At 40.0% G+C, this 122,889-nt stretch overlaps 4 protein-coding genes, 1 long non-coding RNA gene and 4 pseudogenes across 8 annotated transcripts in view; 4 read left to right on the top strand and 5 right to left on the bottom strand.

Moving 5' to 3' along the window:
* Positions 1-9,482: 9,482 nt before the first annotated feature.
* LOC145492782 (uncharacterized) lies at positions 9,483-10,579 on the bottom strand (annotated as a pseudogene).
* A 5,330-nt stretch (positions 10,580-15,909) lies between these two features.
* Positions 15,910-49,341, top strand: LOC145493143 (cell adhesion molecule DSCAML1-like). 2 transcript variants are annotated; one of them, XM_081472538.1, is made up of 20 exons: positions 15,910-17,717; positions 27,485-27,811; positions 28,342-28,635; positions 29,782-30,072; positions 30,631-30,897; positions 31,629-31,922; positions 32,989-33,261; positions 34,757-35,050; positions 35,533-35,841; positions 36,768-37,064; positions 37,859-38,152; positions 38,776-38,846; positions 39,569-39,803; positions 40,020-40,322; positions 42,339-42,647; positions 43,235-43,507; positions 43,688-43,969; positions 44,667-44,858; positions 45,472-45,544; positions 46,476-49,341. In XM_081472538.1, exons 1-20 carry the CDS (start codon positions 17,645-17,647, stop codon positions 47,632-47,634), a joined length of 5,910 nt encoding a protein of 1,969 aa, XP_081328664.1. In that variant the 5' UTR covers positions 15,910-17,644; the 3' UTR covers positions 47,635-49,341. The 2 variants fall into 2 exon arrangements, with proteins under 2 accessions (XP_081328664.1, XP_081328663.1); XM_081472537.1 differs by having other exon boundaries at positions 36,765-37,064.
* An 82-nt stretch (positions 49,342-49,423) lies between these two features.
* LOC145493148 (ankyrin repeat and MYND domain-containing protein 1-like) lies at positions 49,424-60,615 on the bottom strand. 2 transcript variants are annotated; one of them, XM_081472547.1, is made up of 13 exons: positions 59,357-60,614; positions 57,631-57,777; positions 57,252-57,333; positions 56,839-57,020; positions 55,563-56,317; positions 54,898-55,069; positions 54,133-54,312; positions 53,695-53,802; positions 53,282-53,413; positions 52,779-52,886; positions 52,315-52,489; positions 51,295-51,551; positions 49,424-51,209 (listed from the first exon to the last, which is right to left on the bottom strand). In XM_081472547.1, the coding sequence occupies exons 1-13, from the start codon at positions 59,648-59,650 to the stop codon at positions 50,616-50,618; spliced, it is 3,186 nt and encodes a 1,061-aa protein (XP_081328673.1). In that variant the 5' UTR covers positions 59,651-60,614; the 3' UTR covers positions 49,424-50,615. The 2 variants fall into 2 exon arrangements, with proteins under 2 accessions (XP_081328673.1, XP_081328672.1); XM_081472546.1 differs by having other exon boundaries at positions 56,839-57,333; positions 59,357-60,615.
* A 97-nt stretch (positions 60,616-60,712) lies between these two features.
* LOC145493088 (uncharacterized) lies at positions 60,713-63,285 on the bottom strand (annotated as a pseudogene).
* Positions 63,286-64,263: 978 nt separating this feature from the next.
* Positions 64,264-71,389, bottom strand: LOC145493086 (uncharacterized). Its single transcript, XM_081472494.1, has 3 exons — positions 70,722-71,389; positions 66,084-66,914; positions 64,264-65,323 (listed from the first exon to the last, which is right to left on the bottom strand). Exons 1-3 carry the CDS (start codon positions 70,786-70,788, stop codon positions 64,971-64,973), a joined length of 1,251 nt encoding a protein of 416 aa, XP_081328620.1. The 5' UTR covers positions 70,789-71,389; the 3' UTR covers positions 64,264-64,970.
* Positions 71,390-81,909: 10,520 nt separating this feature from the next.
* On the top strand, positions 81,910-83,667 carry LOC145492953 (neuropeptide FF receptor 2-like; annotated as a pseudogene).
* Positions 83,668-90,011: 6,344 nt separating this feature from the next.
* Positions 90,012-98,740, bottom strand: LOC145493049 (uncharacterized). Of its 2 annotated transcripts, none has more exons than XR_014050086.1 (5): positions 98,427-98,740; positions 97,753-98,022; positions 92,282-92,379; positions 91,661-91,795; positions 90,012-90,619 (listed from the first exon to the last, which is right to left on the bottom strand). It is a non-coding gene; the product is annotated as an uncharacterized LOC145493049 (long non-coding RNA). The 2 variants fall into 2 exon arrangements; XR_014050087.1 differs by having other exon boundaries at positions 92,282-92,357.
* A 9,431-nt stretch (positions 98,741-108,171) lies between these two features.
* LOC145492837 (RYamide receptor-like) lies at positions 108,172-109,921 on the top strand (annotated as a pseudogene).
* A 10,756-nt stretch (positions 109,922-120,677) lies between these two features.
* Positions 120,678-122,889, top strand: part of LOC145493171 (RYamide receptor-like) — a 2,347-nt gene continuing 135 nt past the window's right edge. The window contains exon 1 of the mRNA XM_081472586.1: positions 120,678-122,889. This exon is cut by the window's right edge and continues 135 nt beyond it. Within this exon, the coding sequence (XP_081328712.1) occupies positions 121,401-122,462 (1,062 nt within the window). The 5' untranslated portion in view covers positions 120,678-121,400 and the 3' untranslated portion in view covers positions 122,463-122,889.

The raw sequence follows: 122,889 nt of genomic DNA, 5'->3' as shown, positions 1-122,889 counted from the left end.
ATTCAATATCAAGCATTTTTAGTCCTCCATTTTCAATATCATTGATAAGCGCGGTCCGTTTAATTTTATCGTTACCTTTCCAAATGAAACCGAAAATCAGTCTGTTTATCTCCTTGACAAGATCGTTTGATATTGAGATTGCAGTCGCTTTACTCAAAAATTTTGGAATAATGAAGGTCTTAACTATTTGAATCTTACCAATCAGGGTAAGACCCCTCCACTTCCACATACTCAGCGTTTTTTTAATAGATTTGAATATTGAGTCGAAGTTTGCTTTGTCTCGTGATGGTTTGTGATAGTCAAAAACGGTACCTAATATCTTGATTGATTTTCGCACTTTGTGAGTAAAGTCATTTTGTACTAGTTTATGTGGGCCGATACCAAAAACTTCTGTTTTATCGTCGTTAATTCGGAGACCAGAATGCAATGAAAAAACCTTTAAAGTTGTACAAAGTCGCGAATATGCATTTATGTCTTTTAGAAAACAAGTCATGTCATCTGCAAAAAGCGTGAGTTTGATCTCCACGTTTTTGACCATTATTCCTTGTATGGTTTTATCCTGCCTGATTTGACATGCGAGAACTTCCAAAGCTAAGATGAATAATAAAGGACTGTAATGCCTTGCAATCTGTCCTTAATGATCTTGTCAGTTGGTCCGAATCATCCGGGCTCATATTAAATCAGTACAAATGTAAATACCAGCGCATCACCCGCAAAAGAACACATGTACAGCACACCTATACCATCAATGAAATGCCTTTGGAATCTTGCGACACAGAAAAAGACCTTGGTGTGTGGGTGTCAAGCAATCTTAGCTCGGATAAACAAGTGACTGAACAGTGCGCAAAAACCAACAATCTCCTCGGCTTTGTGCGCCGAGCTTCTAGGTGCATACAAAGCACCCAAACGTGTCGCACACTCTATCTTTCAAATGTCCGGTGCCATCTCGGCTATGGAACCCAAGTATGGTCGCCACAGTCCATTGGCTTACTGAAGCGAGTTGAAAACGTGCAGCGGCGTGCAACCTATAAGACTCGCCTCCAACAAACAAATCCGTTTCTTATTTCATACTGGCACGACAGTTTTGGACATAGTTTTTTTCTATAAAGTGCATGTAAACAACTTAGTTTTCATAGATAGCGAAGCTTTGCCTGTAACTAGACAATCAACGAGAATTACGAGGTCATTGAGCAGCAATGCTATTACTTATATTCCTAAGCGAAGTAGAACTGTTACTTAAGATGTGACTTCCCAAGCACTGATTCTGTGCTCCAATGTCAGTTATCATTAATAATTAACTTTCCTGGGAAAAAAATATCCGCCCTTCACTGCTAGCAAGATCGACTTTATTTCATAAAACTCCCAGCCAGACATATTTAAAATTTTAAATACCGAGCTAGAAAAATGGCAAGTAGCCAAGTAGCCAGCCAGCAGTAAAGAGTAACATTTAAAATGCCAGCAAGGCAATTTTATGTGAAAAAAATGTTTTAGCCACCGTATTGACCTGGGTTAAAAACAAAAGCATTGTTTAGGACCATTATTCAACAGCCTATTGTCTGTTGACTATTATAGAGATAAGTTGGCAATATGTGGTTATTTTTGCCGCCACGAGCAAAATCTACACTTAGGGTTATGTTATATCACTTAAAAACAATACAACTTACCATTTATGTCTTAAGCGGATCGGACAAGGTGTCTCCCAGCACGGTCGGTTTTTTCCGATACTTCAGATGCCTTACAGGTTCAGCATACGCGTGACAGTTTGGCACTTTACGTTCTGACATCTAAAATGATTCACACTAATGTTTAAAATAAGATCTCTCTGATACCTCTAGACATTCAGATCAAACTTGCTTTGACCGAAGAAATGCTTGTTACAAAATTACTTCTATGTAATGCTGTAAGGGAAATGAACAAAAAAACTAAAATTGAAGTCTTTACTAATACATATCGGCGGGCCTAACATCTACATTGCTGGCCCAATAATGATTATACTTTCAACAACAACAACACGCATGTTTTTCCCGATTTAGTGGTTTACAATTATTTCTGAGGATTTTTTTGAAAAATAACCTTGAGGGTTATGCCAGCTCCCTGAAACAACTAAAGGGAGCTGGTTTAGTATTGATCAGTAACACCATGTTAACCTCAAAAGTGTTGAAAAACGTCTTTTTCTTTTTCTTTGGACAACTGTTTCCTCTAAGCTTCCCACTCTGCAATTGCGACATAAAAGAGTATAAACCAAATTAGAATCTTTATCATAAAATGAATAAAACAAATCTCGATAATACATACCTTGAATGTTGGTAATCCACCCCAGTCCATATCGCTGATCCATGCCTTATCCAAGACTGCAAAGCACTGTCAACACAACTTTCACAAATTGATTTAACTCGAAGTTAAACAACCAAAGTGAATCACATTCCTAGATGTAGTTTACCGTAAAAATTTCACAATGACCCATTTTGGGGATTTTAAATTGCGTTCACCGTAAAAATTTCAAAGGTTCTGAAATTTATGAACAAAGTGAAAACCTCAATCCCTGATAGCTTTTGAGCGAAGCCGACGAGATATCTGATGACGAGAACAGCCCTTGTGATTTAAAACAATTCACTTTAATTCCTACAGCCAACAAAATGCGAGGAAGAAAAAAAGGTTTTCTACGTCATAGTTAATATGGTTCATTTCACCATATTCACGACGGTCATTTTAAGACGAGACTCTATAAATAACATCGTGCTGTTTTCATTCACGCTTACGGCATGGAAGCTACCCTTGCTATTTAAAAAAGACAAAAAATTGCAAGCACTGATTTTCTGTTTACATCTTGTTCTGGAAGTAAGTATAGGTAAGTTAGCCGATTTTTGGGCCTCGCAAGCTGAGCTTTTCTGTGGAAGGGCATATAGTGTCATTGCATTCATTTGTCTCGGTGGGCCATTATTAAGTCACACTCACTTAGACTATAGGAACTATATGGAAGAGAGGTTCTTTTATCATTTATAAGAGGACCGGAAAGTATGGTAATCTTGTGTAAACGCCCTACAGTATTAAGCTTGTAAGACGTCATTGTTATCTGACTCGAGCGAAGTCAGGTATTCATAAAACAGCACAAACAAGCCAAAAAAATCCTTTGATGGTTTACTTTTGGGGTAAAGAACTACGAATTATTTCAGCGGCTGAGAGTTTTACTGCGAGTAGTTAAGTGACGAACATGCGACTAAAATTTTTGACTTCCCACAGTGTTCAATTTGAAATACAGCAGAATGAAGTCTAAGTTATTCAGCTTGCGGGAAGTGGAGCTGTATGCTTGTCTAGCTCAAACCTACTTTTACTGCGGTAACCCCGATCGTTTGAAATGTTTAAGTCCACTATTATGGTCTAAATTTTGCATCGCGCTAGCTGCTACGAGGGTCGGCTGTCTTCTTCACAATGTACTTATTTGTTTACCTAATTTTGTTCAGTCTTAACATTTATCTCAATCACGCACTGACAAACATCACTCATACAGTTTAAAACGTTTATTGCTAACTTCCCAATCTAATACTTTTATTACTTTATAATACAAAAATTACGTCGCTATAACAAGATAACATAATATTTGACTACTTATAAATTACTTACACAACATCATGAAACCATCGTTGCATCCCTAACAACATTTTATTCGGTTTGCACATATGTTGTTAAAGTATGATTGAGTACTAGTTCAACATTTTATCAAAGAAACTACCATATCTATCTCTGTTTTGGTTAATTGGTGCTCTATGAATTTAAGGCGGGTAATTTTTTAAGGAAAATATCAATAGCAGAGAAGGTGTAAGAGGATTCTGTGTTAACTGTGATTTGTAATTATTATAAGTCTAGTAACTATGTTTCGTTTTGCACTTTCATTAAAACATCATAATCAAAATAAGGCATCACTTTGATATTTGGACAACCGATATCAAACCGACTCAGTTCTAACTACATTGGTATGAACTGAGGGAAATTCTAACGTTTTGATACAATTCTTGATAATTCTGGATTACCCGCTAGCAGAGTAACATGCCATTTTATGGTATATCAGTACGCCTCTCGCAATTCAAAATAAATATTGCACTCACTACACTATAGTTAGTCCTGGTTATTTACGCAAAGGCTACAGCTGCAAAAGTTCTCACTTTATAGTGCCCATAGTCAGAAAAAAGCCGCAATCGATCAAACACGCACAGAACAGTTCTTGCTTTCGCTTTTCGACCAATTGCCCTCGGTTTGTAATAAATCATGTAAGTTATCGGGTAGTTCTGGTACAAACATGAGCTTCCCCTCTTGTTCCCAATCATCGGGTATATGAAATGCGAAGGCTGCGTGTTCCCATCTACGATACAGAGGGTAAGTTTGCCAATACCTACAAAGACGTTTAATCTCAGTTCCTGTTGCTTGAGGTCTCCAAATCCAGCCGGGACCCCTCATTTCCACTACGCCATCGTTGCAAAATTCTTGATGTAATGTCACCTCTGGGTACACTCTAAACATGCCAGCGGCATTGGCTTGGCTGCAAACGAGAACTGCATGCATTACTTCCTGCTTGTAACGAAACGTCCCCAGTATTTTGAACCGCACCGCACCTTTGAAGCGTTCGCCATAATAATGACATAAATCGTTTATGTTGTATTTAAGGTAGTAGCTTCCATAACGCTGATAACGCTTTGGCCTGAAAGCATCAGAGGCGGCGAACTGGTCCTTAAGAGTACATATTTTGTCCTGTGGATCAATAAAAGGGTCTAAAGCATCTCCAAGAGTCTCGCGTACGTCTAGTATATCCTTTTCCGTGAATACTGGACTCCACCACGAGAACTTTGCTATGATATCGTCTCCTTGTGCGTCTTCGTTAATTTTCTTCTCCCCTCCCATAAAACCTCCAGATTCAATAATCGCCTCAGCGGATGCTAAACTCGTGAAGTGAGCTAGATTGGTGATGGCTATTTCCGTCCCTCGCTGTTTGAGTTGTTGTAGAGCGTCCCAGCGTGTCGGATCAGGGTGCGGCTTGATAGGACGATTGAAAATACACTCGTAATCAGAGATGAAGTCGTAGCAGTGTTTAGACGAATCGTTCTGATACATCTTGTTCCATTCACTCTGCCATTGGTTTTGTCTGATGTGTCTTTTAGGGCAAATTTTCTCAACGATTCCTGGGACCTTTGCCTCCCCATCAAGCCACTGTATCTGCTCGGCCATTTTATTCACTGATGCCTGTTAGCTCTAGAGTATGTTGGAAGTGAATCATAGGCTCGCAATGTGTTTGTCATGTGATCTTGATTTGATTGGCTATGAATAGTTGCCGGTTTTCATGTGACGTGGTCATATTTCAAAATTAAAAATTACCTTTCCTTTTGAGGTTTCAGTTTCATCATATAAAATACCCTTTAGAAACGACGTTTTAAAATGTTTTAGCTCAACAGGGTTCTTCATTTTGTAACTGTGGGACACATTTGAATTTCCTATCTTTTACGCCTGATATGTCTTTTAGGGCAAATTTTCTCCACGATTCTTGCTTCCTTTGCCTGCCCATCAAGCCACTGTATCTCCGGCTGCTCGGCCATTTTGTTCACTAATGATACCTTCCGTGAAGCGGAAGCAAAATCATAGGTTCGCAATGTGTACATGTGTGGTGTGAGATCTTGATAGAATTAAATAACGGCGGTGGTTTATATTATTTCCTGTTGCATTTCCAGCTTCCTGGTTTCTCTCAAAAAAGGACGTAGTTCAACATATTATCTGACTCAATTCGACTTTATTGAAGGCAAGATATTTGCCAAAGTCAGAGGGGAGCTCCTGTCGATGTTTTTAATAGGATAACCACAACACTTCATGAGAGTAATAATAATAATAATAATAATAATACTAATAATAATAATAATTAACTTACTTATTAAGGGTAGCACATAACAAAGTCTATAATATGTTGAGGAAAATGTCGCCTTCATTGGCGGGAAAACTAGTCAATGTTCAAGACTTCCCAGACTTTGACTCTTCGCAGAAATTCTTTTAAACTAATTGCTGGTTTTCAGTGTCACACAATTCAAAATAGATCAAAATAAAAATCAAAACCGTTCAATAGATAAAGTTCAGAATCTGGGAAATGAAAGAAGTTAGATATGCAAAGACTCTCGCCAAGATTCTGGTCACAGCAATTTTTCTTATGCAAGATATGCGGAGAAACTTTTTATCCAAATTTATAGAGATTTGTATGGAGACGTCGTGCTGGTGCCCATCCGTATGGGCACCAACATGGCGGCCGGAAACCAACAGAAACATCTGTCACTGAGTTTTGCTACAAAAGCGTGAATTTATCCCTCGAGGAACTCTAAAACGTTAAAATAATACTTTTTCTAAGACATAAACTTTTCAGATAGCCAAATTCCCCGAAATAAGTCTCTTTTTTAACCATCATGACAGCTCTCTAGGCCGTTATGTAAATGCCGAGTCACGCAAAAGCTTAGAAATTCAAGCGCAGTGTATCACAAAACCAAGAACCCATTCGGAGCGAAAATTTGTATGAATATTAGTTTTCACCTGCTCTTATACATCATTAAAGTAAAACCTCAGGAAGATCAATAGTTTTGTAGTTTGAATTTTAGTGACGTCATGTGAAAACCAGCTATTGAAACAATTTTGTTGTCTCAGTATAGTGTGCCTGTTTTATGTATTTCTCCTTTTCAGTTTTCTGCTCGTTTATCCTTTTGTGGGTAAGTTTCTAAATTCATATCGACTGTTATAATGCATCAAATATTTTCGCTCGCGCGCGATTGGTCTAAACGCGTCACGTGACCAAATATTCCCAAGCTGAAACTAGGGAATATCCAAGATTATTTCCCAATTTTCCAAACTGCGCGTGTTGCGAAAAATATTTCAAGGATAATAAACACAATAACCTCCATTTGACTTTGAAAATATGCTCGGATATTTGTCCTTGGACATTATCTGTTCCTCGAAGCTCACGGCTTTCCTGGGGCTTCGCTCTCGGAAAACTGTTCGCTTCTCGGAACAGATAATGTCCGCGGACAAATATCCGAGCATATTTTCGCGCCAACTGGAGGCTATTGTTCATATATTCCCCAATTTTCAAAACTGCGCGTGTTGCGAAAAAGATTTGAAGGACAATAAACACACTAGCCTTGGACACTAGCCTTGGACATTATCTGTTCCTCGAAGCTCACAGTTTTTCTCGAGCTACGCTCTCGGAAAACTGTTCGCTTCTCGGAACAGATAATGTCCGCGGACAAATATCCTAGCATATTTTCACGCCAAATGGAGGCTATTGTTTATTTATTTCAATTTGTTATATCAGTAGCCCAGCTAGATTAGTTCTTTAAAATTGTTCTGGTCAGAATTTTACCTAACACTGTCGTTAAAATACTGTCACGTAAAAATATGTTTTTATAAATATGTATTGTAAGCGTCACAATACACTCCAGTTGACAATTAAGAAACACTAGACAAGGCTGTTATTTTTATCCAGTTATCTGTGAAATCGTCATCTTTTAAAAAACGTTATCGAGAAATCACTGGTTGACTACAGATTGCTCGAAAGACTGCAACAAGCTCATTGGCTGAAGCGAATTTGAGTTTGACGCAATTCTCGCTTTCCTCTGGCAACTTGCATTGAAATGACTGCGCTCGGGAAATATATCGCACCGCAATCTTTCAATGTCAACTTGTTGAACATTTTATGGAGTTGCTATTATTTTCTGCATTTCCATTGAGCCCCCTTCCTCCCCTCCCATTCCAAAACTTTTCCTGGAGGCTACGAACCAGTGAGCTCATTTCCAAGAAACTGGCTTCTTTACTTCCCGTTAATTTTTATCCCACCTCACTTCCGTTCCCCAACATGGCGGAGATACTGGATACAATCGTAAGAGGTTTCATCAGCTATAACATCTCTATCCCGGCGAGCGATTGGATGTTCTTAGAATTTTTGAATTTTCTTGGTCGTTCAGGTAACTGTGGCGCGTAAAGCTAAAACCTTTTAATAACAGAACACGTGAAGAAATCGCTAAGTTAATTTCAAACTTACAATAATAATAATAGTAACTTTATGGCCTCTTGTGAACTGATATATAGCTATGTGACTGAACGAAAATGAAAGATATTGAACTATTGAAAGGTTTACAAAATCTACCATTTACCTTATTGTTAGGAAGTAAATGGTTTAAACTCAGAAGTATCGGTAGTTAATTAAGATGATAATTCTGAAAAGAACTTTTGCCGATGACTGCCGTTTGGATCACGGTTGAGTGGAAGTCATTTTCACAGATGAACACTGAGAGCTTCAAACTGCATAATCATGAGCATCTTTAGAGGAGACTGAGCTTAGCATCTCTAGGTCCTGAAAATGGATGACTGCTGTCTCTTATTAGTGCAAGAAAACGTTGCTGTGAAGTAGGGAAAGGATTTACACCTGGGGGGGAGAGGTACTCCCAGAAAAAAATTGGCGGAGGTGTGCGGTCCGCTTCCCAAAACCCTTACCCTTTCTATGAACAAAATCCGCGATTTTCCCTACCCTATTTATGACCAGACCAACAATTCGATACCCTATTTATGACCTTTGCGGCTGACAAAGTTCCCCTAAACATAATTTTGAAAGGCTTTTGTTGATGGTGTTATCGATAATGATGAAAAAGTAGCTTCTTCTAAAAAACATACCCAATTCAAGACTAGACTAGAAAAACTATACCCTATTTAAGACCAAAATGGCCAAAATCGATACCCTATTCATGACCAAAACGGCCAAAAAACCATACCTTTTGGAGCAGCATATACCTATACAGCCTATATAAGGGAGTACCCCTCCCCCCCGGGGAATTACAACAAGATCTGAGATAGTTGAGTGAAACTGCTTCGTGTCGCCAACACAGATTGGCCTCGGAGACTAAGGTGCTCTTAAAGTCTTTCCTCTCTACGCAATTCCGAGCCTTATGGCTAGCTAAGTAACTCAAGGAACTCCCAAAGTCCGCTCAGTAAGTGAGTAATCCAAAATTTAACAAAATGAGTTACTTAAATTAGCTGTGTTCTCGCTAGCAAACTGGATCATAGTATTGCAGTAGAGTGATAGCATTGAAATCCTTATCAACTGCGAGGGACAAACATTTCTGCATTACCCTAGCCACTAATAACCGAATCAACTGCGAGGGACAAACATTTCTGCATTACCCTAGCCACTAATAACCGAATCAACTATGATCGATTCTAACTGAAGGTTTTTTCTGAAAAAAAAAACCATTGCTGTTTAATAATCCATAAGATAACAATTGACCACGAGGCTGTTCACGCTGCCATGTTGAACATGGCAGCGTCGCTACAACAAGGAGCTCACCCAGCTCCGGAAGAGCTTTGGCAAAAATCTTTGCATTATTTGCATATTGTTTAGGACTTTAAAAATGATATTCGTTTAGGGAACGAAACTTGACCGGCTTAATTGTTATCAAAAGTCAAAACAAAACTCATAATTCATACTGATGACTTTGCGGATCGACGACAGCATCAACGATAGCAAACTGGTCTTTCTCGTCCGGTATATGAAATGCAAACGCCACATGTTCCAATCTGCAGAAGTTAAGGCAAACATTTTGATCGGGCAGTCGCTTGATCTTAGGTCCTGTTGCCTGAGGTTTCCATACCCAGTTTCCATTGTTGTCTCGTGTTACAACTGCTTCGTTGTTAGATCCTGTTGCTTGAGGTCTCCATACTCAGTTTCCATTGTTGTCTCGTGTTACAACTGCTTCGTTGTTAGATCCTGTTGCTTGAGGTTTCCATACCTAGTTTCCATTTTTGTCTCGTGTTACAACTGCTTCGTTGTTAACATCTTCCTCTGGCGTGGAGTACAAGCGGGTACTCTTTAAAGAGGCCATCACCATTTTCTTGGCTGCAAACAAGAACTGCATGTATTACCTCTGCCTCGTAACCGAACGTTCCCAGTACTTTGCCTTGGACAGTGTCGCGAAAAAAGTCTTTACAGTGCTGAAGCAAATCATTTATGTTGTACTGAAAGTCATAACCTCCACATCGACTTGATAGTGCCAGAAAAGCATCAGAACAGGCGAAATTTAACTCTAAGTCAGATGGGCGGTCGTGTTCATCAAGAAAAGGAGCAATAGCTGTTCTAAGAGTACTTCTCACCAGCTTTATGTTATCTCCACCAAATTTAGGGGACCACCAAGAAAACTTCGCTTTGACATCGTGTCCTTCTCCGTCTACATTAATCTTTTTGCATTCCAACGATGAAGCCTCCAGAATTAATAATGGCCTCAGCAACTAGATTGGGCTAGATTGGTGATATGATGGACACCTTTGGCCCTTGTAATTTGGCCATTTGTAGATTTTGCCATCTTTCCTGTTCCGTAACATTCGCGTCAATAGAATGGTTAAAAATGCATTCGTAGTTGGAGATATATTCATAGCTCCATGAGGCAGGGTACATTTCGTTCCATTCACTTTGCCACTGTTTTCCCCCGATGTGTCTCGCAGGGCAAATCTTTTCCACCGCATCTGAGGCATTGGCCTGTCCATGAAGCCACTGTACCTGCTCGCGTTCAGCCATAGTTTTCACTTTCACGTGTTGGGATCCGGTACATAAATGAATGATAGGTCCACATTGCGTACAAGCTGGAATTTTGATTGGGTGGGTCTTTTGAGTCGTTTCAAGCAGTGATTAAAAATGTTACTGACGTAATGTCATTTTAATAGACCTCACGTTTTTTTTCAAAATTAAGTGTATAGCAGGCAAAAGAGGCCGTTACTTTCGGGTAGCCGTCACTTTCGGATGGTTAAGGAATGTTTGTAATGCAATTCACAGTCATTTTAGACAAAGCGGACGCGTATCATGAAATTAAAAGTTCCGTTTATATGTATGTCACCAACTACCCACATAAACAAAGCAGACTGTATAACGAAAAAGGCCCTAAATGTTGGTACTGTATGGCGAACGTATACTGGTCGAATTATATAACAATGCACCTAATTACATTGGAGCCGGGGAAATGGGGCGTCCTCAGTTTCGGGAATTCATTTAATTAGTGGATGCACCGTGGCCGAGTGGATTTGAAATCCTACGTGGGTCCCGGGTTCAAATCCCGTTCTGACCGCTGGCTGATGCTGTTCTCGGTAGCCCCGAGTTCAACTTCTCGGCTACGCTTGTAAATAGCCAACTGGTCTGCCTCCCGCCAGTTGGGATTCTTAACCTAGTTATGTTTATTTGAATATTAATTTATCATTGTTTGTTTACATTGGTCTTGAAAAGCCCCTATGGGGAGTGGCCAATTAAGTATACATTTTACATACATTTTTAATTCTATGGTAATACATGCCTTGTCTCAATGACTAGCTTTGACATCTTATGCGTGAGTTATGTGCCTGTTAATGTTTAGCTTTCTTAAAGTGCACCTAACCCCAAAATTATTTTTTCGCTAAAACAAATCTAGACTTTCTTTGAAGCATTTGGGCGAAGAAATTTTTGAATTTGGTTGAATCCTCGATTTTCTATGCCCTTTCAAAGTCGCGATTAAGTGTTTCACGACCGCGTTTTAGGGAGTCTGGGGCGGCGGTACCTGATGACGTCTACCCAGGAACCAAACACAATAGCGCCTCAGTCAACTCTCTGTATTTGCTCGACAAAATAGAACGCAAAACTAATCGTTCCGATGTATTTTGGGACTAAAACGTCCAAGTTTTGTCTCAGAATCATTTCTTTTTCGTCACTGGAGTCAGAGTTAAGTTTCGATTCGGAAGGCTCCGAAATAAACTTCGATCGAGCACGTTCGACGACTGTGAACTCACTGCTTAGAGCTTTGAGAGCAATTTACAATATTTCAAGCGACGACGGGGAAGACGTTTTTGCGGACGAGCTGCTTGTATATTAGGAATGGAAAGCTAGATACGAAGTGGAGGAGCAGGCAAACGAACAGCAGGAAAGAAAACTCAAGGACTGCTTTGGATGGTAATTTCGTCAACTAAACATAAGATTCCCACGCGTGTTTATAGCCTGTTTACATTTGTCCTTAGCGAGAATGTATTTTGTCAAGGTGTGATTGTTCTGTTAAATCCAGTCTGTGTTTTACTTTCAGTTGAATGCTTCATGTTTATAAGAGCGACGTACGTGTTGCAGTTTTCGAGACTTGCCCCATGACCTCCAAAACATTGGCTTCGATCGATTGAAAATCGTATTGTTTGGACCTGTATTTTTGAAGCTGCGGGAAGCAAGGCGGAAGGAAACATTTCATACAATTACCGATTTCACATTGTCACACGTTTTAAGTCGTAACTCCAAATAACCAATGTAAATTGTTCTCAAAGTTTGCAGTGAAATTCGTCGGATAAGCGAAAAGGATGTGTTCTCTAAGTGGTCCGCAGATAATGTTACGCGGTCATATTTTCGACGCTATTGCACAGAATCTTTGTCGCACTGCTGATTTCCAAACCTTCGAAAAACTCTGTGAGTCTAACAATTTTGTTATCATGTAATTCTAGAGGATTAATCTTCGACTTTCATCTAAATCGAAAGAGAAATAAGTGTTGGTTAGCGGCGTACAGTTGCGATCTATTTACATATCAGTATAACGCTTCTTGATCATGACCGGATCACACAACTTTGCCGGTTATGTTATAAATATTGCGGGATTGGAAGATATAGGTTGTAGGTAGTATTTCTACAAATTTCTGGTTAGCTTTAAGCAGAAAATTTATGAAAATAGCGTTCGAAAGTCTGCGGAACAAATTCCAGTGAGAGTTCTTCAATGGTTCTCACAGATTCAGTTCGTTTGTTTCGGTTCGACAAAATCAACCATCGTTTATGTCTTTATTGCACCATTAGGCGATCATCGTCAGTAAATTGTACAGTATATCTTTCTTTAAATCTGGAATATTGCTGCAACAGCCGATAGCACCTCTGGAAGGCGTTTTGTGCGCACTTTTCGAATGTGTATTGCACCATCCTGAAGGAAATGAGAGGAGATGAGATATCCAACCTTCCTGGGTAGACGTCACAAGAGCCGCTGGACCCATTCTCCTCAAACTCGGTCGTGAAACAAAATGGCGGTGTTTTGGAGCTATTTTCGAGATTTCGTCGTGGCACAGAAAATCGAGGATTTAACGGAATTCAAAAATTTTTTCGCAGAACTATTTCAAATAATAAGTAGATTCGTTCTAGCGAAAAAAAATTTTTGGGGTTAGGTGCACTTTAAGCTTCTCTTTGCGTCCAGGCTGAAACCCGTATCTACCATTTTTATATCAGTCAGCCAGCTCGATTTGATACCGGGTGGAATTTTCTCTAATACTGCCGTGAAAATAATGTATCACTTAAACATATTTATTCCTGAAAAGTCACGTAAGATCCTTTATACACTCCAATCGACAAATGAAGATCACTGGAAAATGTTGCTATCCTCATCTTCAGGATTCATCCCTAGAAAAGAAGTATCTTTTTTTTCTAATTTTCTTCGAGAACTTTCTGGTTGACTACGTTCTCTCCTAACTGACAGTCAGTTTGCTCGAGGAACTGTGCGAGGTTTACTAGCTTAAGGGAAATTTGGCGCCGAAATTTGGCGTCATTTTGGCGCCACCACAGGTAGTACTCAGGTGGCTTAGGGCCTGATTACATGGCGAATTTCAGCCCGGCCTCTGAAACAAATTCTCATGAAATCAAATTGGCGATTACATGAAGAGGGATTCAGCCCGGGCTGAAAATCCTAGCCCGGTTTGAAAAACCGGGCTAGGATTTTCAGCCCGGGCAAACGGACTGAAAAGTCTGAAAAAATCCCATGTAATCGAAACGGAATTTCAGCCCGGGCTGAAAAGCAGGAAATAAGATGGCTGCCGCTAAGAAGTAGAAGCGATCTCAATAGAATAAAGGCGATAAAATAGAGAATCTCTCTAATTTCAAAGCTTAGATGGAATATAAGAACATCGAGACAAGGTTAAACAGCACGAGGCTGTCAAGGAAGCCATGAACTCGGCAAGCTTGAGGACATATTTTCTTTCTATAAAAGTACGTCTCTCTGGCTGAGAGACAGGTTTCGTTTCAGTTCCATCATCATTGTAGGGTGTTACTATCCCAAAAAGTTAAAAATTGAGTGCCAACAAAAGGTCAAACCACGAGAGAAGTAATGCGCCTATTTTCACGATTCGTGTTCTCGGCGCCATTTTGATTCTCTGGAGACTTTTGCACACAATTTCACATTTGGCGCGGAGGCTAATATTTCAGCCCGGGCTGAAATTCGTTATGTAATCGCAACATAATTTCAGCCCCCCTAGCTGGGCTGAAATTCGCCATGTAATCAGGCCCTTAATGACCTGATCGTGATAAGAGTGATAAAAGCATGAAATTATTCGCACTCGCCACGGCTTTAAGACCTTTGACTGAAACTCGCCCTAGCAAATATATATGTTCAGCGACACAATGATGGCGTGGATCGACTGGCGCGGAAAATGACGAACACATCATGTGACTGACCACCTGACTACAACAATCTTAGTTTCCAGTGCTCATCGGTTATCAAATCACGGTATCGTGAAGTGGGTTACAGATTGGAGATGTGTTTATTTATTCTTGGCTGTTTGGGTAGTTTGGGCAGCACGGTAAACTGGTGACTTTCCAGTGGTTTTGTCATTCTATTAAACGTTTCTTGCAGAATCTGTTACCGTTCTTGATAATACAATCTGGTTTTTACTGTTGTCGGTTAAATGAATCGGCATGAATCCTTGCGCGTGCGTTTTTGTTTGTCTTATAAATCACCTGGCAATCCGTAGCCTGTATTGCACCCAAACGTGTCACAAAATCCCCGGTCGGCGACGCAGGCGTCCAATCCCTCGTAATAATATATTTCTGTGGATGGCCTGGTGACGAGAATACTGACGGAAACGCTTACGGGAGTGGGCGACGGAGGAGAGGATAAATAGGAAATGACTTAATACCGCAGGTGGATAATTACATAAAAGCTGTTGTGTATCTCTGTATCTTGTATTAGTTTACAGATACCAATAGCCCTCGTCCAAAAACATGAACATGTGAAGCGCAGAAGGATAAACAAGGAGTCGATCTCTCTTCCTAGCTATTTTCTCATCACCATCGTATTCTGTGCTCCTAAAAAAGTTTTCCGTTTTTGTCAGTTTTTCTACCTTGCGCGTACTGAGGCGTGACTGCGCTCGCTCATAAAGAGGCAGTCAAAACCGCTGCCCTGCTACCGAAAAGACAATGTTTTTGTTTTTTATTATTATTCTCCCAATCCTGAACCTCTGCAATGACAGTTCTACTAGGAGTACTGCATCCTTTCTGTGAAAAAGTACTTGGTCTCGATCAAGTGCCAAAAATATTTCGCTCCCTACCTTTCCTCCGTCCCAATTTTTGGCCATGAAAGGACCGTCTTTACAGCGCCACTGATCTTAAGATCCGCCTTTGCATTGTACCACGTGATCACTGAGCAATCGCTTCGTTACTATAGAAAACGCCAGGACGTATCACCGGATCACTAATTTCGTCATTTTGTCTATTGTTTACATTCATTTTATATACTTTACCATCAAATTGGAGTAGAATAAGACTCAACAATGACATAATAGCTAATAATAGATTATAACGCTATATGCATACGTGAATGTTTCTATCGAGTTAAAGTTATGCGACCGGAGAAACCGATGTAAACATAAAATATGTTGTGTCATTTCTCTCATGAACGGATCGAAACTTGTTTTGCAAACGCATATCCGATTGCAAATTTTTGGTGAAACGTAGTGTGTGTTTGTCGTCCTTTGCGCCAGCCGGAGCTATGGGGATGAGTGAGTGAGTGAGTGAGTGAGTGAGTGAGTGAGTGAGTGAGTGAGTGAGTGAGTGAGTGAGTGAGTGGGTGGGTGGGTGGGTGGGTGGGTGGGTGGGTGGGTGGGTGAATGAGTGAGTGATCGAGTGATCGAGTGTGTGAGTGAGTAGTGTGTGTTGTTCTGGCTAAACGATTGTTTGGCCTTTTAAAGTGCACTTTCAACAGTCTTTCCTCCGCTCTTTGAGACAGCATCTGTTAATGAACGACATTGATGAAGTTTTTATGGAGAAAAGGCAATTTTACATCAAAAGCCAGCTGAAGGCATACATTATATAATATTTAATATGCAAACAGTTGTGAGGACAAAGGGTGCTGGTTGAATACGATTTAAGACAAAATCTTGGAAAGGATAGTGATAATTATTGCAGATACGATGTAAGTATGCTTCCATTGCCAAAATTCCAAGCTTTTAGCGCTAACTTTTGGTTTTCAAGCGAATCCTGGTGTCTGTCTCATGAAATTATGGTATATAGCTGGTATTGTATCATGAATTGGAAAGGAGTATGGTAATGTATGATAATTAGCTAGATGACTTACAACAAAAAGAATGCAGCGATTTTTGAAACCTCAATTGGCATATTTTCACCTGAAAAGAAATATTACCAAGAACCGAAGAATCAAACATTTCGTGAAAAATTTCCCGGAAATTGTTTTTCCGATGAGGTATTTCAATCCTCTTTTTTGTTTTGTTTGGTATTTCTTTACTTTCGCAGCTAAACGCGGCTGAATAAACCACGATCTTTCGTCATCCTTTCTGCGTAGTTACGATTCAAAAACAGTTTTGTCACCCGAAATGCCGATGTTTACGGGAAAATTGAAACCTTCCAATTACTAACATATTTTCTTTTGAGTAGCATTTCAGAGAGAGTAACAGAGATGTTCTTTTTTTGTAAAAGCACGTTGTGAAACAAGCTCTAACAGACTCGACAATAAGGCTTTGTTTAGCTCGGTAATCAATACTCAAGTCTCTGTCTACGCAAACAAAGGCGCACGCTGTGGTTGAAATTTTCAGTCGAATGTTTTGAAGTCTAATATCCGAACCTTTCTTTAATTCATATCTTACTGTCGGATCTGCATGCTACCTGCCGCATAAATTACAGAAAATTGTAATATTACGGCTTAAAAGCTCATTAATCAATCCATCTATGGTATATAAACGGGCTAAAAAAAGTTATTTCGCTGAGAAGAAGACAGCCCCTCAAGGCGTAGGTAAAAATATCTTACGCACGGACTGTCTGTCACGTGATCTCCATGGTAACACGCAGAACTACTACGGTGTTCTCTTCATTGATATTTTTATGTTTTTACCTTTAAAGCAATTTTAAATAAATATATATTTACGTGCTTCCACAGCTTTGTATCCTGATTGGACGAGAGCTTAAAAGCTTTCATTCAACAGCCAATTAAATCGCTGGAAAGCGACAACAGTCGCTTGGGTCATTGTTTGCATGAATGGAGCACGTGGGTAAATGACATGTAGCTGTCACCAACGGTGAGAGATTCTAACGTGCTGTGGGGTCTTTTGGCGGGTCAGCCACGTGCTTGCAGACCCAGTTCACCTGTATAAACGCAAGCTCCTTGATCCAAATCTTCAAATTCTGATGTGGCTGCGAGATGGCACCGTAAAAGGCAAACTGCCGCGAGCAGACCTCCTCGAACGCGACTTGAGCCAAAACAAGCTGGCGTGCGAAGGCGGAAATTTAACATGGCTTTCTCCGTTCAAGGGAGGAATTCCAGAATTTATTTAACAATCATAGAGTGTTCACTCACTCGCGAGAGGATTTTAAAAATTTGCAAGTATGTTGGCGGGTAGATTGTTTTTAATTGTCCTTCTGGGGAGCGCCGTGCGACGGAGAGATATCGCTCGAGCAGGTATGTCCAGTCATTTTGAATACATTTAGATCGGAGTGAGCGAACGGTTCTGTTCTTCTGTATTTGTAGTAAGTACGATGGATATGTCATTACACATTTGTTACTAGTTCACCCACGTGTTAAGTCCGGCGGTAGTTCAGCAATGCTCTTGTTTAATTCTAGTCTTGAAACAAAAACCTGCTTGTCGAAATGAATTCGGAAGGTCAATTTGAGATACCTGTCAGAGGTACGCTAGTTAGGGTAAAATATTGCTCGCGAGAATCTTCTTTGCGCAAATCGCCAAGGCTGGTATTATTCTGCGCCGAAACGACTTGTCTGATAAAATTCCACGATTTTTTATAAACTTAAATGACCCAGATCTATGGATGATGCCCGAACTTGAATTAAAATTTGGCATCACAAAAATTCGATTCGTAAGCGCTTCACCCGAAACCGAAACAAACACATCACAGCTATTTTTGAATGAAAACAACATAATATTAATAAATTTTGCGATAACTGTCAGATGTTTAATTGTTCTATGTCTTACGCAAAAGAGTTCAACTCCGGCCCAACGCCAAGATATCTTCTAAAGATACTAGATGTAATTTTAGTTAGCCTTTTAATCTTCGATTTTCCCGTGCATATTGCTGCGAACTAAATAATATACCAACTTCATTCACAAGTACAACTTATGTTTGTTTCCATTTTTTCGCTAAATACTCCAGACTTATTCGATGCAATTTAACGAAATTGAGCAGGGATATAGAATAGAAAAAGAGCAATTACATTAAGCCTGTAAAATAACTCAGGGATAATTCTTTAAAAATGTTTTTTCAATTTTCTCTCAAGGAGAGGGGAGCGAAAATATCCAGAGAACCATTAGGAGAGGAATCGTAAACAAAATTTGTATATCAAACCATTAGACGGCATGTATACATCTATTTAAAAATATGACGCTTCGGGAAAACACCAGAATTATTTCCTGAAAATATGGTTGTCATGGAATCATATGATTCTTGGAAAAAATTTCAGTTTAATTCCCGAGACTGGAACTTATTGTAAGAAAAATACATCTCACATGTGTCATGTTAACTCTGGAAGCGGAAAAGTAAAATACCTACAAGTTCTAAACGATTTTCGGTGTTGTTTTTCGCTGCTTTTAACATGTAAATAACAAGAGCTTTTAAACTCGGTAAGGCGAAAAGGAGAGCAAAGATTTACGAGCACCACAACTGGTTTTAGGTGTTTCTTAATTTAACCGATCTAGCTGACGATAAATTTCAAGAAGAAAGTAAAGCGGCTTTATTAGCGAATTTCTCTAATTATTTTTATTTCCTTTGGTGAGGAAGATTTGCAGCGATTATCAGCTCCCTAGCATTTATCTGTTTACTCTCACGTTGAATGAAATAATGAACGGATAAAAGATATCTTCAATTAATGGAAAACAGCAGGAACATATGAACGAATTGGCCAACTGCTACGGTGTTATTTTTTTGTAATTTAAAGAAAAGTGCTCAAACGAAACGAAAGTCAAATGAAAAATCTAGGTTTGTAGGTATTTGCGTGAAATGTATCTCACTCCTGTTATGTCAGGAAGCTTAAGGCGCGGATCTCATTGATAGTGAAGGCCTTTTTTGCGCGAATAAAAGCAAGTAATTTTCTTTATTTATTTAAGATCGATATTCAATCCAAATATGTCGAAATCGCCAAAAAGCTTTCATTCAAGTGACGGGCCAAGGTTGTCATATCTCAAATTATTGTTCAAGGCTAAGGTTGAAGGGAGCGTGTAGTAAAACATTTACGAGTTCACCATTGAAAGTCATTTCGCGGGAAATATTGTCACTGAGTCGAATTTTTTCAACACGAACAGGCAAAAGAAAAGCCTTACTGTAAAAATCTCCCTGTTAGTAATTTCATATAAATATATGTAGCAAGCTTTTTTATCGCATAATTTGAGCTAAATGTAAGTGTTATCTTTGTTTTTGTTTTAATATCTGCAACTCAGTCCACATGGTGCGCAAAAATAAACTGAGGTATAGAATATTCACACATTTTGATCTCAAGGGGAAAATATTTAGGTATTGAAAATTTTCCGCAGAATTTTTGAGGAAACCTTTGTGTGACATAACAACAGAACTGCATTGGCTTTTTAATTAAAGCAGAAAAGCGAAAAAGTCGCAAAGGGATTGAAATGCGTTTTAGGTTATTCAATATCGAATTTCTTTCAAATGTTGAGCCACAGACTTTCGACTAGCTAAATTGTGTCCTACATTTTAAAGCTGTTTTGAATATCCACTGTATTAAAAATTATTCATTCATGATGTGAGTTTTTATCAGTTCTTGACCATAAGAAACTTTATTATTTTCTCCACTGAGACATTTAACAAAGTTTAGAAAACATACATGGACAGGGTTGTCACAGGCGAAGAAAACCCAACCATGTATAAGGTGTAAACAGCCGAAAATATTTTGCTCTCAATCAAGGAATTATATTTCTGCACAAGGTTTAATCTCATCGCAAACCCAGACGAAATTTATTAAATTTATTTATGAATTAACACAACCATCTGCCAATGCAACGATCCGAGGCTTAACAAATAGCCTTCGCGAGATCGACTGAAAAGGACCACAATTAAAATTTGCATTAGTTTTCTCGTTCAAGAGCTGTACTTCTCTTTTATCAGAACAACAGTGAATTGTTCCTATTGGGCAAATACGAATACGTGCAACGAAACATGTAGCTATCGTTTTATACGGTCTGTTAGGCAAAGGTTCGGATTCTGGGCTGAAATTATGAACATCATTTGCGATAAGAGTAGAATATAGGTATGTACTGTTCACAAAATTCAGATGGAAAGAGTTTCCCTTAGCTTCTGATGCCTCCCTTGCCTCTCTTATTAAGATTGCCACATTTTTTTTTAACTAGTGTATGAAAACTTTCTAAATCAGTATAACCACAACAGAATTCAGTTAAGATTTATACTTTTCCATTTTACTCAAATATCATCACCAATTTTGCCTGTGTGTGCAAATTTTGATTTTGTAATGAACATTTTAGTGAACTGTAGACCTCATATATGTGCATTTAGTAAACGAGAAATAACGTTTGTTTTGGCATGTCATGAAAAATCTCGATTATAGTTTCAGTGCTGTCGAAGTGATGTTTATACCTTATCTTAGTTTTATCCTCGGAGTTTGCAGTTTCACGACCGCAACGATGACGGCACAAAACATGGGGTGGTTGGACAATTCATCCTTTCAAAGCAGATGTCCACTTCGTGCCATTAATTTTCTCTCTTTTGATCAAGATTAGGGGCTAATTACGATTTACGCAGAAAATCAAAACCAACTTGCCGAGTGCGCTTTTAATAAATGATTACCAAACACGTGTTGGTGTTGTTCATGGCTGGCGCGCGGAGAGCGTCTTTGCAATAGGTTTCGACTTAGTGGCAAAATACTAGATTGTTCTTCAAGAGTTAATTGCAAAATAACCATTTCAAACAAAACAACAGGTTTAGTTTATGAATACATTAGACGTTTTAAGAAAAGGATGCTCTTTTTATTGCCTACGAAAGCCATCATACATGCACACTCTAAGTAGTAAAAAAGCTTTAACAACTCAAGGGGCTTGTATTTATGGAAATGCAATAGCCGCCACCTGGTGCCGTAAATGGAAATTTTAATTTATCCGACTACTTCGCCCTATTTCTACCATTTGTTTTAGTGTAAGAGAAAACGAACCTCTCATGTTAAATTATTGTAAGCATTTTAGCGAATCCGAAGAATGCCGGGATTTGTAAGCCTGAACTGAGTTTGTAGTTCTCCCTTTATCGGATTCTCTTTTGCGATCGAAAAACTCCTTGGGAAAATTTGAAGAGCGCCCTGAAAAATAGGTCGAAAGTGAAGAGAACGAATATACTGCTCTTACTGTTTGGCAGGTTTATTTTCAACGGTTCGATAGTGGATCTATTTATAAGATGCAGCGTAATTTTGAAAGTAGGACCAATCTCATGACTCACTGCTCATTGTGCATTTATTTATTAGCTGTTCTTCGAAAGGCGTCTGTTTGCCTATTTACAATATGATTTCAATTTTAACGTTCGCAGTTCCTACTACAGCTTTTTGTTGCTAGTCTTTTATCTCGGCATTTCGTGCAGTGTTCCTTAAATGGTCTCCGTATGTTGCTAGTTTGCATGTTTTCCGGGTGTCACGCATGACAAAACACGAATGAAAAAAAAAGTTGATCTGCTTCCGTTAGCAATGCCAAGTTCGTGTCGGTAGCTATAACCTTCCTTGTGCTCAATGGAAACTCCGAGCTCTAAAATATTACCTTGGAAATTACTTGTCCCATTCAATTCAAAGCAATTTTTTTTTGAAAAAAATCGTGCAGCTTCACCGTCGACAACTTTGGACCGGACACACACTGAGTTAATTATGGTTTTTGATGTGTCAGCGTTTTCGTACGCCTGAAAGTTTTTCAGAAAAGAGGCAGACGTAAAAACTGTGAATTCTACTCAATTTGGTCTCTGAGTTAATGTTCTAAGACTCGACACACATTTAAGTTGGTTACCTTCAATTTCGCCTTGCGTGCTACAAGGCAGTCGTAGAAAACCAATTCACCCAGGTGTGGGGACAAATTAGCGAAATGTTTACGGGAAAGTCACGAAAGCTGACCATTACTGAAAAACTTATGTATAACATTAAAACATATCATTTAAGAGTGAAAAAGCACGAAGTTTACCGCTGGGTTATAAACCATAAATTCACTTTTTCTGTGGCACAAACCTGTTGTGTTACGATAGCATGTTGTGAGGCAATATGGCTCGGTTGTGATTTCAGACGTATGCGTTCAACTTAGAGTAGCTTTTAATTTTTTATTCATAAAAGTTGTTTTTCACCCTTACGTCACTTACATGTATAAGACGTTTTGTAATTGTTGCAAGAGGCGCAAATCGAGACAGATATCCGTGTTGAGTTCGTTTGCTTAAAATAAGTTGAGCCAACGGGGTGCGTCGCTCTGCACTCAACAGCACACGATCATGCAATGTCGTTTGGGGTTGCGATCCATATACGTTGTGTACAGCATATTGCAAGCCAACCCAGGGCATGTCCATGGTTAAATTCTCTTCCTGGGTATTTTATAGGGTGTTTATGATGACTGTAAGCAATAAAAAGTGCCTAGGTTTAGGTGTTACTCAGAGCGAGTACGGCCCAGTAACCCTTGTAACAAATTAACTCAGCGCCACTGTTCAGCACACAGATCTCTTTTACTTTCTTTAAATACACAATAGTCAAATCAAAACTCAGTTGGAATATAGAATTTCAGTTCCTAAGTGTCGAAGTTAGGTTTAAAATCACCCCTGAAAAGCCACAAAACATGGCGATCTCAACTGTGTTTACTATTTTTTCTTTTGGTGGAATTAAATCAGACATTATGAAAAACTAAATCCAGAATATTGGTTTAAAGAGCATCACTCCACTGTGTTACTACTTTCAATGCTGTTATACCAAATGAAAACAACGCAGGCATTACAAACACACCATTCCTACATCAAGCACAACCGGGCCAAAAGAAGTTACACTGTACTAAAATAAAATAATAATAAAAAAATAAAGATGAAAAAAGGAGGCAAATGAAAAGGGCGCTGATTAAAACTGGTGCTTGTAGAAATGAAATCTAAAACGTAGAGAATCAACTATTACAGATATGATAAATTTGATTTAATTTGCTGTACTGGGTATTCAACACATTACGATAAATTTAGGACAATCAAGGAAATAAGCTAGCCTATCTCAATAAATAAAAATTTATTATTTGCAAAAGAGCTCGTTTTAGGAAGTTTCGATACAGAAATTGTACTGCAACACATCAGCCCACGGGCTTTCGAACCCTCCGAGGCGTTCGGTAACTGATGCTAAACAGTGGACAGCAGATTCTCAACCTGCGAAGCTAATTTCAAGCTGTACAAAGATTGCAGCTATGGCCGCGTTGCAGCCTGATTAAATATTTTCTGAAAATAGATGACTTAGCAAAAACTACATGTTTTGCCATTCGTAGATTCGACAACTTGTAATATAACAGTGAATTAGAAATAGAGCTGAAGTGACATCTGGACGAGATGAATATATTTATTACGATTCTGTCCCATCTTGCAGCGAACTTCAAAGTTTAAACCCTGAACCAGTACTCTAGGTCAAAGTGAAAAATCCTGAAGCGATTTACAAATGCGAGCTTTAAACAAGAAAGAACCTGTTTTCAGTTTGAATAGACCGTCATGCAGTTCACAGTATATATAAGCTACACGTATGTAACTTCGGGGTTAATACGAGTGTTCGATATGGGTTCTACAGTTTTTGTGGGAAATTGCCATATCAGGAAAAATCGTCTGTTAAATCTTCCTTGTGAATAATCGAAATCTCAGTTAACTGAGCAGAACGTAGCTGTAGAATAACAAATAAACGGCTAAAATAAATAACTAAATCGAAAGTCCTGGTTGTAGTAATTCATACCTGTTATTGCATCATCATGAAGCCGCAGCATGAGATAAGTTTTTATTGAAGTCCAATATTACTCTTTGCTGACTCGGTTTAAACGTCGATTTGTTTTCAGTCTGTAATAAAAGAAACTTTCCTTCAATCGGGCGAGACGCTCAGCTCACTGTCGACTAAAAATGTTGGAAACAAAAATGAAGCAGGCATAAAGTTTCAATAGAGGTGTTTTTTTTTCCTCAATCGGCGCTGGAACATCCTTTCAGCTACGAACGAATGATAGAAACGACGCTCGTCGCGTGAAAACTCAGTGATCATGCGAGTCGAGGAAGACATTTCAGTGTCGGTTGCCTTATAAGATATCAGGACCAAGGTATTGTTACGACTTAAATTTTTAAGATGTAGTCGAGCAGTACTCAGTTTGGCAATTCCGCAACGACGTGAGGATGGCGGGAAATACATTTTACGGAATAAACAATCCAGACTGAAGAACACAGACTGATAAAAACACACAGTCTTCGATCAGTCTTCGTTTCTCTCTCTGTGCGCGTTTCAAGGGTTAAACATTCCATATAATGAGTCCACGATTTTTTTGAAAATTCATAAATTCAGCTCTGAAAATCCGATCAGGTAAGCAGTGTACCATGGCGAGGGATCTCAGTGGTTTCTTTCCCTGGTTTCCTCAATCCTTCTTAATAAAAAACACCCAAGTCTGGGTTCATCCGTCTTCTTGCATTCCATGCTATTTAGAAAACCAATGGAGTGCTAATCTTGATTCTTGCTTCCTTTCTAAATCCCTAAACAACACGGTGGCTAACTTTGAGCACAGCTGCTTGCTTTATCACCTCTCCCGAATTTTCACCGAAAGAAGTATCATCAGTCAGAGACGATTTAATGTGAGAATTGCACGTACGTTTGTAGATATATTAATTCCATCGACTGAGTCCGTTTGAAATCGTGACCAGAATTTCATCAGCTTGCACGTACCCACAAGCAAAGATATTAAATCACCTTAAGTGTGCAAACCTAAGCAGTGGTCCGATGGCCTTGGGAATTGAATTTGCTCGATGATTCTAAAGCTTGAAATCGTAAGTAGTAAATTTTTACAATATTTTACACAAGAGGAACAACTTTTAGTTGTAAAGTGTCGGTGAGTAAGGTTCAAGGACCTGATTTTATTTACTACGTGACCAGTCGTCAGCAAGTAAACACTGGAATTCTAAAGAGCAATTTGCGAGTGTGTGCAGCAAGCAAGCGCGGCGATTAAAACATTTAATAGTTAAGGTTTCTTTTTTCGGGTTATTGCTCCCTTATATGGTCAAATTTCCAGTCATGCATGTGGTAAAAATTTCTTCTTTTTTGTTGAGTATTCGCCATCATGTTTTTTTGTTCGCGGTATAAATTTTGCCGCAAACAACTTAAGACCTCGTGCTTCCGTAAAAACTCATTAAAAAACCTACGCACGTACGCTTTACATAATGGCAGAGATAAAAATTATTTTCAAAACTATGCCTCTTCTTTTCTCATATCTAGCAAATATATCTGTGAAGACAACACTGCTGTGAGCACTTCTTAATTTTATGGGGATTTATGTAGCATAAATATATTTGCTTTAACCCCAAATTACACTGGCCATATTCGGTTAATCTTCCGCTTCTCGTGGTAGTTTTCAAGACACGCAGTTTCATTAGGAATGCACTTTAGACGCCAAGAATAAATAAATCTTCTTTATTCGATTTTTTTTTTTTTTTTTTTGCTGTATTGAATGTTTAAAATTCTAGACGTGAAGGTCGATTTGTACTGAGCTAGCGTTTCGAAAAGCGTTCGCGAAGAAATAGGCCGGGCACCTTGTTCGATAGTAGGGGCTGGAGACTGCTCGTTAAGTCCATAAATAACAAAACAATCAGTACTCGAGACAAATTAGACATTTGACAGGTGAAAGTGAAGGAAAACGCTTCTTAGCGAGACTGAGTTGTATTCGGGTTTGTACCTGATTTGCTAAGAAATAAGCGCATTTCGCTCCGAATGATCAGAACATTTTTTAAATCATCGAGAAAATGAATGCTCAGGCCAGGCCAGTAGGCAGGATTACAATGCATACAGTCAAAACCCGATCTGTACTGACAACGTGGGTACACAGAAAGTGTTCTTATCACTGCGTTGAACAGAAAATTACGAGCTAGGAACCTCAGCGCAAAGACGCATTTCGCGTTAAAAATTCACTATAAATGAGTAACATAGTTACATTATAGCTACTGACAAAGTCAAGCTCTTTAATAATAAGCCATCACCCCGCTGGCTGCCAATCAGGGGGTGGTTTAGAACAGGAAGTAGTCTCTCTAGAAGATACTCGCTCGTTGGAGGTAGTCGCTTGTCGGAAGGTGGTCTAGATCTTTGTGGGAGACATCTTCTTATCGGAGAAAGCTGGCTTACGGGATCGAGGTTGTTGGAAGTCTGGTCGAGTCGTCTATCAAAGGGTGGTCTCTAATCAGAGGTTCGCCTTTGTGGGAGGTCAGTAGTTGCCTAAACAGAGTGGTCCCTAGTGGAAGGCAGAACTTTGTGGGAGGCCAGTAGTTAACTAAAGAAAGTGGTACCTGGTGGGAGGTGAACCAATGCGAGAGGCCAGCAGCTGCTAATCAAAGGGTGGTCCCATATGGGAGACAAAACTTCGTGTGCCGCCCGTAGTTGCGTATCAGAGGGTGGTAGTCGCCTATCAGAGGGTGGTAGTCGCTTATCAGAGGGTAGTCCTTTATGGGAGGTATAACTTGTAGTTGGGCTCACTAAGAGAAAACTAATATAACTTCCGACATAAAGCCACTAATCGCTGCGATGTAAATACAACGAATATAGAAGAGTATTTTCATGTCTTCTACTCGTTCGTTTTCCTGTTGTAGCTCAGTACTGAACCGATTAGTGTTCTTAATGACGGTTACCGTATACCTTCAAAGGTGCCTCGCGTCCAGGCGATGTAGCGCGTCCAGTTTGAAGTGTAGATAAATAAACCCCTACAGCAAATTATAGCTTATGGAGCTGGCTATCAAACTATACCAACAGTTTTGAAATAAATAAAATGAGTTGCAGAATTTCTCACGACCTCTGAATGCGAGCGTCCGAATCACCTTTTAAAGTTACAAGTCAAAGTTTTGTTTTGGTTGAAAGGAAAGTGCCTAGAATACACATTTGTTGGTTATGAGAGGCAAAAGATCATCAGACTTCGATATAAAATGAAGCAACTTTTAATTTTAACAGCATACTCGTTCAAAAATTAAGATAATGTTTTTGTCCTCAATTTCCAGCTGAGATTCCTTTGGATCTGCGTTTCACAGAAGAGCCAGCGGATACCCAGTTTGCACATAATCGGTCAGCAATATTGAATTGTAGAGTGGAAGACAGACCGAGAGCTAATATCACTTGGAAAATCGCACGCTCTGATCACGTGATAAGCAGCAACATCACCGGCTTACGCTACATCTTTCCCAATGGTTCCTTATACTTCCCAGCCTTCACCAAGGACAGGTTTAATTTTTCTGTGCATAGAGCGGATTATCAGTGCGTTGCAAAGACACCAAATAACAAATTTGGAATCTTTGAAATCATCAGCAAGGTAGCCAAGTTACGTGCAGGTAAACTGGAGGGGGTGGGGTGTGCAGCAAACATGTCTTTGTTTAAGTTGTTTTGCAGGAAACCGCAAACTCATTATGAAAATGTTTATCGACTTCACTCTAACCAAGAAAAACTACATTGCTTGTCTATGAAGTGCACCATTTTTCGCTGGTACGTGTACGACGCAGGCCAGAAATCAAATCACCATCAATCAAAGTCAATCACGATCATTTCGTGAATGGAAATGCAAAGAAGTCGTTTCTTAATTATTAGAACTCAAACTTTGTCAGAAGTTTATTTATTTGATAAATGTCATTTAATCAACTGCCCGCTATCCTTTTGGCCCACCAACTAATGATGATCACAAGATCTTAATCAACCGCCCCGAGAGAAATCGTGCTCCTTTACAGACTCAGAAAGGTTCGACGCGACCTTTGAGTGGTTGAAATTTGTTTTTGAGACAATTTTGATACTAAACCTGTGGCAATTCGTATTTGTTACACTAACTAGTTTTGGCTTACTAATTTGTATCTTACATTTTCTCTGGTAGTTATCATTCAACCATACAAGATTTACGCACAAGACAGTTACGTAATTCGTGGAAACACGGCCGTTATTAAAATCGTGATCCCGGAGCATGTGCGAGATTACGTGCGTGTCATATCGTGGCATAACGGACTCAATGTGATCACGTTAGGTGGTAAATATACTCTTATGCCATCCGGAGATTTGGTCATTACAAACGTGAACGATGATGCGGCAAAAGCCACGTACTACTGTACAGCGGTCAATATTCTGACAGGAGAGAAGCATTTTAGCAATCCAGCCAAGTTATTTTTGAAAGGTAAGGATGTACTAGTTGAACTAGAGGTGGCACATAATGCAAACAGTGAATTGCAGGTTTTACCCGGCATGAAGCGATTAGTCGTATCGCTACTCTCTCCTTAAATAGTGCCTGGAGTTGAGGCGCGGAATTTCAGTTGTTATCAGCATAACCCAGTCCCCTGATTGTTGGCAAACTCGCACTTTGATATAGCCACCCAATATTGATCGATAGAAGTCTTTTCGGATAGCGCCCGCTTTGCTTTGCTCGTTATGGACGAAAAACATAAAACAGAAACGTCAACAAATCAGTTTTACTGTTGTTCCGTGTCAAATACATTTAAGCTAAGATAATTACACTGCTTACTCTCAGTTTCATCAATTTTGGAAGTTGGTTCAGGAACTTCGCCCCTCGTAAGCTACAAGCTGTGAGAAACGTCCAGCTCGTTGTTGAAATTGTGATGTACATAGGCTAGCCCTAATCGTAGTATTGCCACCCTGGATAAGTACGTTCTGATACTTACAATATTTATTTAGACCTCGCATCTAAATGAATTTCGTCGAGTTGTTGGTTGGTAATTTACTTTAATTACAAGGATAAGCTAGGATCGCAAAAAGGTCTCCACTAACTCAAAACACCCAAAAATGCAATGATATACTTAAATATATGACAAGGCAATCTCATATTGAACTGAAACATGCATGACACATGCTGAAAGCAGGTCAAACTGTTTTGACTATAACTATAATATTACTGATGATTTGTGACCTTTAAGGGAAAGTAATGTAATTACATGAGATTCTCGGGATGTAACATTCACTATTCTCCTCTTGACCAGTCATTAAGTATTAGAGACTTATTTGCTATCATTCTTTTAAAAGCATTTTTCTCTTTGTGGCTGTATAAGCAGGAAAAAGTGTGACGATATCCCGCGTAGCAAGTGTTTCCGTGCGGTTGGGGAGCAAAGAAAGCCCGAGGAACGGGATTTTCGGTGTTGTGCCCGCGCAAAAAATGGGGCGAGAGTCATTTCGCGCGGTAATTCTTTGCTCCTGATCATGAACTCCACGTAAACGCTTGCTACGCTGCAGGTTAGGTGAAAAAAAATTACTCCCCAAATTTTCGAGTAAGCAGCAAAGCAGCATTCAACTTCGTTGTCTTCCTTTCCAGAGCAACAACCTTCCCCTCCCAGGATCCTGAATAAATCATTCAACATCACAGTAACGGAAGGAGACACCAGCAAGCTTCAGTGTATGGCGGAGGGTTACCCTGTACCCACGATGGAAGAGTACACGTGGAAGAAGGATGGAGTCCCAAGACAGATGGGGGAACGTTTTTCAAGGTTTGCGGGTGGCAGTCTACGCATTGACAAGACACAGTTTGAAGACCAGGGCTTGTACGAGTGTACGGTGAAAAATTCGAGGGGCTCCGCAACCCTTCATATGTACCTGACTGTATTGGGTTAGTGTGAAAAATGCTTTTGTCTTTTTCACCTTTTCACTTGTCTCTCCATGAACCAGAGACTAACCATTTTTTATTGACTATGTTTGGCCCTGATTCCGGAAGCACGGTGGCCTCACGGTTAGCGCGCTCGTCTCTGGATCAAGCAGTCTGGGTTCGAGTCCTGGCCGGGGACATTATGTTGTGTTCTTGAGCAATTTACTTTATTCTTGCAGTGCCTCTCTGTATCAGTGAGTACCGGCAAATTTAATGGTGGAAGTAATCCTGCGATGGACTAGCATCCCATCCAGGGGAGAGTAGAAAACAGGAAATCGCCAGCCTGATTGCCCACTTGGCTTGTATGCAAACTTTACCTTTCCCTTTGACCCACATATTGCACTATAGTCATCCTGAGGTAGCAACGTTTCCCCTAGAACATATAGTCCCTGCAAAAGAGGTAATGAAGGGTTAAGACTTAAGGGTTAACTTAGTGCAAAGTTTCTCCCCATACTCTAGGTTTTTTGAAGGGACATTATAGAAGAATGATTCACTGAAGTGTTCTCTGTTTCTTTGTTTAAGTTCCACTGAAATTTGTCGCTCGACCTCGGAGGAAAGTCGCCTCTGTGTCTTCAGGATATATCATGGAGTGTGACGTAACCGGTCAGCCTAAACCCAACATCACGTGGCTTCTGAACGGTAAACAATTCACTGGTACGTCTCGGATCAGCATCAAACCCAACAGACTCGTGTTTTCTGTAATCTTCGGCGGCGATATTGGTGTGTACCAGTGCGTCGCCGACAACGGCCGGGAAGTGGTGCAGAGTAGCGCCGTTCTCATTACAGCAGGTATGTGCGCGCGCATAACGTCATCTTCATTGAGATCCCTTGGGATTGTGGGACGTGCTGTAATCCGCTCTATTGATGCAGTGACGCCATCAGTATCAGTCAACTAACGTTCCAGTAGTAATTCGTCATGAAAACTAAGAAAGTCTCTAAGCGCACTAAGGTAAAAATCAGAAAGGAGGGGTTGTTGTATGCCATGAACAGAACAATAAACGGGAGGGAGAAGATAAACACGAACAAACAGTTGAATGTGCAAATGGAAGGATACACTTTCGCCCAAATCCCTAAAAAATCAGTAAATCATCAGAAACATTTATTATCTATTTTTCAAAATCGACTAGCTAAAGACGTTTTTTTAGAAGACTTACTCTTAATTTTCTGTTTCGAATAATGTTAGAAATGTTTTCATTGTTATCCTGTATTTGCGAGAAATGTTTTAAAAAGTGAATTGGGGGAAGGGGGGGGGGGGGGGAAGGCTGGGTCGCAGCCGATGCTGTACAAACGTTATTTGAAGCTTAACTGTCAATTACGGCTGCTTGACAACATGGAGGCATAAGAAGCAACAAGGCGTCGAAGCAGAGTCAATGCTTTAGTGATCGCAACCTTTCAACGCTATCACAGCGTCGAAAGCTTGCGATCGCTAAAACATTGACTCTGCTTCAATATCTTGTTTCTTATTATGTCTACTACAGAGTCGGGAAACAATATCTTTACTCGATCTTCTCTTTTATCAGAGCGCAATCCCTCAATTACCTCCAGTGCCCAAAACGTTGTTCTGAAACCCGGCCAAGGCCTGAATGAATGGTGCAGAGCATACAGTCATGCAGAACCAGAGATCACGTGGTACTTAGATGATCAGCAAGTGCATGATGGGTATGGATACAGTATTACGTCATCTCGGCTGAGCGAGGCCAAGCAAAGTACTCTGAAAGCGGATAACATGGATGTGAGGAAAAGCGGGCAGTACAAGTGCGTGGCCTGCAATATTGGAAATTGCACTTCAGAAGTGATTCATGTCTACATTGAAGGTCAGTACTGGGAACTAACTCTACTCCTGTCTTGCTACTCGCCTGTCTACAAAGTGATATGATTGGGGGCGGGGGAAGGATCTTGGCAGGGAGGAGTCAGTCTCTTGCATTTCACGTTACGTGGTCGTTTACATACCTCTTACTAACCGAGTTCGAGGGCTGTACTGTAAGTTACGGACAGAAAGTTACGGACCGAGTTTTTTCCCCATCGCCACAAATCGAAGGGAAAAATGAGGATCCGTAACTTACAGTACAGCCCTCTCTACTGTGTGTCCGCCAAGTTCGGAAACGATTTCTATTCACACGGAACGGCTTCAAATTTCTGACGCATGTCGAAAGCAAAACGAGTCAATTTGAAATCGTTGTTAAGTGACCCTTAAGTCGTTAGCAGGTTTCAATGCACAATTTTAGAAGTAAAAGAAAGTTTTAAACTTTTACTTGCTATAAAAGTTAAGAACACTTGGCGATAAATCGCGAAACATTTTGGCAACAAAAATAGCTTTAAGTTTTAGCGGACAGTAGAATACGACCCGCTAAATTGACCAATCACAGCGCGCGTACTAACTGAGAGATATAATAAGTGACCTTAGTAGATGGCTTCTTCAAAAGTTAAAGTTACTTCCAGAAATGTGAAAACGGACGAAGTCAAAGTCATATCATACCAAATTATCACCAGGTAGCCTTAAGGAAAAGTCACCAAATTTGGAGCGAATTAGAAGTTACAAGCGTTCAAAGTTGCCTAGGGCCTCAAGAGCTCCACCACCCTACCACGCACGGTCTTAATAGAGTTCAACGGGTAACTGTTACTTTGTCTTTTCAACTGAAACTAGACATGTGACATGTCAAAAATACCAGGTTCTAAGAAAGCTTAGCATTTCTATAAATTTTTCAACTTTTTCCTTTTTTATGAAAGTTCTTAGTACTAACGTTTTGAGAATGATTAAATCTTCTGATAACTCAAATAAAAGGTGAAAAAAAAAACGTTTGAATATAAATTACAGTTTGATTGAATGTTGTAGCTAAGGCTGCCTTTTTCCAGTGACACAATTCTGTTTCAATCACTCAGGTACGACGAATATAACATCAATACCACGTGACTTTAATGCGACTCGAGGCCAATCCGTTCAGCTGCCTTGTGTAGCAAAAGGTTATCCAGTTCCAACCGTCACGTGGTCTAAAGATGGAGCCAGCATCCCTTTTAACCAGCGTCAGTCAGTGTCAAGTGACAACACGCTTCATATCTCCAAGGTACAAAAAGGAGACGCTGGCCGGTACAAGTGTACAGCGGTGAACAGTGATAACAAGAGAGATGAAGGATACGTGGTTGTTTCAGTTTTCGGTAGGTGACTAGGAAGATGTCTCAGCTGCATGTAGGGTTATGTTCCGCCATTTATATAGGGAGTTTAAGAATCCAGGACGCGACACCGAGGACAACGTCGATTAAAAAATGATTTCATAGTTTAGCTACCAATCTCGCGATACACTTAAGTCATTTTCGTTTGTTTCTCAGTGTCAAAATTATCACGAAACTGAATCTGGGACAGGGCGAAACATTAGCCGCCGTGGTTCACGTTCTCCAGACAACGCAGAATCTGGTCAGTTCACGTTACTGTTTTGCAGAGAACGGCAAAGAAATTTACCAAGAATTGTAACGCACGTGCACAGCCATTGTTCTGATCATTAAACTTTTTGTTTAGCGACGTTCCTGTTCCCGTTGCCGTTGCCGTCGTGGTTTTCTTAAACTCCCTAAGAAGTTATTTATGCACACCTCACGGAACCTTGCTTTGTTGCCAAACGCGTGAAAGTTTTCAAGTCGATACCGGATTGATGTAGACATGCCCAAAATAAATCAGAAAACATACACACTAGTCATTTCTAATTTCTAATGGTGATAAACAATTATTACCTCAAAAGTGGTTGCTTAATTTCACTACTTTAAAAGAACTGCCTCCTCTAATGAGGAAAAAAGCCATAAAAAATTTCTCTTTTGTAGCAGATGGAAGTCTGAAAGGTTACTGACTTGTAAACTGTTTATAGCAGGACAATATTCTTTCGTGCTTCTTTCTGAAAATAGTCGCTCCATCTAACAAGAAGAAAGGTCTTTACGATTCAAGTGGCCTTGAAGTGAAGTGAAGTGAAAGACTTTATTTAATGAGGGTGACCCGTGACAGTAACTTAAGTTACTGATAAACTTGGGGCCCTCAGCTTAAAATAATTAGAATGCTAAAAATATATTATTTACAATAAATTGCTAAAATACGATATTATTTACAATAAAATACTTAATTAAGTTACTATTAAAAATGGTTACAAATAATAAACTGGACTTACAATTTCAAACATACTACGAATAATAAGAGTTAAAAAATTCCATTAATTTTCTGAGAGTTAAGAATAGTATTACATAATTTAGCCTTAAACGATTTAACGGACTTCTCTGTTTCTAAAGACCGGGGTAAACTGTTCCAATCTTTAATAGTTCTGACGGCGAAAGTGCGTCCTCCCTCAGAGGCGTTTCTGTGAGAGGGGCATAATAAATTTAAATTACAATTTCTAGTACTTCTCGAATGGACGTCAGAGTTTTTCCTTAAAGATGTGTTCATGGCCTTTATGGTCCTTTATGATTCTCTCTTTCGCTTGGCCCTGACAGATCTGGGTTCCTGACTAGAATTGCTTCGTTCTATGTTGCATGAAACGAATAGGTCGAATAGCGTTACTCCAAATTTCCACATGGGACACTAGCATACCTAATTCTCAGTTATATTATATTAGGTTTACACCCCTCTTAAAGCTGCATACTGAGCTCAATAAACATTTCTTTTCTTGTTTCTCAGAACTTCCCAGTCCAACATTATCCCATCCACAAGTGTGGCACGAAGGGGATGGTGGCTCTTTCACTTGCTCTTCCTTCACTGGTGACTTGTCGGCTGGTTCACTGATGTTCAGATGGCAGAAGGACGGACGTGATATTTTCTCTATCCCAGGCGTAATTGTTATCCATAATCCAACAGCTAAAATGAGCATTCTTGAACTTAAGCGGCTGTCTGCGGGGGACTCGGGCGAGTATACATGCATTGCGAGCAACAGAGCTGGAAAGACGAGTGTGTCCGCAGACATAGTTGTTTATGGTTTGTGTCCAGTTAAGAACTTAATAAAAAAATTTATCATAGAATGTAAATCCTCCTCTGGCTTCTGGTTAGAACAGCTCCTGTCGAACATTTTTTCATGGGATTTTAAGTTTCCTTAGCGGGGTTACAATTTTCTTTTTGTTTTTGAACAAATCTGGACTGAAGATTTGCCAAAACACTGCATTAAAAAATGTAAACATTATAGTGTTTGGATGTTTTGACATTTTCAGCATTATCTCCAAGGCAAAAAGCGATTGTATCGAGGTACCAAATGAACATATTGAATAACGAAAAATTTGGTTTTTACTTTAAGAACATTTATCTCCTCAAATGGTTCCTTTACTACATTCTTTTAAGTCTATTTACTTCGTGACAGTTACAATCTTTCACACGTTACTGGTAAAGAAAAAACATTCAAGAACCTTCCTTTTTTTTATGAGGTAGTTAACGTCATGAAAATATTTGTCTTTGCTTGCCATTAGTGCCTCCAAAATTCATCTCTGACTCTGGCGATCAACAACAACCTAGCACTCAACCGGTTCTTAAAACCTTTACAACCTACTTGACATGCCTGACATCCGGGACACCACCTCCACGTATCGACTGGTTCAAGTCAATTGGCGGGAAATTTGATCCAGTGTTGATGGACAAGCCTCGCTTTCAGAAAACGCTGAATGGGACCTTGGTGATAAGTAACGTGAGTGAAGATGATGCTGGAGAGTATTTGTGTAGAGCTTCTAATGCAGTCAGTGACAATGAGATCAATCGTCGAGTGCGACTTATAGTTCACGGTATGAAACGCTTAGAATGGTAACAGCTCTGTTAAAACTTCCCTCCCCTGTCTTTCAAGACCCCCGCCATTCTTTAATAATATTCACCCTCCTACAACTTCAATTATTTGATAAACTCTCATCCTTGAATTAATGCTTCCTATTCACTTACCAAGCCCCTCATCCCAAGATTAAAAGTTAAGCTGTCATATGAAGCGGGAAATAATTGTTCAAGTTATCCGCTTACCAAGTTTATTTTTGCTGTTACATTTTTTTTTATGGACATCTGTAATTGAAGAAAGATAAACGTAAAATATTTCCCCACATCTATTTTTATTCATGGTAACTGACTGTACCAGGTCCATACTGGATAGTGGAAAAAATGCGAAATAGTCATACACATCCAAACAAAACGAAGGCAATAAAGGTCTTTTAGTGTCTTCTTTCTCTTTTCGATCACACGAATATCTTATTCGTTCCTCAAAATCTCTGATCTATAAAAGAGTAAAATTTGTGGCCTCAAACAGAGCCAGTTATAAAACTCGGGCGTGTGTCTTTTAGGTTTTGCAAACATGTTTGCTGGAGGCGACCTTTCCATAGCTAGGTGTATGTACAATTATAAATAAACTTGTAATTTCCTCTAATACCGATTAAACACCCCAGTGTGGTTTTTGTTTTTGACAGTTCTACAGTTTATCGGAGGCAAGTGCTTATTAAGCAAAGGTTTCTATTCGTTATTTTCGACAACCATTTATCTTGCTGTCATTTAACCTCGGATCTTGACGGGACTATTTACAACTCATGTTGAAGAGCCGGCGTTTAATCAGGAGCTCATTTTACCTCTAAGACATGTAAACGCAAGATACAGATCACTACAGGAAATTATTAGTTTTATTTCGAAGCATTGCGCACCTTTTTTAATTTGTTGTGTTTATCTTGTCCAGCAGTGCCAGCCAACATCGTGACTGCGCCTGCAAACACACCGGCCAGGGTATCCGATGACGTCACGATCACGTGCATGGCCGTGGGAAATTTGCCAATCGACGTAACTTGGTTTAATGGAAGCAGACAAATGTCAGACAGCTCTCGAATCAGCATAATAGATAATATAGAGACTAAACATTTCAGGGTTAACAGTACACTGGTTGTCAAAACCCTGGTTCTACAGGACACCAGAGAGTACTCATGCAGGGTCACAAACCGGTTTGGAAGTGACACAAAGACATTTCAAATCATAGCTCAACGTAAGAAATTACCTGATATCTTTTTGTTACTTTCACCCACTAAATAGTTATCTTCTGAGTTGAACTTAGCCAGAAGGGATAATTTCATACACGGCACAAGTCTATGTTGGGTAAAATAGATCAATGCCGATGATTTTCCAGTTTTGCTGACTTTGCCACTTCTCATTTTACTTCATGTCGACAACTGGATTAGAAATTACCGACAGTAAGTTGAACGGCACTCCCAAATACCAAAACGCCGCTAGTGAGGCGAGGACAACATTTTCTTTGCAACTGGTCGCGCAACAGTGTTGTACTGTAAACTGACCGTACATTACATTTATTATGCTCATGCAAGTTTTAATAGCTTTCGAACGCCGGCGTAATTCCGGAGAGAAGTGACAACCGGAAATATAATACGTCTGCGCTGGCGGCTACCTCAAGTTGCGGCAGAATGCATGTTGTACGAAGTTGAAACCATGTCCATCTACTTCGTGGGTCAGGTTGCTGCACACTTTAACACGATCAGTAATACGCGCAATAACGTCCTTAACTTGCAATTCAGCTTCCTTCCGACTGGGGACAAATTGCTAGAAAACTGATGTTGCTCATATTAGACCATATTATGGGTTTTTACTGGATTTTTTTTCCTTAGAAAGCTGTTGGATCATTAGAATAAAATGACAGTTGATAAGCTCTACCACTAACTGATTAGGACCTTGCTCAGTATCTCCACCTTAGAATAATTTCATAATATTTAAGTTTGTCGTTTAATTTGCCGATTTATTTAATATTTTGTTTATCAACTACCACAGAAAAGCCATCCCCTCCTTCGAAACCGGATGTGAAGGAAGTGACCGCGCGGTCTATTTATCTTACCTGGGCACCAGGATTCGACGGTAACGCGGCAATCACTGAATACACTGTAGAGTTCAAACCAAGTACGAGCAGCTGGCAAGAGAGTGAGAAAAGAGTAGTCAAACTATCCACTGGTCTGCTTGTTGACGGGCTCAGACCAGCGTCTAACTATGACTTGCGCGTTTACGCGGAAAACAGGCGAGGCAAAAGCGAGGCCAGTCGTTCGACATCACATGTGACCTTGGAGGCTGGTAAGCGGCATTCTGAAATTGTTGTTCTTGATCTGATTTTTGTACTTATCTTGGCTTCCCGATTCTGGCTTACAGCCAATGTCAAAGCACCAGCACTCCGTGGCGGGATGGGCAACCTTTGCCATGTAGAAGTAGATATATGCAATTGTTTTTGGAGCGAACAAGACTATTTGAAATCACTTCTGTCCCTTCAGCTTAGATCTATTGTTAATCAACATTGGGGCAGTGATAAACCTGAGTTGCATAGCAACAATTCGTCCTCTTTTTCCATCCTTGATGAACCAAAATAATAGTTATTTAACAGGTCACTTTACATTTGTGTGCTCAGTTACTTGGCCTTTGAATGTAAGCGAAGCTGGAGGTGAGCAGCTTTGATGCAAACTAGTTAGCATTAGAACACTGTATCGTAAAACAAGGTCACTTCCAGCCTTGCTGCCATTCAAAGGCGAGGTCATTAAGAAGACCACTGTAAAATGACCTGTTGACTAAATCTTGAATAACGGTATATTTGGAAAGACTTTTTTCCACTGTTCCTATTACCATATGCCGAGTTTAAAAATGACATGCGTTTTGTTCTGTTACGGGATTTTACTTGTAACATTAACAAGAAAACATATTTACAGCACCATCACAGCCACCTGAACTGGTGAACGTCACTGCAATCTCGTCCAAGAAGATTTACGTGCAATGGAAGGTAAGAAGTCTTTTATTCGAGATTTTCACCCGCATGAAATTTGCAGTGCTAGATTCAAGAAATCAGTGGCATTTCTTTTTCAGCCCCGAATTCATTTGTGCCCAAAGAGTCTAGCTAGCAGTACAAATTCTAGAATATCTTGGTATATATCGGACGCTTAAAAAGGAAGAGAGCAGAAAAAGGAAGAGGGGAGGAGAAAATGGTAAACATCTTTATCAAAACTGAAAGCTACGGTTGACCAGAATTTATTAACGCCATTTTAATCTCGAGGGCTTCAAGTTTGTTAATTACGCGTATCGCTGGAGATTTTGCGAAAATCAAACGCCATGCAAACATTTGTGCTTGGAAAAACAAACGTTAAAAATTATCCGAGTTTTTCATCGCTCTCATGAAAAGTTCGGTTGCGGGTTACAAGTTTTAGTGACTTCAAACCTCGCGCCAACAACGGCGCCAGCATAATGTTGTTTTTGTGTGTGTGTGTGTGTGTGTGTGTGTGTGTGTGTGTGATTGTTTGGGGATAGAAGCACCATTTCTGTTAATAAGATGAACAAATGTTCGTTTAGGTTTCAAGGTTTTGACATGTCTGTAGTTTCTATTCAACTTTTTCCGCGGACACGAACAATCTTAGAGCAGCCTCTGATCAATGGAAAAGGATACCTGTGCTTATGCCTTTCTAAAAGTTCAATACGGTTATAATTAAATCTCTCATTTATTTTGTATAGCCTCCTCCCGTATCAAGCAGAAATGGCGTGATTCGAGGATACTTTGTGCTTTACGAACAAAGGAACAAGATCTACAGAGGAAAAAACTTAACAGTGAGAGGAGGCGATAAAAGGAGTTATGTCATCGGTAACCTTGATCCTTACAAAGCATACACCATAGAAATTCAGGCGTTTACACGGGCTGGGGTAAGCCCAAAAGGAAAGGCACAAGAGGAAGTGGTCACACATGAAGACGGTAGGTTCACTGTTTTAGGAAATCATTCACACTGTGATGCATTAACAGATTAGTTGTTTAATCTTGATAATGATCGTATCAATCAAAGCCAATTGAGATCTTGAGGGAATTAGCTTCTCATGCTACAGAAACCGGCTTGATTCGAGTACTGTATGTACTAAGTAACGCGAGGAAATCTTTCATTCAACATTTTTGACTTTTTTTTTCTATCCCTAGTTCCCAGTCAGCCTCCCCACTCGGTCAAAATAACAGTGCTTAGCTCGCAAAGCATGGAGGTTACGTGGAGTAAGCCGCCGTCGAACGCAATCAACGGTAAACTTCTGGGCTATAGAGTGTATTACTTCAGCACAAAGAACCCGGATCAAGTCTTCAATCGGACTGTCACGAAACCGGATGAGAGGAATGTAACTCTGACAGGGCTTCGTAAGTTTACATCATACAGAGTCAGAGTCGTAGCGTTTACTCGTGTAGGAGAAGGAGTTGCGAGTTTTCCAATAGGAGGAACAACGCTCGAAGACAGTAAGTGTGAATGTATTGTGGGCTTTTAATTAACAGGTTCTATTTAACAATTAGATTATAAGCACGAGATTTCTATCGTGTGATAGTTGATGAAGGTGTAACCTGAGTCAACCGATCACGCATTGAAATCGAGAGCGAATGATCTAATTGGTTTAGTTTAAAACTACTCACGGTCAATCAAACGTTATCGAAATCCTCTTCACAGACACTTCGGTAAAAGCTAGGAAGCTCCGGCCCCCCTTTGTTAACAACCGGGCGCTGCTACGCTACTCACTATCTACTTAGCAATTAGATTATGAGGTCGAGATTTCTATCACGCGTAGAAATTCAGAGCAAATAATCTAATTGTTTTAGTATAAATCTACTAATCGTTCAAAACTTTATCTAAATCCTCTTCACAGCCACATCGAAAACGCCAAGAATCGGCCGTCATTTTTCTAACAAGCACACGCTGCTACGCTACTCAATATCTGTCACAGAATAGATAGTGAGTAGTGTAGCCAATCAGAGAACGGCATTCGTGATAGAACGCTAGTAGATTTATACTAAAGTACAATAGATAGTGAGTAGCATAGATAATAAGAGAACAGCATTAAGAGTGAAGAATGATCATCGCAGTTAATTTTCCAATTTAAGCAATTGGAAAGAAGAAGCCTGAAAAAATCAGGGCTTCAACGGGATTCGAACCCGTGACCTCCGCGATACCGGTGCGATGCTCTACCAACTGAGCTATGAAGCCACACATTGGGAGCGAGGTCAATTAATTGAGTTCATATCTTCCCGTGAGGAGTGAAATGATGTGAAGTTTATATGAAATAATTCATATATGAACTGCGGTTGTAGATGAGAGTGAAGAATGATCATCGCAGTTAATTTTCCAATTTAAGCAATTGGAAAGAAGAATGAACTCAATTAATTGATATGAACTCAATTAATTGACCTCGCTCCCAATGTGTGGCTTCATAGCTCAGTTGGTAGAGCATCGCACCGGTATCGCGGAGGTCACGGGTTCGAATCCCGTTGAAGCCCTGATTTTTTCAGGCTTCTTCTTTCCAATTGCTTAAATTGGAAAATTAACTGCGATGATCATTCTTCACTCTCATCTACAACTGCAGTTCATATATGAATTATTTCATATAAACTTCACATCAGAACAGCATTACACTAAGATTCTTTAGACGTACCATCGCGCGTGCGACAACGTAAGGCGGTTTTCAAATGAATGGCCTTCCAAACCAATCAGAGCTCGAAGGCTTCAAAGCCAACCTGAGGCGTATTTGCTCATCTCTGCTCATTCTAGTTTTCTGATAAAACATCAAAACTTAATGTTCCTATCTTTCATCTCGCCCAAAGGCGACACTTGCGTGATAAGTCAGATATATGTACGCATTGCGGCTCTATGTTTTTTCCCATTTTGGTTCTAGCAACACATGTTACGTTACTAAGTTTGACAATACTGGATAAAGAGCAGTTGACAGAAAGTAATAGGGAAATTCTTGTTTACAATATTTGCCTCATTAGCATAAGTAATTCAGTTTCTGATGGAGCTACAAATAAAACAGTTCTGAATATTGAAACGTCATAGTACGGTTATCTCTGCCAATGAATATGAGCCTGATGTATTGAATACTTTTTGTGCAACACGGGTTTAAAAACTCAAAATTTTACAAAGAATGTATGAGCTCATTAGCGCTTTTGCCACCCAGAAATTTTGCAGTTTTTGAAAGACAATATCTCCTTGAATATTACACCCAAAGAGCTAAAAATTTCACCATGTACTAAGTTTCACCAGCCCTTTAGCTGCCTGAAGTCAATTCATATCTAACATGTTTCCTTCTGTACGCAAAGCCGTATGCAAATGAGCAAAATTGTAAACAATGACGTCAGCATGAATACCCTATAGGAAAGACATTATGCGTCTACACAATGTACATTCTCTATAAATATTTTTCGATTAAATCGAGGTTTTTTATTTTTTTTTAGAACATTACGTCATTGACATTTTTTCTGTTTCAGTTCCCGGACCACCTAGTAGAGTCCAGGCCATCCCGGTCTCCAAACAAACAATTCGTGCGCTCTGGGATCCCCCCATAGAACCCAATGGCATCATAAGAACATATCTACTCTACTACAGTAAGACGGTCAACGACCCGCTTCTTACAAACTCCAACAAAGTTACAGAGCTTAAAATAAGCGGAAATATCACATCAAAATATCTACCCTGGCTGGAGTCTGATACGGAGTATTTCTTTTGGGTTAAAGCAAGTACCTCGGTTGGAGTCGGAAACGCGTCAACTGTTGTAAGACAAACGACAAAAGATAAAAGTAAGTGCATAAGTGTGTAAGCCTTTGGGGAGTACAGGTAGTTCTTTAAGTTTAAAGATTTTCATTTTCGCGTCCGTTAGAAGTCTGTACGTGACCTTTCGGCTGTGTCCCTTTGCTCTTTTAACGTCAAGAATCATTTCATTACTAATTAGCAACCTTGGAAATACTTACGATCACTAGTTTTATGCGCTTGAGAGGTGATAAGGTAGGCCGATTAGTCTCATGCACCTCGCACTGCTCGCGTCATTCAAAAAATCAGTTACAATTTTCAGCATACACCAACGATGGGTGCCTCCTATTAGACCTAAAATACGGAGTGAAATTCTGCAAACTTCCAGTGGCGAATGGAACAACGTAAACGTTTTCCGGAATTTCCAGAATGGGGGACATTGTCGCTCCAGTTTTCCAAAATTTTCGACGATCCTCCCCACCCCTTTAACATTTAGGTTCCCCTCCGTGTTCAGAAAAGCCTTTGCTTTTTAGCTTTGAAGAAGTAACATACGTAAGGGCCTTTAGACTCCAATATGATAAGAAAACATCCTTCTCTCCGATATTCTTATCCTAAAATAAAATCGTTCTGTTTTCAGTCCCAGCAAACATCTTTCACGACATTTTGCCGGTCACCTTAGCTACACGCTCAACATCCGCCATTTTGGACTGTGAAGCCTATGGTTACCCTAAGCCCTCAGTCATGTGGTACAGCAGTGGTCGTGAGCTGAGCGACCGCACGAAGTACCTACAGCTCACTAACGGTTCCCTGGAGATCATGGACGTCCGAGAGGAGGACGCTGGGGAATACGAGTGTACGGCAAGTAATGAGCTAGGAAGAAAAACCGTGAAAAGGAAGCTTCAAATAAGAAGTGAGTAATTTAGCAATTAACAAGCGGCAAATGGGGCCTCATTATATATCATAATGTCATGACCAAGTCACATGATGTAGCCCTATATCTCAAGTCCTTCTCGAGCTTACAAAGTTTACCTGTGTATGAATTACCAAAAACAGAGCTTTAAACGTGTTTTTCTGTTTGTTCCTCATCCAGCCCCGCCATTACCCCCGACAGTAATCAAATTCGACGTCCTCACTGACCCTCCCGCTCTCAATATCACCTGGCGCGCGTGGGATGACGGGAATAGTCCCGTCACCATGTTCATTCTTGAGTACAAAGTCAATGACAGGGACTGGAAAGTTCAGTACATCAGTAACATCAACTATTACGTGTTACACGAAATTGACTTCAACAAAGTGTACTACTTCAGAATCTCCGCACTGAATGCCGTCGGGAAGGGAAAGCCCAGTAAAGTTCTCAAGGTTACATTTAAAGGTAGGTAAAGACTGTAGCGCTGTAGTAATTTGTGAGTAATTTGCAGTGTTTGATCGGGCCTGTGAGGTGATAGGTTAAGTCTCGCGAGGGGTCTGGTAGTGGGCTGTTATGGTTTGGCCCGCCTAGACTAGCACTAGCTATCCGCGGGCCAGTCCAAGACAGCTCTAAAGTGTAAATTAAGAAATAAAAAATGATTGATGGATGGATTGATTGATTGATTGATTGATTGGAGCCCATTCAAGGGGAGTAACAATACGGTCATGGAGGGGAGGGGAGGGACCGTGACAGTGGGTAAGAAGTATGCGGAAGCAAGAAAAGAAGTAAGAGGTTCCTGGCACTGCGAAAATGGTTCTTCCGTTCTAAAGAAATTGCAGAAAAATTGCGAGGTATCCCAATATGTTAAGCCGGAAAAAAAGCAAAAAAAAAAGAGAGAGATTGGGGAACCATTAACACAGGCGCAGAAACCGTGATTAAATATTCTGGGAAGTGGGAAATTCAGAACCTTTGTTTTTTCTCCTCCTTTTCTTCCCCCCTTGTCGTTTCACGTCACAGATACCATTGTCAGGCAACCATAGGCCACAAGGCTCTAGAAAACTCAATTAACGGACTGTCCAGGGATGTGAAATAAAAGAATGCAAAGATTTCAGTTCTTTTTCTCTTTAAATCAAGTCCTAATTGTTTGTTGATTTTCTATCAGATGGGAATCCCATTGTCACAGAGGAGGAAGTGGTAGAGATTGATCCAACAGCAGGCAGGAGGGGGCAATTTTATCGCAATCCTACCTTCCTCGGCGTGTTAATCGGTGTTGGTGCGTTGATTGTTGTTGTTATCGTGTGTTTATTGCTGGTGGCCTTCAGAGGAGGACACATAAGCCTCGACAAACTTCACGGTAAGTGTTGTTGATCAACATTCAATTTCTCTTGACTGATTGTCAAGCATTAGCTACGGCACGAGGTAAGAATGTCTTTCAGTCTTTGATTATTTCTTTCAAAGCGAGTTCGTAGACCAAGCACGAAAGGTTTATCTTAGGTTTTTGACATGAAGCTTTCTTTTGTAAACTTTTGTTACAAGTCAGAGGTATCCTTAGTCGCACATTAAATACTTATTAACCGAGAGTAAAGTCTTTACGGGAAAATCTCAGACCTAGACCTTGCCGTATTGACCGAGCGATAGCGAAATCAATACAGCAACTAAGACCGAGGTTTGAGATTTTCCCGTATAAACCGAACGTTCGAGGTTAATAAGTCGTTTATTATATGGCTTTTTGCTTTGCTTTTATAGGGTCGTAATCGGCCCATGGGCATTACGGGAGAATAACGTCCTAGAATTAGCCAATAAGAGAGGCTTATATTGGCTACAAACACAAGCCGTACAATAAAATATTGACAGAAATGCATGAATTGTTCTTGCAATACGGGAGTGGAATGTCATTGACTTCATACAGAACTGTTTTGATAAAATTATTTAACATTTTGCGTTTTCCTTTGTATTGTTTTGCTCAGACTGGAGGAAATACTGGAAGGGGAGGGTGTTCCGAGAGCAACTACAGATACAACAAGGAGATTACGATCAGAGGTAAATTCTGTTATTGTTGGCCATACATTTGTTTTAATGCTAGCTTCAATGGAGAATTTAGAAGTATATCAAGACATCCACGGTGGTCTGAGATGCTTGTTAGTAAAAGTCTATTTTGGAAATTGTACAATCTCTAAAAACTTATGGCTAACATCAATTGGCACACCAAATATTTTAGTCTTCCATTAAAAATGTTTGTTTTTCTGCTCATGTCATACAGTCAACACCCAATGATTTCCGTCGGGGTTCAGGCTGATCACGTTCTTAATTACCTGGTGCTTAGTGAGAAATCAGCCTAAAGATGTGTTCAAAATGTTCTTAAAATTTGCTCCAGAAATACTATACATTATACATTAACATACAATGCTTTATTACTCACTCTAAGCTATAGTTCTACAGTCCCATCCTTCCTGTCAGGTACTGTATGGGTCTTAGAGTTTGTATAGTCCAGTACACCATAGTGTGGGAGGAGCGGTGGCCTCGTGGTTTGTGCGCTCGTCTCCGGAGCGAGCGGTCCGGGTTCCAGCCGGGGGACATTGTGTTGTGTTCTTGGGCAAGACACTTTACTCTCACAGTGCCTCTCTCCGCTCAGGTGTATAAATGGGTACCGGCGAATTTAATGCTGGGGGTAACCCAGCGATGGACTAGCGTCCCATCCAGGGGGGAGTAGAAATACTCCTAGTCGCTTCATGCTACAGAAACCGGGATAAGCTCCAGCCTTATGGGGCACTTGGCTCGTTCGCAGACTTTACCTTACCTAGTACACCATAGTACTTCAATATGAGTGCTTTCTTATTCTTGCTGAATTGGTTCTTGTATGTACGGTGCTTTATTGGCCAACTTCCAGCCTAATGTCCTTAATTACTTGTTCTTATAGATGGGTGTTTACTCTATGATGCACAGCTGTGACAACTATGTAATTATTTTCCAGGCGAAGCAATCCTGACCAATCGGAGGGCAGCCCCTCAACCAATGGTAATCTCGCTGATTCATCGTCGTCCCTTGAACCAATCCGCTCGACACACGGTTCTGAAATCAGCCTGCCCAGAAGTATGCTGCGCAATCATTTCGCGCAGGAGACGATAATGGAAGAGGAATACCCACCTCCACCCCCTCCGTACCACTCAGGGGCCCCCGGCCAGCCCCCGCCTCACGAGGGAAGCTTCAGTGACACCTCTTCAGAAGGAAACTTTGTTCAGCCTGTCTACCACCGGCCCACTCTTCACGATACTGATTCAGCAGCGCGTGCGCGGCGTTTCATGGAAGGAGACGATCATGGTACTTACCCCAGTTCGTACGCCGCGCAGAGATCACTGAACGGCACTCCGGGTATCGGGATTTTGGGATTCCGCGGGCATGCTGACGGCGGCTCTGAGCTTGATACAGCTAGTATATCACGTGCAATGGAATCTAACATTGACTTGCGTCACTCGGCCGCTGCCAGTAGGTTGAGCCGCACCAGCAAAAGTCGCGGCCAGAGCCAGGAACTTGTTCATTCGGTGTATTCCCAAAGTCCAGCGTCCGGGATATCAAGGGCACGTGACTCGGGCCTGGGACCTTCACGGAATGATCTTCGTCGAACAAGCCTCAATTCCAAGCGAAGTTCCAGCCAAGTGACGCCTGTGATAAGAGCAGTGCAAACCCCACAGCGCAGAGAGTCTGAGTCTTCAAAAGAATGCAGCCCTTATCACACAGGCTATGGCAGGACCCGAGCATCACGTGATCCACGTGCGTACGACTCGGCATCGTCAGAGTACAGCTCGTCACGTGACGAACTCATATCAGCGCTTGAGTTCGGAAAACGTCATAATCTTGATAAATATTATGGGATACCAACACTGGAAACTACGTCAGTTTCGTCCAACACAACGAACAGTAGCGATCAAGACGGAATATGCAAGTTTTCGGCCAGTCCCAGGCCTTTAGGGGACGGTTGTTTTGCGCCCACACCAGTCCATGCTCCACCATTTAACCCGAGGTCAAGATCAAGGGGGAATGAGAACTACATTTACGTTCTCGACCCACGCCGGCGCGGGGGAGATCGAGGCGTGGTCCCTGTCACATCGAAGCCTAGTGGTTCGATAGTTTGACAAAGAAATAAATGGTTAACAGTAAATATGCCATTAGCGTCAAATTTATATCAATAGTGGAGCTCACGAGCTGGAAGTTCCAATTTTAACATCCAAAATAGAGACGATTTGCAGTTTTTCGCGCAGTGAAACATTTCATAGAAATAAATAAAAAATGTCTTTGCTTAAAAAGCTTGAAGCTCTTGACAGCTAGTTCAGTTTAGTTTGTGACAACGCACAGAAAATAATGAAAAATTAATATATTTATAATTATGTCCTTGATGCATGCTCTTGTTACAAAAACAAAACAAAAGTAAGTTAAAATTCGACGAGTTAAAAAATGCATTTAAACGATTGTAATAAATTAAGTTTGACTATTCATGATAAAGCAGGACTACAGAAATATTATAAATTTTGATCGTCGGTTCCTTTTTTGTCCTTAATAATTTATTATTTTACAAGATGCGGTATGTCAAGAGAGAATTTAAACATCTGAAATCAAGGGGCAGAAATAAACTTAAAAGAAATAATATGTGTCAAATAAATTAAAAATAAATTTAAAAAGAGATTACAGAGATAACAGAACATAGAACTAATATAATTCATATAAAGAACGTCCATTTGTCATGTAAATATATTTGAGGTTAGAATTTTCCAAACGAGAACAAGGTAAAGTGCATTTTAAGGACTTTTGAAATGAAATAAATATTGAGCATGTTTTTACCTCTCTGCTATGTACATACCGCCATTGGATTAGGGAAACGCGATGTTCATTATTATTGTGGAAAACAAATTAAAATATACCAAGAACTATCGAACATGTTGTGACTCAGTTAACCTCGTGAAAGGGAACTTCTTAGGCCCCTTCGGAGAAATTTGAAAACGCATCAAATGTTTTCCGCCCCTACTACGCCGGAGAAATTCGAAAACGCAACAAATTTTGTCTGTCCACACTACGGCGGAGAAATTTGAAAACACAACAATCACCGGTCATTTTGGATTTGTTTGAGGGAAACTTGGTCAGGAAAATCACATGATTCTCGCGATGTCATCGTTTTTGAAAAGCTCCGTTTTCAAAACGTTTTCCGGACACACGAAAACGAAAAGCCGGGATTTCAAATTCCTCCGGTTTGAAGAGCGTTTTCGAAAAGCTCCATTTTCGTGACGGATTAGTGCAGACGATAGGTTCAACGATAGAAAGAAAACTGCGGTTTAAAATTTCTCCGGCATAGTATGAGCGGGGCCTTAACAATATCAGTCGGAACAACTCACACCGTTCTTTGGAAAATACCATAAAGAACACCAAAACTCGCAAGTTGCATTTGCTTCCTCGAATGATATTCTTTAGACGTCACGTCAACATAAGTCGTCAAAGTCCCGGGGGGCACTTCGATCAATAATTCATGTCATATCCCTCTCCTGCCCACCCATAACACAATGATGCTACTGGGGCTTTGTTAAAACAATCCGTAAAGAGTAGAGGGGAGGTCGGAAAACTTTCCAATGACAGTTTAAGCACCAGGATGCGAATTTCTGTCCGTAAAACTGCAAGAGAAGACGGGGATCTCAATTTCAGTTAATAGTTATGATTTTTTCTTTGTTTGTTACTCAGTTTTTTCCCCATTTAAGAATCAATCTAAGCTGTTTCCCAGCTGGCGCTAACGTCTGTAATTAAACAAACTGATTAGGAGCGCGGTACATGTATGTCGGCTTGCACCGCGGCCGAAAAGTTACTTTTTGAAAAACCTATCGATTTCCAACATAAACGACTTCACAGTTAATAGCCGGACTAATCGCCATCAAACAAATCAAATGAAAACATTTTTTATTAGCTGTCGCACTGACGAGTCACTAAAATAGCACACACACAAAAGTTAAAAAACAGAAATGTCATAAATAATCATATATTACAGTGATTGTTAGCTTAAATATATAAAACATTGTTCAATAATGACTCCAGATACACACTCATACTAAAATCCAGTTACACGGATAGAGAGGTTTTCAACTGAGTACCGTAAAACCAAAACTGGCCAATCACAAAGGACAGAGACAATCGACTGAACCAATCAAAACTCGAAGCAGATACATATAGCTGACGCGAAACGCGGGAAAACGAGTGCGAGCGAACAACCATTGGTTTTGGTTTTACTTACTTCTTGGAAGAAAATGTGGCATGATCTTTTTTAAGCCAATCGCATAGAGTCCTAATACAGGATCAAAGCAAGTAAAATTGCCCTTTTTGTACAAATAACCAACAAAGCACCGGTTAGCTGATCATTAGGCTCAGCCTCCAGCCGTGGGTGTTTCGGTGCGCGCGGGTGCTGAAACACCCACGGCTGGAAACTGAGCCTAGCTAAGCATGAGCTTGAGATAAGATGTTCTTTGGTTAAGAACGCATGCGAACGAGTCCAAATGGTCAACACATCGGTCACACAATGAAGATTGACCATATTCCCTAGTTTGTAAGTCAAATCGCTTAGAACCGCAATAACAGCTATCATGTGACTGCAACCAACAAACGGCTGCGGAAGACATAAGTGAGAGGTATTGCACGAAGAGTCCAAACACGAGGAAAATAAAAACTAACATAACACGACCAAGAAGGAATTAATCATTACGCAATGTTGAACAAGTCTGTTTTTCAGTCTGTAAAACTGACAAAAACGGATTACTTCCGTATGCTATTCCACGCTGCCGTAACAAGAGATGTTAATCCGTCTACGTTCCTAAATAATAAGGTTGTATAACTTAGCTATTCGATCTCTCTGCAGGCTTATAACGAATCCCTGTTAGGAAATCGAAGGATTCTTTTGACTGGAACTATGAAAGTGGGAATGTGCGAGACGTCACAGTTAAATGGCATGTTCAGTGTTGTCTGCACTATTTGGTGGGGCCGCCTTCCTAGCATACAGCCGATGAATTGAGTCCCTTCTCTCCTTTCTTTCCATCTTCCTGTTCCTCCACCATTGCCAGTCTTCCGTTCATCCAACATGTCGCGGTTATTTCTTGATCTTTGTCGATGACGAGGAAGCACTCCGCTTAGATACCCGTGACGCCGAAGGAGTCTGCGACTTTCGCCCCTTCTCACCCTTACCCCGGGAAGGAGTCTTTCTTTGAGAGCCTGGGGGGGTGGTAGAAGGGGGTGGCGCATCAGGGTCGGTGGTTGGAGTAGGGCTGTCTGCTCGGCGACTGGAAGCTGTTTTGACGCCTCTACCTGTCAGACGGACACATTCCTCCCTGTGTCTCGCATTCCATGCCTTCAGTTTGCACGACTTGCTGCAGTAGAAAACCTCTTTACACCTCGTGCAGGCCGACAAGCGAATTCCTATAGAGCGCCCGCACTCGTAACAGTATCGAAAGCGGTTCTTCATCACTTGCTTGCGTTGCTTCAAAGCTTGAGTCGCCAGTGCAGAAATACTCATATGGTCAGCGGCCTTGGTCACCGCAATACGTAAACCGCAGTTTTCGTCTCGACCTGGAGACGAGGGTTTGATGGACGGCTCAGGAGCACTGGGTCCGAGAGAACAGGGAGTGCTTTCTTTGCTGTCGTCAGGAGCTGATGATAATTCTGACACTATGCCATCTTTTCCTCGCTGAAAAAAAGATGCAATTACAGTAATATATTCAATAATCCAGCCGAGCTGAAAAACTTTCTTGATACAGCTACTTTATTTTTACCTCATCGACTCCAGGACTCTCACCACCAGTTCCAGTTATAGCCTCGACTTCACGATCCGCCTGAGCCTCAATTTCACGTTCTTCGCCATCGTCTCCGCCAAAAACCTCGTTCTCAAGTCGAAAGCTAACCCGGCTGCATCTCAAGGTGTCATTTTTCCCAGCAGGGGAGGCGTTCTGCTCCTTCAGCCTGTTTACTTTGTCAGGTGATTTCAGGATTCCCCAAGCTGAGTGAGGAGTTCCATCAACACTCAACGTTACTGAAACGACATTCAAAAGGGAATATATTTAATCTTGTAACAAGAAACTGAATGGGGCTAGAGAGGTTTGTTTCTTCCCTCATTAGTGGTATACACATGTACATATGTGAAGTGTCTAGCGACTTTATTAATAACACGCGAAAGAAGCGTTGACTTGAGATAATCGTCACCAAAAACCGTGCAGTTCACCTCGATTATTTGTAGACGCGTTGCAGGGATGACAGGGAACAATCATTTCACAAGACAATTTCTCAATCTTCACTTTCAGATTAGACGCAAAAAATGTTTTTTACATGGGCTACATATACCGCGCGAACAGTGCAATGGACATGAGATCACGCGACTGCTGCAAAAAAAGACGCTTGTTGCATTAGTACATAGATTATGCTGAATGCTCTCACTTATATAGGAGTTTATACGACAATAGGCCATTTCCAAGTTGCATTTTGCCTCGGTTTCAAAACGAGTCTTCGTACCAAACCATTCATATGAAAATGTGTTCCACTTACACGTCCATTGTCTATCAACTTTATTGGTCATAAAATTACAATATAATTAAAAGAAGAAAAGGACCAATAGGAATTGCGCGAACGGGAAAATAAAGTTACCCATGCGAGGCGCAACCCTAGAAGCTATGTAAATTACAGCTTCATGTAAATTACAGCTCATTTTCATATGAAAGGTTTTGGACAAAGACTCGTATTGAGACAAAGGCACAAGGTAACTCGGAAATGGCCTATTCCTCTATATCAAAAGAACTCACATTCAGCTTGTCTTTCTGCCTCCTCCAGCTGCTTCTCGATCAGTTCTTTCTCTTTCTTCAACACCTGTGTTCGTAACAGATCTCCAAGATGATCCAACATTTCCCGGCGAGCATTGTAACACTCGCGCTCTGTCACCGTGAGGGCATGGTAAGGAGTGTGAGCGATCTTGCGATCCTGAGAACATCGAACAACGCAAAATACACGTGTGAGGTCAAGGCAGACGAGTAAGCCTCATTTCAAGGGAATGTAAGCATAGCGTATTGTCGGTTTCTGTCTCGACAAATTTCTTGCACTGTTATGTATACTGAGACCATCTGAAACAATATTTGATGCCATGACTGTAACTGGCTGAACTGTTTGTGGGATTTCATTTTATTGTTATTCCCTCATTCAGTAAACTGTATAATAATACATGTACATCTACGCTGCGACAAAATAAGTGAAAGAAACACGAGATATTTACCTGATAAAACACATTGTAAGCGTAATCCACAACAGTTCCTGGAGGATACTTGACACTCACAGTGATTGGAGACAAAATATTAGCACCAGCTCTCATTAACTTGTTTATCTGAAAAAGCACATAGTAAAAGGGGTGTATTGTGGTAAAAGGTAAAGTCTGCTTACAAGCCAAGCGGTCCATCAAGTCAGAGCTTATCTCTGTTTTATGTGTAGCATGAGGCAACTAGGCATATTTCTACTCCCCCCTGGAGGGTTTCCCCCATATTAAATTTGCCAGCACCCATTTATACACAAAGGGGGAAAGAGGCATTGTGAGAGTAAAGCGTCTAACCAAAGTACACAACACATTGTCCCCATCCAGGGCACGAACAATGACTACTCAATCAGAAGTCAAGTGCACTAACCATGAGGCTACCACGTCTCCTACCGAAAAAGAGTGTCAAGTGAGCTTTTGTGTTTTTGAAGCACCAGTGGGGACTCATCAAGGAAGTACACTGAACTTACAAGTTTTATTCTGCCAGCTGGAGTCCTTCTTCTCTCAGCCATGAATGACGTAGCAGCACATAGTGCTGACCCCACCCCCCTGGAGAGACAAAGGCTTGGATTAGCTCCATGTTCCAGAAGTGTATCTACAGCCTGTCAGAGAAATGAACAGAATTTTCGTCAAACCTTTTTGAAAACTCCAGTAGAAACTCATCTATTAAGAAGAACTGTAACAAAGGTCCCCAATATTACAGGCATAAAAAAAAGTCACCAAATTGAACAAAACTGGCACTTTATTGTTTAAACTGTTGTTTAAATTGTTCCAATTCTGACTAAATTCGCTGCACTTAATCAATGTGCACACAAGACACATGCAAGAACAAATACAAGTAGTTATATTAATATGTTAAAGACATATTAGTTTCTTTGGTTACCAAATCATTTCCACTACAGATCGCCAAGGAAAGGGCAGAGTGTCCTTCACACAACAGGTCAGGATCGGCACCGTACTCTAACAGCAGTCGCACAACAGCACATGATACCTACAAGAGATGCAATGTTATTAACAACTAAACTCATACATACAATGTACAAATCAGGTTACTCAAAGTGACTATGAAGGCTAGGTGACTAACTTAACAAGCTGTGGCAAATGATGTATAGAAAATCTTGGGTCTCTGAAACGTTCAATCCAATCTCAAAATTAATATGGGAAGCCTTAGTTAACAACAAGTCACAGGAAGTCACAGAAGTCTCACTTCTCTGTGTCTGCCCTTTGTTGGAGGTTGTTTATAATTTTGTACTAGTCAAACCTGGACAGAACCGGAGTGTCCTATCAGGGGAGATGTTATCCAAGCTGTAGTACACTGTACCTGGTCATTATCCTCTCTTGAAGATGCTATGTGTGCTGGAGTTTTTCCATTCTCCTCGGCACCAAATGCACAATCTCTGATGTTTGGGTCAGCACCAGACTTGAGAAGCAGCTCTGTGATCTCTACTCCTGTTTCGTCAGGTAGAGCCACAGCAATGTGAAGAGGAGCAATGCCTGATTGCTAGAAAAGAAAATAAAGAAGTATACAACAACAACAACAACAATAATTGTTGTTGTTGTTGTTGTAAACTAAACTGGCATAGTTAAATTTTGCTGTCTAATACTCTCTCACACTGTACTCTGCATTTCTGTTTTCATCTCTAGAAAAAGTTTTACATTAATGTGTCTTACGGTACTAACCTTGCATTTAATTAAATTCAAAAAGAGTTACATGGGAGTTTAGAATTGAAATCCTGTCTCATACTGGAAGTTACATAACACAACTACAAGTAATCATACACTGTACTTTTCATCCCCTTTACAGTTGCTTTTTAAACTACTGTCATCGTTCTTGCAATCTCATTGAAATTTTTGGACAACACTATCACCTTCAAAAGTATATGAAACTTGGAACTGAAATAAAACTCCATGCCATAGCTAACATAACTGTTGCAAGTTTTAGTAATATAAGTTTTTGTAATGTTTGCAGAAATGAAGAACTAATACAAGTACTCTACCTTCTGCAACTTTGCATAAAGCTACTTAAGTCATACATGTAGATGATGCATCTTGAACAATTATTAAGCCTTCATTTTCTGCTTCTTACTTCTTTTGATAACTTGGCAGAAGTGTCAGCTCCTTTCTGAAGTAAAATCTCCACAGCAGCTGTGTCTGCAGCTTTCACAGCAAAAAAGAGAACAGGCATTGGCAGAGATGATGCATTTGGGTCTGCACCTCTCCACAGCAAGAGACGGACTGTCGCTTCAAGATGGGGACGTCTGAAAAAAAAAAAATAAGTTCAATAAAGGTACATGTCAAGTACAGTCCAAGCAAAGCCCCTCTTGTTACAGGGCTGTAGTGAGTAACAGGTAAGCTGAAACACTTGCCTGGGTTTTTTTCATATTTTGTTGTTTAGTCATCATAAACACCCTAAATATCTAGGAAGAGAATTTAACCATGGGCATCACCTCAGTCATAATATTTTTTCTGGGTACGGCCCTGTGTTGTGTTTTTAGAAAACATACTCTTAACGGGCAATAACTGCAGGTACATTGCGGAATTCTTGTGTGATGGTTGGCTGAGTGCTAAATCACACATCACACAATGTACATGTACATGTACATGTACGTGCAGCTCAGACAAGATATAATTTGTACGGTGATCATGATTATCATGAAATTTATCTTAGAATTTTCTGATCAACCAACCAATATGTTTTCATTCAAAATCAGCAAAAGAATTTAATAAGCTACACTGTAATGATTGGCTTACCTCTGAACAGCCAGTAAAACCTGTTTGTTCTGCTCCATGCTGTTCTCACTGCGTAAATCATCGGCTGAGTCAGATGGCTGCCTTGTGCTACTAACTGCACTCGTGATACTAAACAATGACGGGTCCATCACACTTAGTTTGTCAGTTTTTTCAACACTCCTTTCATGCGCCAATGAAACATCACTGATCGGTGTCAGCATTCCTGAGTCCAGCTGATTATCACCCCCATGCTCCATAATTAGTTTTGTTCCTTGGTTATTGATACTCTTCTTATAACCATTTCTATTTAAATCTAATTTCATTTTCATACTATTATTTAAATTGTTTTCTAATTCCGCACCATTTTCATCTTTATCTTTGCATGTTTTTTCTGTAAATTCAATAACTCTGTACGACATCCTTGGATCACTCAATTCGTCTTGGTTTATTTCGTTTTGAATATTCTCTACACGTTCATCTTCAGAGTTTTCTTCAGGATCTCCAGAATCAAGAACATTTGTTTCCAACCTGGCATCTTCAACCACAACACTTTGACGGTAATTGCGATGAATATAAGTTCCTTTTTGGCAGTCCTCTTGTATGCAATTGAATAAGTTTTCATCAGGAATGTTTTCTGCGATGTTATCCTTCCATGTGTGTTTAGTGTAGAAGAGGACATGGCAGGCAGCTAGAACTGACAGACCCTCATCATTTAACTTGTTTACATTGGCACCATTGTCTAGTAGGCAGTTAATGACATCTCTGTGGCAGTTGACCTAAAGAAAAGAAGTACATCAAGTACTTGGAGTACACATAATAAAATAACAAAATGTTTTAGTAAGCACTGTTGAACTTACTATCTCCAACTCATAAGAGAAATTAAAAATTCAGGGTTCAAAACAGTTCCATCCAGTCATCCAGGAGAAGTACATTCTTCTTGCTGGGCAAGTAACTTTTCATTTTCACGTGCCTAATGGGCAAGGCCCTAGGCAAGTTGTCTGGGAACCCACATACAATAAAAAAAAAGGGGAAATTGAAGAACCACTTGTCTCCTTGTCTGCTGCTGCAATTCAGTTTTCTTTTATCCTGCAAATATAGTTTGAGCTGACAAGGGTTTCAGATGGCCCATAGCAAATTTATACACATAACCCAAAAGAGGTCTCTTGAATTACCCTACAATACTACAGGTACATGTAGATTTACATGCACTACATTTTTATAAAAACTTGAAGGTACTTACAGTATCTACAGTATTTCATACAATCAGCACATGCATGTGTATGTGGCTTATACTTACCGAAGCAGCAAGCAGGGCAGTATATCCAGTTTTGTCAGCAACATCCACATGAACTTTTCCGCTTTCAATCAAACCCCTCACTTTGATACAGTCCCCTGCAGCTGATGCTCTTAAAAATTCCTCAGACGCTTGTTCGACAGGTCCCTTGGAGCCCTTTTCTCCACGAATGCCTTCTAAAATGTCTGCATATGAGAAAGAGTCAGGAATCTGAGACAGACCTTTGATTGATTCCCTGTCACTGACCCCATCAAAGTCCTGTAATGAAGGTGAAGTGTTTCGCAAGCCTTCCTTAGCTGTGTTTGCTCTTTTTACTCTGCCTGACAAATTGTTCCCAGCATTTACATTGTAGTTAGAGTAGTGCTGAAAAAGGAAAGCACTATCCATGACTGAGCACAGTTTAATAAGACGTTCACCAGACCACAGACCAACATCTTGTTTGTCCTTAGAGTATGTCATTACTCCTGGTCCATCTCTTTCATCTCTACAATATATTCCCTGGAGAGTAAATTAAATAAGAAGCAAAGATTTAGGTCTGAAACTGCAATACTATAATGCATTTCAAAGTAAACTGTAATTTAAAGTCCAGTACTTAGAGTTTACTGACAGTATACACGCTGTCCTTCTGGTGTAGAACAGCAATGTAATAGTGTCTGTACTATAAAAATGGACAAGCTAAACCCATTCAATGTACAATTATTACCCAGAGTGCTTATATATAAGCCACAGGCTGCCACATCGTCCATTGATAGTGAACTGAAATAAAACGTCGAACTTATAACATCATGCACAAACCTCAAATTTATTGCCACTAGGAAAGATAAATGTTCCAAAACCTTCTTTCTTGTCATTTTCAAAGTGACCTTCAAATTTCGTGCCATCTGGCCAGGTGTACACTCCTTTGCCATGCCTTTTGTCTCGGTAGAACTCTCCAGAGTAGCTCTAAAGAAAAACAAGAACCAAACTTTCAGGGCAAAAATAATAATTCCCAATTAAGTTATACAATGCAATGTAATAATTTGATCTACCACGCTCATCTGACTTGTAAGGTTCTTGCACTTCTCAGAGTGTACTGATCTGATGTCAAATCTGTGACCTTTGTAACAAAGACTTCTCTAACAAAATGAATTGCTTATTTCCAGTGTAATACCTGATACTGCAAGCACACACACATACACGAGGAAAGGGCAAAAGTTAAACAACCCTTTACATCCATTGCATAGCTATAATGCTGGGTATGTTTCATGCAGTATTAGAGATGTTGAAGGCCGCACAAGACCCTTGTTCTTATTGTGTGATGACTGAGTCAGACCATCCACAAAATATTCATGAGAAAATATATTATTTTGTACTACATGTAATGTCTGGTTCTAGAAAATATTGATATTTCCCCACAAAAGGGATTGAAATTTCCTGGGGGTGAGAGGTTCTGTAAGACCAAAACATTTAAAGAAATGTATGAAGCTTAATTGATATTTCCCAAGGGGTGGGGGATATTAGAAGAAAAATCCCTTCCATGGGGGAGGTATGGATATACAACTAATTTTAACAAATCAGTTTCAGTGTATATTTACAATATTCTTTTGTTGACACAACCTGATAAATGCCAGGTACCCTTTCACCCAAAATTGAAATTTAGCAGTTTTCATTGGCTAGAACGTAGTACCGGAAGATTAATATCAGTGTGCAAAGAAAGTCCATAGCCCAGGAGCAGTGAATTATGTCAGAGAATGATTTACCAGCTAGTACATGGACATCATAGCTAAAGTTTGCCCGAAAAATTTGTTTTCTTTGCACCCTGAATATCAGTTTTTTAATCAGTATACCATGTACATTGTAAATTTGATCAAGAACAACAAAATCTGCCATACTTTATTAATTTCAACTCTGATGTCAACGATGCAATGCGATTCATATTAGCTTATCAATAATTAAAAATTAATTTACATCCACATGCAGGCTTTTTAAAGCTACATTGTACAGCGTATAACTATGTTGTATATTTTTGACATCCAAACCTCTGTTTAGCTCACCACACACGTTAAATTAATTGCAACACATATAACAAGCTACTTGAGATAAGGTAAACAGCCGGCTCCACTGGAAAGTGTATGTACACAAAGCACGCAGCTGGCTTCTGCCTTAACAAACGAACGGTCAAGAAAATACTCTTTGCGGCGAATATTCAGCTTTTATTTCAGCAAAGACACATTTAAAGTAAAATAATACAAAAAAAAGCGTTTGACACTGAGAATAATGCCCAACCTCAACCTGAAAAGTCGACAAGTGCAGAAGCGTACGTACTTTAGTAACTTGACTCGAGAACATTACTTTCGGCCAATTATATACATTTCTATTTAGTTTCATGTAACCTCAGCTATCTTTGAGCTTTTCCATTCATGGGCCAATAACAAAACTGCATGCTAAGATTCATCGTGGACAATACTGATGCTTATTTATGAAATAGCAGACAGTTTAACGTTGGTATTTGTAAAGCTTAGCGCAGCTTAATTAAGCTTACCTCTCCGTCTGCCCAAGTCAGCGTTCCAACACCATGCCGTAGATCCCTCACTAGAGCACCATCGTAGATAGAGCCATCTGGCCAGTACTGCTTACCATAACCATGTCTTGTGTTGTCAACATATTCCCCATCGTAACAAGCTCCATTAGGCCACTTAAAGATCCCTTTACCACTTTTCTTACTTCCTACGAGTTCGCCATGGTAAACAGCCCCGCTCTTGTATTCACGACGATATTGGCTTGTGTTCAGACGAAGCAAACGATTCGAGGTAGAGATCTTTGCGCCTCTTTTCATACCTCATAACAAACACACAACACGCCTGTCTACCTGACGATTTCAACGTTTGGTGGTGCACAAAGTGGATTTTCACATTGACAAATTTTGAACATCGATTGCTCATCTGTCCGGCATTAAATGAACTTGCAAATATCATGCCTTTGTTTCCCGTGTTGCTAGGTCACCAAATATGGGCAACCACTGTTTGGGATGAAAGTAAAACAAACTGAACGGGAAAGAGATAGAAAGGAACCTTTAAGGAGATAGAGAAGATTCTTTGAAACATATATTTCGTCTTTACCTGTTAAAAACTAAAATAATAATAAAAAAATTTATTATTAATCCGATCCGTGAGCTATTTAAGCCCTATCAGTCATCCTACAGGCTGAGGCAATCAGACTTTTCACTGCCCCGCTTTGCTACAGTAACGTACGGAAAACATTCCATCAGATACCTGGGGCCAAAGCTCTGGAGTCACCTGACGACCGATGAAAGAAACTGTCAGTCTCTTAATACATTTAAAAAAACAATTCGGAAACGCGACTTCAGTAACTTTTTAAACAATGAAAGATGCAATTGCTGCCTTTGTGAATTGTAATAATAATCTTGTATATAGCTTTTTTTATCACATAAATTTTTCTTATTATTGTAATAGTTGTAATTTTTTTAGGTAGGTGTCCACAATTAGTAGAGGGGACGCTTCCCCTCAGCTAAACATTTTAGACACAGTAATAAAGTTTATTATTATTATTATTATTATTATTATTATTATTATTATTATTATTATCGTCCTCACATAATGTTTGCTTAGAGTCCTTAGGGCCGAGACCAAACCATGGTCCTGGGGCACTAGGGAATAGCCAGTTTTTAGCTTGATAGCACCCTTATTTTGTTCCCCTGAACAATTAAAATAGCTGGGATAAACTGCATACAGTAGGAGCTCGAGCAAAATACGACAAAAGGTTCAAATGTGGTTCCAGAATGCAACTGTCTTTTCTTTGCTTTGTTGTTGCTGTTGTTTTTTTTTTTAGGTAAACGTTTATTTATTTCCATATTTTTCATTAGGTCAATCTCTTGAATTCTTTTATATCATCAACGGAAAAACAGTCCACCAGTCTCTCAGCTTTGATGGGAGCTCACATGGCTACTAACTTGAAGGGAACTTTTGATGTTTATTTGATAGCCAAAGAACTTTTTGTAATTCTTAAAATTTTTGGTATACAGAGCTACAGGGCTCTCCCAGTGAAGCAAAATTAAATAGGGCTGGCCGATGGTTCATAGGTCCTGTTCCATACATTACTACACATGAATATGCTGACTATTTGTTTGCAAAAGAGTTCAATAAATTGGGGACAAATGAAGACCAAACAAGCTACTGGCGAATCATGATTTCTCAAACCCTGGATTTTTGGAACCTACCATTAACTCAACTAAACTAAGTTACAAAACTTCCCTTCTTACAGTCAAACATTTAAATTACATCCACAATTTCTCAAATTACCTGATTTTTCAACCCAATTATCGTCTCCCTTGGAGGTTCAAAAAATTGGGATTTTTCTGTAGTGAAATAAAGTCTCCAATAAAAAGACTCTTTTACTTGATATTGAATTTGACAAGTAAATGAATGGATCCAATAGCAACAAACTTAATTACGTATAGTCCGTATGGTTGCAATTTATTCAGCTACAAGTAACATAGTATAAATCCTTAAGTTCTCATTTCAAGTTTTTATTTAATAATGCTCCTTTTTTTAAATGACTGAGAAAATTAAAAATACATGTTAATTTGCAGTGACTGCATATTTAAAATAAATGTAGAGATAAATATGCCTGCTCTCAGCAAATCACAATGAAGTCATGTTCTCAGTCATATAAATGAGATTATAACAGGACTACATTAGTTCAGGGGCCCAATCATTAAAATCAACCAATTAGATTGCTCTATTAAACCAGTTTAATATTTTGCAAACTTTAGATTGGGTAGCTGTCCTATATAATCTCATTCAACCACTCAGAAAGGTTTTCTTACAGTTTCATGGATTTACTTTCCTAAAAGAAATAACTTGCAGGTAAAACATACATTTTTTTCACCCTTCTTTGCTTTGTTTTAAAAACACTAGACATGTGTAAATGACAAGTTTGGTCGCAATTAGAATTAAAATGAAAATTCAAAAGAATAGAAATATTGAAAATTGAGAAGGTAGAAATATTTTCAATTAGAATTGCTTTCTTAAAGTTTATGGTTTATTTATCATTAATGCCTGGATGATAATATTCTGTTTGTTTCCCAAACTTGGCCCGGACTATATTGACATGATATGTAACATGACAGTATGTATGTTTAACTTAATTTGGTTATCTGCCCTTGGTCTTACTTATACAGACATTCCTGTGCTCAGTCCATACTGTAAAGACCTCGGGTCAATAATCTCCCAGAATAGCCTTTGTGTTTGGTCAAAGAGATATTTATTTACTAGACTTCACAGTCAGAAGCTGAAAAATTAATGCAAATACAGTTAAAATATGGCTCAGCACTGCAGGGATACCTTGCTTCTTCAATTATGATTGGATTAGGTCTTATCTCATCGGTCATTGTACCATTTTATGCTGGCAGATAGTCAATGTCAATAACACTTAACATATTTACTACTGCATTAGTACCATCATTACTTTCCTGACTGACTTTTAAATTGGCAAAATGACTTCTTAGGTGCTCAAGTGCTCTCTTATTTAAATCATTATCTTGCTTTTCTTCATCAAACTTCTCTGTCAACCTAGCAACTTCTTTTTGTAATTTCCTTATTTCAAGCAGATGTTGCTGTTCCAAAAATTGTTCCTGGCTCTTTAGATTTTCTGTGCATTCCTCTTCCTTTTTATCTAATCTTAACTGAAGGTGCTCATTGTTGAGTTTTTCTATATTCAGTTCTGCTTTTGTTTGACTGAGTGACTTTGCTATGTCATCCCTCTCGAGTTTTAGTTGTTCACATTCTTCTCTTGAAACTTTCAAGTTCGAGTGATACTTTCTCACGTCGTCCTTCAATGCTCTATAATTTACCTTCAGTCGCTCGTATTTCTTTTTCAAAATGCGGAAGCTGCTATTCACAATTTCGTCCGATTCGGTAACCTCCTTAACCTTTTCTTTCCAAGTATTAATCTCATCTTGTGCCGATTGCAACATGGCAGCGAGTTTGAGATTTTGCATTTTAGCCTTCTGTAGGAACTTTCGCAGCATTTTCAATTCACTTTCGTTCCATATACACTCGTCTTGATCCTTCTGTTTTTGCTTCCTTGCTCGTTTTCTATCTTTTCCAACAAGTCGCTTTTTCCGACTTTTCTCAAGGCGCTCCAAATCAACATGCAACTCATCATCGGTTGACTTTTTGGCTTTTTCCTGTTCAAAATAAACTCTTCGATACACTTCATCAAGATATTTAACCTTTTCTTTACTTTTTTCATCTTCCTCTGGACCATTTAGCAATTCATCTACACTCCCAAACTGAAATTTTGGAGGAAAGACCTCTGCGACCCAGTGATCCGCCATTTTGAATGCAATGACTGCCAGGCGTCTGCAGGCAAATGGAGGAGGCTTGGATCACAAGCTTGGTCCCAGGTCATAACGGCGAGCGGTCTCTTTCTTTCAGGGGGGGAAATTTTGTTTACACGCTTTTGCTAACGAAATGTTGTCATCGGAGTAAATGACAAGTTACTCACCGTGCTGTGAGCTGGAGTGTAGATGAAAAAAGGCAACAGGTTTAGCGTTTCATTTAATGTCATTCCCTAGTATTGCATTGCGCATCCCTACTGCGCGCGCATTAAAAAATGGCTGCTTTTTCTTTACAGCTGGACCTCGCCATAGAGGTAAATCGTCATTTTCTCGCAAACGAGTATGGTGACCTATCATTTTTTTCTGTTGTTTTGAATTGAGTAATAAATTTCTCTGTGTAAAATAAATATGGACCAATTCTCAGTGTAAAACAAAATGCAATCGTCGGAAACGTGAATTTAGCAAGCAATCGTAACTACAATCATGGTGCTATTATAAGGATTTATATGGGTACAAACAAGGTGCTTTTGCTCCTAAACGAACATGGGGACCTCTCATTTTTATTTCAAAATATAAGTTCCTATAATATAAACAATCGATAGGCAAAGTTTCACAAAAAGCTCATTGCAGGTTCTATTTCAGCGGAATGACCTTAAACCGGGTTTGTGAGGTGGGTCTTGAAGCAGGCTAAGGTCAGGGAGGTTCCCGGCCCAATTTTTGTTCAAATCCCTTTTCCTAGCCTCCTTTTGCCCCAATTCTGATACCCATTCCTTTGCGGTTTCCAGTTCCAGTGACCCAAATTTGCGAGACCAGCGCCCTAAACCACTCGGTCACACCCTGTTATCTATGATGCTGTTTAGAGTTCCTACCTTCATTGCTCGAGTGTAGCTCCAATTTTTCGGTTCAGTTTCAAAATAGATACCCTCAGTTTTAAAAGTCATTTACTGAGAATTTCACTGAGATCTACGAAAGAAAATCATGATTCAGAGGGACCAATTCATGATCAGCGTCTTCAAACAGCGTTATCTCTAAATCACTTCAGTTCGCTGACCGCAAATGTTTCACAACTTCGCAACCGAAATTTGAAATTTTAAAAAAGATATATGCATCTTCATTCTTTGTCGATGTACAATCCTGTCTTTGAATTCATCAAGGTTGTCCTCATCTGCTACAGGGAAAAGCCCTGGAAACGAGGTTGCTCCCGTGTGATAAATTTCCTCTCTATAGCTAAGTAGTAATCATAAAAATTACTACATTTAACCCCTAAATCGCAATTCTATGTAATTTTCTTTCTCTTCACAAGAAGTGTCCATCTCGCTTTCCAAATTGCTGGTTGGTACCCTGGCAATCATGCAGTGATTAAATTTCTTCAAGTTTAGAAGCATTCATTTCTTTGATCCATCATTTTTGTACCTCCTTTCCCCTTAGCCTCTGTACGCAGTGAATATAACTTAAGACTCACAAAAAGGAGTTTACAGAAGTTCAAACCTTGCTAAAGAGTTAGTGACTGCCAAATAAATTGATGAACGGCGCGAGAAAATGAGGGAAAAGTCAAAAGAGAACCAAAAAATTATTTGTAAGTTTTATATAACGAACCCAAAAACTAAATCAACCATTTCATTAATTAATGATCTAGAATGTTAATAAAATATTATACAAGAACTCCCTGACATGCAGCTACCGACTGAACAATTAACATATCCCTGACGTATTTATAGTGAAATTACTGGCGCCAGAAACGCTTATTATAATATTTACAAACATTTGCTGAATAAACACATCTACATGCAATTATCTAATCTTTCTTTGCAGTGTGTTGAGTCTTAATGTGCCATCTAAGGTGTGATGACGTAATAAAAGCCTTTTCACAGAATTGGCATTGGAAGGGCTTCTCTCCTGTGTGTGTTCTCTCGTGCGCCTGCAGAGTGCCGTATTGGGTGAATCCTTTGGGGCAGTACCTGCATCTGTAGGGCCTCTCTCCCGTGTGTTTGTACATATGAGTCTGGAGATTGCGGTACTGTGTGAAGGATTTGGGACACACCTTGCACTTGTAAGGTTTGTCATCGCTGTGAATTAACAGATGGCGTTGCAGATGACCGTAACGAATGAACGACGCTGCACAGATATCACACTTGAAAGGCTTCTCTCCTGTTACGACAAAAGAAAAATACAACTTCAAAATTGTATATTACTATTTAAGATATAAAATTAAATTCGTTCAAGACTTACAAAAGCACTCTCACAGTGCCCCTTTGGCGTAATGCGCTTAAGGGATACTTTAGGTTTGCCCGCCACTATCTGAAGTTACTCTTATTGCAGTAATCAGGGACAAAGGTGTTGAGTCATGTTAAGAAATCAAACGCTTCAAGGGAAAAGGTTTGATTTTGCCCCTGTGCTATTACTTAAATAACAAAATAATACGCGAAAAACAACCAGAGAGACAATGAAAATGTTTACATTACTTTCAATTAGCTCTTCGCTAGATAACTTAAAGTCAGCTAATGTTTGAAAAAAATAGCCTGAAAGCGGGGCTGAACATGATCAGTTAGTTTTTTTCAATACAAACAACTGACATAGTAAATAAACAACTGAGCTGAAACAGTCATGACTTTGCAACCTTTTTCCTTGCAGCATTGAAATTTCAGACCTCTAATACCCTCGTTTATAACGTCATTGCCAAAGAGAACCAAGATAAAGCAGCCAAATTCTGCCAAATTTAGATTCAAGAACTAAACAAATAAGTAGGGACTTGCTGGTTAATATTGTCAAGTTCAAGGCCACATTTTTGTTTTATTTTATTGTATCCGAGATTTCATTTCTTTAATCTTGCTTACAAAATTACTGTTTATTTAGTGAACAAAATTACAAAAAAAAAAAAAAAAACTGAAAAGAAACCAGGGTGAGTCACCTTTGTGGATGTACATATGAGTATGCATCTCATCTCTTCTTGTGAAAGCGCGCCCGCATTCGTCACATTTGTACGGTTTCTCTCCAGTGTGCAAGCGCACGTGCATCTTGAGAGCACGTGATGTGGTGAACGCAAAAGAACAGACTTCACAGACGTATGGCCTTTCCCCAGTGTGCATGCGTATGTGGGTCTTCAAACCACTGAGGCGTGTAAAATCCTTGGCGCACAATCGGCACTTGTACTTCTCCCCATCCTTGATAAAAAGATCCTTCACTTGTTCACGTGCTAGGAACGTGAACATCGCGGAGAAGGGCAAAGTCCCTGGTGCTCTGGTATTGCCTCCCATGTGTGAAAGCACGTGCTTTTGAAAGTTACCGAACCACGTGAATTCACGGTCACACTCCTCGCACTTGTATGGCTTGTTGTTGTTGTGGATGAGAAGATGGCGCTGGAGATCACTGGGGCGAGTGAATGACATCACGCAGAAGTTGCACTGGAATGGCTTTTCTCTCCCCATCTTTTCAGATTCTTTAATGGCGGAAGTGGAATCATGAGTGGGAGACTGGAAGGGTTCTTCCAAGAATGAAGTGTGTAGAGAGTGCAAAGATGAAGAATCGTCAGAGGGTGGAAATAACATTGGTGTCCGCGGATAGCGCGAGATCTTGTGCTGAAATTCTCTCACGACGTTATGAACTGACTCCACGCTTGTTTCGTACTCAGACATGTCGAGAGGCTCCCACCTGTCCCATTTTGTCTGTTCTATTGGTGATGGCTGAACAGACTTATCATCTTCATAACTGCAGGTTTTCTCTTCTCTTTTCAATGTCTTGTCTAAAAGAAACGAAATCAAAGTGTGGTAAGCCGAGCCAGAGAAATCAAAAATAAAGTTGCCTATGATACAATCTTAACCTTTGTTATGCAACAAGAACGTCAAGGTCGTTATTTGTTTGTTAACAGGCCGGCATAACCATGTAAACCGCTCGTGAATCCATTGATAATTTCGCTATCTTAGTTTCGTTTCTTGCTTGCTCGATCCCAAAATGTACAATCTAACAGTGTTTTAACTACAGTCTAACAAAATCTGCAGATACAACGAGAAACCCGCGAAGCAGTCTTTTAAACTGAGAGACTTCAACTGGTGTTTTCTTCTACTTAGTCAACCTTGATATATTAATTTTCCGGCACTCCGAGAAAAAACAAATTCATTGGTTCATCCAATCATAAAACTTAGTTACTTTCAACTGTCAGCCGATTTTAATAAAAACAACTGAACATATGCATTAACATTTCGCCTAACGGAATATAAACACGAAGAAAGAACGTCTTAGACGAATTTACTATGATTTTTGATCCACAACTGCAATTGCAAGTTTGAAATGTATCTTAAGACCACCTTGGATATTGTATTTTTTTTCCATATCGCATCTCATTCGCCATCAGTGAAAATTAATTTATAAAATCACGGCACGAATATTATTTTCTTTTTTTTTTTTTTTTTTTTTTTTTTTTTGACTCAGAAAAAAAAATATTGCCAATTAATCGTGTAAAGTAATTGTAAACTCGCCTTCGTTAGCACACAGTAGTTTGGTAAATTTTTCAAAGAAGCCGATTGGCAGTGTTCAGAGATTCAGGAATCTTGTCTAGGCAGTTTCCCGTGTGACGTTTCGTAAAAACTCTCACAGGAAGTTTCTCTTCACACTAGCGTTTAACGTAGGTACCGGCGAACGTATTAGGGCAACCTGGCAAATATGCATTGCTTGAGGGGAACCTGTGAAGAAATGGGTTGGCGCGAGCGAGAAAAAATTATCGCGTAATAGATAGTCGTCGTTTCAAGAGAGCTCTTGTTGTTAAAGTAATAAAGAAGTGATCAATTTATGGCCAATCAAAGCGTAGACAAAACAGATAAGGCTGCCTCGCCATCATAATGAAATGTGTCGCAGCTTGTGAGTTATATTGAACACTTGAACGAGTGTCGCCAAGTCTTTGTTCCTGTTATCAAAAGATATTGCCCCTCGCTACGAATTTATTTTTTAAGATAATGGTTTTGGCGTCGAAGAGATGATCGTAACGTCGTTTTCCCTTTTTATTCTAATTCATACACGAGTGATTTTACTTTAAACAGAATCGATGCAAGGTTTCAAGGAGAGTTATTTTCGTAGGCACTAAAACTTCGTAAATTGCTCTCAGCCTCAACTGATATTCTGCCGGGGCGAAAAGGTATTCCAGTGTGTGTCAATTTATAGAATTGGTTTAAAGACTTTTTCCGTGGATATTGTGTTCTTGTCAGATTAGGGTTAAGGATGCTGTACGAAGACCGAAAAAGAAAAAAGATCTAACAAGTCTCACTTCTGCAGACGAAGCATTTCTGGTGAGTTCGAAAGGACCGTTATCCAAACCTCGAAATATATTTTATTTTGACGGTAATCAAGATTTTCTTTTAAAAAGAACCATTGTACAACCATTTTGTATTATCTTAAACCAAGTACAGAGACAATGCTTTTTATTTCCTGATTGCCCTGAGATACTTTTACAATTAAAGTATTTTAAAATGTCAGGGGCTGATTTTTTTATGTAGAATGAAGCAGTGTGAGATTTTTTCCTTCCGTGCACGAAATCGCCTAATTTTCGAAAGAAACTAAGCTTGCGGAGGAAAAACTCAATAAGTCAAAACAATTCAATCCGTGTACAAAAAGGTATTATTGTTTGTCTTCGTTAACTGAATGAATGAACTAGAGTGTCACTCGTGAAGTTCTATAACAAAGTTTTCTTGTATAGAATTAGTACTGTTTTTTTTTCAAGGCAAAACTTTTTGTATTTAATCAAACCGTTGCCACCTAACGAGTGCCTTTAACAAAAAAAGTTCAAATTCGTTTAAAATTACACGAATTTTGACTCGATTGAATGGGACCTTAGATGAAATCAACTGTACTTAAAGGAAGCCAATTGTATTTTCAGGAAGAAATTAAATCGCCTAATTCTTTTGAGAGCGTCGCGTTGCTTTGCCCACAAGTTTCAGGTGCCGCGGTAAAGAATATAGTTAAAAACAGCCGTGACAAGTTTAGCTAGGAGTAATCTTTCAGCAACAATCTGCGCTTAAACTTGTGACGAAAGGAGAATACCGCAATGCCAAACAGCTTTTAATGTAAAACGCACTTCACGAAAATGTTAACCGCCGTTGGTATTTTTTTATTATTATTATTATTTTCTGAGAGGTATCCGATTTACTTTTCTTTCGCAAGACAGTCCTTGGAAATTGCAATTGGTTAATCTTTCTCCCAAAGCTCGCAAAACCAGCTTAAAGAAATGCATACTGCAAATTGAGGCGTTTTAAAATAAAGCTAAGAAATAAAGTGTTCTTGAATAATTTGTCTTCTGCCACTTTTTACACTACGACTTTTATGCTTCGCTGCTTTTCCATAAAGAGAGTTCTACCCCCGAAAATTTTTCGTCACCTTATTTATTTAGCGGTCCAGCCTTAGAAAAGCTTAGTTGATTTGACGTTGTCATTTCGTTAAATTTCCTATGAGTTGTTCGTTGAATCTCTGATGTCTAAACGCACATGTTTTTAACGGGTGGGAAAGTCCTTTCGCTGGGTTAATTTAACTTTTCCTTTATCATCAGAAGATTTAACCTGCGATATGGCAAACAACTAAATAGAAATAACATGAATATTTAAAAAGGGTCTTTTCTTGGCTGGTCTACTTTTAAACACCTGTGTTAAAGAGAGAAGCAAATTTCGTAACAGATTCACGGCAGGAATCCGTGTACTTCAAGTTACGAAGGAAATTATATTGCCGACCTTTTCCAAGCTTTAACATTTGGTTCAATTCTGCACTGTTAACATTAGCATTTCGATGCACTCTCAGAATCACGCTTATTTACCACAAAATTACGACTAATAAAAACATGATATAGATTTATAAACTACTCTTTGTGTACATAGTAGAATTTAATTTCTGTTTCGCGGTTTCTCCTCGTTATAGATATCCCCTAATCTCACGGATTTATGATTTTCGATCATTAGCAATTTTATCGCCATTTCCTACTCTGCAAACTTCGACTCTCGCAGATTTGTCGCTTTGAACTGTAAACGGCCAACGTTTCGAGTTTCGAGCCGATTCAATGATTGGAGAATAATTTCTCTCCGGTGTAGAGTGGAAAGCGTTTAATTCTAGAGGATCACTTAGCAGACCAATTCTTTCAAGGGCCTTGATTGTCGGATTTTAAACTATTGACTATGATAATGTTATCCGAGTTGGAATAAGATTTTTTCTTTAAGTGAATTGATTATTTACTTTTGTAGATATAGTGGTTTGTTGATTTTGAATTGCGGGTTGAATGCGCTTTCTTCAGAGTACACTCGGCGGGGAGTCTCATTTATTTAACCGATTTTCCTACGCCGGGATATGTTAAAACGTGTAGTTAATTTTATCACCTGTGAGGCCTCTGGCACTGATTCTAAACCAAAGTGCAAGCGCGTTTTAGATCTTTTTAACCGAGAAAATTCGCTTTACGGAAAATTAGCCGGATTGGAGGCGGGCATATTTGACATCTACTTGTTACATCCACAAGCCACAATATTTTGTAAAAGTCGTGATTTTAGCTACTTTCAACAAAGATGTCAAAAAAGTGGTTTACCTTCGGCTCCCCTGCTGTGTTGGGATGATACTCCAGTTGATTTCTTGACCAAGAACGACTTTGGCATTTTGAATGGTAACTAAACAACTTGCTTGAAGCTAAAGTAAATATTGGCATTAGAGAACCTAACAGAGCGTCAAGACCTAGATTGACACTGAAATGGTTTTCTCGAGGAGCAATGTAATGTGCAACGCACCTGCCAAAAACTGACCAATCACGAGCCTTCACGTGCAACAGCGCGCATGCTCGATCAGTGCGCCAAACAATGGGGGAAGCGCACTTGTAAAGAGAGATATTGTTTAACACAGCAATCCGTTAATTATTCCACATTGTTCGTCAGTTTTGTGGCCTAATTGGAGAGTTGTTCGTGTTTATGGCAAGAAATAATTGTACGGTTTGTACTAGAAGAGTGAAATTCGCAGAACAGCTGCCGCACTTCTTATTTATATGGATACGTTACTTAAAGTTACAAAAAGCTCTCTGAAAGCAGGAAGCTCATGTTCATGGAATCGTACTTTATTTATATTTCGCTATTGTGATATGTCAATACTTTACTATTGCTCAATCACAACATCGGCAAACTTTAAATGTAAACTTTTTACTCCATTTGAAAATAAAGTCAGATTCACGATCTTCTTTCCCCGCAAACTATTCATTATAGATGAGAATAACATTATGGAGGGATTACATTAAGGCTTCGCAATTAAGGGTACTCCTAATGAATAATTTCGTTTGCTCCGAAGTGCTGCTAGCCTTAATTACCTCACTAAACGATACCCACATCAGAGGAAAATGGTAATTGCTATTCATGTTTTGAATCGAAATACGCCCAGTAAATAACTTTTTCACGCTTGGACCCCAGAAAACTTCCTCCCTCGAGGAGTTCACTTAGCATTTTTTCCGTGTGCACACGGAAATCGTCTTTAAACGATTACAACTGGTGGCTTAGTAGTATTTGGTAATAAAACGGTTATGTTGGGTTAGGCTTTGACTGATTATCACCAAACAACCCACAAATTACAATTTTCGCAAGCAAACTTTATTTATCTCTAAAGTTAAGCAACAACTACGGCGTAATTTAACATGAAGATGTAGTAAAGGGTAGGGAACATAAAAACCTGCTTAGAAAACAAAGTTTAATTCGCTGTCCGCAATGCTTTGACTCATTTAATTTCGCTCTATCTTTAGGTAAGACTGAACGTTTGTAATAAACCGCGTGATTAATTGAATTTCTGTTGCTAAGCCTCAAGGATTTAACAGTTAGCACTAAAACCCCCAGAAAGATTTGAATTACTTCCTAAGGTGATACATGGCGCTGAATTTACGGCTGAATCCAGACAAGAGTTATGGAAAATTTTTTGAAAACGCCCAAGATAAATTGAAGCGCTTAAATTGCAAACCCGATCTTTGTTTTGCTTTTCTCGCGCAACGCTCTTTCCCCCTTTCAGTCTCTTTTCTTCTTAACACTCGTAAATCAAAGATAATTGAGCTACGCATATGCTAACAGCGTATCTTTTGTCAAAGAACACCGCTTTGAGTTTGTTCCTTGAGTGTAATATTTTCTTTGTCTTTGTTTTACATTTTTGTGCGAGTCCTTTGCAAACATCTCGTAAAAAGAAAAGCTACTTTTAAATTGGCTTGGAAAAAAGTACAATACTAACGGTGCGGACGGGAATGATTGGAAAAGAAACGCCACTCAAAATTATATCTCTTTGTGATGCCATGACGATTTTAATCAAAGAACCTTTTGTTCGGATCTGATTTATTCCTTCGTACTGTAGCCGACATTTCGTGTAATAGATTACCCTTTTTCATAAATTTGGAAAAAGATTTCTTCGTTTGGTGGAAATCTAACAAAAGAACAAAACCCGACTCGCCATGGAAACTACAGCAGACTGAGAACACTTCTTTTTACATATATTTCAACGACGAAAAAGTAGAAAGTAAGCTAGAGTGCTTCCTGGAAAATATATTTACTCACCAGGAAGCGAGGCCACTTGCTACGTATAACACGCAGATCGTATTCACTTGAAAAAAAAAAAAACAAAGCAAAAAAGAATCCCGACAAATCAGTTTGAAACGTGTTTTAAAGGAAAGTTTTTTATGTTCTATCGTTCACTGAGTCTTTTAGGCCTGCGTCCAAAATTGCGTTTTCTTATGAAATAAAAGAACACACACAGAGAAAGCAATCAAATTATTGATATTGGTCTTCACTCAAGCTCCGAGGATCTTTTCAATTAGTTAATGGGCTGTTTTTGGTGGTGAAAACATTAGCATCGACGAACAGAATAGCAATTAAATAATATTAAACTAAACCTGACGCTATGTTTTTACGCCACGCTACATTCTACGCGAGAAACAGCAGCTTATATGACAAGAATCAACTGACTTAAATATAATCAAGGAGGAGACAGTTCTGTAAACAGGTCTGAGTTGGTTTTGCATTGTCCAAGCTCCAGAACTGACGCCAGTGGAATAAAGAAAACAAGAGTTGTATTGTTACAGGATGGGAATAAAATAAAATGAATTGAACGGTCACAGTCTAATCCTTTAGTTACTAACAATTCAATAATACGTGGTAGGGAAATCGCCGCAATTCACGTCAATGTTTTTAGCTGCTGCCATGTGGCAACTCTCTTCGTTTGCGATTTCTTTTAATGAAAAATTTCTACGGGGCTAAGTTGGTTGTTCTGGAAACTGCTTGTGACAAAACACTGATATTATAAAAAGTACTTAAGCTCTGTTGCCAAAGAATCAAGTTGTACTTTGATATATTCTCAGACTCAATCAATTTTTGTCTTTTGTCCAGTCAATAAGTAGTTTGTTATTGCAGCAAAAAGAATAATGGTAAAACCACAAACCTCCCACTTAGCAAATTAAACCGAGATTTAAAAGGTGTCTGGCAAATTAGAACATATAAATTATATAAAAGGATAAAACGGAACCTCTTTTCGAGACGTCAAACTGCTTGAGTAATTAGAAGCAAAGTGAATTAGCTGAGAGCTTTTGCCAAATTTACCTCGGAGTAATGGAAAAAAAATTTACTAAAATCCCAGTTCAAAATCAATGCAGCAGTAAAATTTAATTCAAGGTTATGAATTCATGGGTTTTAGGATTTGTGAAAGCCAAACAGCAAAGCACGCACGCGCAGTTGCTCACCGACAGAGGCTCATAAATCATTTAGACAAAAGTTTCAAAGAAAACGGACTGTCAAATTGTGACAACACCTGTGAAAAGTACGGGTGTTCTTCAAAGTTCAGCCGAGACCGACATTTTCACACTTTAAATTAAAGGGTTTTCAATTGAGTCTTTGCGATGCACGAAACATCTGCTAATTACTTGCCTCTCGGCCGTGTTCTCGCGTACGACAAACACCTTTTTGTAGTTCTTTTGAAATCTTTTTCTCGGGTTTGGCTTCGTTGATTTGTTGCTTTCTTTTGCAGCTAGAAATAGGAGGCAAATATTTTCCGTACGCCTTTCGTTAACATGAAAACACTGAACTTTATTTGCTAGGCGGCACGATACTAGAATAAGCCAAAGTTTATTGTCATAAATTAGGTTTCCCAGAGATATAAATTTCTTGAATTGCAGTATTATTACCTAACAACATGAATTTTATTAGTTGTTTTATTAGTTATTAGTTGTTTTTCATATCAAATCATTGAGTGAAATATAAAGCTTTCTCTCTTGAAGAAAGTATGGAAATAAACAGACTTCAGAAAGCACTTCACTTAACGATTTCTCTTTTTATGGGCCTAACACCATGATATTTCGCCATGTAAAAGAAACCCTTTTGAAAAGAAACTCGTAAGGCTTTAAACTGATTTAGTTGGCTCCAAAGTTTACGTCGTTGGCTGCCGTTTGAATAAGACCTTTTCTGACAATGAACACCATAAAATGAGGACGTTCTGTGTTTACTGAGTAAAACAATATAGATTGAAAGTTCCGTAAGCCATTTGCCGTTAATATTTTCTCGGTACAGAAGTACAATTAAATATCTAATTATTAAATTAAAGTCACAATAACGTTTGCATGAATACCTATCTATAAAACCAAATATTTTGCCCGTTTATTTTGTCTTCCTTACTACGAATGGGACGGTACCTGCGGTCATAACTTGGAACTTGAAATTGCTCAAATTATCTTCGCACTTCGACTGTTAACGTTATTTAAATAAATGATTACCAACTTACATGAATCCTTTTAAGGAATCGGACACCATTAGGCTTTTACAGGGCTTCAAAAGAACTATAAGTCATCTGGAAACAACACTGTGTTTCTCGTCTGTTTCCATTACACGTGTTAGCCACTAGCTCGCGCACATCAATTAGTTACGGGTGAAGAATTATCGGTCCATTCATTCCACAATTCACTGACTTACAATCTTGTTTGTGAATCGTCTATACGAATAACAGCACCCATTTTACAATGAAAAAAAGTTAGGTACAATCCTCGACAATTAAACTCGCGAAAAATACGCAACAGTTGTTGTGCAAAGACCGCCTGAAGTTTCAATCAGAAATAAACGGTCATAGGCTCGTTCTCATAGTGTGCAACCTGCGAAGGCGTGCGCGCATATAGTCAAAAATGTAATCGAAAAATAATAAAATCTATATTGGTGCTAAATTTCGTAGCCTCCCATTCTGTGCCTAAAAAATCATGGAAATACAAACCAAAAACCGAGAGAGGTCAACTATAAAATGTTTAAAGAGATAAGCCACACCTAAATTTAGACACAATGTTTTAATTTCTGTTACCCGTTAAGAAAACATTCGCCAACCACGTAACGAAAAACATTGTATTTACAATGTATAGTATACCGCGGCTATTAGAAACGGGGAAACGGCGCTTATCAAGTTTCGTCTACATCTTTATCCAGCCTAATGTTCAAACGCACTGCAAACTCTTAATTACGTTAAACCCAGACAAAATTTGCACACAGACAGTAAGTTGTAAATCAAGCCGGGGGTTTCTTAATAAAGGGAGCTGGTCCAAATTGCCAAGGCCGTTAGTACATCGTTAAACAAACCAATTTTTTGTTTATTAAGTACAGGCGAAAGACGTAAAAGATTAAGAATAATTGCAACTGCAAGATATTTATTTTTCTCTCATTTTACTTTTCAGCAAGAAAATAGTAAATGACTTTACACAGTGAACCCTGTTTACAATGTTATTTGAAACCGCTTATGTTGGAAAAAAATTATTTTCAAACAAATAACCTAGAACGATGTCTATATTCCTAATTTTTCCAGGTACATCAAGCACTAAGAGATTCATAAAGATACCTCTCTTTCTCTTTCGTACAGTGCAGTCTTGAAACATGGCCCTATACAACTGGACCGATCTGTAATACTTAGCAGCTTGACTGGATCCCAACTTTAGAAATGCTCTGGACGACGCTGCTGGGCAGAGCAAAATTTGCAGCTTTTTCCCGCCTGTACGAGAATACCGTCAATACTCGTCATAACTCGGTGAAAATCAATGTGAATTTTGTTTACTGTAAAATACACATCAGTTCCACCAGCCGTTACTCTAATGCAATACCCGCTGTCAAGAAAGCGTGCTCGCAGACCATTCCTCTACATGTGGATATGTAAGACGCGCGTGTATCGACACGATTCTTAAATTTCGGAATCTCTTTTCGTTTGTATAGCTCATCAATGGTCCAGCAAGCCAACTATTAAAGGTATGCCATGTTAGTTCTTTAATGCAGAGGCACGAGGCTTCTAACTCCTTTTGACAAAGAGATCCGCGCGTACCTGATTTATGCATGGACGTCTTAAAAATGCCAATATTATATGAAATTACATTTGTCGTCCTATCACCAACAATAATACCAATAAATGAAATAAGTCTTGCTTTAATCTATTTTAACGTATCTTTGGGCCGAATTATATTCAGCCAGATAACAGTGAAAATCTAATCGCTATCAAACGATTCCTAATAACAAATCGAAACAAGGTAGCTCTTACAGGTCGACCTGCCTCCTAGGCACATAAAGTGAGCTTGCCTAGCTTTGCTTGTTTTGGCTCCGTACTTCCCAGAATTCCACGTCGGAAGGCTAAACCGCAAATCATTATTTTGACGGTTTCGAGACGGCAAAAACTTAGCCCAGTTGTTTTTAATTTACTCCTGTTTTGAAATTTCCAGTTATTGGTGTTTGACTGGTTCTGAAGATGGATGAAAAATTGAGCTTGACAAATACGATAATAAATAAAAGACAAGCTTTAATAGATAGCTGGTAAAACCAACTTCAGCCGGTGGATCTTTTATCATGTTTATAGTTTTAAATAATTACCACTGACTTTCAAATCAACACGCAGTAAATTTCTTCCACTCGCGGTTCATTTCTACTCAAGAGAATGGCTTATAAAGAATATTAATCTAAACAAATGTCATCCTGTTATTGTCAGATAGATCTTGTGTCTAACGGCGTTTTTGTTTGCGAGATAATAAGATAAATGAGATGAATTTAAGCCACAAGGAAGATTTTTGTAGGAAGATCTCGCAAGAGGCTTAACACGTCTGAACAAAATTATAATACAATTCATCAGTTAACTATCTGCCCTCATCTTGAGTCTAATTGATCTACCGCTGGAACAAGCATCTGAACCATACTTCATAGTGAAAGCCGTGTTCAATCATTGCTTATTTCTCTTGGACTAGGAGGAACATCGACCGAAGCTCAATCCATTGTACAACGCGAAAGCAAAATGAATGAAACTCTGAAACAAGGTACGTTTCTCGTACACGAGAAAGTGTCAAGTAAAACAAAAGTATGAAGTAGAAAAAGGTTAAAAAAAATGAAAAGATACTTGTGAAAAAATAAAATGCTAATATGGAGTTCGTGAAATAAATTTTTTCCTTCACGTGCCGTGTGTATTTTAACGAACGCGCTTTTTGTTCACTACTTCTCAAAGATTGCAGACTGGCAGTCAAAAGCTCTAGTAATTTTAAACTTTTTTAACCAGAGTACGTTTTCTAGCTTTTGAAAGTCTTTAATTCAGGGAATTGTTTTATATTTTTAGCTGCCATGTTATCATCCGCAAGGGAAATGTCAACTTAATCGTTTCCTAATTTTATCTTTTTAATGAAAGAAACGGAAAAATTTTGTCCCGATCTGAATTATTGGATTCCCACAAACCAACCATATAAACAGCTTTACAGCATTTTTTTTTTTTGTTAATTAAACCGATGTTTTTCGTCGAGTTTTCAATTTTAATTAAAAAAACGTTCGTCTTTAAATACGCTCCTGTTGAAAATGACACAGAATTTTCAATTTTAGTTTGAAGAAAAGGTCCTTTTAGTACGTCCCGGCCCTGTTACTTGATGACATTCAGCGAGTTTTGTTTAATATGGCGCAACATGAACTGAAGAAGCTCAAAGTGACTTTCACACATTTCGTGCAGCGTGGCACAAGCGATAATAGTCCCTTGTTGAAGAGTGCCTTCATTACAATCAGCTAGTACCGTACGTAAATTTCACTAGACTATATATTGATTGGAAAAATAAATCTTTGATCCTTGGTCTCGCTATTTTCGGGGGTGGGGATAGGGGCGGGCTCGCTACTTTCGGAAGGGGGCATCATTTTTTGACGTTACTTTTGGGGGGTCGCTACTGCTGATTTCCGTTTCGTAAACAGCCGATGCCATTTTTAACGATCGATGCCATCATTGGTAACCAAGCCTTTCAGAATGGACGATGCCATATCTGCTTTAGTTTAAGCCTGGACACGGTAGAAACTGGTTATAATTTGTTGATAGAGTAAAACGCACTCACCAAATGCTTAATTGTTCATATTCACACTGGTTTGCCTGCGGTTAGCTTTTATTTGATGGTTGGGGCAACCCTATCATTAATATTTAAGAAAGTCTCTTTTTATAATTAAATTTTGCGGAGATTTGGCGGATCAACCTGGTAGTGTAGTGGCAGAAGGATGTTAGGAAACAGAGGTTCTGTTCCGGCTTCGTTACTGGGTGGCTACTTACAAATGTTCTTTTTCTTTAATCTAGTAGAGAAAAATTCCTTGACAAAAACATTTCTAAGTGCCGCGAAAATGGCATCGACTGTTTACGAAACGGACAACTGCCTCGCTACTTTCGGGGGTGGGGGGTCGTTACTTTCCGAAGTTGACGGAATATCTTTTTCAAATTGGAGCCTTGAATGATTCAAAATCGCCTGAAAAACAATTCTTTTCCTATAGAGTTTAAGAGGGAGCTTTCAACATTTTCAGAAGGAAGTACATACTTGATGAATACACTATTTTCTCGGATAACTAATGAGTAAGCTTCGTTAGAAGTAATACCGCGTCGAATCGGCGCGGCGAACTATGGATTTGAACACTGGCTTTGTCTTCTGTCAGCTTTCGTAATATAGATAAGGTTAACGGACAACTGTGACAAACGGTCCAACGATATTGTTCAGGCACTCCAGGTTGTTAACTAACAATTTGACAAAAAGTTTGTCAGACTGAGTAATATCTGAAAGCGTGTTAATTTTGTTATTTTTGTGTCGGAAGGATACGCATGAAGAGTCCTATCCCACTAAATGTTCCCAAAATTGTTAATTTTACATGAATGTCAAAACTTATGACATATACCTTCTATAGAAAACGCCACAGGATATCCAGGTCTTATTAGCCTGCCAATGACTCGTCTTTATGCGCTCAAGACTGATGCCAAATTTCATTTTTCACCTGGGGCTTGTTTTGTTGTTTTGGGTCACGAGAGGAGACAGAACTGCAATTGTAAGTATCAAACTCGTAAAAGAATAACTCCTGCAGTTTTGCTGTTTTGTCAACACTCGTTGTATGTACATATGTAAATTTGATCAATAAGGCCGCGTTCAGCCAATGCTATGTTTAACCAGATTAGTAATCGTGCAAAACTCTGGACGTTAACCTTAATTCTCTCTGTGCCTGTCCTGGTCTGCGCTGCTGATTTTGCTAGGATTGTTCCTCGGTCTCCTTCTCCACTTTTATTGTTCATGTTGTCTCCAGTGTCTCTCTTGCCCGTAGACCTTCCTGTGTCCACCCCAGTGCTGTCAAACAACCATTTTCAATCTCTATCTACAGTACATGTCCATATTAGTTCTACGTCCACTGACGACGTAAGCGCTGGAAACAAGACTAGACATGAAATACAGAAAAAAGTGTTCGTGACGACAAAACTACTCACACAAACAGAGCATGCTCCGCCTTTGATTGGCTCCAAACAAAATTAAAACACAATTTACAAGCAAACTATTTGCTCTCATGTTTTTTTCTTTTGGTGCGCAAATCTGTTTGAATTGTTCATTTCATAATATATATCCAGCTTGTCTCTGGACAGGAACATCTATCCACCGCACCTGAATTCTCACACGTTGTGTCTTTGCACGACGGGCGAGTATGAACGCAACGGTATATCCAGGTAAGTACGGATCTGATCAGAACATACAGTTTCAATTTTTCTCCCTCGTTTCCTTATATTCGTTTGGAATGAAATTCTGTGTTGAATATCAGTTGAGAAAACAGTTTAGCTGCCAGCTGATTCTTTTCCTCATTTTATTTTCATAATCAGGAATAAACCAAAGATTTTGCGACAAGGAATATATGCCGGGACTGATGGCTTACCTTTGATTGGCTTGCAACAAATTACAATTTGCACGTTTGCCATCTGCTTTCATCTCCTGCTCTATCTCGTGGCAGGCATCTGTTCAAATTATACAATTCATGAGTAATCTTTCCTCTTGGATCGGAACTTTCTGTCACTCGCAGAATCGCAATTAGGTTTACGGTAAACCAAGGTAAGTAAAATGCAAGATTAAAAGAGTTTTTTCCTTATATATATCTTCCCTCAGTTTACTTGCAACCAAGGTGAAATCACTAGTTTGTTGTGACATTAAATTCTACGTCAGGGTATGCAAAGGAGTTTAAGTCGAACATTCAGGAATTATTTTGTAGCTAAAACTTCATCTCCGCGTTGCAATTCCTCGTCTTACACCGCACAGTAGAGGTCTCTTTCTGTACTTTTCGTGTAAGCCCCTTGATTGGTAATAATCTGCTGGAACACACTGGCTTGTTGACTTTCACAGTACGAAGTTGGCCTGAAAAGATCATCCAGCGCTTCTTTTTCCTGAAACTAATCCCAGGAAGACTGACTGATTTAAATGAGTTTTCTGCATGCCGTAGTTTGTTTGCAACTAGAAGGATGGCATACTTCTAACTGCTATTACTCAAATAGCAGCTAGCTCTCTAAAATAAACACGTACGGAACGTTTTAAGGATTACAACAGTTTATTTTTGAAGCAGTTTCTTTTCTTTACAGATTTCAACAGTAATTTCTGTTTTCACCTGACTATAACTTGATGGATATGCGAGTCTTGTTTCACTCAATTTAAATCGTTTCTATTTAAATAAAATTTGGTGTATTTTGTAGTAATAATGTCTCAGCTACAGGCTATGGTTTGACAACATCATCTGCTAGAGAATTACTTACGTTTCTCATTAAACCTCCTATGTAAACATTACTGTTTTATAATTTACTTAATTTGCAAGCTCGACAGAGTGAAATGAATGGCAGAGAGTTGATCGACACATCCGCACTCATTAAGTGTATTTCAACTTTGTGGCTAAATTTGAGCACGGCGCGAGGCCAGATGATCAGGACATATACTGTATACTCGCGACCAATGTTACCACAAATTGTTTATTAGTTAACTTCTAGAACTTTCCATAAAAAAGACTAAGCCGGAAGTCATTCAGTCAAGACCCTTAAAAGCATTCTGGTTTTACTTACTTAATAAGGAAAAAAAATCGAAGTAACCAAAGAGAAACTGGACTACCTTAGCAAAACAAGACATGAATTCAAAGTTACGCTCACAAGCATTCTCTTGCCAACAACAACTTCGTCCGCCATTTTGACCCGAGAAAACTTCACCTTCCTCCCTACTCAGTAGAAGTTTGTCACAAAATACGTAATTTTCTATCAATTTCGGCAACGATTGACGCGGCGTTTTAAAAAAATGTTTTAAAATCTTACAATATTCTTTGTGGCGTACTCGACAGTTGTGAGCGACTTGTAGGTTTGATTTGCACGAAGCAATCCTCCGTAGGAAAAAAGATGGCGACTGGTAAATTTATCCATAGTTCTTAGCGCACGAAAACCCTAACAACTTTCATAAAAACGTACAGAAGAGCCATAAAATCTTCAAACCTAGCATACACAATGTCCTTAGTACAGGGACAAATATTGTGAAAATTTGGCTTTCTTTGTGCCTTATAGGCTGTGTTAGGTTCGCTAGGTATTGTGGTAAAATGTACAGCCGCCATCTTTTCAGAAATAGGGTGTGGAAAAATCACAGATTTTGGTCTGAAATAGGCTAAGGGTTTCAAGGTTCGGACTGCACACCTCCACCAAGAACCGTTTGGGAAGTACTCCTCTCTGGGTTTAAAAGAAACAAACAGAGGCCCTAATGGTTAGTGTTGTTATATGTTATCAGGATCTTCCATGCTTCCTAACATGACGAATAATGCCACACAAGTGCACCATGGGATATTCCAGGTCCCGCGCAACATTCAGGTGGGAGTCACAATCCTTGCCGTCATTATTTTCATCCTGGCAATGATCGGTAATACTCTGGTGATTTACATCGTCTTCACAGTAAACCACATGCGCAGCTCAACAAACACTCTCATCGCCAACATGGCCTTTGCTGATCTTCTCATGACCATAGATATCCCCTACATACTCAAATGGCTCTACGTGATGAACAGTTGGTTTGGCACGTTCATGGGAACTGTTTTATGCAAGTTCCTTCACGCTGTACAGGTGGGATCCCTTGCAGCCTCAGTGTTCAGTTTAGTGGCGATTTCCCTCGATCGCAGTCTTGCCATCCTATTTCCCATGAAAAAAAATGATGACTCGAAACGCTGCACGTTTCGCGATCGCCATGACGTGGCTAGGAGCGCTGGCGTTAATGCTTCCACTTATGATAACCACCAAGAATATACAGCTGGAGGGAGGGGATTGTATGATATGCGACGAGTACTGGCCGGAAACCATGTCACAAAGAGTTTACATCACAGTTCTTTTCGTTACTGCTTACGTCATTCCACTAATAATCATCGCCTTAGTGTACTGTCTGGCTGGGTTACGTCTTTGCAGGAGAAAACTCCCAGGACATCAAAATTCGACAACACACAAAAAAGTCCAAGACTTGAGCAGACGCGCGACTACAATGTTGATAACAGTGGCTGTCATTTTTACTCTGTCGTGGCTTCCACTTTTAGCTCTGGAGATGATACGAATTTACAATTCAACCCTTTTCTACAAAATTCCCGTGAAAGTCCGTTTTGTCATCCCGTGGTTTGGTTATTGTAACAGTGCTATTAATCCAGTTCTTTATGTGATATTCTCAGGGAATTATCGCCGCGAGTTTTATCGAATTCTCTGCAGGGTGACAAGTAAGCAAAGCCGTTCCAAGGCGGCTGTTGATGGTGAATGTACTTCGCGTCAAAGACGACATCGTGCCAGTGGAGAAACAAGCAACGTTGAGTGGGACACTCATCTTTAACCAGATTGCGACAAGAGACCTGGGTTGCTAAGAGCAAACAGACAGGCCAGCCGACTAAGCAACCGACCGACCGACCGACCGAAAGACAAGCTCGCAGGCAGGCACGCAGACTGACTGGCTGATTGGCTAGTTTGCTGAATGACTGGCTGACTGACTGACTGACGAACAGACAGACAAATAGACACGCTGGTGTGCGAAAGCAGGAAGGCAGGCTGACTGGCTGGATGGCTGGCTTGCTGAATGACAGGACGACTTACTGACAGACAAGCAGACAGACAAACTGACAGACAGGGCAACAGAGAGACGGGCAAACTGTCAGACAGACAGTCATACAGACAGGTAGACAGAAAGACACTTACAGAAACATGACTCACCTGCCAACTGACTGACTTACTGACCGACAGATATCGTTGTTCGTTAGATTAAGAAAGTAGCCGTAATAAGGAGATGGTGTTAAAGCATATTCTAACGCTTGTCACTAAATTAGTGTACTGGAGACAGTTATGATTAGAGATTTCCTGAGCAATTAAAAACACTGCTCTCGTCTTAATCTTAGTTACTTCGAAAGGAATTTTACTATGTTGAGCTCTTTGACAAGTTTTAGGATTTGTAAAATGTCAAATTGAAGTTCAGTAAAATCTCGTTCATGTATTGAACTAAACACTTCCAAGGAGTTTCGGAGTCTCTCCGCCGCTGCCTAGAACAACAAGGCATTTGCTTGTCTGTCACACTTAGTGCGACCAAAGGACACCGTCAACCCGGTTAAACAAGATGGTGTTGTCTACAGGATTCCCTGTGAGTGCGGCAAAGTCTACATCGGGGAAACAGGGAGATCTATGCAGGAGAGGATCAAAGAACACGACAGAGATATACGACTCGCCCGTACCCAGACCTCCGCCGTTTCTGAACACACCCACGAGACCGGCCACTATCCTATCTGGAATGAGGTCAAGTTTATTGATCGAGATCCTCACTGGTACACACGTAGGGTCAAAGAAGCTATTCACATAAGACTTCACCCTAACAACATCAACAGGGATAGTGGAATTGAAATTCCTGAAGCATGGATACCCACGATCAAGAAACACAACAACAGGAGAACGGTACAACAGCGGACCACTGAGGGAACAGCTACTCGCCGGAACAATGGAACAATAGGAGGATCGAAATGCATCAATCACAGCCGACCTTTGTGATATAAATGATACCGTGCAATCAGTCGACCTTATCGCCTGAAGAAGACTAGCAGTAAGCAGTCAAAACGTCGCGATCTACATCTCAAGTGACCACATCGTGAGACAAACGATAATACACTTTATTATTAAACACTTCGCTTATGTACTTTTCCTTTTTTCTTGTATCATATTCAGTCGAAGTACGATGGTGACTTCAAACTCAAACAAGTAGCATTGGATAGCACTATATTTATGGAATCCTTAAGATTCAGATTTCGATGAGATAAAGATTGAAATCAATGAGGCTCAAGGCGATATTGCCTGCTGTGTTAAGTTGAAAGACTTGAGTCATAGGGCATTTTATTTCTTATTTGGAAAACAATGTGAAAAGACTCACCGAATCTATGTTTAGTTCAACTTATTATCCAATTACACTCTGTAGATTATAATTTGTACACTGTTGATTCTCTTTAAATTCGAGGACTGCGCGCGTGGGAGCGACTAGTGAGTGACGTACGATGAATCAGTTAGCTCGTGACAAACATTACTTGAAGTTCTCAGGGTGGCTCGTAACGGTTTCTAACACTTAGATTGTGATGGGTCGTTACAACTACTCTTTATCGCTTGATGCTTTATCATGGTGTCAAAAAAAAACATGTTATCATTTTCGTGACGCAATAGGTTACCATAGGAACAGTATGACCTCCTAAAAACACCCTTAATCACAGCTTTGGGGGCTTATAATTCAAAAACGGCACAGTGCTAAAGATTACCCTAAATAATCGGTTGGTGGTAAGGATTACCCTTATTGACCGGCTAGTGGTGAAAATACCTTTATTGATTGGTTGAAGGTAAGGATCATTTACCCTTCTGATCAGCTGATAGTGATGATTAAACTTATTGATGTGTCGATGGTAAACATTACGTTTATTGAATTGATGGCGGCAAAGAATGCCCCAACTGATTTGTTTGGTGGTAAATATTACCTTATTGATCAGTTGGTTGTAAAAAAAAGTGACGCCTTGGAGCCGAATGGCTCATAGCTGCCGGAGCTTATCCCGGTTTCTATAGCATGAAGCGGCTAGGAGTATTTCTATTTCCCCTGGACGGGATGCTAGTCCATCGCAGGTCACTCCCCCGCAATTTCTTAGGTTTCCCCAGCAATTCGCTGGTACCCATTTATGTTCCTGATTGGAGAGAGGCACTGTGAGAGTTAAGTGCCTTGCCCAAGAACACAACACAGTGTCCCTGGCCAGGGCTCGACCGCTCGCTCCGGGAACGAACGCATTAACCATGAGGCCATCGCCTCTCCCGTTATTGATCAGTTGGTGCTAAAGTTGCCCTCACTGATCGGTTGGTTGTGAAGATTACCCTTATTGATCATTTTGTGGTAAAGATTACCTTTATTGATCATTTTGTGGTGAAGATTACCTTTATTGCTCAGTTGTGGTAAAGATTACCCTTACTGATTGGCTGGTGGTAAAGATTACCTTTGTTGATCACTGAGTTGGTGGTAAAGATTACGCTTACCTGCGTTACTGATGCAATGCTTTCCCAACTGAGCTATCAAAGCCACGTAACAACGGTTGTGTGTGGTTTGGCCCTTTATGTTCAGTGGACATAACACTCGGCTCAAGTTACCCTTATTGATCAGCAAATGGTAAAAAATATTTTGATTAGTTGCAATTGGTGGTAGAGATTACCCAGATAATTCAGTTGGTGCCAAAGATTACACTTATTGATTGGTTGGTTTTAAACATAACCCTTATAAGATATGTTGGTGGTAAAGATTACCTTTCTTGATTGATTAATGATCGGTTCACGGTAGAGGTTACCCTTATTGATCGGGTGGTGGTAAATTTATAAAGATTACCCTTATTAATCGGTTGGTGGTAAAGTTACTTGTATTGATTGGTTGGTGGTAGCTTACCTTTTTCGATTGGGTGGTGGTAAAGCTACCTTTATTGATCGGTTGGAGGAAAAGATTACCCTTATTGATCGGTTCATGGTTAAGTTACCCTTATTGATTGGTTGGTGGTAAAGTACCTTTTTTGATCGGGTGGTGACAAATTTACCGTAATAATTAATTATTGATCGGTTGCAGGTAAAGATTACCCTTATTGATCTGTTGGTGGCAAAGTTACCCTTATTGATTGGTGGTAAAGGTTACCTTTATTTATCTGTTGGTGGTAAAGATTACCTTTCTTAATCGGTCGGTAGTAAAGATTACCTTTATCGATCGGTTGGTGGCAAAGATTACCTTTAGTGATAGGGTGGTAGTAAAGGTTACCCTTATTGACTGGTTGGTGGTAAAGTTATCCATATTGATTGGTTGGTGGTAGAGTACATTTTTTGATCGGGTGCTGTTAAAGCTACCTTTATTCATCGGTTGGAGGTAAAGATTACCCTTACTGATCGGTTGGTGGTATGGTTAAGTTACCCTTATTGATTGGTTGGTGGTAGATTACCCTAATTGATCATTTGATGAAAAGATTAGCTTTATTGATCAGTTGGTGGTAAGGTTACCCTTACTGATTTGCTGGTGGTAGAGTACCTTTAATGATCGGTTGGTGGTAAAGATTACCATTATTGATCGGTTGGTGATAAAGATAACCTTAATTGATCAGTTGGTGGTAAGGTTACCCTTATTGATTGGTTGGTGGTAGAGTACCTTTACTGACCGGGTGGTGGTAAAGCTACCTTTGTTGATCGGTTGGAGGTAAAGATTACCCTTATTGATCAATTGGTGACGTGGTTACTTTACCCTTATTCATTGGTTGGTGGTAGAGTACCTTTTTGGATTGGGTGGTGGTGAATTTTCCTTTATTGATCGGTTGGTGGTAAAGAGTACCTTTATTGTTTGGTTGGTGGCAAAATTACCCTTATTGATTGCTTGATGGCAGAGTATCTTTTTTGATCGGGTGGTGGTAAAGCTACCTTTATTGACTGGTCGCAGGTAAAGATTACCCTATTTGATCGGTTGGTTGACGCGTTTAGGTTACCTTTATTGATTGGTTGGTGGTAGAGAACCTTTTTCGATTAAATGGTGGTAAATTTACCTCTACTGATTGGTTGGAAATAAATATTACCCTTATAGATCAGTTGGTAATAAAGTTACCCCTACTGGTAGTTTGGTGGTAGATTACCTTTATTGATCGGTTGGTGGTAAAGATTACCATTATTGATCGGTTGGTGGTACAGCTACCCTTATTGATCCGGTGGTGGAGATGATTACGTTTATTGATCGGTTGGTGTTACAGAAAACCCTTATTGATCAGTTGGTGGTAAATATTACATTTATTCATCGGTTGGTGGCAAAGTTACGCGTATTGATCAGTTGGTGCTAAAAATAACCCTTAATGGTTGGTGTTAAAGAATACCCTTATTGATCAGTTGATGGTAAAAATTACCTTTATTGATAGGTTCGTGGTAAAGTTACCTTTATTTATCAGTCGGTGGTAAAGATTACCTGTGTTGATGATAAAGTTACCCTTATTGATCAGTTGGTGGTAAAGATTACCTTTATTGATCGGTTGATGATAAAGTTACCCTTATTGATCGGTAGGTGTTAAAGATTACGTTTATTGATCAGTTGATTGTAAATATTACCCTTATTGATCGGTTGGTGTTGAAGATTTACCTCTATTGATCGCTTGGTGGTAGTTACCCTTACTGGTGGTAAAGATTACCTTTATTGATCGGTTGGTGGTAAAGATTACCATTATTGATCGGTTGGTGGTACAGCTACCCTTATTGATCCGGTGGTGACAAAGATTACCCTTATTGATCAGTTGGTGGTAAAGTTACCGTTATTGATCGATTGGTTGTGAAGACTACTTTTATTGATCGGTTGGTGGTAAAGATTACACTCAATCAACTGTTTGTGGTAAATACTTGTATTACCCTCATTGATTTGATGGTGTTAAAGATTACATGATGTTAAAGATTACATGTATGTTAAAGATTACATGTATCCTTGGGTGGTGGTGAAGGTAAACCTTATTGATCGCTTGGTGGTAGTTACCCTTACTGGTGGTAAAGATTACCTTTATTGATCGGTTGGTGGTAAAGTTATCCTTATTGATCAGTTGGTGGTAGAGTAGCTTTTTTGATCAGGTTGGTGGTAAAGATTACACTCAATCAACTGTTTGTGGTAAATACTTGTATTACCCTCATTGATTTGCTGGTGTTAAAGATTACATGATGTTAAAGATTACATGTATGTTAAAGATTACATGTATCCTTGGGTGGTGGTAAAGGTTAACCTTAATGATTGGTTGGTGGTAAACATTTCCCCTCGACTTGTTGGTGGTCTAGATTATCATTATTGATATATGACTTGTAAGTTTGCCATAAATGTACCGATGTTGATCGAGTGGTGGTAAAGATTACCAAAATATATTTGTTGGCAATAAATTATTAATATTATCATTGTCGGCATTACCCATGTTGATTGGTTGGTCGTAAGAGCTATCCCTACCAATTGGTTAACAGTAAAGGTTACTGCTATTGATTGGTTGATGGTAAAGAATACTCTTATTAATTTGTCAGTGGTAAAGATTACCCTTATTGATATGTTACCGGCTGTAACATTATCCACGTTGGTGGAAAAGACTACTCTTCCTCCATCTGTTTGTTGAAAAGGTTGCTCTTTGATCGAGATTACCCTCATTGATCTGTTACCAGTATTAATTTGTTGTCGGTAAGGATTTCCCATAAAATTATTGATACTTTGGCAATGATAGATTACCCATATTTACATTTAGGTATATATCAAAAAATACCTTTCTATGTTTTATTGGCAGTAAACATTTCTGTGCTATATATATTTTGCATACTGATTATTAAAGGAAGATAGATTACCCATACATGTAAATATATTTTGGTGTGAAAAATTGTTACTCTTCCTGATTTGTGCTAGGTAAGGATTATATTACCCTTATTGATTTGTTGCCATTTATGGCCTCTGCCTCATGTTCCAACGTTGGGACAAAAAGGATGAGCGAGTGAGTGTGATTTGTTGGTGAGAAAACGTATTTTTACATGTACTTTAAATTGCAGTGTTCTCTCATTTCTGTGTTAGCCACCACACCCAGTTTCCTTAGCGACACGAACACAGCAGTTATCGGAAATAATAACTGTTTGCTGATGCACATGTTATATGTACTACACAATTATTCTCATTTTGCTTCACTACTGACAAGTAGTGAAAGAATTGTGACTACAGAAACAAACTTTTATAATAAACTCATTTTCCTTGTTTCCTTTACTACATTTATGTTCTTAGTTATGTTTTGTCAGACGTTCTTTTGAGAACCTTTTTAGTGTCAGCAGACTTACATGTAAGGTTGGCTGCAAAGTACACCTTTACCGTTTCTCAAGTCACTTGTGGTCAAGACAGAACTATTTCTATTTGTTAGTTTGATTTGGGGCTTCCAAGATCAAACACATTGGTACATGCATGTGGAAGATACACAGATGATAAGCAACTTGTGCTACAAGGTTACTCCTTTACACGAAAAATCGACCACTTACATGAAGTATTCAGTGACGGGCAAGATAGGTTAAATGGATGGGGTGGAAATTTTTTCCTGCATATTCTTTATAGGTTTCATTGCTGACAGCTGACTTATGTTCAATGATTGAGCACTTGTGTAGAAATCACTTGATGGAGGTTGCACAGTGCAAAAAAATAAACAGCCAGTCCACGCCATAAGAACGCAAAAAATGAAATGATTTTCCACTCTCCATTATGTCTACTTTCCATTTTGTCACATGCTGCTAATGGACTTAAGTTTATTATCAATCATGATTGCTTCAATGCCACTGGTTCTTGCAATTATTTTCATTCATTTCCTATTTTTTCCTTTCCCTTTTCCCTTAGCGGTGGGTGCTTCTGTTGAGGTATCTTCCTTTGCTTTTCCTCCTCTTCCCCTTCAGCTTGCTCCTGCTATAGCCGGGTTCTTTGTTGCCTAGATCATGGCACTATTTTCAATATCATCATCTTCATCTTTATCTCCCCCCTGCTGTTCAGATTCTTCAAGTGCATAGCTCTCTCCCTCCATTGTCTGGCTGTCCTCTGCCCCTCCCCTCCTTTGCTGCTGCGCGAATGGCATAAGGTGTCTTGCGACTATCATTGTTGTAAGTCCGCGTAAAAGCTGCTTTAATCTACAAAAAATATTTTAGGGGAAATATGTTAAGGGAATCAGACATCTTTATGGGATGTAGAGTAGTTCAGTTGGGTGTATAAGAGTTTATTGTGTTGTTGTTCTTTGTTTGTTGCTGTTGTTTGAGATGTTTTTTTGTTGTTTTATTGTTATTGTTAGTGTACCTATTAGGGTCGTTTAAAGATTGGACCAAACATAACGTAAAAAGGGACACTAAAACTGAAAAACCCTTGAGATTTGTCTTCAGTTATCTTGTTTGTTGCTGTTGCCATTCAGGTAGTTCTTGTTGTCGCTATTGTTGCTATTGTTCTAACTGTCTTGGTTGTTGAGGTTGCTGCTATTGTTTGTTTCTGCTTCTGTTGTTGTTTTCGTTTTCGTTTTTTTTGTAGTTGAAATTCCTGTCTGTATCCTATCATTTATTGTTTTCCTTGTTACTGGTACTTCTGTTCCTGCTGTATAACAAAACACTTAACCACAGTTCACTCAGCAAGCTAGTTACAAGGACATCTGCTCTCGTTTTCCCTAGCGTTTCTACATTGACTTCGTTTCAGGAAATATACATCATATTAGTTTCCTGAAAGACCAGAACTAGCCATTTTGCACAGGACCTGTCATTAAGTGTATCGTGTGAGTCTATAGCTCATAAGGCATAATTTAATCAATTTATAGCAACATAACACACCAAAGTGTATCCCAGTTTATGTAGTGCGATGTGTATGACTAGGAATAAGGTTACACTCTCGCTGGATGGAGTGCTAATCCACCTCAGGTACCCATTTGTACTCCTGGGTGAAGGGAGGCACTGTGAGGATAAGTGCCTTGCCCAAGACCACAACAAAATGGCCCTGGGTGAATTAATCGACGTGATCGTGAACCAAGTAGAATCCCAGCACGAACTCAAGAACGTCTGAGCAACAAGAGCAGAAGGTTAGAGAATTTGGTTACGAACGTATCTGTTCGAGTACACCTAAGTAAAACGCTCTGAGAAACTTAAGAATCCATTCAACCGTCTCTACTGACGAAAACAAAAATAAATTCTTACCTTGGTTTTCGCTCGGCCCTTTCCAGGATATTTCGATGCAGGCTTCGCACTTGAGTCTTTCCCGCGCTTATCCTCAACCTTTGAGACCCCTGGTTTTGAAGTTTTTCCTTTGGGACTGAAAAACGACTGAATATCCTGTTGATGAAAAATAATAATCTTGTCAGCAATACACAGAACGAGCTCCTCGACCGAGAAAATTAACGATAGCCGAACCATTTCGATGCACTATTCGCGCCATCTTTGAAACGCTCGAAAAAGTAGCCAGCGGTTAATCTTTGGTTATATTACGTGATGTGAAGTGTCTCTTTGTCATTCCCATGTCCCGTAAGTGGAGCGCACGTACGGGATTATATGATTTGCCATTTTATTTATTTATTTTTTTAATTTTCTGGTATTTATGTCAAATTTATCTGCTGCCAGATGAGTTGCCGCTGTATATAGGTTTCCATATATCAATGGATAAGCCCTACAATTCTATAAACGTTTCTCACCTCCGTGAAAGTTGAAAACTTTCACGAAGAGTATCTTAACAATGTAATAAATGCAATTTTAGTATTTACTTTAAGTCCTGATGTTATACCCGTGTATGAGTAAAGTTAAATAAATAAATAAATAACTCACCCTCAGCGTCCTCTCGTTGTCACCTTTCATATCGTATCCAGTCCTTCATCAACCTCGGAAACACCTTTCTTCGCATCTCTCGAAAAGAAGATATCAAACTATTAGTAAAATGTGATAATTATTGCTGCATTTTTATTATTTCCGCGACAAGGATAAGGAGCTGCAAAGCTAATAGAAGACATGGCGTAACGTTCAACTAAACTCAGACTAGCTTTACACCATTGATGTTCCTGTCTTCTTAATCAGAGGTATCTCTCGAGCTATCTCTCGACTCTCAGGTAATACTCTTTCTCTTCCTCAATCCCACCCTTACAGCGAACTTTTAATTAAATCCTTTAAGAGTAAACACTATTGATGTCACTATCTTTACCATCCTTTCTCCATAATGGATACGAAAGGTAAATTTCTTTCGCGGGCAAATGCTAAGTTTTATAAGAAATTTATTCAGTTTAAAAGAGCGTGACGGTATGCAACCCCTGCTTGAAAACAGCCACAATCCTCTGGGTCAGTTGAGTACAAATCATCTGCGATGAGTACTGATCCCGTCAGAATTCCTGAACCACATTATTGCGACCCTCTGGACTCATGTTTCCAAAGGATGGACGCATGGTACTCGTGCTACCTGCGTGGCGTGGTTTCCGACAAAGGATACGGAAGCACCGAGTTCATCGACCAACCTTACCTCGGGACGTGAAAGTAAACAAGCACCAAGTGGAGCGCGCGAAACTCTCCACCCAGCTGGGGAATACATCTTCGAATGGGTTTGAATCCCGTTCAAGCTAAGTGGAGCGCGTGGAACTCTCCACTCAGCTGAGGAATACATCTTTGAACGGGTTTGAATCCCGTCCAGGTTAAGTAGAGCGCGTAAATATGTCCACTTAGCTGGCGAATGCATCCTCGAATGGGTTTGAATCCCGTTCAAGTTAAGTGGAGTGCGTGGAACTCTCCACTCAGCTGAGGAATACATCTGCGAACGGGTTTGAATCCCGTCCAGGTTAAGTAGAGCGCGTAAATATCTCCACTCAGCTGGCGAATGCATCCTCGGGTGGATTTGAGTCCCGTTCAAGTTAAGTGGCAAATGCATCCTCGATTGGGTTTGAATCCCGTCCAGGTTAAGTAGAGCGGGTGAATATCTCCACTCAGCTGGCGAATACATCCTCGAATGGGTTTGAATCCCGTTCAAGTTAAGTGGAGCGCGTGGAACTCTCCACTCAGCTGAGGAATACATCTTCGAACGGGTTTGAATCCCGTCCAGGTTAACTAGAGCGCGTAAATATCTCCACTCAGCTGGCGAATGCATCCTCGAATGGGTTTGAACCCCTTTCAAGTTAAGTGGAGCGCGTGGAACTCTCCACTCAGCTGAGGAATACATCTTCGAACGGGTTTGAATCCCGTCCAGGTTAAGTAGAGCGCGTAAATATCTCCACTCAGCTGGCGAATGCATCCTCGGGTGGATTTGAGTCCCGTTCAAGTTAAATGGCAAATGCATCCTCGATTGGGTTTGAATCCCGTCCAGGTTAAGTAGAGCGGGTGAATATCTCCACTCAGCTGGCGAATACATCCTCGAATGGGTTTGAATCCCGTTCAAGTTAAGTGGAGCGCGCGGAACTCTCCACTCAGCTGAGGAATACATCTTCGAACGGCTTTGAATTCCGTCCAGGTTAAGTAGAGCGCGTAAATATCTTCACTTAGCTGGCGAATGCATCCTCGGGTGAATTTGAATCCCGTTCAAGTTAAGTGGCAAATGCATCCTCGATTGGGTTTGAATCCCGTCCAGGTTAAGTAGAGCGGGTGAATATCTCCACTCAGCTGGCGAATGCATCCTCGAATGGGTTTGAATCCCGTTCAAGATAAGTGGAGCGCGTGGAACTCTCCACTCAGCTGAGGAATACATCTTCGAACGGGTTTGAATTCCGTCCAGGTTAAGTAGAGCGGGTGAATATCTCCACTCAGCTCGCGAATACATCCTCGAATGGGTTTGAATCCCGTTCAAGTTAAGTGGAGCGCGTGGAACTCTCCACTCAGCTGAGGAATACATCTTCGAACGGGTTTGAATCCCGTCCAGGTTAAGTAGAGCGCGTAAATATCTCCACTCAGCTGGCGAATGCATCCTCGGGTGGATTTGAGTCCCGTTCAAGTTAAATGGCAAATGCATCCTCGATTGGGTTTGAATCCCGTCCAGGTTAAGTAGAGCGGGTGAATATCTCCACTCAGCTGGCGAATACATCCTCGAATGGGTTTGAATCCCGTTCAAGTTAAGTGGAGCGCGTGGAACTCTCCACTCAGCTGAGGAATACATCTTCGAACGGGTTTGAATTCCGTCCAGGTTAAGTAGAGCGGGTGAATATCTCCACTCAGCTGGCGAATACATCCTCGAATGGGTTTGAATCCCGTTCAAGTTAAGTGGAGCGCGTGGAACTCTCCACTCAGCTGAGGAATACATCTTCGAACGGGTTTGAATCCCGTCCAGGTTAAGTAGAGCGCGTAAATATCTCCACTCAGCTGGCGAATGCATCCTCGGGTGGATTTGAGTCCCGTTCAAGTTAAATGGCAAATGCATCCTCGATTGGGTTTGAATCCCGTCCAGGTTAAGTAGAGCGGGTGAATATCTCCACTCAGCTGGCGAATGCATCCTCGAATGGGTTTGAATCCCGTTCAAGCTAAGTGGAGCGCGTGGAACTCTCCACTCAGCTGAGGAATACATCTTCGAACGGGTTTGAATTCCGTCCAGGTTAAGTAGAGCGGGTGAATATCTTCACTCAGCTGGCGAATACATCCTCGAATGGGTTTGAATCCCGTTCAAGTTAAGTGGAGCGCGTGGAACTCTCCACTCAGCTGAGGAATACATCTTCGAACGGGTTTGAATCCCGTCCAGGTTAAGTAGAGCGCGTAAATATCTCCACTCAGCTGGCGAATGCATCCTCGGGTGGATTTGAGTCCCGTTCAAGTTAAATGGCAAATGCATCCTCGATTGGGTTTGAATCCCGTCCAGGTTAAGTAGAGCGGGTGAATATCTCCACTCAGCTGGCGAATACATCCTCGAATGGGTTTGAATCCCGTTCAAGTTAAGTGGAGCGCGTGGAACTCTCCACTCAGCTGAGGAATACATCTTCGAACGGGTTTGAATTCCGTCCAGGTTAAGTAGAGCGCGTAAATATCTTCACTTAGCTGGCGAATGCATCCTCGGGTGAATTTGAATCCCGTTCAAGTTAAGTGGCAAATGCATCCTCGATTGGGTTTGAATCCCGTCCAGGTTAAGTAGAGCGGGTGAATATCTCCACTCAGCTGGCGAATGCATCCTCGAATGGGTTTGAATCCCGTTCAAGTTAAGTGGAGCGCGTGGAACTCTCCACTCAGCTGAGGAATACATCTTCGAACGGGTTTGAATTCCGTCCAGATTAAGTAGAGCGGGTGAATATCTCCACTCAGCTGGCGAATACATCCTCGAATGGGTTTGAATCCCGTTCAAGTTAAGTGGAGCACGTGAAACTCTCCACCCAGCTTGCGAATGCATCATTGAATGGGTTTGAATCCCGTCCAGGTTAAGTAGAGCGGGTGAATATCTCCACTCAGCTGGCGAATGCATCCTCGAATGGGTTTGAACCCCATTCAAGTTAAGTGGAGCGCGTGGAACTCTCCACTCAGCTGAGTAATACATCTTCGAACGGGTTTGAATCCGGTCCAGGTTAAGTAGAGCGCGTAAATATCTCCACTCAGCTGGCGAATGCATCCTCGGGTGGATTTGAGTCCCGTTCAAGTTAAATGGCAAATGCATCCTCGATTGGGTTTGAATCCCGTCCAGGTTAAGTAGAGCGCGTAAATATCTCCACTCAGCTGGCGAATGCATCCTCGAATGGGTTTGAACCCCATTCAAGTTAAGTGGAGCGCGTGGAACTCTCCACTCAGCTGAGGAATACATCTTCGAACGGGTTTGAATCCCGTCCAGGTTAAGTAGAGCGCGTAAATATCTCCACTCAGCTGGCGAATGCATCCTCGGGTGGATTTGAGTCCCGTTCAAGTTAAATGGCAAATGCATCCTCGAGTGGGTTTGAATCCCGTCCAGGTTAAGTAGAGCGGGTGAATATCTCCACTCAGCTGGCGAATACATCCTCGAATGGGTTTGAATCCCGTTCAACTTAAGTGGAGCGCGTGGAACTCTCCACTCAGCTGAGGAATACATCTTCGAACGGGTTTGAATTCCGTCCAGGTTAAGTAGAGCGCGTAAATATCTTCACTTAGCTGGCGAATGCATCCTCGGGTGAATTTGAATCCCGTTCAAGTTAAGTGGCAAATGCATCCTCGATTGGGTTTGAATCCCGTCCAGGTTAAGTAGAGCGGGTGAATATCTCCACTCAGCTGGCGAATGCATCCTCGAATGGGTTTGAATCCCGTTCAAGTTAAGTGGAGCGCGTGGAACTCTCCACTCAGCTGAGGAATACATCTTCGAACGGGTTTGAATTCCGTCCAGATTAAGTAGAGCGGGTGAATATCTCCACTCAGCTGGCGAATGCATCCTCGGGTGGATTTGAGTCCCGTTCAAGTTAAATGGCAAATGCATCCTCGATTGGGTTTGAATCCCGTCCAGGTTAAGTAGAGCGGGTGAATATCTCCACTCAGCTGGCGAATGCATCCTCGAATGGGTTTGAATCCCGTTCAAGTTAAGTGGAGCACGTGAAACTCTCCACCCAGCTTGCGAATGCATCATTGAATGGGTTTGAATCCCGTCCAGGTTAAGTAGAGCGGGTGAATATCTCCACTCAGCTGGCGAATGCATCCTCGGGTGGATTTGAGTCCCGTTCAAGTTAAATGGCAAATGCATCCTCGATTGGGTTTGAATCCCGTCCAGGTTAAGTAGAGCGGGTGAATATCTCCACTCAGCTGGCGAATGCATCCTCGAATGGGTTTGAATCCCGTTCAAGATAAGTGGAGCGCGTGGAACTCTCCACTCAGCTGAGGAATACATCTTCGTTCAAGTCAAGTGGACTGTGTAAAACTCTCCACTGACCCAGCTGGAAAATGCATCTTTGAATGGGTCTGAATCCTGCTCACAGCAATTTCAATTTCAAGATTTGAATGTCTTGTTCTACATGGATCAAGTATATTTTTATAAGAAGAAATGTTTTTTGTCTTTATTTTTTTTAATTTCAAGCAATGGTCAAGTTTTAATTGAAATAACTCATTCTTTTGTTTCTTTGTTTTTTTGTGTGTTTTTTTTTCTTTGATTGGTTGTTTCTTATTTGTAGTTAAGTTATAATCCAGTAAGCCTTCATTTGATGGGGAAAGATGCAATCTTAGTTACTGGATGGCATTGTAAAATATCATGAGCCCTAATTTTAACTATGTCGAACGCTTTTTCCATTGAGTAGCATCATATCTTAGTTGGGTTTTGTTCGATTTCATAATTTCAGTAAAATGCACGACCAATCGTTGATGGTCCCGTCGTAACTAAGGTGAAAGTCACCAATTTTTACCTGAACTGATGCTCTGAATTAATCCAAGTTCACGGTCAGAGTTAAAAAAAGATACCGACTTCTCTAGCTGCTGATGGCTTTGTGGAACCTCAGTGATCCATAAATTAATTCTTTCCGATCATTTCTTCAGGAATATCGATGTTTTTATGTCGTTCAAGACCACTGTGCTACCCCAGTTTTATTTTTTCAACCAGTCTGTTTGCTGTCTGGCTTATCTCCACTCCAGCGGTATGATATGTTGTACCAAACCGTAACCAGGGCGTAGTTTTCCTGATTAAAGAAAATAATGTACATGCTAAGTAGTTAGAATCGTATCAAATTTATTAATAAAAACAAACGGAAATGTTTGGATGTCGTTTGGTAGCTTTTCGGAATGATTAGTTTGCTTATAAAAGTTAAGATTCTTTTCTTTAGAAAAAAAAAATTCAAGAGCGCAAAACTCGCTATCTGGTATCGAGTGATTGTGTGCATTAGAAATCGAGACTAAATTATTTATTGTATGTCTTGTCATATTAGTAGTTGTTCAGGATTGTTTCAGGAAATGATCAAGAAGATTATTACAGAGAAACGTCCAAGTATGGCTGTGTCATTTGCAGTTATTGCGGAGCACATTTGCGATCGTAAAAGTACAACATAGTTCGTAAACATAAAATAGAATGAAATGTTCCTGTTACCTCTTTTTAAGCAGTTTCCTCCGATTGTTCTTCCGCTAGGTCTCTCGAGTCTATCGCTCGGCAGGTTGACAACTGTGTCCAAAGGTTTTGTGAAGAAAGTAACATCGACGAAGGAAATGTATCATTTCATCACAGTTTACCGGCTGATGGCGAAGACTGGTAAAATACAATTATGAAATCCTGAAAATTCTGAGAATGGCAGATCCAGCGTGTAATTAATAACTTTGAGATCGCGTTGTTTGAATAAACGCTGCCATGGTTATCTAGCGAGGTTCTATCAATTCTCATGACGAACTTGTTCAGAGAAGCGGACGATCTTGCTCAGTGTCCAAGTAAATCTTGTGGTAACAGTCTCTATGGAGCATATTCGTCCATGGCGATTAACAGTAAACTTAACGCCACGCTAGTTGTCCAAACTTTGAACAAAAGTTGTTCATTCAGAGCAGTTCGAGTCCGTTATGAAATAAAATTTGAAAACTTAAGTATGCTGATGCGCGCATGGCAGAATAAAATGGTGTCATCAATTTTGAATTTTAAACAATGCAAATGAGCCAGTTTACCGCGAAGGTGCGTGCCTAAATTCTACTTATTTGCATAACAGTAAGTGTTACTTCAGGTGCGGTTACATGAAGTGACGGTAATTTATTCCCCAGGCGTTATTCTCACTATATAGTGATATCTGGCAACTTCGTTGTTTCTTTCACCGAGAAATGGCCACAATGGTCGATAACTGACGATAATGTGCCCTAAGAACATGCAATTATTTCAGAGAATTAATTGAAAACAAAGAGACCTTTTCCTGGCCATTTGAAAACCGACCCGGAGTGGCGTCATTTCCAGAATAGCCCTTTTCACGGTTACCTTTGCTCATTTACATTACAATAAAATCTAGCATGTATGTGAGGCAATTTTGGGCTAGTTTTTAGTTTTAGCCCTAAACTGCCTGGCATCCTCGTTGGATTACATTGTAATGCAAAATGAGAAAAATTAACCGTGAAAAGGGCTCTTCGATGACAAAAAAAATTACCATACATAAAGCAAGTTTACATACATCTGACCGATTTTCCAAGCACATGCCCGCTATTTTGGTGCAAAGTCTTAACACGGTTTTCATAAATCCAGTCATATATTCGCACAGAATATCCGAAATGATCAGGGAACGCCCTAGTTTGACTCCGTCTTTCAACGGAACAAGACTGGATGACCCAGAAAGGCCAAAAAAATGAGCGTGTCTAATTACTGTCGATCTTTTTAAAGCATCTGGATTCAAACTAGGGCATTCCCTGATCATTTCATACATTCTGTGCAAATAATTACTCAGGTAGAATGATTTGGGGGGGGGGGGGGAAACACCAGTTTAGCTCGCGTTGCCCCCAACCAGTCGTGGGGAGCCCTCGAGGATGCAGGTGCATGCTGGGGGGATTTTCCAGGCATTCCCTGTCAATATCTGTCTGCATGTATGAAAACCGTGTCAAAATTTGGGCCAAAACTTTTGTACCTGCCTGCCAGCGATAGGCGGCAGGCAGGCACTTGCGGCGCTTGAAAACCCAGGGAAGCTTCCGTCAAGGAGAATTGGGGCAGACAGACCAGGTCCCTAGCTACCAGCTGATTCCAAGCGGAGTCCCAAGGGTTTAACCCCAGGGGGCGTGGGCTGGGTCACAGAGAGAGGCCTTTTTGTCCGTTAAACTGGTCATTTTCTTTGCAGGAAAAGCTTTGGCCACCCATGCCCTTCAGCCTTCCGGCCTGGCAGCTAGCCAGCCAGACAAAAGCAAGGTGGGTGAGTGGGCTGTGTGGTGACAGACTGCCTGTGATTGATTGAGTGAAAAAGCCTGCGTATTTTCTTGGAAAAGTGTCGGCCTGGTTGTGTTGACAATAGCACGGTATTCATAAGGCAGATATTATATGTCAGCTGTAAAGACCTAGCATGAATTACATCGGAGAGTATCTAAGTGTGATTGTTAACTGCCAAAAGAACACTTTATAAATTACCTTTCTTCAAGTATTTTAAGAATGGCTGACTGTTAGGATCGAGAAACGCCGGTCAACGTCCCATTTAACAAATCGCTCATATTTTGCCCAAAGATACCCTTACGTGACCTAATTCTAAAAATCATATTTAAAGGTTCCAGCGAATTTTTATTTTTCAGAAATTTGCGAAAATTTGAAAGCGCGGTCAAAGTGCGGTTTTTCGTGTAATAAAATGACCGAAATAAGGTGCGAGGACGAAGCGCTCCTTAAGTCTTAAAATAAACTCAATTGACTTCAAACTTCACAAAAATGTGGAACAACCACTCTAATTTATTCCTCGCTTTAAACTAATCTCAGATATGTTGATATAGTGGTTTTCCGAACCATTTTAAAAACAGCTATGAAGCGTGTGAAAAATAACGGCAAAATATAGGTCATGTTTAACAGCATAAAAATGCATCTGGTACCTCACTTTCCGATTATTTTACTTTACAGCCTTAAAATATCATTATTAAAGATATACCATGCCAAGTTCATGCTCGAACTCGCAGTATTTCCCTTTGTGAAAAACGAAAATCTATGTCAATGTGTTGGGTGCAAATAACACAATAATTATGCACGAACCAGAGACAAATCAATTTCAATGGCGAAAGTAAAAGCCTATCATTAATTAGAATCCCGTCAATTCACTGCTATCAGTAGAAACATAATGTCCACTGCATAAAAGCTGTTTTCAGACGTTTTCGAACCATTGCGCGTTAACTTTGTTTAATTTCGTGTCCGCCGTCATGTCTAGTTTGTGATCGCGTGTATTTCCTTAATGTCAACAACACGTGAATGGTTGTCATAATAAACGCAAGAGATTTCCTGGAACCTTAATGTTTTCGATTCACCAAAACGCTTTAAGTTCGTTAAGACACAATAATGGGTCAACTTGGAATGCTTTTTAGCATCAAGGACGTTAAAGGACTGTAAATTAATCGAGTTGAAATATCTTGAAGCAAATCAAAATCGCGCCCTTATTCTAATTTGGTAAACAGCCGATCTCCGTTCAAGTTCAAGAAGTCGAGAGGTTAATCCGGCAATGTATTACCGGTACAACAACAAAATCAAACCGAGGTCATCAAAAGTGTAAGTTTAAAAGTGTAGTGGCAAGTTCCAAATAAATTTCGCCTATATAAATTGGAAACAAGATGTGAAACGGTCTGACCCGAAACAAATAAACAAAATATTAATACGACTAATTTAACTCGAAAATGTTACAGAAAACATACCTAAAAGCCGTCGATTCTCCTCGATACCACTCTACATTGCCTTAAAGAGCCCAAGCTTTCTGCTGTAAGAATCAGGGGCCTCATGAATCTGTATTTATTATATCGGAACCATGCTGCGTGGCTGATATTCGAGACTCAGTAAAAGTTGTCACACAACCGTACGAGCAGCCCAGTCACGCTTTCACTGCTCTTGGGCAAATGTTCAACATTTCGCAATTTACATAAACCGACTACAAGTTTAAAGTAGTGACAGTAGATTGAAATGCGCTTGTTAAAGCTGTCCTATCGAGGAACAATTATTTCTTGTTTTTGAATGGCTCTTAGTTGTAGCTACAGTCGGGGAGGGAGGAGAGGGTATTCCCGGAAATTTCGGATATCTGTATGCCGTGGAAGATTAAGTGGTCTCCAGCTCTTAACGCCAACACTGAAACACTAGATGATTCTCGAAGAATCACAGGGGTCACTAAGCTAAATAATTTTGAGTGTAGCTCCGCTGAGTCAATTAACCGTTGGCGCGCATATTGCATGGACCGTGGACAGGTGGAAAAACAGTTAAACCGGAAAAGCCTGTTGCACATTGTAATTTAGCGTTGTCCAACACGCAGTCGGTCTGGTTGTAATGTTAATCGTATTTGAGAGAATCTCAAGTTTTCTTTCGACACATACTGGGGTGACATACCACTAGGTGGGCGTGGCCGGGAGCCACGAGTCCAGTCAGTCAACTCGCCATGCTTAACCGAGAAGAGTGACTGCGACCTTAACATCAGTGCCATTATCAACGGGTGTGACCGAGGAAGCGTCTGCTGAGGTTTCCATAGATAGTAACCATGCACGGTAGGGGTGTATTGATGTCTTCAAGGCCGCTGCATTCGTGTCTTTTATAGGCTGTCTACTTTAGAGAGGCACTTGTCGCTGGAGAAATGTACTCAGTCCCTGGAAAGCTATTTCCTTATGGACTTAACCAAAATGTGCTACAAACCTTGCTTGGAGCAGGCGTTGGCGCTTAACTCAAAGCCACAATAGGTCACCAGGAAGCCCCTCGTTGTTTTAAAAAAGGTTTGGGCTCTCAGGGCAGTCAGTGACAAGCAGCAATCGTATCTTATGGCAAAATTCCGCGTTGGTCAAACGACAGGCCGAAAGGTTGACGCCGAACTGGTGGCGCGGGAATACGCAGTGCCCGGGATCCTTATAATATTCGTCTTTTTCAGGTGCTAGTTTTTCTCTCACCTAAGTGCCGCAATGCGCCAAAGTGATCCTGATGAGATGCATGTTCAGGCATCTGAAGAGGAGAGAAATTTTAGTCAGGCAAAGGAAGTTGTAGAAATACTCCAGCTCCAGCATCCTTTGGTACACGACCAGCAAGACTCCTGTGCCTTGGCGATGGAGGGTGACCTAAAGAACCTGAAACTGTGTATGCTACCGTGCGGGTGCGAAGACATGGGACTAGCTATACCTCTCCCACTCGTGCGCGGAAAAGCTCCAAACTCGGCGCTTCTGAAGTATTTTACTAACAACTGCACTTGGCGGAAGTATTCTTAGGAACTGCCGGTGTTTGGCTTCTTTGGTATTTAGCAAACACCTCTTATGGGGGGAGGGGGGAGGGGGGAGGGTCGTTAAATTTTTGTAGAGAAGGGGAGGGAGTAGAGGAGGAAGGCACTTAAGAGGAAAGACTAACGGCCGAATCGTCTCGACCTCGTTCCCAGGGTCTCTCATCTCACCACCCCCCTCGAGCGAGCTCAGCATCAGTTCATTAGAATAACACAGAGGCCTATTAGGGTAAAGCGTAGGGACAATCTGCAGTCCTTCCACTAGTGGCTCACTATCACTCTTCTCGGTTAAGCATGGCGAGTTGACTGACTGGACTCGTGGCTCCCGGCCACGCCCACCTAGTAGTATGTCACCCCAGTATGTGTCGAAAGAAAACTTGAGATTCTCTCAAATACGATTAACATTACAACCAGACCGACTGCGTGTTGGACAACGCTAAATTACAATGTGCAACAGGCTTTTCCGGTTTAACTGTTTTTCCACCTGTCCACGGTCCATGCAATATGCGCGCCAACGGTTAATTGACTCAGCGGAGCTGGAGACCACTTAATCTTCCACGGCATACAGATATCCGAAATTTCCGGGAATACCCTCTCCTCCCTCCCCGACTGTAGCTACAACTAAGAGCCATTCAAAAACAAGAAATAATTGTTCCTCGATAGGACAGCTTTAACAAGCGCATTTCAATCTACTGTCACTACTTTAAACTTGTAGTCGGTTTATGTAAATTGCGAAATGTTGAACATTTTCCCCAAGAACAGTGAAAGCGTGACTGGGCTGCTCGTACGGTTGTGTGACAGCTTTTACTGAGTCTCGAATATCAGCCACGCAGCATGGTTGCCGATATAATAAATACAGATTCATGAGGCCCCTGATTCTTACAGCAGAAAGCTTGGGCTCTTTAAGGCAATGCGGAGTGGTATCGAGGAGAATCGACGGCTTTTAGGTATGTTTTCTGTAACATTTTCGAGTTAAATTAGTCGTATTAATATTTTGTTTATTTGTTTCGGGTCAGACCGTTTCACATCTTGTTTCCAATTTATATAGGCGAAATTTATTTGGAACTTGCCACTACACTTTTAAACTTACACTTTTGATGACCTCGGTTTGATTTTGTTGTTGTACCGGTAATACATTGCCGGATTAACCTCTCGACTTCTTGAACTTGAACGGAGATCGGCTGTTTACCAAATTAGAATAAGGGCGCGATTTTGATTTGCTTCAAGATATTTCAACTCGATTAATTTACAGTCCTTTAACGTCCTTGATGCTAAAAAGCATTCCAAGTTGACCCATTATTGTGTCTTAACGAACTTAAAGCGTTTTGGTGAATCGAAAACATTAAGGTTCCAGGAAATCTCTTGCGTTTGTTATGACAACCATTCACGTGTTGTTGACATTAAGGAAATACACGCGATCACAAACTAGACATGACGGCGGACACGAAATTAAACAAAGTTAACGCGCAATGGTTCGAAAACGTCTGAAAACAGCTTTTATGCAGTGGACATTATGTTTCTACTGATAGCAGTGAATTGACGGGATTCTAATTAATGATAGGCTTTTACTTTCGCCATTGAAATTGATTTGTCTCTGGTTCGTGCATAATTATTGCGTTATTTGCGCCCAACACATTGACATAGATTTTCGTTTTTCACAAAGGGAAATACTGCGAGTTCGAGCATGAACTTGGCATGGTATATCTTTAATAATGATATTTTAAGGCTGTAAAGTAAAATAATCGGAAAGTGAGGTACCAGATGCATTTTTATGCTGTTAAACATGACCTATATTTTGCCGTTATTTTTCACACGCTTCATAGCTGTTTTTAAAATGGTTCGGAAAACCACTATATCAACATATCTGCGATTAGTTTAAAGCGAGGAATAAATTAGAGTGGTTGTTCCACATTTTTGTGAAGTTTGAAGTCAATTGAGTTTATTTTAAGACTTAAGGAGCGCTTCGTCCTCGCACCTTATTTCGGTCATTTTATTACACGAAAAACCGCACTTTGACCGCGCTTTCAAATTTTCGCGAATTTCTGAAAAATAAAAATTCGCTGGAACCTCTAAATATGATTTTTAGAATTAGGTCACGTAAGGGTATCTTTGGGCAAAATATGAGCGATTTGTCAAATGGGACGTTGACCGGCATTTCTCGATCCTAACAGTCAGCCACTCTGAAATACTTGTGAAATGTTCGTGGCTAGTCTGACGCTGCGTTTCGTGTCGGCCAAGAGACTCTTCAGAGACCTTTAGAATTCATAGGCAAACTCTTTGAGCATCACGCCCAAAGTCCCGTTTGCAAATTCTTGATGTTGAAAGTCTGGCCCTCTATCGCAGAAGGATTCCCAACCGTACGTTCACGAATTAAATTTATACAAAAGCAAACAATTGTCAAATACATGTGAAATGTTCCCGGCTAGTCTGACTAGCCACGAACATTTCAAAAGTAGTTGACAATTGTTTGCTTTCCTTATTTCTATTATAATTATAGTTAAGCTATGGGAAAAATTATTGCATTTAAGTTAAAGTCTTTGACTATGATCGAGCAAAATGGAAGAGATGAATAGGAAAAGGTTTTGACTGCATACCGAAGCGTAAGAGGTGGAAATAAGACTGGGGATGAAATACAGAACAGCAACAAAGTCACCCACCGAAACAGAGCATGCTCCCACGGTCTTTGATTGGCTCCGAACAAAATTAAAACACAATTTACAAGCAAACTTTCTGCTCTCGTGTTTTATTCTTCTTTTGGAGCTCAAATCTGTTTGAATTATTTATTTCATATTATATATTCACCCTATCTCTAGGCAGGAACATTTATCCACCGCAGCTGAGTTCGTGAACGGTGTGTCTTTCTTTGTACGGCGGGCGAGTACGAATGCAACGATAAACCCAAGTAAGTCCGGTTTTGATCAGAACAATTTTATTTAACTGTTTTAATTTCTTTTCGTTATATTCGTAAAAACAAAACGAGAACTTACCTGAATTGTTTTGGAATGAAATTCTATGTCGAATATGTGTCAGTTGAGGGAGCTGTTTAGGTGCCATTTTCTGCCAGTAAGGAAAATGCCAGCTGGTTCTTTTGCTAATTTTTTTGCTAAAAGGGAGTATACCAAAGATTTTGCGATAATCTCCTCTACATGAAGCCTACACAAGGTCGAAAGGGCTTTGGAAAGAGCTTGGAGTGTTTTATTAGTCTTCGATCAACAATATCACCTGGGATTACACACGCGATAAACAAGCTTTTTTAGAAAAACACTCTAGTGTCAACATTTATCAGAACTAACGCTGTTTTCTTTGGCCGTTGAACTGATCGTTGTGTCTTATGTGTAGACTTAAAGCTTCTTAATATTTAACAATTATTCCGGCCGAAGTGGTGGTGAATAGTGGTGGGTATTTACCGAGCCGTGAAGCGGCGAGGTAAATATCCATGACTTTCACCGACACTGAGGTGAACAATTGTTTTAGTATATACCACACAAGCTGAATAATTAGCGGACCAAAACGTTATTTTATGTGCGACAAGCGGTCGGAAATTTTAAAATCTCTCGCGCCGGCTGCTCGGAGGTGAATAGTACTTGCTAATCACCTCCGAGTTAACCAATCAAAGCGCGCGAAAAGCGCTATTCACTTGTGTGGTATATACTAAATGGAGTTAGCCCGGCAGTGTAACTCAGGTTAACTAAAAACCTATCAAGAGCTCTGTAAAGCCTTAGTATTCTGTAGTGAAGCCTTTTGGGTCTATTTTTGTTATTTTTGGTCATATACATGACGGAACAAACTGAGCTTCAAATCTAAAATTCCTAAATTGGTTAATTTTAGATATCGAATGGTCAGTTCCCACCTAATGACTAAACTCTTTCAACAATTTTTATATTCAACGATTTTTATTCTTGATAATGATGTTGGATCACTGCATCGAAACGTCGAATAATGTTACTTCCTATGTTTCTCGTTACTTTTTCGCCGGTGAATATCAAAATTAAATTTATGATGTTAACTTCCTACTGAAAACACCACAGGATATCTACCAAATCATTTATGACGAATCTTATTAGCATGCGAATGTTTCCTCTTTGTGCCAAATTTCATTATTTGGAGCGTTGTGGTTGTTTTGTATCACGAGGGGACTACGACGATATCTTCAACCGCATTTTCATAAACTCGTTTAAGTACCCATGATTCGTACAGGGGATTTTTTGCGCAGTGTTCGTCGCAATTTCCACTGCCATTTTGTCTCGAGTTTCAACTCAAATTCGTGCTTGTAAACCAGCTGCGATTTTTGACAAGGATTTGAATGCGATTCAGTCGAAATTTCAACGTGATATCGCCTAAGTTTCCAACTAATTACGAGACTGCATAAGGGGTACATACATGCTCTGATACAAAATCTCTGTTCGTTTTATCACGTTTCATGGAAAACTTAACGAGGTCGCATTCAAATTACGCTCAGCGGGTTGTACGAGCGCGACAAGTATTCACCATTACTAATTATATGCATTCAAAAATTTTAGCATGCTGATTGGCTGAGAGCGGGACAATTGAAACCAAACAGTGCAGAAAATTAAGTTCAAAAAAGCTGAAATTGAGTGCGGAAAGGTTATATTCAATTGCATTTATATTATTAACGAATAATCACATGATTTTCTCAGGCAATTTGAAATAAGAGGACTCGTACATTTTTCAGACTTTTGATTTTTTTTAATTAATTAAAATGTTCTCTGGTTGAAAATTTAGCTTCCAATAAGATTTCGGTTGCCAAACTACAGCCCCTGATGAATGATAAAAAGACGCGAATGAATGAATGTATACAGCGAAAAGTGTGAAAATACAAAATAAAACGGAAATTTGGACAATGAAAACATGCTAATTTAAAAGAATGTTATACTGTCTTGGCAGCGGTCTAGAATTATAGTCCGCTTCATTCATGGTAGTGCGTCGTGACTCGAGAGTTTTTCGCACACGGTAATCGACTTTGTCAATTACTTTGGTGTTGTCAAAGTCGATTTGATGGTCGTTCAACCATACATGGTTTGAATCGTTAGAGCCTTCAGTCGCAATGCTTGACATTTTCTGACATGTTCTTTTTTTCGCGTTTAGAGGCATCTGCTTGTTTCTCCAATGCAACTTCAAATGCAGTCACTTCAATGCAAACTGAAAAGTGTGAATCTGAACGACCAGGGCAAAAATATTTTTTGCCCTGATTGGCCTGAAAGCCTGCATTTTTATCCAAAAGGGCCACCAAAATAATAACGATAACGATTCTGTTAATCAACAGGATATTCCATGCCTGCTAACATGACGAGTAATGCCACAGAAGCGCCTCCTGAGGGATTCCAGGTGCCGCGCAACATTCAGATCGGAGTCACAATCCTTGCCGTCATTCTTTTCATCCTGGCAATGATCGGTAATACTCTGGTGATTTACATCGTCTTCACAGTAAACCACATGCGCAGCTCAACAAACACTCTCATCGCCAACATGGCCTTTGCCGATCTTCTCATGACCATAGATATTCCGTACATACTCAAATGGTTCTACGTGATGAGCAGTTGGTTTGGCACGTTCATGGGCACTGTGTTATACAAGTTCTTTCACGCTGCTCAGGTGGGATCCCTTGCAGCCTCAGTGTTCAGTCTAGTGGCGATTTCCCTCGATCGCAGTTTTGCTATCCTATTTCCCATGAAAAAAGTAATGACTCGAAACGTTGTGCGTTTCGCGATCGCCATGACGTGGCTAGGTGCGCTGGCGTTAATGCTCCCACTTATGATAGCCACCAAGAATATACAGCTGGAGGGAGGGGATGGTATGATTTGCCAAGAGTATTGGCCACCGATGTCAACAAAAGTCTACATCACAGTTCTTTTCGTTACTGCTTACGTCATTCCACTAAAAATCATCGCTTTAGTCTACTGTCTGGCTGGGTTACGTCTTTACGGCAGAAGGCTCCCAGGACATCAAAATCCGACAGCACAGAAAAAAGTCCAAGCCTCGAGCAGACGCGCGACCACAATGTTGATAACAGTGGCTGTCATTTTCACTCTGTCGTGGCTTCCGTTTCAGGCTCTGGAGATGATAAAAGTTTACAAGGCTACCCTTTTCTACAAGATTCCCAAGAAAGTCCGTTTTGTCATCCCGTGGTTTGGTTATTGTAACAGCGCTATTAATCCAATTCTTTATATCATATTCTCAGGGAATTATCGCCGCGAGTTCTATCGAATTCTCTGCAGGGGGACAAGTCAGCAAAGCCGTTCTAAGGTGGCTGTTGTCGGTGGATGTACTTCGCGTCAAAGAGGACATTGTGCCAATGAAGAAACAAGCAACGTTGAGTGGGACACTCATCTTTAACCAGATTGTGCCAAGAGCCCTGAGCTGGTAAAAGCAAACAGAGAGGCCTACCGACAGAACGAAAGACAGACTGGCAGGCAGGCAAGCAGGGCACAGGGCATTTTATTTTTTATTTGGAAAACACTGTGAAAAGACTCGCCGTATCTATATAGTTCAACTTATGATCCAAATACACTCTGCAAAGTGACAAAAGTAATTCAACGAAGTCAAATATCCCATTATAACTTGTACACGGGCTATGAGTAGGTCAGTAAGGGGCTAAAGCAAGATATGTGATACACTTGGATATTACCTAAATCACATTGTAATAAACAGGGCATTGTGACAATGTTAGAGAATGTTTTATTTATCTTTGCAGTCAAGCATTGCAGTGATATTTGCTGTTCTTTATTCTACATCTCGAAGCCTAAAATTGTTTACCTATTGTCTTTTGTTAAACATAACAAAAAATAGTCGCTAATCTATAAAACTCTGTTTTTAATGCTTCATTGTTACATCTTACGCCAGTTCTCTCGATGTGGTCGTATGAAGACAAAGTGGGTAGCCCGCCTTACCCCGCCCCCAAGAGGCCCCCCTCATTCTCAGTGGCCGGTCACGATTAAAGATATATTGGTATCCGTTCAACACTGTTGAATCTCTTTAGATTCGATGACTGCGTGCGAGGGAGTGATTAGTGAGTGACGTACGATGAATCAGTTAGCTCGTAACAAACAATACCTGAACGCCTGGGAAATCCTTGAAAACAAGTGAGATTAAAAAGTATACGAAAAACTCGAGGTTTCTGAAATAAGATTGGGCTTACTAAATTTTGCCATGCTTTTTTTTTAACCTTTCATCGAGTTAGCTCCAATTGTTTAATGACTATGTTAGGCTCACACGCCTGGAACAGATGACTTACCAGTAAACCAGTGTTACGTGCATAGGCGACATCTTTCGACAATCTTTCGACATGCAGTGTAAACGACTGAAAGAATGAACACGACGGTAAACCAAGGTAAGTAAAATGCAAGACAAAAAGAGTTTTCTCTTTCTCTTCCCTTTACTTGCAACCAAAGTGAAAGCACTAGTAGTTGGTGTGCAATTAGGAGGAGTGTACAAGTTTTTCTACTCATCGACCACTGATATTCCAGTGTACGTGTATAAGAGATAGCTCCGGTTGAGCTGATCTATTATTATTACTGTACTGGCTGTGACGGGACCGCGGGTTAGAGACGCCATGGGCCATTGAAGTGTCTGTCGTGTGTGTTATGTGCAGAGCTCGTCAGAGCTTATTGAAAATAAAAAAAAAACTCTCAAACAAAATCAAACCTTTGAGGAAGGAGTCAAGTTAACTTGGCATGTGCATGAGCCCGCGATCCAATCGAAAACCAGCACTTGGTCAGCGGTCAACATAAAAAACACAAGATGTCAATGAGCTCTAAACTTGAGCCCACGCTGTGGTCACGTGATACTGGCCAGCGGACACCTTGTTTTGACAGGCGTCAATCGACCATAACATGGATGTCCAATATCAAAGAAGTACGCAATAAGCCAAGGCTGCATGTCTCTGTCAACTTATTAACTGGAGTGTGGCCGGCATCTTGCGCAACTCTGCCACCGCCGTTGTCATTGTCGTGCGTACGCGCCCACGAGCAACAACGCTAGCCATGATAGCAATGAGAAAATAAATTCATGTGTTTCCGTTTCTTTCCCATATGGCCTTCCTATATGAGTATGGTGCTCCTCTTGGAGCTTCGCTAACAAGCACACTTTTCAGCTACTAGCTTTATATAAGATGACGATTGTAAAATTACTGAGTTCTAACAACAGAAGATCAAGGTAAGTATCTTGATCTTTTCTTGGTTCTAATTGGCTAACTGAGAATAAGGCTAATCATGGTTTTCGACGCCATCTTGACGGGTAAGTAAAGCGGTCAGAAATTACAGTTTGCATAGGAATCCGATGGCAAATAACTTTTTCAAACTTTGAATTTTACACAATTTGTGAATAACAACGCTAAAATACTAGGTAGAAGATCAGATTGTATTCACGAATTTTGAAGGATGTAGCTTGGCTAGAAGTAACCTGGGTACCAGAGGTTTTTCTTGCGCGGTTTCCGGTGTCGGTCATGTCTCTATTGTGACCAGCGCGAAAAACGGGCAAGTCCATGTGATCACAGTGGGAGATGCTCGCTGTGATTGGGTTAAATGTAATGCAATAAAATTGATCAAAGTTCCACGAGAACGGTTGATGAAACCTGTACCAGAGGTTTTTTTACGGCTACGCCTCTCGCGCCGGAAGCCGAAGCTAAGCGAAGTATTTCCGTCCGCCGCGCGAGAAAAAAACCTCTGGTACCCAGGGTAGGCTAGAAGACGCTCAGTTAATTTTTCTAATTTTCCATACATTTGTCTGTAAATTTGGCTGGGTAGACGAGGTCCGCGGAAAAGAATTATAGACAAATGTATGCAAAATCACAAATTAACTGAGCGTCTGGTAGCTCAGCTGCGTCTTTCAAATTTTGGGTGAATACAATCTGCTTCCTAGTATGGTAAATTTGCGATTCATAAGTTGTGCAAAATCAATATTTTAAAAAAGTTATTTGCTATCGGATTCCCATACAAACACTAATTTCTGACCGCTTTGCCTACCCGGCAAGATGGCGTCCAAAACCGTGATTAGGCCTATTGTAACACGAGTGAAGCAAAATGTAATTTAAATAGTCTACTTTTCAAGTAAGTTATTTCTGCTGTTGTAAATAACTGATGACAAGGATTTTCTCGAACAACACAGAGTAAACTGAGTAAACAATTGTAAATTTCTAATATATACTACAAATAGGAAAAAAATACTTTTAAAAAGTTCGACTTTGTTGACTATTTTGTTTTGCTTTTTTATTCCAAATAACATGTACACGCGAAAACATGTGATCATCTGCTCAAATCAATAGTCAGCTTCTTTTACTATATACCACAGAAAACTGATCTGTGAACTAAGAGCCCTAAACTTTATCTAGTGTAGAGCTTCCTGCGGAAACTGTCAGTTACAAATTGAAACAGAAACTAAAAGTAAAGGTGCCATGGTCATATGTCAATATATATAGATATGTCAGCTAAAAAGACCTAGCATGAATTATATCGGAAAGTATCTAATTGTATGGAAGAGATGAATAGGAAAAGGTTTTACTGCATACCGAGGCGTAAGTGGTGGAAATAAGACTGGAGACGAAAAACAGAACAACAACAAAGTCACCTGCACAGAAACAGAGTTGATTGGCCCCGTACAAAATTAAAACACAATTTACAAGCAAAGTGTCTGCTCTCATGTCTTATTCTTCTTTTGAAGCAAAAATTTGTCTGAATTTTTAATTTCATAAAATATACCCACCCTTTCTTGTAGGCAGGAACACTTTATCCGCCGCAGCTGAATTCGTGTATGGTGTTTTTTTGTACGGCGAGAGAATATGAATGCAACGGTAAATCCAGGTAAGTATGAATCTGATAAGAACAGCTTTATTTAAGCTTTCTCACTCTCCTCGTTATATTCGTAAAAAGACGAGAAATTACTTGAAGTGTTTTGAAATGAAATTCTATGTTGAATATATATCAGTCGAGGAAATTGTTTAGCTGCCATTTTATCGCCGGTAAGGAAATGCCAGCGGATTATTTTCCTAATTTATTTACAAAAGGGATTAAACCAAAGATTTTGGGAAAATCTCCTCTAAATGAAGGCTTCACAAGGTCGAAAGGGCTTTGGAAAGAGTTTATTCCTGTAGTTAACAGGTTGTTAACGGACTGTGGATGCTTTAATTGTCCTCAACATTCACCTGGGTTTAAATACTGGATAGACACTCTTTTTTTCGAAAAACATTCAAGTGTCGACATTTATCAGAACTAACGATGTTTTCTATGGAGTTGAACTGATCGTTGTGTGTTATGTGTTGTCTTAAAGCTTCTTAATATGTGGAGTTAGCCCGGCAGTGTAACTCAGGTTGACTGAAAACTTGTCAAAAGGGCTCTCAGTATTCTGTCCTGAAGCCTTTTGGGTTTATGTTTTGTTATTTTGAGTCATGACGGAACACACTGAGCTTTAAATCTAACTTTCTAAATTGGTTAATTTTAGTGATCGAAAGGTCAGTTCCCACCTAATGATATTCATAACAAAACACTTATAACAACTTTGACATTCAACGATTTTTATTCTTGATAATGATGTTGGATACATTAAAACGTTGAATAACGTTACTCCTTATATTTCTAGTTAATTTTACGCCAGTAAATATCAAAATTTATGATATCAACTTCCTATTGAAAACACCACAGGATATCTATCAAATCATTCATGGCGAATCTTATTAGCATGCAAGGTTAGCGAGTGTGACTCAGGTGAACTGAAAACCTGTCAAAAGGTCTCTCTATCAGTATTCTGTCCTGAAGCCTTCTGGGTTTATTTTTGTTATTTTGAGTCATGACGGAACACACTGAACTTCGAATGTAAATTCCTAAATTGGTTGATTTTATGCCAGTAAATATCTTAAACTTATGATATCTACTTTCTACTGAAAACACCACAGGATATCTACCAAATCATCAGGGCGAATGTTATTTGGCATGCAAGTATTTCCTCTTTATGCTCTCTTTATCCCAAATTTCATTGTTTGGAGCGTTTTGCTTTTTTTGTACCATGAGGAGATACATATCTTTAGCCGTATTTTCAGACTGGTTAAAGTACCCATTCATACAGGTGATTTTTAGTGCAATGTTTGTCGCAATTTCCCCTACGATTTTGTCTCGCCTAGAGTTCCAACTCAAATTTGTAAACCAGCTGCGATTTTTTAATAGGATTTGAATCCGGCTCGGTCGAAATTTCAACGTGATATCGCCTAGGTTTCCAAATAATTACGAGAATGACAAGGCCTGTATAGCTGCTCTGATACAAAATCTCTCTGCTCGTTTTATCACGTTTCATGGAGAACTTAACGAGGTCGCATTCAAATTGCGCTCAGCTGGTTGCACGAGCGCGACAAATATTACATTACTAATTATATGTATTCAAAATTTCAGCATGCTGATTGGCTGAGCACAGGTCAATTAAAACAAAAGATTAAAGATTGAAGCGCAGCCAGGATGAGACATAATCAAAATTACAATAAAAACGTTCGCTGGCTAAAAAATTTCAAAAATAAAAACTTGAGCTTTCGGTTGTCAGTCTACAGCCTTCGGGGAATAAAAAATGGAATGCAAAATGATAAAATATATGCGAGAATAGGCGAGATAAGAATAATAAGAAGAACAAAAACAAAGTAAAAATGTGCAAATTAGGTGACTATTGTTTAAAAAGAATACTATACTAGTTTGGAATCGGCTTAGAATTATTGTCAGCATGCTTAGTAGCAAAGGTTTGCCAAGCCTCCAAAGTTTTTCTAATGCGAACAGAACCTTTGTCGATGACACTAGAATTATAAAAATCTATGCGATGGTCGAATGACCACGCATTTTTCGCAATTTTTGAACCATTAGCACATGTTTTGACATTCCTGATATGTTCTTTCTTACTACTTTCAAAACACCGGCCAGTTTCGCTTACATAACACCAATCATAATCGGCACAGGGTATTTTGTAAATCCAGGAGCCATAATCGGGGACGGAGACCGTAAGTCTCGGGATTCGCGCGTACCTATGATATGGGACAATTTTTCTATTTTTAGAACAAATTGCGCCATCCTGACGTCATATATCTGCGCGGATTCACGCGCATGTCGGGGGCTCTCGCGTGGATGTTGTCACGTTGCGTGATCAAATGGTGAGAGTTGAGAGATTCTCTTGCGTATTTTTCACGGGGATGGCAGGGAATAAGGCAGGGAATACGAACCAGGGCGCTTATATGTAGTTTTATGCTCTGAGCTAACGGAAAAGGTGGGTTTTTCAGGGTCGAAAACAAGACTTCAATCTCGCGCTGGGAATGAATAATAAGATCTGCTCACGCTGGTTGTAAGCTTACGCGTATGTTTTTGCGCTTGTTCTGACTTAAGAATATAGCAAGAAAACTCTTTACTCTGGTATCGAGTTAATTTGTGAGTTTCTCAGACAATGGTTCATCATAACCAAAACCTGTTTTGACGGTTTCTTATTGTTTCTGCTTGTTTGATGGGTTTGCAAAAGTTTTTGAAAGGAAAGTCTGACGCGTACAATTAGCTCATTTGCATAGTGCAGTTCGTGCACTTTCAAGTCCGAGTCGGTGTTTTCAATTGTCAACAAATCTTGACAAAGATTTCTTTCGTTATCTTTTGTGCTGAGCTGCTGTAACAAATTTCACGAACGCAAAAAAGGCTACTAACATCATGTGTCTTTCTTCAACATAAGCATAGTGAAGTTTTACACTGCGAAAATGAAAATAGACAAGGAGTTTTGATAACTCGATCAACAAAATCGAAATCGTTATTCCAAGTTGATTAAAGAAAGCGTCATCGTAACTTTGCTGATTATTTCTGCTTTGTTCACATATTTTCAGTTTAGCTTTTAATATGTTCTCAAACATTTATCAATCTTAAACATATTTAAAAACTATAGAGTCATTGTTTGAGTTCGATGTACGCTTTCACACGAAAGTGCAGTGGAAGTACAATTTGTCATGTTTACTGACTGTACAAAACACGCATCGGCGGGCGCTCTCATTCATCGACAACAGAGAATTTACTGGATTTTTACACGAATAAAACTAAGCAGTATCTACGGACGTAAAGTTATTGGGCCTTGATGAAACATCAAGCGTTGCTTACAATTCAAGCGAAACTCAAACTAGCAATTATTTTGTTTTACTTTTCGGTCGCGATAGACTGACAAATTCCTCGCAAGCGTGTGGCAAGAGGAGCTAGGAAACTATGACGTCCTGAAGCTCTGCTATATCTAAATATATCCAACTAGTTTTTTGCTGTGTAATGGAAAAGCTGTTAATCTTCAACATATGTGAAATTTAAAGTGGAGTAATGTACAGCTCATGTAAAAGAAGCATCCGTCGGAACACAACTTGGTCAGCGATATATGTAAGCTTACAGCGGAACATACCTAAATTCGACACTGTCTTACTTCACTCAAACCGGAGCAGCTTACGACGAAAATACTTAAGCAAAATTCCAACAGACGTAAACGCGTTGAGTTGTGGGCCAACTGAAAAACATGAAAAATTTCGGGAATTTCGGACGCCTTTTCCCCCGCGCGACATCCGCAAAAATCCTCGCAGCATGTAGGCGCGTGTGCCGTAGGCGATGGCGCAATTTGTTCTAAAAATAGAATTATTGTCCCATATCATGGGGACAACTCCAAAACTAGAAATGGCGCGCGCTTACGGTCTCCGTCCCCGATTATGGCTCCTGGTAAATCACGTTCCATTGATGTTCAATAGATGGTCTGAATTTTGGAAAAAGGAAATTCTTGTTGTAAAGTCAGGGGCATAGCTAGGGGGTCCTGGGGTACCCGTGACCCCCCCTTTCTAAGCCCTTTTAAGCAAACAAGCCACAACAGGTAGGGGTATCGAATGGTCTTTGCGAGCATTTGCGAGCATGCGAGCAGTGCGTTTATTTTTGCGAGCACGAGCCGTGATCAAATTTGTCTTGCGAGCAGCGAGCACTTCAGATAATACAGGTGGCGAGCACCGAGCACTTCGTAAATTTTCCGCTAACTGAAATCTCTCTTTTAAATTCAAAGGAAAAGTTGTTTTGCGCCAAGTAATCTGGCTGACACTTCCAAAACAGGACAATAGGCACAAAGCTAGAAGCAACCTGTTTGGATCTTATCGCGGCTCAACCAATGTCAGCCGCTTATTGCGCTTACAGCCAGTTTGCCTTGTTTGATGCCACATTACGTCACGTAGCTTCACGGGGCGCTCAAGGAGATCTTAAGCCAGTTTCTATACACGAGAAGAAGCTAAAGGCTTCCGGACTCCAGAATCCGAGCGTGCAAGCAATTGCAAAAATTTTGCGAGCACGAGCAAGCGAGCACTTATCTAATTTTTGCGAGCAATTTGAGCAAAGGCCCAATCTCGCGAGCACTCTTAAATTGAATGGGACCATTCGATACCCCTACAGGTGGCGAAAACGACATGAGAGTCTGATCAGTACCCTTGCTTTGACATCGTGTGACCCCCCTTTGAAAAATCCTGGCTACGCCCCTGAAAGTCTTGAAGGGCTTATTTACAACTTAAATGTCGCGCCTTCGAATAATTCTTGTTAGTGGTTGCGTAACACCATTGACGAAGGAAAGGACAGCAAAACTGAAAGGATTCTCTTGGGCGCAGCCCATTTAAAAAACATCAAACCAATTCTTCAGGTGTGGAGATGGCATGTGTGGGTGGTTTGGAAAATTTCCGCTTTAAGATGTTGGAAATAACATAGGAGGGATAGTTGTTGGCTCGTAGAGCATCCGTGACGTGGTTGATTTCGGTATTTTTCCGGCCTTGCGATGTACTAATGAGTTTAATTGCACGCTGTGAGAGGGTCTCAGCTGGGCTAAACTTGTGGCGTTTGTCATGGTGAGAAGAAAAGTCTGCATATCTGTCCGTGTGGGTTGCTTTGCAATTTACACCGACAGTGATCGTGTTATCCTTGTGGGAAACCAAAGTATCTAAGAAAGCGATCTGTTGGTCAGATTCCTCCTCAATAGTGAATGAGATGTGTTCGTCGATGGAGTTAAGTGTAGTATGAAAGGAGTTGACAGCACAGTATTCCTTTTGATGATACAAAAGCTGTCATCCACATAGCGTTTCCATACCTTAGGTTGTACTTCAGACGTGTTGATTGCCTCTTCTTCGATCGCTTCCTTGCACAAGTTCGCCACGACAGGGTTGACGGGGCTTCCCATCGCGCAACCATGGATCTGTTTGTATATCTTGTCATCATAAATAAAGTAATTGTTAGATAAGACAACGTTCAACAGTGAAATGATTTCATTGTTGTCCAGGCTCGTACGTGAAGAAAGTATGTCGTCCTTGAGTAGTTTAATGCTTATGTAATCACAGGCTTTATCTACAGGAATAGCTGTAAATAGTGATACTACATCGAAGGACTGATAGCATTACGTCATCATCCTGGATGCCAACATTGGAGATTCCTTCAGCAAACTTGGCGGAGTTAGGGAGAGAGAAACCATTACAGTTTTGTAGAGGTGACAAGATGTCTTTAAGAAAATTTAGAAATATTGTAGAGAGCTGAACCGATGGATGAAACAATGCGTCTAACAGGATTTCCTCGTTTGCGATGTTTGATCACGTAGGGGCCAAACCACCCCCCTAATGTTTCATGAAGGCTTTATTTGCTTGGTTTATATATTTCTGAACCAAGTTTGGCAGATAACCTTTCTTTGTTCTCCAGTTTATTTTAATTTGGAAGTTGCGACAAAATGTCACATTATGACGTCATAATTGATGACGTCACCAAAACGTGCTATAATTTTTTGTAAAATCTGATAAAAAGACTATGTCACTGAAAAGGCCTTGACTTAAGGAGTAAAATGCCGGAAACCGTTTTTTGCGATGATGATTATTTTTTGAGATATGATAAGTTAAATATTTTTTTGCTTTCCCCCCCGGAATTTGCTTAACCATACCGTCCTTCTTAAGTCACTCTCTCTGGTTTATTTTTTTCAGTTTTATTCTAGGAAGGCTAATAATCTAGAAAAATAGAAAATTTGATGTTGTCAAAAATCGTATGGTTTTAGAAATTTGATTTTCGGCTTTGTTAGGACGGTATTAACAGTAGAAAAACGGGTGACGTCACAGGTTATGACGTAACAAAACTAATTTTAACGCAATAACACTAGAGGGATAATTTTTTATTCCGATTTTCTTCTTTATTTTTGCTTTAGTCATCTGGCACATCACATGTGCAACATAGCTGCATTTGCTGGAACAAAATTACGGCTCCAATTTGGGGATTTTTCTCAAGGGGGGACTCCATATTTTGCAGAGTTATTTTTCATGCTTAAAAATGCCATATTTCATTTAATTTTTGTGATATGGACAAAATTTTTTCAGGTTTCAACTCCCTTTGATGTGCTCTTTCGAACACATTGTAAAAAATATGCATATTAAAAACTTCAAAAGTGGCAAAAAACATGACGTCATCATTGTGACGTCACAACTTTGACATTTACTGACATTTTTCACGTAAATATAATTGGCAATAGGTCTCCTGCTCATCTGCCAAGTTTGGTGTAGAAAGAGTCAATACCTTTTAAGTAATGCGAAATAATGTGAAATACCCAAGAACTGACGAAACATTTGGGGGGTGGTTTGGCCCCTACGTGGATTGATCCACGAATGGCTGGTGGTATGGCATCAGTGGAGTGAAGTTTGCGATAAGTGGAGTCGCTGATCTTATGTCGATTCTTCGGGGCGAGAAGCCTTTTGTTACGTTCACGTTCAATCCTCTTGAAAGAGAATTTGGAGACTACTGAACACATTTATCTAGGACAACAAAACAGTTTACTTTATCGGCTTTCATCAAAATCCTAGTCTCGTCTTTTTTTTTAAATCTTAAAGGGCTTTTCTTTCATCAGCACTGAGGTTCTTATGGGAAGGAGGTCGTGCTTTATGAAGGATCGTAGCCGTGAAGTTACGAATAAAAACCTTCGATTCTTCAGGTAGATGGTTGATCGCGGCTTCTACTTCAGCAACAATGTTCTTGTGTGGGATTTGGTTACGAGTTGGGCAAACTTAGCGCCCTTTTCCAGGAGAGATCGTTTGACAACAGTAAGAGGTTGTTTTGGATAAGTTAACAACCCAATTGCTCTTGTCAACAAGGTTCGGGGATGGAATAAATTCGTTGTATAGATTACCGAGCTTTTTGGCGTGTCTGGTATCGATATTATTGCGAACGGCTTGGGCTCTTCTCTTTATCATTTTGCATTCCATTTTTTATCCGTCGAAGGCTGTAGATTGACAGACGAAAGCTCATGTTCCTTTTTGAAATTTTTTAGCCAGCGAACGTTTTTATCGTAATTTTGATCATGAAACACTCAAAAGAGTGTAGAAAGTTGAGTGCAAAAAGTTGAACTTGAGTGCAATTGTTTTGTTTTTTTTGACAATTAAACTTTTGTAAACTTTTGTGTTTTTTTAAACAGTTAAAACGTTCTCTGTTTGAAAATTTCTATTAGAATATTTTGGTTGCCAAACTTCAGTCTTTGACGAATGACGAAAAGACGCGAATGAACAAAGTGTGAAAAAATACAGAATAAAAATGCCTAACTCAAATGATGACAGCAAACGGGAATTTGTGTAATGAAAAGAGACTAATTTAAAAGAATAGCGTACTGTCTTGGCAGTGGTCTAGAATTATTGTCCGCCTCATTAGTCATGGCGCTCGTCCCCAGATCGAGCGGTCCAGGTTCGAGCCCTGGTCGGGGACAGTGTGTTGTGTTCTTGGGCCAGACAATTAATTCTCACATTGCTTCTCCCCACCAAGGTGTACAAATGGGTACTGGCGAATTTAATGCTGGGGGTAACCTTGCAATGGACTAGCATCCCATCCAGGGGGGAGTAGAAATATTCTCAGTCGCTCCACGCTACAGAAACCGGGATAAGCTCCGGCCTGATGGGCCACTTGGCTCGTATGCAGACTTTGCCTTTACCTACCTCATTAGTCATGAAAGTGTGCCATGACTCGACAGTTTTTCGGACTGTTTTCTTTTCTTTTTTTTTTTTTTTCACTTTTGGAGGTATCTTGCTGGAAGAAATGTCCATTTAAAGGAAAAACATAATAACTCAGTCATAACAGTATGATTTGACTGAAAACCTGCATTTTTATCCAAAAGGGCCACCAAAATAATAACGATAACGATTCTGTTCATCAACAGGATATTCCATGCCTGCTAACATGACGAGTAATTCTACAGAAGCGCCTCCTGTGGGTTTCCAGGTCCCTCGCAACATTCAGATGGAAGTTACAATCCTTGCCGTCATTCTTTTCATCCTGGCAATGATCGGTAATACTCTGGTGATTTACATCGTCTTCACAGTAAACCACATGCGCAGCTCAACAAACATTCTCATCGCCAACATGGCCTTTGCCGATCTTCTCATGACCATAGATATTCCGTACATACTCAAATGGTTCTACGTGATGAGCAGTTGGTTTGGCACGTTCATGGGCACTGTGTTATGCAAGTTCTTTCACGCTGCTCAGGTGGGATCCCTTGCAGCCTCGGTGTTCAGTCTAGTGGTGATTTCCCTCGATCGCAGTTTTGCTATGCTATGTCCCATGAAAAAAATAATGACTCGAAACGTTGTGCGTTTCGCGATCGCCATGACGTGGCTAGGTGCGCTTGCGTTAATGTTTCCAGTCATGATAGCCACCAAGAATATACAGCTGGAGGGAGGGGATGGTATGATATGCAACGAATATTGGGCACCGATGTCATCCAAAGTCTACATCACAGTCCTTATCGTTATTGCCTACGTTATTCCACTGATAATCATCGCCTTAGTCTACTGTCTGGCTGGGTTACGTCTTCGTAGCAGAAAACTCCCAGGGCATCAAAATCCGACAGCACAGAAAAAAGTCCAAGCCTCGAGCAGACGCGCGACTACAATGTTGATAACAGTGGTTATCATTTTCACTCTGTCGTGGCTTCCGTTTCAAACACTTGAGATGATGAGAACTTACAATTCAACCCTTTTCCGCAAAATTCCCATGAAAGTCCGTTTTGTCATCCCGTGGTTTGGTTATTGTAACAGCGCTATCAATCCAGTTCTTTATGTGATATTCTCAGGAAATTATCGCCGCGAGTTTTATCGAATTCTCTGCAGGGGGACAAGTCAGCAAAGCCGTTCTAAGGTGATTGTTGCTGGTGGATACACTCCGCGTAAAAGACGACATCATGCCAGTGCAGAACCAAGACAGCTGGAGTGGGACACTCCTCTTTAACCTGAAAGCAAACAGGCAGGACAGCCAACCAAGCAACCGACCGACCGATGGACAGACTGACAGGCAGGCAAGTAGACGTACTTGCTGATTAGATGGTTTGCTTAATGACTGGATGACTGACTTGTTGACTGACAAACAGACAGACAGACAGACAGACAGGCAGAGGAGCTTGTGCGAGCAAGCTGGAAGCAGGCTCACTGGGTGGTTGGCTGGCTTGCTGAATGACTGGCAGACGACTATTGACAGACAGACCGACAGACAGACAGACAGACAGACAAATAGAGAGATGGACAGAAAGACAGTTACGGAAACAAAACCTAACAGTAGTGAGGGGCTCATGATTCGCACCTCTTTGGGGGAACCCATTTACATAAAGTGGGTATCCGGAACACGATGACGTCACAGAGCATTATAAGTTGGCGCGCAC

Source organism: Orbicella franksi, chromosome 7, assembly GCF_964199315.1.
Source record: "Orbicella franksi chromosome 7, jaOrbFran1.1, whole genome shotgun sequence".
Classification (NCBI taxonomy): Eukaryota; Metazoa; Cnidaria; class Anthozoa; order Scleractinia; family Merulinidae; genus Orbicella; species Orbicella franksi.
Note: the sequence above shows the minus strand (reverse complement) of the source record. Positions and strands in the feature narration are given on the sequence as shown.

Coding starts and splice junctions, on each gene's coding strand:
- LOC145493086 (XM_081472494.1), bottom strand. CDS start 70,788: ATGCCAAAGTCGTTCTTGGTCAAGAAATCAACTGGAGTATCATCCCAA. Junction 66,915..70,721: donor ACACAGCAGGGGAGCCGAAG/GTAAACCACTTT, acceptor CGTTTCTTTTAG/ACAAGACATTGAAAAGAGAA. Junction 65,324..66,083: donor TCATATGTACATCCACAAAG/GTGACTCACCCT, acceptor TTGTCGTAACAG/GAGAGAAGCCTTTCAAGTGT.
- LOC145493148 (XM_081472546.1), bottom strand. CDS start 59,650: ATGAAAAGAGGCGCAAAGATCTCTACCTCGAATCGTTTGCTTCGTCTG. Junction 53,803..54,132: donor CAAGAGAGGATAATGACCAG/GTACAGTGTACT, acceptor CATCTCTTGTAG/GTATCATGTGCTGTTGTGCG. Junction 53,414..53,694: donor TCTGTAGTGGAAATGATTTG/GTAACCAAAGAA, acceptor TTTCTCTGACAG/GCTGTAGATACACTTCTGGA.
- LOC145493143 (XM_081472537.1), top strand. CDS start 17,645: ATGTTGGCGGGTAGATTGTTTTTAATTGTCCTTCTGGGGAGCGCCGTG. Junction 35,051..35,532: donor CGCAGACATAGTTGTTTATG/GTTTGTGTCCAG, acceptor GCTTGCCATTAG/TGCCTCCAAAATTCATCTCT. Junction 38,153..38,775: donor ACATGTGACCTTGGAGGCTG/GTAAGCGGCATT, acceptor ACATATTTACAG/CACCATCACAGCCACCTGAA.